The following is a 144,179-nucleotide window of genomic DNA, read 5'->3' on the forward strand; positions in this document are numbered from 1 at the left end:
GAGGAAGGCATTGATGCTATGGACTGGCCCGCCCGTTCCCCAGACCTGAATCCAATTGAGCACATCTGGGACATTTTTACATTTACATTTAAGTCATTTAGCAGACGCTCTTAGTCTCGCTCCATCCACCAACGCCACGTTGCACCACAGACTGTCCAGGAGTTGGCGGATGCTTTAGTCCAGGTCTGGGAGGAGATCCCTCAGGAGACCATCCGCCACCTCACCAGGAGCATGCCCAGGCGTTGTAGGGAGGTCATACAGGCACGTGGAGGCCACACACACTACTGAGCCTCATTTTGACTTGTTTTAAGGACATTACATCAAAGTTGGATCAGCCTGTAGTGTGGTTTCCCACTTTAATTTTGAGTGTGACTCCAAATCCAGACCTCAATGGGTTGATAAATTGGATTTCCATTGATTATTTTTGTGTGATTTTGTTGTCAGCACATTCATCTATGTAAAGAAAAAAGTATTTAATAAGATTATTTATTTCATTCAGATATAGGATGTGTTGTTTAAGTGTTCCCTTTATTTTTTTTAGCAGTATATATGGAGATCATCCTCGAAACAACATCACTGGGACAGAATATGCTGTTTTCAACATGCAGGGAATTTAATCTATTACGCTTTTTAACGAGAGAAAGACAGGTGACCTCTAATCCTGACAGGTGGCCTGAGGATTAGTTGGGTTTGGCACAGAGACAGAGAGATCTCAGTAAGACAAACATAATGGTGTTCCAAAAAAGGTCCAGCTGCCAGGAACACAAATATAAATTCCATCTAGACACTGTTGGCCTACAGCACATAAAAAACTATACATACCTCGGCCTAAACATCAGTGCCACAGGTAACTTCCCCAAAGCTGTCAACGATCTGAGAGACAAGGCAAGAAGGGCATTCTATGCCATCAAAAGGAACATAAAATGCAACATACCAATTAGGATCTGACTAAAAATACTTGAGTCAGTTATAGAACCCATTGCCCTTTATGGTTGTGAGGTCTGGGGTCCGCTCACCAACCAAGAATTCACAAAATGGGACAAACACCAAATTGAGACTCTGCATAAATATCCTAAGCGTACACCGTAAAACACCAATTTATTTATTTTTATTTCACCTTTATTTAAGGCAAGTTGAGAACAAGTTGAGAACAGAGTTACACATGGAGTAAAACAAACATACAGTCAATAATATTGTAGAAAAATAAGTCTATTGTAACGACCGTCGTCGCAATGAGACCAAGGTGCAGAGGAGGATGTGTTCATCATAAAAGATTTTAATAAACGAATGAACACTACAAACAAAACACGAAAAGAAACCACAGCCAAACAGTCCTGTCAGGATTAACACAAACCCAGACAGAAAATAATCACCCACCAACCCCAAAGGAAAAACAGGCTGCCTATGTATGACTCTCAATCAGCAACAACGATCTACAGCTGTTCCTGATTGAGAGCCACACACGACCAAACCAAAGAAACAAACCAACATAGAAAAATAAACATAGAACGCCCACCCATGTAACACCCTGGCCTAACCAAAATAGAGAACAAAAAAACCCTCTCTATGGCCAGGGCGTTACATCTATATACAAAGTGAGCAAATGAGGTGAGATAAGGGAAGTAAAGGCGAAAAAGGCCATGGTGGCGAAGTAAATACAATATAGCAAGTAAAACACTGGAATGGTAGATTTGCAGTGGAAGAAAGTGCAAAGTAGAAATAGAAATAATCGGATGCAAAGGAGCAAAATAAATAAATAAATAAATACAGTAGGGGAAGTGGTAGTTGTTTGGGCTAAATTATAGATGGGCTATGTACAGGTGCAGTAATCTGTGAGCTGCTCTGACAGCTGGTGCTTAAAGCTAGTGAGGGAGATAAGTGTTTCCAGTTTTAGAGATTTTTGTAGTTCGTTCCAGTCATTGGCAGCAGAGAACTGGAAGGAGAGGCGGCCGAAGGAGGAACTGGCTTTGGGGGTGACCAGAGAGATATACATGCTGGAGCGCGTGCTACAGATGGGTGCTGCTATGGTGACCAGTGAGCTAAGATAAGGGGGGACTTTACCTAGCAGGGTCTTGTAGATGACCTGGAGTCAGTGGGTTTGGCGACGAGTATGAAGCGAGGGCCAGCCAACGAGAGCGTACAGGTCGCAGTGGTGGGTAGTATATGGGGCTTTGGTGACAAAATGGATGGCACTGTGATAGACTGCATCCAATTTATTGAGAAGGGTAATTAATTAACCAATTAATGCACGCAGAGCAGAATTAGGCCGGTACCCACTAATGATCAAAATCCAGAAAAGAGCCATTAAATTCCACAACCACCTAAAAGGAAGCTATTCCCAAACCTTCCTTAACAAAGCCATCGCCTGCAGAGAGAGGAACCTGGAGAAAAGTCCCCTAAGCAAGCTGGTCCTGGGGCTCTGTTCACAAACACAAACACACCCCACAGATCCCCAGGACAGCAACACAATTAGACCCAACCAAATCATGAGAAAACAAAAAGATAATTACTTGACACATTGGAAAGAATGAACAAAAAAAAACAGAGCAAACTAGAATGCTATTTGGCCCTAAACAGAGAGTACACAGTGTCAGAATACCTGACCACTGTGACTGACCCAAACTTAAGGAAAACTTTGACTATGTACAGACTCAGTGAGCATAGCCTTGCTATTGAGAAAGGTCGCCGTAGGCAGACCTGGCTCTCAAGAGAAGACAGGCTGTGTGCAACACTGCCCACAAAATGAGGTGGAAACTGAGCTGCACTTCCTAACCACCTGGCAAATGTATGACCATATTAGAGACACATATTTCCCTCAGATTACACAGACCCACAAAGAATTAGAAAACAAATCCAATTTTGATAAACTCCCATATCTATTGGGTAAAATACCACAGTGGGCAATTACAGCAGCAAGATTTGTGACCTGTTGCCACAAGAAAAGGACAACCAGTGAAGAACAAACACCAAATACAACCCATGTATGTTTATTTATTTTCCCTTTTGTAATTTAACTATTTGCACATCGTTACAACACTGTATGTAGACATATGACATTTGTAATGTCTCAATGCTTTTGTAACTTTTGTGAGTGTAATGTTTACTGTTCATTTCATATGGTTTATTTCACTTCTGTTTATTATCTATTTTCACTTGCTTTGGCAATGTAAACATATGTTTCCCATGCCAATAAAGCCCCTAAATTGAAATTGAGAGAGAGAGAGAGAGAGAGAGAGAGAGAGAGAGAGAGAGAGCAGAGAAAGAGCATAGAGGTGGTGACTTCATTCCCCTCTTTCACAAAACCTCCCCCTTTTCCCCTCCTCCTCCTTCTCCTCTCTCTCTCTGTGTGTCCCTGGCTGTGTGTCAGGGTGTTTCAGCAGCATTATGCCTGCAGTGTTCCTACTACTCAGAACCCTCCTCTCCAGTAGACTGATAGGATCCCTGCTCCAGTTCCTCAGGAGGACTCTGTTCTCAACCTTCAGCCACGTGGGAGCCGCGCTGAGATACGTCTGGGACAGGATCAGCTCTCAGGAGTCTAAAGAAGCCATCCTGGGCTGTGTGCTGTGTCTCCTTAACATGCACAAGAAGGTGGATCAGCCAGCAGCTGACTCTCACTGAGTCACTCTCTTGGCTTTTCTTCCTCTTCAGAAAGAGAGAGAGGACAAGAGAGAGAGAGAGGAAGAGAGAGAGAGGAAGAGAGAGAGGAAGAGAAGAAAGAGAGAACAAGAAAATAACAAGTGTGAGAGAGAAAGAGAGAGAGAGAAAGAAAGAGAGAGAGAGAAAGAACAATAAAGAAAGGAAGAGAGAAGAGAGAGAACAAGAGAGAGAGGAAGAGAGAGAGAGAACAAAAGAGAGAGAGGAAGAGAAGAGAGAGAACAAGAACAAGAGCGAGAGAGAGTGAGAGAGAAAGAGAGAGAGAACAAGATAGATATAGGAAGAAAGGGGAGGAAGGGAGAACGAGAGAGAGAGAACAAGAGAGAGAGGAAGAGAGGGAGCTTTCTCTGGTGAGCTCTTTCTTCTCTTTTCTTTCACCCCTTGTTTAGTGGGAGAGAGTGAAAGACAACAAGAGAAGAAGGGAGGTTTCAAAACTTGAGTAGCTTTAATTTGGACTGTAGTATTTCTCTTAGCAGAGTGGAGCTGACTGATTCAGGTGAATGAGACTATATTTCTCTGTGTGGACCGTATAGTACCGCTGGGCTAACCATGTCAGAGAGCATCATTAGGAAGGTACAACCCTTCACCATCGGAACCAGGCTCTCCGTCTCTGGACCTGCCACCAGGTCTAAAGGTCCAAACTTCCCCCAGCAGCCGTCCTGGCAGAGTGACCGGGTCTCCCTCTACCTCAGCCAGGTGCAGGTGAGTGTGGCTACTCCTCATCAAGCTCCCCTCGCTAACCGGACCACTCCAACATCAGTACCTGTCAAACAGCAGCAGGAGGACATATCTACCCAGGACCACCGAAACCAGAATACCATGTCTGTGTCTCCCAACTCCCACCGGAGCTCTGTCTCTCCTACCGCCACATCCAGATCCATCAGGAAGATCACCATTTCTGGGAGCCCAGAGAAGGAGTACAGCTCCTGGAGGAGACAGGAGGAGTCAGACCACAGGGTGGTCAGTATCGGACCAGGACCAGGACGACCCCCTGTCACAGGGAACCCCGGATCACAAAACATCATCATCAACAACAACAACAACAACAACATCAGCAGCTCCAAGCAACAGCTGCCCAGAATAGTGGGAGTCAGCTGTGAGAACAAACCCAGCTCACATTTTAAGGTAGGAGACTTATCTTTTAATGGTACACAACATCAATGGTTGTTACTCTGTCTAATGTGGTTGTGTCATCAGATTGCAGAATAGCTTGTCTATTAAGTTTCATGAATAACCTAAAACTGATAGACTCTTTCTTGCCAATAGACACGTAATCAACAGTATAATTACACATGGATATGCAGGTTCATAGTTATCAATGGCAAAATAATTAGTTTTTCATTCAAAGATGGACTGGAATGAAAAAGTTTTCTGTGGAATATAGAGAGAAGATGGTGCCGACAGAGAGGGCTGCCTCGCTTCTAGTCCTTTAGTTTTTTATGTATTATATCACAAGAATTTCACAACATCCGCAAAAACATCTGCTAACCATGTGTATGTGACCAATACAATTAAATTATATTTTTATTGGGTGCTAGACACTAATTCTCATATGAATATCAGCTATGGAAAATGTGAACACCGGTGCGGTGTGGTCAATACATTTAATAATCACACACAGGGCAATTTTGTAGGGTTTGGTGTCAGAGCGTTTTGCAGGGTTTGGTGTCAGAGCGTTTTGCAGGGTTTGGTGTCAGAGCGTTTTGCAGGGTTTGGTAACAGGGCGTTTTGCAGGGTTTGGTAACAGAGTGTTTTGCAGGGTTTGGTAACAGGGCGTTTTGCAGGGTGTGGTGTCAGGGAATTTTGCAGGGTGGGGTAACGGGGCGTTTTGCAGGGTGTGGTGTCAAGGAATTTTGCAGGGTGTGGTAACAGGGCGTTTTGCAGGGTGTGGTGTCAAGGAATTTTGCAGGGTGTCGTAACAGGGCATTATGCAGGGTTTGGTGTCAGGGAATTTTGCAGGGTGTGGTAACAGGGCGTTTTGCAGGGTGTGGTGTCAAGGAATTTTGCAGGGTTTGGTGTCAGGGATTTTAAAGGTTTTGGTGTCAGGGAGTTTTGCAGGGTTCGGTGTCAGGTATTTTGCAGGGTTTAGTTTCAGGGTGTTTAGCAGGGTTCGGTGTCAAGGAGTTTAGCAGAGTTTGGTGTCAAGGACTTTTGCAGGGTTTGGTGTCAAGGCATTTAACAGGGTTTGGTTTCAGGACATTTTGCAGGGTTTGGTGTCAAGATGTTTAGCAGGATTTTGTGACAGGGTGGTTTGCAGGGTTTGGTGTCAAGATGTTTAGCAGTATTTTGTGTCAGGGAGATTTGCAGGGCTTGGTATCAGGGAGTTTAGCAGGGTTTAGTGTCAAGGATTGTAGCATGGTTTGGTTTCAGGGTGTTTAGCAGGGTTTGATGGGTTTGATGTCAGGGGATTCAGCAGGATTTGGTGTAAAGGCATTTTGCAGTGTTTGGTGTCAGGGGATTTTACAGGGTTTGGTGTCAGGATGTTTGGCAGGATTTGGTGTCAGGGTGTCTTGCAGTGTTCAGTGTCTGTTAGTTTTACTGGGTTTGGTGTCTGGAGGTTTTGCAGTGTTCAGTTTAACAGGGATTGGTGTAAAGGCATTTTGCAGGGTTTGGTGTCAGGGTCTTTTGCAGGGTTTGGTGTCAGGAAGTTTAGCAGGGTTCGGTGTCAGGTAATTTTGCGGAGTTTGGTGTCAGGTATTTTTAAAGGATGTGGTGTCAGGTGGTTTTGCAGGGCATGGTGTCAAGGAGTTTAGCAGGGCTTGGTGTCAGGGGGCTTTGCAGGGTTTGGTGTCAAGGATTGTAGCATGGTTTGGTTTCAGGGTGTTTAACAGGGTTTGATGTCAGGGGATTCAGCAGGGTTTGGTGTAAAGGCATTTTGCAGGGTTTGGTGTCAGGGACTTTTGCAGGGTTTGGTGTCAGGAAGTTTAGCAGGGTTTGGTGTCAGGGTGTCTTGCAGTGTTCAGTGTCTGTTAGTTTTCCAGGGTTTGGTGTCAGGTAATTTACAGTGTTTGGTGTCAGGGCATTTAAGCAGGATTTGTTGTCAAAGACTTTTGCAGGGTGTGGTGTCAGGAAGTTTTGCAGGGTTTGGATACAAGTAGTTTAGAAGGGCTTGGTGTAAATTAGTTTAGCAGGGTTTGGTGTCAGGATTTTTTACAGTGTGTGTTGTCAGGAGGTTTAGCAGGATGTGGTGTCAAGGAGTTTAGCAGGGTATGTTGTCGAGAAGTTTAGCAGCGTTTGGTGTCATGATATTTGTGAGCCCACATTTTTAACTGTAGTTAAGCCAGATGTTTTGGAGCAAGGTTTGGCGTCAAGGCATTTTGCAAGGTTTGGTGTCAGGGTTTTTGCTCGGTTTGGTGTCAGGGGAATTCATGATGTTGTGTCAGGTCTTTTAGCAAGATATGATGTCAGGGAGTTTAAGCAGGATGTGGTGTCAAGGGGTTTAGCAGGATTTGGTGTCAAGGAGTTTAGTAGGGTTTGGTATCAAGGAGTTTTGCAGAGTTTGGTGTCAAGTAGTTTAGCAGGTTTGAGGTCAAGTCATTTTGCAGGGTTTGTTGTCATGGAGTTTTAGCAGGGTTTGTTGTCATGGAGTTTTAGCAGGGTTTGTTGTTAAGGTGTTTTGCAGGGTTTGGTGTCAGGGTATTTAGCATGGTTTGGTGTCAGGTAGTGTAGCAGGATGTGGTGTCAAGGAGCGTAGCAGGGTTTGGTGTGAGGATTTTACCATGGTTTTTGTCAAGGAGTTTTGCAGTGTTCGGTGTCAGGGTGTTTTGAAGGGTTTGGTGTCAGGCGTTTTTGAAGGGTTTGGTGTCAGGGGGTTTTGCAACGTGTGGTGTCATGGAGCTTTGGAGAGTTTGGTGTCACAGAGTTTAGCAGGGTTTGGTGTCAGTGTGTTTTGCATGGTTTGGTGTCAGGAAGTTTTGCGGAGATTGGTGTCAAGGCGTTTTGCAGGGTTTGGTGTCAGGAAGTTTTGCATGGTTTGGTGTCAGGGCGTTTAGCAGGTTGTGGTATCAGGAAGTTTAGCAGGATGTGGTGTCAAGGTGTTTAGCAGGGTTTGGTGTCAAATAGTTTAGCAGGGTTTGTTGTCAGGGTGTTTTACATGGTGTGGTGTCAGGAGATTTAGCATGATTTGGTGTCAGGAGATTTAGCATGATTTGGTGTCAGGCAGTTTAGCAGGGTTTGGTGTCAAGGAGCTTAGCAGGGTTTGGTGTCAAGGAGTTTAGCAGGGTTTGGTGTCAAGGAGTTTAGCAGGGTTTGGTGTCAGGATATTTGTGAGCCCACATGTTTAACTGTTGTTAAGCTATATGTTTTGGAGAAGGGTTTGTTTTCAGGGTGTCTTGCAAGATTTGCTGTCAAGGCATTTTGCAGGGATTGGTGTCAGGTAGTTTAGCAGGATGTGGTATCAGGGTGTTTAGCAGGATGTGGTGTCAAGGAGTTTAGCATAGTTTGGTGTCAATGAATTTGGAATGGTGTCAAGGCATTTAGCATGGTTTGGTGTCAGGGAGTTTTGCATGGTTTGGTGTCAAATAGTTTTTCAGGGTATGTTGTCAAGGAGTTTAGCAGGGTTTGGTATCAGGGTATTCGTGACCCCCAGATGTTTAACTGTGGTTAAGCTACATGTTTTGGAGAATGAGATTAATACATTTTTTACTTACAAGGCTGCTTAAATCTACTTATAATATTATTCCATGATGGACACCAAGCGACCTCCTCTTCATGATGGATGAAGTAGATTTTGATTGGTAGTTAAAGCCTTTCTCTCAGTCTCAGCAACTTCAATTACGCAAATTCACAGTTGCAAATATCCTACGTCACGTGTCCTACATGTCTCTAATTGTTGAACATTTATTTTGGCTAACAGAAGCAGGCTTTCAGTATTATTCGGTTATATTGTTTTCTGTCAATATGCAAATAAGGTTAATCAATTTCACACTTTGTATAAAGAGGGTTTACATTTTTTCCCCCTATTTAATTGTGGTTTCCTGAAATTATTCTCTGGGGTTCAAACCAACAGAATCACATTCTATTGTTTATCATCAACAGTCAAATACTAATTATAGGATCTCATCTTTGAATGAAAGATTCAACTCTGTACTGTACTCAGTTCAGCGTTATTCATATAATGTAATATAATTAAGCAGTAAGGCCCGAGGGAGTGTGATATGGCTAATATACCACGTCTAAGGGCTGTTCTTAACCTCAACGCAATGTGAAGTACCTGGATACAGCCCCTTAGCCGTGGTATATTGGCCATGTATCACAAACCACCGAGGTGCTTTATTGCTATTATAAACTGGTTACCCAGGAAATGAGTACAGTAAAAAGTATGTTTTTTGTCAAACCCGTGGTATACGGTCTAATATACCACGGCTTTCAGACAATAAGCATTCAGGGCTCAAACCACCCGGTTTATAGTATGATTCATATCACTGTAACAAGGATGAGCTCATCAGACTCCATTATGCAACAAGACAAAGACACTGTTCAGCCTCTGCTCTCTCCACAGATATACTGTAGCCCACAGCGAGATGACTTCATGAGTACAGCTGTCTAGCCTGATACAGTCAGATCATTATGTATGAGTCATGTGCTGTAATTATGCTGTGATTATGACGTGATTAAGGACTTCTAAGACGCTGTTGAGACAGATAAAGGTTTTTCATTTACAGTTTAATCTAAGTTAGAATAAAGAATCCCATCTAATTTAAGACTTTCCAGAACTTTCTGGATGTTGTGGAGACAGATAAACTTAATTCTTTGACAGTTTGAGTCATAATATCATATCTAATTTAAGCTAATTTGAAGCGCCAGCAGGTAGCCTAGTGGTTAAGAGTATTGGCCGATTAAACAAAAGGTTGCGTGTTCAAATCCCCGAGCCGACTAAGTGAAAACATCTCTTGATATGCCCTTGAGCAAGATACTTAACCCTAATTGCTTCTGGATAAGAATGTGTGAAAAATGCAAATCCTGAGGTAATACCATCTACACTAAACTATTATGAAACTTTTTATGGTAATGTTTCAATGCTGTATGTAGCTAATACCATCTATATTAAACTATGGTGAATCTCTGTATTTACACCATCTATATTAAACTATGGTGAATCTCTGAACGGTAATGGTGCAATGCTGTATGCAGTGGTGTAAAGTATTTAGGTAATAATACTTGAAAGTACTACTTAAATTTATTTTTGGGGTATGTGTACTTTACTATTAATATTTTTGTAAACTTGTACTTTTACAAGACTACATTCATAAAGAAAATAAAGTACTTTTATTACATACATTTTCCCTGACACCCAAAAGTACATTTTGAATGGTCAGGCAGGACAGCAATATGGTTCAAGTCACACACCTATCAACATAATGCGCTGTCATCCCTACTGCCTCTATCAGTATAACGTGTTGTCATCCCTACTGCCTCTATCAATATAACGCGCTGTCATCCCTACTGCCTCTATCAATATAACGAGTTGTCATCCTACTGCCTCTATCAATATAACGTGTTGTCATCCCTACTGCCTCTATCAATATAACATGTTGTCATCCCTACTGCCTCTATTAATATAACGTGTTGTCATCCCTACTGCCTCTATCAATATAACGTGCTGTCATCCCTACTGCCTCTATCAATATAACGTGTTGTCATCCCTACTGCCTCTATCAGTATAACGTGTCGTCATCCCTACCGCCTCTATCAGTATAACGTGTTGTCATCTCTACTGCCTCTATCAATATAATGTGTTGTCATCCCTACTGCCTCTATTAATATAACGTGTTGTCATCCCTACCGCCTCTATCAATATAATGTGTTGTCATCCCTACTGCCTCTATCAATATAACGTGTTGTCATCCCTACTTCCTCTATCAATATAACGTGCTGTCATCCCTACTGCCTCTATCAATATAACGTGTTGTCATCCTACTGCCTCTATCAATATAACGTGTTGTCATCCCTACTGCCTCTATCAATATAACGTGTTGTCATCCCTACTGCCTCTATCAATATAATGTGTTGTCATCCCTACTGCCTCTATCAATATAATGTGTTGTCATCCTACTGCCTCTATCAATATAACGTGCTGTCATCCCTACCGGCTCTATCAATATAACGATCTGTCATCCCTACTGCCTCTATCAATATAACGTGTTGTCAACCCTACCGCCTCTATCAATATAACATGTTGTCATCCCTACTGCATCTATCAATATAACGTGTTGTCATCCCTACTGCCTCTATCAATATAACGTGCTGTCATCCCTACTGCCTCTATCAATATAACGTGCTGTCATCCCTACCGCTTCTGACCTGGTGGACTCACTTAAGACAAACACTGTAAATGATGTCTGACAGTGTTGCTCTGGCTGTTCGTAAATAATTATGAAAATACAATCGTGCTGTCTGGTTTAATATAAGGAATTTAATGTACAGCATTTACTTTTACTCAAGTATGATAACTGGGTACTTTTTCCACCACTGGAAAATGACCTCGTATTTTTTGAGGGACCAATCATCAGTGGAATTTGTCACACAACCTGATGTGATTGGTAAATGAGTTGCAAAAATCGGACCAATAGTAGGCAAGCTTGAAATGTAGAAAAGCCTCATTCATTGTTCCACCTATAAACCCAAAAATTATTATTGGGTTGTATTCATTATGTCTGGCAACGAAAACCGCTTAAGAACCAAATGGAAGCAAACAGAGCAAACGGAACAAAATGGGGAGGGACCTACTTGAATTTGTCCATTAGAAACTGTCATTTTGCTTTTTTTGCTTCCGCTTGCTCATAAATGGTCAACTGTTTCCGTAATGAATACACCCCACACCCCAGAGGAAGTGTAACGGTCGAAACGAGTTGGTTTTACATTAAACAATCTGGAAGCAGTAGCGGTGCGTGGGTAAAATCACTGAGGAAGACAAGCCAAGCCAGTAAAAAAGCCATATTACAACCTATGTTGTTATAATTGTGTTGTTTGCTCTACAACCCATTGGTTCATACACCACCGTGATATACAATAAGGCAGAGACAACAAAAAGACAACAGTCACACAGTGGCAGAAGAAATTCAATAAAACATACATTTGTTTCATCACAAAACCGGAGAGCAACATCTGTCCGGTGAAGTCCGCAAAGCAAATATTGCATGTAACAAACAGTTGTATCACCTGCAGCACGGTCAAGCAAGTTAATGTTTTCAACAGTTTACTAAACTACTGATTAAGAACCACAGAGTTAACGCAAGTCAGCACAAAGACAACAGGAACACTGCATCCACTATTCCAAACATTTAAACATCATCAAATCAACAATGCTAAAAACACATTTCAAATTATCAAAAACGATTTAGTCCAATCAATGTTGCTAAATGTTATGCGGCTGTCCATGCAACTGATTTCTGTCTGTCTGTGTGTATGTGTTGTGTGTAAAAACCCTACTTGTAGACTAGTTGAACGCCAATGCCATCCTCCTCTCTTTCATGTTGGCAAAATGGTCTATGGCTCTGTACACTTTTAGATTGTGTTCTCATAGGCTACCTAGCTAAAATAGTTGCTAGACTAACTTCCTGGCATCAACAACAGTGAAGCAGCTAAGTTAGCTAACGTGAACCTACTAGGCTACATTTAGGCTACATATTGAACTTCAATAGTCTCAGCCCAGTGGCACAATATATGAATTTATGGTTAGATCAGAATCGCAATCATAATTATCTGTACAGGCCAATGATTAAGTCAACACCACAAGTACAAATCCACATCTCTGTCCATGGCTTAGGAAAGGGGCCGATTTAGCAAGCTAGCTACTGCAGGACATCATCACAAGCAGAACAGAAACATATGTTTTTCTGACAATGATGCTTAGAGATGCTTTGCTTAGGATGTGATTTGATTGGTGTGAAGCCAAATCCAAACTGGCCTCCCTTGGGTGGAGTTTTGCTGCGCCAGGACAACCAACAGTTGAGCTCAGCTCAACCCTGATTGGCAAATGATTTTTCATCAAGGGAGGCCAAATGCTTGCTGGTATGAATCAATTAAATGATACGGTGGCAACAGGTTATACTCTTTTGGTCCAGACAGCATCAGATACATGGACTACACATACTGTTACCCTCCAGTGAGATTCAGCCATTTGCAAATTGACAGAAAACTATGAAAACACAAAGGCGAAAGACAAATTATTATTTGTCAAATTTTTGGGGAAGCCTAGCTTCCCTTGGCATGCACGAATACACGCCACTGTAAAGAAGCACTTCTATCATCTTCCAACTCTCACTTTATTAATATCCACTGTCCTCCAAGGGCTGCTGAATTTCCTCTTTAGTCTCACAGGTGAGGTGAAATTATTCAACGTTGCTCATGATACCGTAGGCTAACAACAGCCAGAGAACCAGACACGAAACATACATGTAATTATTAGCTCAGTTCATGCACCTTGCTTGGAGAATGAGGTAGCAGCAGTGTAATAAAAATGATAAATTAAGAGACAATACACAATGGAGTTGGTAGAGAACAGATCTGGGACCAGGCTAGTAAAACATGGTTGTTGGTAGAGAACAGATCTGGGACCAGGCTAGTAGAACATGGTTGTTGGTAAAGAAAAGATCTGGGACCAGGCTAGTAGAACATGGTTGTTGGTAGAGAACATATCTGGGACCATGCTAGTAGAACATGGTTGTTGGTAGAGAACATATCTGGGACCAGGCTAGTAGAACATGGTTTTGGTAGAGAACATATCTGGGACCAGGCTAGTAGAACATGGTTGTTGGTAAAGAACAGATCTGGGACCAGGCTAGTAAAACATGGTTGTTGGTAGAGAACAGATCTGGGACCAGGCTAGTAGAACATGGTTGTTGGTAGAGAACATATCTGGGACCAGGCTAGTAGAAGATGGTTGTTGGTAGAGAGTATATCTGGGACCAGGCTAGTAAAACATGGTTATTGATAGAGAACATATCTGGGACCAGGCTAGTAGAACATGGTTGTTGGTAGAGAACATATCTGGGACCAGGCTAGTAGAACATGGTTGTTGGTAGAGAGTATATCTGGGACCAGGCTAGTAAAACATGGTTATTGATAGAGAACATATCTGGGACCAGGCTAGTAGAACATGGTTGTTGGTAGAGAACATATCTGGGACCAGGCTAGTAAAACATGGTTGTTGGTAGACAACAGATCTGGGACCAGGCTAGTAGAACATGGTTGTCGGTAGAGAACATATCTGGGACCAGGCTAGTAAAACATGGTTGTTGGTAGAGAACATATCTGGGACCAGGCTAGTAGAACATGGTTGTTGGTAGAGAACAGATCTGGGACCAGGGTAGTAGAACATGGTTTTGGTGGAGAACATATCTGTGACCAGGCTAGTAGAACATAGTTTTGGTAGAGAACATATCTGTGACCAGGCTAGTAGAACATGGTTTTGGTAGAGAACAGATCTGGGAACAGGCTTGTAAAACATGGTTGTTGGTAGAGACCATATCTGTCACCAGGCTAGTAGAACATGGTTTTAGTAGACAACATATCTTGGAACAGGCTAGTAAAACATGGTTGTTGATGGTGAAGTTACATAATTAGTTGTTAGAGTATTTTTATCCAGTGTTCAGCTCCACAGGTGTTGCTGAGAAAAGAGTCCAGTGCAGAGCAGCAGTATCTCAACAACACTGCAGGTCCAGGACAGATCATATTACCATGCAACAGGTCTAACTCATACTGTAATACAGGGTTTGACCAGTAGACCTATGGATGTGTATTCTTTCTACATTAATACTCAAAATATAGAGCCTGGTGGAACCAGCCTGATCGCCGCGTTCACCATTCTGATATGTGACGGGAAACTGACTGGTTACAACAAGCTACAAAACAGAGGTTCTTATTGAAAATGGCCCAAAATAGTGTGTAGCGCTTTCTCTTGTCATGCTCCATTCCCATAGTGGCTCAGTGGTTCAGTCCAACCATACATGGTAATAGGCCGGGGGAAATGAAGGAAGGGAAGTCATGGGGTGAAGTCTTAAGGAGTTACACAGAGGCTACGTCCCAAATGGAACCCTATTCTCCTAGAGTCAAAAGTGCTGCGCTGTATAAAGAATAGTGTTGCATTTTGGACACAACAGGGAAACGGCTGGTGAAGTCTTTATTGAGCTGTGGGTTTAATGGGACACAACCAGGGAAACGGCTGGTGATGTCTTTATTGAGCTGTGGGCTTAATGGGACACAACAGGGAAACGGCTGGTGAAGTCTTTATTGAGCTGTGGGGTTAATGGGACACAACCAGGGAAACGGCTGGTGAAGTCTTTATTGAGCTGTGGGGTTAATGGGACACAACCAAGGAAACGGCTGGTGAAGTCTTTATTGAGCTGTGGGGTTAATGGGACACAACAGGGAAACGGCTGGTGAAGTCTTTATTGAGCCTGTGGGGTTAATGGGACACAACCAGGGAAACGGCTGCTGAATTCTTTATTGAGCTTGTGGGGTTAATGGGACACAACCAGGGAAACGGCTGGTGATGTCTTTATTGAGCTGTGGGGTTAATGGGACACAACCATGGAAACGGCTGGTGAAGTCTTTATTGAGCTGTGGGGTTAATGGGACACAACCAGGGAAACGGCTGGTGAAGTCTATATTGAGCTGTGGGGTTAATGGGACACAACCAGGGAAACGGCTGGTGAAGTCTTTATTGAGCTGTGGGGTTAATGGGACACAACCAGGGAAACGGCTGGTGATGTCTTTATTGAGCTGTGGGGTTAATGGGACACAACCAGGGAAACGTCTGGTGAAGTCTTTATTGAGTTGTGGGGTTAATGGGACAGTGCCGGTACTGTTCACTTTATCCTTCTCAGATTGCGGACAGTAGGGTTTGTTTACAGACATAAGGGACGTCTGTCTCCTGGTGGACAGTCTGGTCTGAGACATGTTTAAATGTGCAATTACAGTAACTATTTAAATGGACAGTTTAACATTCTCCTCAAGTGAGGTGATTATGGTTGAATGCTGGGGGCCTGATTGGCTCATGTCTTTTATGGCTTGAACCAGTGGTGAGGCTTCACTCAGAGAGGAGTAACCATGCACCAACACACTGCTAAGGCCCTGGAAGTGGGTTACTGTGCCTCCTCTTAACAATGACGTTTGATCCATTAAATGTTGTATTTTTTGCCTTAAAGGACCATGGCAGCGTGTTTGGGTTCCTACAGACGTTGGGGCCCAGAGCAAGGTCCCCAAGGAAAGACAGAGATGCTGAGACGGTAGTGGTACCCCAGAATGACAGCTACACCCAACGCACTTCCCTCTTTAACCAGGAAGTACTAAAGGTAAGAACCAATCACCTGCATCTTTAACCAGGAAGTACTACAGGTAGGAACCAATCAACCTTAAAGGGACAGTACCCTCAGCAACCACAGTCGAACTAATGTTTTTAGTTCATAACACATGGTCAATAGATTGATTTGATTAGTGTTTTCATGTTGGTTAATACATGCCTGATCAGCTTGCTTTCAATGAGCAAGCCCTGCAGTAATGGGTTGGCAGAAAAACAAGCATCATGTCAGGGAGAAGGAATGGAGACCTTGTCCCATGATCCTTAGAGCAGAACAGAATGTTGAGTGATTTAGATTCTGTCCCGAGTATGAGCTATGAAGCGCGGGAGGGAAGTAGAGGAGGAGGGGGTAGGACGGGGAGAAGAGTAGAGAGGGGGAGAAGGGGAGAGGCAATGGGAGGAAGAAGAGAGGTGAAGGGAGGGGCGGGAGTGAGGGAACAGCCAAAAGGGAAGAAATTATTTGTGGATGACATCATTGTCTGGCTCCATGTCTTCATGCCTCCTGAAGAGTAACCCTAACCCAGTACAGAACAACCAGCCAGCCAACCAGGCAGAACAACCCTAACCTTAACCTAGTACAGAACAACCAGCCAGCCAAACAGACAGAACAACACTAACCCAGTACAGAACAACCAGCCAGCCAACCAGGTAGAACAACCCTAACCCAGTACAGAACAACCAGCCAACCAACCAGGCAGAACAACTCTAACCCAGTACAGAACAACCAGCCAGCCAAACAGGCAGAACAACCCTAACCCTAACCGAGTACAGAACAACCAGCCAGCCAACCAGGCAGAACAACCCTAACCCAGTACAGAACAACCAGCCAGCCAACCAGGCAGAACAACCAACCAGCCAACCAGGCAGAACAACCCTAACCTTAACCTAGTACAGAACAACCAGCCAGCCAAACAGGCAGAACAACACTAGCCCAGTACAGAACAACCAGCCAGCCAACCAGGCAGAACAACCCTAACCCAGTACAGAACAACCAGCCAGCCAACCAGGCAGAACAACCCTAACCTTAATCTAGTACAGAACAACCAGCCAGCCAAACAGGCAGAACAACACTAACCCAGTACAGAACAACCAGCCAGCCAACCAGGCAGAACAACCCTAACCTTAACCTAGTACAGAACAACCAGCCAGCCAACCAGGCAGAACAACACTAACCCAGTACAGAACAACCAGCCAACCAACCAGGCAGAACAACCCCATCCCAGTACAGAGCAACCAACCAGGCAGAACAACCCTAACCCAGTACAGAACAACCAACCAACCAGCCAAACAGGCAGAACAACACTAACCCAGTACAGAACAACCAGCCAACCAACCAGGCAGAACAACCCCATCCCAGTACAGAGCAACCAACCAGGCAGAACAACCCTAACCCAGTACAGAACAACCAGCCAACCAACCAGGCAGAACAACACTAACCCAGTACAGAACAACCAGCCAGCCAACCAACCAGGCAGAACAACCCTAACCCAGTACAGAACAACCAGCCAACCAACCAGGCAGAACAACCCTAACCTTAACCTAGTACAGGTCTGTCTCACGGTCTGCAGCTGGTCTGTCTCCTTCACCACGTCTGTCTCTCGTGGCAGTCTGCCTGTGTGTCTCGTGGCAGTCTGTCTCTCTGCCTGCCTTTCTGGGTCTATTTAAAATAGCCTGTCTGTCTCTTGGCTGCTCTGTAAAACAGCCTGTCTGTCTCTTGGCTGCTCTGTAAAACATCTCAGCTTTCTGCAACTCACTTCCATGGTAGAGAGGAACTAGAGGAACAGGGCATTACAAGATTCAGTTCAACATAATTGGTTATTGGATACATTGTCATCGTTACTGTAGCCAATTAGAACTGTTTCCTGTCCACCTGACCTGTTTGGTTGCTAGGCTACCAGTGATACATTGGTCCTTAGCGACCTTGGCTTATAGAATTATGATGGGGTCAAATTATTAATAAATTACAGAAATCCATGTGGAAAAGTTGCATATATCAGCTTCCCATGCTTTGTGGGTGTAGAAAATAGCTACATTTGGATCGACAGTCCATTGTTTTTATTATCAGGTCAAAACAGGAAGCAACAGGAAGAAACAAAGAAACATAACTTCCTGTTCGAGGTCATTATGGTCTGTATGCTATGGAGGAGATGAGCAGAGGCCTGGTTAGGAAGGGAGGCCTGGTTAGGAGGAGAGCAGAGGCCTGGTTAGGAGGGGAGGCCTGGTTAGGAGGGGAGCAGAGGAGGCCTGGTTAGGAGGAGAGCAGAGGAGGCCTGGTTTGGAGGAGAGTAGAGGCCTTGTTAGGAGGGGAGCAGAGGAGGCCTGGTTAGGAGGAGAGCAGAGGAGGCCTGGTTAGGAGGAGAGAAGAGGAAGCCTGGTTAGGAGGAGAGCAGAGGAGGCCTGGTTAGGAGGAGAGAAGAGGAGGCCTGGTTTGGAGGGGAGGCCTGGTTAGGAGGAGAGCAGAGGAAGCCTGGTTAGGAGGAGAGCAGAGGAGGCCTGGTTTGGAGGGGAGGCCTGGTTAGGAGGAGAGCAGAGGAGGCCTGGTTAGGAGGAGAGCAGAGGAAGCCTGGTTAGGAGGAGAAGCAGAGGAGGCAGGTTAGGAGGGGAGCAGAGGAGGCCTGGTTAGGAGGGGAGCAGAGGAGGCCTGGTTAGGAGGAGAGCAGAGGAGACCTGGTTAGGAGGAGAGCAGAGGAAGCCTGGATAGAAGGGGAGCAGAGGAGGTCTGGTTAGGAGGGGAGCAGAGGAGGCCTGGTTTGGAGGGGAGACCTGGTTAGGAGGAGAGCAGAGGAGGCCTGGTTAGGAGGGGAGCAGAAGAGGCCTGGTTAGGAGGAGAGCAGAGGAGGCCTGGTTAGGAGGAGAGCAGAGGAAGCCTGGTTAGGAGGAGAAGCAGAGGAGGCAGGTTAGGAGGGGAGCAGAGGAGCCCTGGTTAGGAGGGGAGCAGAGGAGGCCTGGTTAGGAGGAGAGCAGAGGAGACCTGGTTAGGAGGAGAGCAGAGGAAGCCTGGATAGAAGGGGAGCAGAGGAGGTCTGGTTAGGAGGGGAGCAGAGGAGGCCTGGTTTGGAGGGGAGACCTGGTTAGGAGGAGAGCAGAGGAGGCCTGGTTAGGAGGGGAGCAGAAGAGGCCTGGTTAGGAGGAGAGCAGAGGAGGCCTGGTTAGGAGGAGAGCAGAGGAAGCCTGGTTAGGAGGAGAAGCAGAGGAGGCAGGTTAGGAGGGGAGCAGAGGAGCCCTGGTTAGGAGGGGAGCAGAGGAGGCCTGGTTAGGAGGAGAGCAGAGGAGACCTGGTTAGGAGGAGAGCAGAGGAAGCCTGGATAGAAGGGGAGCAGAGGAGGTCTGGTTAGGAGGGGAGCAGAGGAGGCCTGGTTTGGAGGGGAGACCTGGTTAGGAGGAGAGCAGAGGAGGCCTGGTTAGGAGGGGAGCAGAAGAGGCCTGGTTAGGAGGAGAGCAGAGGAGACCTGGTTAGGAGGAGAGCAGAGGAAGCCTGGATAGAAGAGGAGCAGAGGAGGCCTGGTTAGGAGGGGAGCAGAGGAGGCCTGGTTAGGAGGGGAGCAGAGGAGGCCTGGTTTGGAGGAGAGCGGAGGAGGCCTGGTTAGGAGGGGAGCAGAGGAGGCCTGGTTAGGAGGGGAAGCCTGGTTTGGAGGGGAGGCCTGGTTAGGAGGGGGAGAAGCAGAGGCCTGGTTAGAGGAGCCCAGCAATACCTCCATGTCACTACAAGTCCCCAGGGAGGTCTTACATTTAAAGACCTCTCTCTGAGGAGAGATGCCATCATATTTTAAAGTTATGCAAATACGCTTGTGTGGTTGCCAAGTGATTTGAGGTTTTGATGGTTAGTTGACATGAAAGAAGAGCTGTAGTCGAGCCCAAAGAGATACCGTATCATGTTTTGTTTCATTCTGTGGTCAAGCCCTTCGTTAGAGCACTTCACCAGAGCCTTTCACTCAAAGTACCTCTTAGAAGTCCACAAGAGACCTCTAGCTGTTTCACTGGAGTTGTGAAGGTGAAATGTAGGGTGCTTCCCAAATGGCACTACTTTTGACCCATAGGTCCCCTGTCAAATGTAGTGCACTTTAAAGGGAATAGGGTGTCATTTGGGTTTCATTGTCATCTGTTTAACCATCATCTCTTACCACCATCTCACCCCCTAGCCCTGGATAACTATAAAAACAGCACTGTGTAGATGGACTCTTTGTGCTACGATCAGAGTGAAACAGGCCATTAACCATAATGTCTTATTTGATCCATATGATTACTGTGTCGTTGGTGGGCTTCTGACAGCTACAGGCAGTTACAGATACATTTCATACCAAACTGTAGTGTTCTTCAGTTCCTAGAGTCTGGCCACCTGACTCAGGCCGCTGTTCTCTCCAGGAAGGGCAGCAGTTCAGAAAGAGAAAACCTGCGTCCCAAATGGCACCCTATTCCCTATGGGCCTTGGTCAAACCAGCATGTTACATGTGCAACAAGAGGAAAATAAACTCTACACCACCATTACTCCACACACAGAGATACGTACAAAACTCTCCCTCGCTCTCAACTTGGCAAATCTGACCATAATTATATACTCCTGATTCCAGCTTAAAAGCAAAAACTAAAGCAGGAAGTACCAGTGACTCGCTAAATACGGAAGTGGTCAGATGACGCAGATGCTAAGCTACAGGACTGTTTTGCTAGCACAGATTTGGATATATTCCAGGACTCATCCGATGGCATTGAAGAGTACACCACATCAGTCACCGGCTTCATCAATAAGTGCATTGATGACTTTGTCCCCACAGTGACCGTACATACATACCCCAACCAGAAGCCATGGATTACAGGCAACATCCGCACTGAGCTAAAGGGTAGAGCTGCTGCTTTCAAGTAGCGGGATGCTAACCCGAACGCTTATAAGAAATCTTGCTATGGCCTAAGACGAACCATCAAACAGGCAAAGCGTAAATACGGGACTAAGATTGAATCCTACTACACCGGCTCCGACACTCGTCGAATGTGGCAGGGCTTGCAAACTATTACGATACTACAAAGGGAAGCTTAGCTGCGAGCTGCCCAGTGACACAAGCCTAACAGATGAGCTAAACAACTTCTATGCTCGCTTCGAGGCAAGCAACACTGAAACATGCATGAGAGCACCAGCTGTTCCAGAAGGCTGTGTGATCACGCTCGCCGTAGTCGATGTGAGCATGACCTTTCAACAGGTCATCATTCAAAAGGCCGCAGGGCCAGATGAATTACCAGGACGTCTACTGTGAGCATGTGTTCTGAGGAGGCCTCCCTCTGCATCTGGATCCTGGACTTCCTGACGGGCCGCTCCCAGGACCTAAGGGTAGGCAACAACACATCTGCCACGTTGATCCTCAACACGGGGGCCCCTCAGGGGTGCATGCTCAGTCCCCTCCTGTACTCCCTGTTCACCCATGACTGCATGGCCAAGCATGACTCCAAAACCTTCATTAAGTTTGCCAACAACACAACAGTGAGACAGCCTATAGGGAGGAGGTCAGAGACCTAGAAGTGTGGTGCCAGGACAACAACCTCTCCCTCAACTGATCAAGACAAAGGAGATGATCGTGGATTACAGGAAAAGGAGGGCCGAGCACGCCCCCATTCTCATCGACATGGCTGTAGGGGAACAGGTTGAGATCCTACAAGTGTCTTGGTGTCCACATCACCAACAAACTATTATGGTCCAAACACACCAAGACAGTCGTGAAGAGGGCATGACATTGTCTATACCCTCTCAGAAGACTTGGAATGGATCCTCAGTTCCTCAGCTGCTCGGCCTTCGACCGCAAGGCGCTACAGAGGGTAGTGCATACGGCCCAGTACATTACGGGGGCCAAGCTTCTTGTCATCTAAGACCTCTATACTAGGCGGTGTCAGAAGAAGGCCCTAAAAAATTGTCTAAGACTCCAGCCACCTTAGTCATAGACTGTTTTCTCTGCTACGGCACGGTACCGGAGCGCAAAGTCTAGGTCCAAAAGACTTAACAACTGACCAGCTCATCAAATGGCTATCCGGGCTATTTGCATTGACCTTCCCCCCTTTTTTACACTGCTGCTACTTGCTGTTTATTATCTATGCATAATCACTTTACCCCTCCCTGTTGGGGTGGCAGGTAGCCTAGTGGTTAGAGCATTGGGCCAGTAACCAAAAGGTTGCTGGATCAAATCCCTGAGCTGACAAGGTAAAAATCTGTTGTTCTGCCCCTCAGTAAAACAGTTAACCCACAGTTCCCCTGGCACCAAAGATGTGGATGTCGACTACGGCAGCCCCCTGCATCTCAGAGGGGTTGGGTTAAATGCACAAGGCACATTTCAGTTGAATGCATTCAATAATTCAACTGACTAGGTATCCTCCTTTCCCTACATGTTCATATTACCTTGACTAACCTGTACCCCAGCACATTGACTCTGTACTGTATATAGCCTCCACATTGACTCTGTACTGTAACACCCTGTATATAGCCTCCACATTGACTCTGTACCGGTACCCCCTCTATATAGCCTTGTTAATTTATTATTGCTTTTCAATTTTTTACTTTAGTTTATTTAGTAAATATTTTCTTAACTCTTATTTTTCTTAAAACTGCATTGTTGGTTAAGGGCTTGTAAGTAAGTATTTCATGGTTAGGTCTAAACCTGTTGTATTCAGCATGTGACAAATACTATTTGATTTGATTTTGTCATTTTTGTTTTTTTCTTCTTGGTAGCAGATTAATTTCTTCAGTCTCCTGAAGTTGAAAAGGCGCTTTTGCGCCTTCTTCGCCACACTGTGGGTGTGGGTGGACCAATTCAGATTGTCCATGATGTGTACGCCGAGGCACTTGAAGCTTTCCACCTTCTCCACTGCAGTACCATCGATGTAGATAGAGGCGTGCTCCTTCTGCTGTTTCTTGTAGTCCACGATCAGCTCATTCGTTTTGTTGCCGTTGAGGGAGAGGTTATTTTCCAGGCACCACTCCGCCAGGGCCCTCACCTCCTCCCTGTAGGGTGTCTTGTCATTGTTGGTAGGCTTACTACTACATCAGGCTTACTACTGTTGTGTTGTCTGCAATCGTGATGATTGATTTGGAGGCATGCATGGCAATGCAGTCATGGGTGAACAGGGAGTACAGGAGGGGGCTGAGCATGCACCCTTGTGGGCCCTCAGTGTTGAGGATCAGCAAAGTGGAGATGTTGTTTCCTACCATCACTAAGTACATTTACATTTACATTTAAGTCATTTAGCAGACACTCTTATCCAGAGCGACTTACAAATTGGTGCATTCACCTTATGATATCCAGTGGAACAACCACTTTACAATAGTACATCTAAATCTTTTAGGGGGGGGTTAGAAGGATTACTTTATCCTATCCTAGGTATTCCTTAAAGAGGTGGGGTTTCAGGTGTCTCCGGAAGGTGGTGATTGACTCTGCTGTCCTGGCGTCGTGAGGGAGCTTGTTCCACCATAGGGGTGCCAGAGCAGCGAACAGTTTTGACTGGGCTGAGCGGGACCTGTGCTTCCTCAGAGGTAGGGGGGCCAGCAGGCCAGAGGTGGATGAGCGCAGTGCCCTCGTTTGGGTGTAGGGACTGATCAGAGCCTGAAGGTACGGAGGTGCCATTCCCCTCACGGCTCCGTAGGCAAGCACCATGGTCTTGTAGCAGATGTGAGCTTCAACTGGAAGCCAGTGAAGAGAGCGGAGGAGCGGGGTGACGTGAGAGAACTTGGGAAGGTTGAACACCAGATGGGCTGCGGCATTCTGGATGAGTTGTAGGGGTTTAATGGCACAGGCAGGGAGCCCAGCCAACAGCGAGTTGCAGTAATCCAGACGGGAGATGACAAGTGCCTGGATTAGGACCTGCACCGCTTCCTGTGTGAGGCAGGGTCGTACTCTGCGAATGTTGTAGAGCATGAACCTACAGGATCGGGTCACCGCCTTGATGTTAGTGGAGAATGACAGGGTGTTGTCCAGGGTCACGCCAAGGTTCTTAGCACTCTGGGAGGAGGACACAATGGAGTTGTCAACCGTGATGGCAAGATCATGGAACGGGCAGTCCTTCCCTGGGAGGAAAAGCAGCTCCGTCTTGCCGAGGTTCAGCTTGAGGTGGTGATCCGTCATCCACACTGATATGTCTGCCAGACATGCAGAGATGCGATTCGCCACCTGGTTATCAGAAGGGGGAAAGGAGAAGATTATTTGAATGTCGTCTGCATAGCAATGATAGGAGAGACCATGTGAGGATATGACAGAGCCAAGTGACTTGGTGTATAGCGAGAATAGGAGAGCGCCTAGAACAGAGCCCTTACTACTACACCAGTAGTAAGCATTCCCTGTGGCTCAGTTGGTAGAGCATGGTGTTTGCAACAACAGCATGGTGTGTGCAATGCCAGGGTTGTGGGTTCGATTCCCACGGGGGGCCAGTACAAAAAAATAAAAAATATAAAAACGTATGAAATGTATGCATTCACTACTGTAAGTCGCTCTGGATAAGAGCGTCTGCTAAATGACTAAAAGATAATGTAAATGTAAGTGGGGGTGGGCAGGTAGCCTTATGAGGGTTAACACGCTTACATGTCTTACTCATGTCGGCCACATAGAAAACGTGGAGACAGCCCACAGTTGTTGGGAGTGGGCCTTGTTGGAGGCACTGTGTTATCCTCAAAGCGGGTGAAGAAGGTGCTTAGCTTGTCTGGGCACAAGATGTCAGTGTCCTCGATGTGGCTGGTTTTCCTTTTGTAGTCTGTGATTGTCTGTAGACACTGCCACATATGTCTCCTGTCTGAGCCGTTGAATTGCGACTCCAATTTGTCTCTGTATTGACGTTTTCCCTGTTTAATTGCCTTGAGGAGGGAATAACTACACTGTATTCGACCATATTCCCAGTCACCTCGCCGTGGTTAGGATGTTGGCATGGGAATACCCCCCTGAAATGGACAAAAATGAATGGGAACATATTGCCATTGGAAGAAACATATACACAATCGCAAATACCCCTCAATTGGATGGCAGTTCATGCAAACCATATTGCAAATGGCATATGGCAAATGCCAAGTGTCATACAGCAAAGATCCCAAAGATGACGAGTGCGCTCCACTGTAGATTTTCATATTGCAAATGGACATAAAGTCAAGACCCAAGTGTCAAATGTAGAACATTTAAAAAATAAAATAATATATCACCCTCTAAAAAAGTGCTTTCTGGACCATTTTTCTAAATTCTTTCCAAAAAAATTGTCAATTATACATATATAAGAACTGTATGAACATACCATTGTCATATTTTATTGTCATACTTTTTTACTTGTCCATAAGGCATATGTTTTGTCCATTTGCAATATGATATCATAGGAAGTCAAAAGTCAAAGTCAAAAGTCTGTGAAGCATTGCCAAGCGCCATAAGAAATGTCCAAATGCAATATGAAAGCATTGAAAGTGCCAAATCAGGATGTTATGTCCATTTGCCATATATGATCATAGGAAGTCGGTTTCAAAACCCAAAAGTCAGTGAACCATGTCCAAATGACATTTATACTGCCCAAATGATATATATCACTGTGTTAAGCCCTGAATCAACCTGGCAGGTCTATTTGTCATGCAGGGACATGGTGAGAGAGAAGTGGGACTCTGTCATTTTTTAATGATTTTTTGAAAAAAGTCCAAAATGACCAGGGGCACCCCCTATTGGATGGGCACGGGTGGGGGGTGCTCCCTACCCAGATGTGGACCCCTTGCACCCTCCTAAAGGCATTCAAAACCATTTACAAAATGTGCTCCTGGTAACCCGTTCCAATCACCAGGCTCACAGCTGTCCATTTGCAATATGTTTCAATGGGCATTTACCGTCACAAATTTTCCATGCTCAAAATTACTGCAGAAATGCGAAATTGACTGGCCCAATGAACTCGGAATGGCCGGGCAGTAATAGTGGTTCCTCTCCATCGCTCGTTGTGTTGATTTCATCATGTCCACTTGGTGATGGTTTTTCACTGTTGAATCTTATTGCAAATGTATAAAAGTCAGCCAGCAAGTGAGCGTCCATCAGTCAATAAGATATCATTCTGACACCAAACTGATACAAACTAACACAAAAAACCCACTTTGTCCAACTCGGTTAGAAGCCAACTATTACATCTTTCAGAGCAGGCCCAAAATTCACAGCGCCTTCTGTTTAAACCATAATAAAAACATAAAACACGTAGTTACATTCTAGCTGTGGGTCCAGTTCTGACATTATGTGTAGGCCTAGCTGAGGCAACCCCGAATCCTGAGTTTCGTCTCGATAGGTCATTCGGAGCCCGAGCAGCAACCTTAATTGGTGCTGAAAATCCACTTTCTCCGGGCATTGCTACGGGGTCCTTGAATGAGCTATCGGACAGAAACGTTAGGGTCCATCTCTATGGGCTGAGGCGGTTTCAATGCACCTAGTCTTGTGACACGGGGACTTTTCTAAATGTCATCATTTTCGCGATGGTCAAAATTAATTGAAGTTATTGCAAATGTACAAGGCTGTTTCTCGGCCTGAGAACCATCTAGAACCACATAACTCACTGTGCACAACCGACTTAAGCCCTATAACAGGTTTCTAAAGTTTCAGAGCTCTTGGTTTGATGGTTCTTTGATGCTTCGAACGCAGGTAACTATTGCAGGCTCTGTGTGTCTGTAAGCCCCACACTGTGTCACTCCCCATTGACTGTGCATACAATAGAAAAATGGCTAGTTCTATTTTTCCTTACACTGTAGGTTCATGTACTTTGACGTGAAGCAGTCAAATTAGCTCTGTATTACTGTTTTCAACCTTTAATCCCAGAAAATGGGCATCAACTCAAAAAGCGTTGCGGCCTCGACGCCATCTTGTTTCTGGGCTAAAAATACATTTGGCCAAACCTGTGCTCACCGAGTTTCGTCTTTGAAGTATTTTCCGTTTACGAGAAATGTCCGTTTGGTGATGTTTTGTCCATTTGCAATAAGCAGCCAGTTGCCATCTGGTGGAATTTTCAGGAACAGCAGAAAAATTTCAATATTAAAAAAAATTATATTGTGGAAACCAAATGTCCGAGAGACTTTGATGACTTCCCGGAAGACCGGGCCCTGGGGGATGACTTGAGGCCAAGTTAACAACACCAGCGGACATCTAGTAAGGGACTGTATATTTGCAATATGGAGATCCTCATCAACCACATGGGAAATGCCACCCTTATGTAGGAAATTGAACAAGCACAGCACTTAAAGGACTGAGAGAAATTGATGATAAAAAGATTGCGGGGACTGTTTTGTTAGATTTAAGTGTGGCTTTTAACAATATCAATTGTAGTTTGAGCTGGAAAAAAGATGTGTTATATTTTACACCCCCTGCTATATTGTGGATCAAGAGTAACATGTCTAACAGAACACAGCGGGTGTTCTTTAATGGAAGCCTCAACTTAATCCAGGTAGAATCAGGAATTCCCTAGGGCAGCTGTCTAGGCCACCTACTTTTCTCAATCTTTAATGACATGCCAGCTACTATGGTGACTTAAATGAATGCAACCCTTAACTTCTTGAGGCTACCTGGGACGTTAGCGTGCCACCTGTGGCGCACCCTATCAACAGCAGGTGCATTTCAAGAGCGGCAAATTTGAAACCAAATAAATGTACAAATTCAAATTTCTCAAACATACAACTAACTTACAGCCTTTGAAAGATAAACATCTTCTTAATCTAACCACGTTTACCGATTTCAAAAAGGTTTTACGGGGAAAGCATAAAGTTAGGTTATGTTAGGAGAGTACATTGACAATAGCTGTGTGCAATGCATTGTCGATTCAAAGACATGCGTCACCAAAACCATACAATCAGCTAAAATTATGCACTAACCTTTTACAATCTCCATCAGATGACACTCCTAGGACATTTTGTTAGACAATGCATGCATTTTTAGTTCTATCAAGTTCATATTTATATCTAAAAACAGTGTTTTACTATGGCGTTGATGTTCAGGAAATCGTTTCCCTCCAATACCGGCAGTCAAGTCATGACGACAAAATAATTAATTAATATTAGAAAACATTGCTAAAATATTATATTGTCATTCAAAGAATTATAGATTTACATCTCTTGAACGCAATGGACTTGTCAGATTTTAAATTAACCTTACTGGGAAATCACACTTTGCAATAATCTGAGCACTGCGCCAGAAAAATACGCATCGCGATACAGACTAACCGCCATGTTGGAGGAATCTAAAATCGAAAATACTATATAAATAATCCATTACCTTTGATTCTCTTCATCAGATGTCACTTCCAAAGAGTCCCAGGTCCATAACGAATGTAGTTTTGTTCAAAAAAGCTCATCATTTATGTCGAAAAACCTCCGTGTTGTAGCGCATGATCTAAGCCAGCCGGACTTCACTTCACTTCAAGAACGGAAAAAATATATTTCCGTTCGTTCAAACATGTCAAACGTTGTATCGCATAAATCATTAGGGCCTTTTTTAACCAGAACATGAATAAAATTCAAGGCGGACCATTGGGTTTTCTTTTAAAACGTTTCGGAATGAGAGTACCCACCATCAAATCGCGCGCCAGGGTGAATGATGGACCATCACGTTCCATGGCTCTTATTCGGTCAGATCTCACTGTAGAACACTCAAAACACTTTGTAAAGGCTGGGGACATCTTGTGGAAGCAATAGGAAGTGCCAGAATATAATTCACCCCCTTTGTTTTTCAATGGCATAGGCTCAAAGTCAATTCAACACATCAGGTATCCACTTCCTGTCAGAATCTGTCTCAGGGTTTTGCCTGCCAAATGAGTTCTGTTATACTCACAGACACCATTCAAACAGTTTTTGAAACTTTAGGGTGTTTTCTATCCATATATAATAAGTATATGCATATTGTAGTTACTGGGTAGGTGTAGGAGGCATTTAAAAATGGGCACATCTTTTTTCAAAAAAGTCTCAATACTGCCCCCTATACCCTAACAGGTTAAACAAAGAGCTGCAGTTATTTTCAGAATGGGTGGCAAGGAATACATTAGCCCTAAATATTTCTAAAACTAAAAGCATTGTTTTGGGGAAAAATCATTCATAAACCTCAACTAAATCTTACAATAAATAATGTGGAAATGTAGCAACTTTAAGTGACTAAACTGCTTGGAGTAACCCTGGATTGCAAACTCATGGTCAAAACATATTGATACAACAGTAGCTAAGATGGGGAGAAGTCGGTCCATAATAAAGCGCTACTCTACCTTTTTAACAGCACTATAAACAAGGCAGGTCCTACAGGTGTTACGTGGAGCGGAACAGGTGAACCAAAGAGCAGACTCAGACGAGGAGACTGGGATGAAGTAGCCAAGGTATTTATTGAAACACAAGGGGAAGATGGAGTGCAGGCCAGGGGAAGCTCGGGTGGGTTGCAGGAAACCAGGTGTGGAGGCTGAGGCTGGAGCAAGAGGTGTTGGGACAGGGTAAGCAGGTCCGGAGGGGAATCCAAGGGAGCAGTAGAATGGGGGATCCAGGACAGAGTAGCAGGACTGACGAGGCGTGGGCCTGGAGACAGGGACCAGAGTCAGAGCGGGCAGAACTGCAGCAGGGAGGAAAACAGCATCAGGCAAGGAAAACAGGCACAACAGGATAGCGGGATCTGAATAGTAACAAGTGGCTAAAACCGTAGATTGACTGAGCAGAGATTCCAATCTGGCAGCGTGAAAGTGGCAGGGCTGAGTATTTGTAGAGGTCTTGATTATGGAACAGGTTGCAGCTGGTGGAGATCTGCTCTGACTCCAGCACACCTGTCTCCACCCACACAATCACAGAGAGAGAGAGAGAGAGAGAGAGAGAGAGAGAGAGAGAGAGAGAGAGAGAGAGAGAGAGAGAGAGAGAGAGAGAGAGAGAGAGAGAGAGGGGGAGAGAGAGAGCATTGGGTTGTGGCGGCAGGTCAAGAAGACACAGGACTAACAGTAGAGGGCTTGGCAGGTGCAGATGTAACAACAGGCCCTAGTTTTGTTGCACCTGGACTACTGTCGTGTGGTCAGGTGCCACAAAGAGGGACTTAGGAAAATTGCAATTGGCTCAGAACAGGGCAGCACGACTCACCCTAACCCTAAAATAAAACTTTTACATTACCGTGTAGTTTACCAGTAAAATGGTCTCACGGGACTTATTTTTATTTAATTAACCTTTATTTAACCAGGAAGGGCTCATTGAGATTCGAAATCTCTTTTTCAAGAGCGTCCTGGCCAAGATTGGCAGCACCAAGTCATTACACAATTACAGACAGACGACATGAAAAACTACAGGTAATCTAGTAAAAAAAACATAGAATTTACAAGAGTATAACAAAATCATAAAACAGCTAATTAGAAACATTGACAGGTCAGGGAATCAGCCTCAAAATCCTTCATCAGTGATTTAAAAACACCAATCGGGACAAGTTCTTCCAGTTTAAAAGTATTTTGTAAGGTGTTCCAAGCCGATGGCGCAGAGTACATTTACATTTACATTTACGTCATTTAGCAGACGCTCTTATCCAGAGCGACTTAATACATAAAAGCCCTTTTACCAAATTCAGTTCGGACATTTGGAACAGTTAGCAGGATAAAGTCCTGCGAACAAAGAGAGTACCCACCACATTTCTGACCAATAAAAATGGCCAAATAAAATGGTAGTAAACCCAAAATGGCTTTGTAAATAAAAGTATACCAATGACTGAGCCTATGATTAACTACAGAAGGCCAGCCAACCCTGGTATTTAAAGTGCAGTGGTGGGTTTTGCAGTTCAAAATAAATCTCAATGCTTCACGGTAAAGGGTGTCAATTGATCTCAAACACTGAGTGGAAGCATTCATATATAAAATATCCCCATAGTCTCGTAAAGGCATAAATGTAGCTGATACTAGCCTCCTGGTTTCAAAAGAAAAACGGCCTTATTCCTAAAATAAAATCACAACTTCAGCTTCAGGTTACAGTCTCAATCTCATTGCCCTGACAGGTAGTAATTGTCACGCCCTGATTCGTTTCACCTGTCCTTGTGCTTGTCTCCATATCCCCATGGGTACTTATACCTGTGTTCTCTGTTTGTCTGTTGCCAGTTTGTCTTGTTTGTCAAGTCAATTGACACAAGGTATGTTGAACAGTATAAAAAGCAGTTTGCAAGTTCTGGAAAGCTTTTGTGAGAGATGAGGCACAACAATAAATAACAGTATCATCAGCATAAAAGTGAAGTTGCGCATTTTGCAAATTTTTGTCTAAATTATTTATATTAATAGTGAATAAGAGGGGACCAAGTACAGAGCCCTGGGGCACACCATTACATACAGACAATTTAACAGACATGAGCCCATCAAATTGAGTGCACTGAGTTCTATCAGACAGATAGTTAGCAACCTACGCTCGACAATCTCTGCCCCAGTATAGCATGATCAACTGTATCAAAAGCCTTTGAGATCAATAAAAAGTGAGACACAGCGCTGTTTTTTGTCAACGGCTTCAGTGATGTCATTTAAAACCTTCATGGCTGCTGTAATTGTGCTATGCTTCTTCTTGAAGCCCGATTGGTACATTGATAAAATAGAGTTAGTATATAAAATCTATTTTAGCTGTTCACTAACAATGGTTTCAAATATTTTCGCCAGGGGTGACAGCTTTGAGATTGGACTATAATTATTTAAGAGTTGGATCTCTTTTAAAAGTGGTAGGACAAATGCTGATTTCCAGATCTTTGGAATTTCATTACATTCCAGGGTTAGATTGAACAGATGTGTAAGTGGTTCAGCTATGAAATATGGACATACTCGGTATACTTATCCTGAAAGACAGAAATGATCTCAATCCAATACATTTTAATAGAACGTTAGCAAACATAGATGAGATCTTGCTACCATGGAAAGGAAAATACCTGTTTATTTGTGGAAAGATCACCCTGACTAAATCTTTAGTCATATCCCAGTTTACCTATTTGCTTATGTCCCTGCCTACACCTAGTGACCTGCTTTTAAATTATATGAGCAAAAATATTCAATTGTATTTGGAATGGCAAGCCAGACATGGGCCTATTTATATAATGAATATGAATTCGGAGGGCAGAAATTATTAAATATTAAAGCATTAGACCTCTCACTAAAGGCGTCAGTCATGCAAAAGTTATATTTAAATCCAAACTGGTTCTTTAGCAAATCAGTAAGAATGTCTCACCCCATGTTCAAGAATGAACTTTATCTCTTTATTCAGATTACAACTTCTCACTTTTGGTTATTACAAAATATTGTGACTTTTAAACAAACCATAGAAAGTTGGTCACAATTTCAGTTTAATCCACCAGAAATGACAGAACAAATAATACAACAAATATTATTGTTAAACTCAAATATACTTACTGATAGAAAAACTTTATTTTTTGATAAAAATGTAAAAAAAGGTATATTCTTTGTAAATGATATCATAAATAGGACTGGTGGAGTTATGTCACACAGGCAGCTAACAAAAACCTATGGAAATGTCTGCTCTACCCAAAATTACAACCAACTAATTGCAGAATTACCGCAAAAATAGAAGAGGCAAGTGGAAGGGGGAAAAAGTAAGGAACTTATCTGTTGGCCCTGCATTTAAGACCAAAATTGGTTAATGAAGAGAGATTTTAGATGCACCGATGCTATGGCACATGTTTTATGATAAAAAAATAAAATAAAATTATTAACCTTTATTTATCTAAGCAAGTCAGTTTTTGGTCACGGGTCCAGGAATGGCTGAAGAATTGCAACATTTCCCTAGAGCTAACTCTGGAGGATTTGAACAGTCATAGTCAATCGATCAATAATTTGATAATACTTTTAGCAAAAATGTTTATCTTTAATTTACAATCTGTCGAAGCAATGAGAATAGAAAGGTTCAGAACTTTTGTGAAACATCACAGCACAGTTGAAAAATATATGGCAAATAGAAATCCAATATGGATGGTGTAGAGAGATAGATGGGAGGGGTTTTGTGGAGCTGAAGAGTGGGACTAATAACAACAAGATAACTCATGTAAAATATACTGTGTCTGTAAAATGTAGATAGGTTCAGAACTGTTGTGAAATAGCACAGATAAAAATGTATGGCAAATAGAATGGATGGACATCATAGAGGAAGGCCAGGACTAAAAACAAACAAAATATGACTACTATAAAATAGATTGTGTCCGTAAAATGTATATAGTATGTATAAGCTGGAAGTAGAAAACCTGGTGTTGTTGTTTATTAGTTTACTCCAATTAGGGGAGGAGTATTAGGGTTAGGGGAAAATAATAAAGGAAAATATATATAGTCACAGGCCGGCTCATAGCCTGTGGCAAAAATGAGGGGACATAAACAGGTATAGGCCAATCAAAAGGTTATTTATTATAAACCACAAAAAAACTAAAAACTATTAACTTTAAACAACAAAAAAAGGAATGAGGTGTGGAAATGTCATAATGTAGGGTGTATGTAACGTGCATGAATGCATGAATCTGTGTGTGAACATGACTGAGTGGAAACTACGTAAAACTACAAAGGAACAAACAAAACAGGAGGAGCAGGGAGAGAGAGAGAAGAGTGATTGGTGAAGCAGTTTTAAATAACCTGAGCCCAGGTGGCTCCAATCACGCCAGCTCCAATCACTAACGACCCTCCTCTGCCTGCAGGAGGAACCGCCCCTGCACTGCAGAGGGGCCGTGACACCCCCCTCCTTAAAATGAGGGCCCCACCCTCAACCCAAATTACAACCCAACATATTCAAAACAATCCAAAATTCCCACCCAAAATACAAAACGGATACCAGTCCCGGCTCCTAGCAGTAGCCCCGTGTCCCCTAGCTGACTGTCCGTCCTCAAACTCAGCAGCCCTGGTACCTGGGGAGCAATTTAAGAGGAAAGAGGTGCAAACAGCCCGCAGGGGTCAGCAGAGAGAAAATGCAAACTAGGTTAAAGGAGCACGGGACAGAGCATCAGCAATTATATTATCCTTACCCCTAATGTGTCTAATATCAAGGTTGAATGGTTGTAAGAACAAAGCCCAACGCATCAGGCGCTGGTTGGGATTTAGCAGGGACTTCAGAAAAATAAGTGGGTTGTGGTCAGTGAACACAGTTAAAGGGGTTAAACCAGAACCAACATAGACCTCGAAGTGCTGTAAAACCCAAATGAGACCTAAAGCCTGCTTTTCAATTACAGAATAGCTTTGCTGATACTTATTACATTTCCGGGAAAAGAAACTGACTGGACACTCAACATTGTCATCATTTTCCTGGAGAAGCACAGCCCCAGCACCGATTTGACTGGCGTCTACCTGCAATTTGAAAAGTTTCCCAAAATTTGGTGCTGCCAACACGGGTGCCAAACACAAAAGAGCCTTCACTGCATCAAAGGTCCCGGGTTCAAATCTGCGAGAGGTCCCGGGTTCAAATCCCGGATGAGCCCCCACTTGTCACAGGCCGGCTCATAGCCTGTGGCAAAAATGAGGGGACATAAACAACAGGTATAGGCCAGTCAAAGGGTTCTTTATTGTAAACCAAAACCGTGTTAACTTTAAAAAAGAAAAAGTAATGAGGTGTGGAAATGTCATAATGTAGGGTGTATGTAAGGTGCATGGTTGCATGAATCTGTGTGTGTGAACATGACTGAGTGGAAACTAAGTTAACCTACAAAGGAACAAACAAAACAGGATCATACCTGGAGGAGCAGGGAGAGAGAGCAGAGGGATTAGTGAAGCAGTTTAATACCCTGAGCCCAGGTGGCTCCAATCACTAACGACCCACCTCTGCCTGCAGGAGGAACCGCCCCTGCACTGCAGAGGGGGGGCCGTGACAATATATATCTGTGTATTTGTATGTGTGTGTATGTGTATTTAATCCTAGTAAAAATTCCCTGTCTTAGGTCAGTTAGGATCACCACTTTATTTTAAGAATGTGAAATGTCAGAATAATAGTAGAGAGAATGATTTATTTTAGCTTTTATTTCTTTCATCACATTCCCAGTAGGTCAGAAGTTTACATACACTCAATTAATATTTGGTAACATTGCCTTTAAATTGTTTATCTTGGGTCAAATATTTCAGGTAGCCTTCCACAAGCTTCCCACAATAAGTTGGGTGAATTTTGGCCCATTCCTCCTGACCTGGCTGGTGTAACTGAGTCAGGTTTGTAGGCCTCCTTGCTCACACACGCTTTTTCAGTTCTGCCCACAAATTTTCTATAGGATTGAGGTCAGGGCTTTGTGATGGCCACTCCAATACCTTGACTTTGCTGTCCTTAACCTGTTGGGGCTAGGGGGCAGTATTTTCACGGCCGGATAAAAAACGTACCCAATTTAAACTGGTTACTACTCTTGTCCAGAAATGAGAATATGCATATAATTACTCGATTTGGATAGAAAACACTCTAAAGTTTCTAAAACTGTTTGAATGGTGTCTGTGAGTATAACAGAACTCATATGGCAGGCCAAAACCTGAGAAGATTTCATACAGGAAGTGCCCTGTCTGACAATTTGTTGTCCTTCTGTTGCATCTCTATCAAAAATACAGCATCTGTGCGGTAACGTGACACTTTCTAAGGCTTCCATTGGCTGTGTAAAGCCGCCAGAAAGTGGAATGGGGTGTCTGCTGTCTCTGGGCAAAGTATAGGAGCAGAGTTTATAAGTGGTCAGCCTGGGGACAGTGAGACTGAGATGCGCGTTCACGAGACTTTTTTTCTTTCAGTCTTTGAATGAATACAACATTGCTCGGTTGGAATATTATCGCTATTTTACGAGAAAAATAGCATAAAAATTGATTTTAAACAGCGTTTGACATGCTTCTATGTACGGTAAGGGAATATTTAGAATTTTTTTTGTCACGAAATGCGCTCGCGCGTTACCCTTCGGATAGTGACCTGAACGCACGAACAAAATGGAGGTATTTGGATATAACTATGGATTATTTGGAACCAAAACAACATTTGTTGTTGAAGTAGAAGTCCTGGGAGTGCATTTTGACGAAGAACAGCAAAGGTAATCCAATTTTTCTAATAGTAATTCTGAGTTTAGTGAGCCCCAAACTTGGTGGGTGTCAAATTAGCTAGCCTGTGATGGCCGAGCTATGTACTCAGAATATTGCAAAATGTGCTTTCGCCGAAAAGCTATTTTAAGGGTTGGTCTGGGAACAGCCCTAGTCTAACCTACTGTCTGTGGCTAACCTGCAGCAGGGTGGAGGGTTAATCAGAGCCCAGCACCCCGGAAATTCTAAGATCCAGGACTTCTTAATTCGGCTGGAGGAGTTATGGGAGGAGCTAAGGAGACGACATCACAGGAACCAGGTCTACCTGCAGGCAGGAGAGGAGATGAGCTTTAGGGTAAGACACCTCTCTCTCTCTCTCTCTCTCTCTCTCTCTCTCTCTCTCTCTCTCTCTCTCTCTTATTCAGTACTATTAGCTCTCTGCCAAGTTATGTGTAGCAGAGCTTCTGAGGTGGATCCACCTAACATTCAACAAAGGCAGAGCAGGCTGACCTTCAGAGGAATTATACAGGGGAACACAGTATATACACTGGGGTGCATTCAATTACCACATGGAAAGAACAGAGCAGGACAGACAGGCAGACAGCCACAATGATAACAAACTAACTGGGACTGAACAGAACAATTGAAGCCCAAATTATAACCTATTGCCTATATAGTGCATTACTTTTGACCCGGGCCCACAGACCAATATATAGGGAATAGGGTGCCATTTGGGATACAGTCAGTCTTCAGTGGGCCAGTTTAGACCACAGTGTTCGGTGGGTCAGTTTAGACCACAGTGTTCAGTGGGTCAGTTTAGACTACGGTGTTCAGTGGGCCAGTTTAGACCACAGTGTTCAGTGGGCCAGTTTAGACCACCGTGTTCAGCGGGCCAGTTTAGACCACAGTGTTCCGTTGGCCAGTTTAGACCACAGTGTTCAGTGGGTCATTTTAGACCACAGTGTTCAGTGGGCCAGTTTAGACCACAGTGTTCAGCGGGCCAGTTTAGACCACAGGGTTCAGCTGGCCAGTTTAGACCACAGTGTTCAGCTGGCCAGTTTAGACCACAGTGTTCCGTTGGCCATTTTAGACCACAGTGTTCAGTGGGCCAGTTTAGACCACAGTGTTCAGCGGGCCAGTTTAGACCACAGTGTTCAGTGGGCCAGTTTAGACCACAGTGTTTAAAAAAAGGGGTGGATCAGCTTAATATTGCAGAAAGAATATTGCTTCCATCAATGTAATTGTCTGCATCATTTCCAATCCCCCTTATATTTTTGGGGTAAATATATATATATCCATACACGCATGCGTACATATACACATATATACATACACATACCTATATAGACATACATACTTTTTTAAAGAATATACCTTTATTATTATTCCCCGCAAACCCTACCACCGATCGCCCAATTGGAGTAAACTAATAAACACTTCGGCTTTTACCTTCAATTTATTCATCTTATACACATTTTACAGACACAGTCTATTTTACAATAGTTATTTTATGTTTGTTTTTAGTCCTTCCTCTATTTCTGATGTCCATCCAGTTTGATTTCTATTTGTAGCTGTGCTATTTCACAAAAGTTCTGAACCTATATACATTTTACAGACCCCGTATGTTTTACAATGTTTATCTTGTTATTAGTCCCACCCTTCAGCTCCATTCAACCCCTCCCATCTATCTCTCAACACCATCCATTTCGGATTTCTATTTGGCATGGTATTTTTCAACTGTGCTGTGATGCTTCACAAAACAATTGAACCTTTCTATTCTCATAGCTTCTACAGATTGTAAATTAAAAATGAACATTTTGCTAAAATAATTATTATATTATTGATTGATTGACTATGGCTTTTCAAATCACCCAGTATTGCTATCTGCAGTGTTAGTTCTAGGCAAATGTTGCAATTCTTCAGCCATTCCTGGACCTGTGACCAAAAACAAGCTACATATGGACAATACCAAAATAAATGATCTAATGACTCTGCCACCGCACAGCAGAATCTGCAGAGCTGGGAAGATTGTATCCCCCATATATATAACATTCTATTAATTGCAAGAATTTTGTATAGTAATTTAAATTGAAAAATTCTATGTTTTGAATCCGGCGTTGTTTTGCGTGTCAATTCATAAACCATGTGCCATGGAATGGGTATATCGAAAATCTCTTCCCAACTATTTTGCACAGCTGTCAGTTTTTTGGTCCTTAAATGAAATTGGTATATGTTTTTATTTATCACACTTTTCTTTAACCATTTATGTTCTTTAATACAGGGCCGACATACAAGTTCCTTACTTTTTTCCCCTTCTACTTGCCTCTTCCATTTTTGTGGTAATGCTGCAATTAATTGGTTGTAATTTTGGGTAGAGCAGACATTTCCATATGTCGGTGTTAGCTGCATGTGTGACATCACTCCACCAGTCCTATTTATAATATCATTCACTAAAATTATACCTTTTTTTAAAATTTCTTTGAAAAATACAGTTTTTTTTATCAATTACTATATTTGAATTTAACTACAATATTTGTGTATTATTTGTTCTGTTTTTTCAAGTGGATTAAACTGAAATTGCAACCAACTTTCTAAGGTTTGTTTAAAAAATAAAGATATTTTGGAGATTATTTCCTTTTCAAACAACCGAAAGTGGGCAGGTGTAATCTGAATAAAGGGAAAAAGGCCCTTCTTGAACATAGGATGAGACATTCATACCAATTTACTAGAAAACCAGTTTGGATTTAAGTATAACTTTGGTTTGACTGATGCCTTTAGTGAGAGGTCTAATGCTTTAATATTTAATCATTTCTGCCCTCCGAATTCATATTCGTTATATAAATAGGCCCTTTTAATTTTATCTGGCTTGCCGTTCCAAATAAAATTGAATATTTTTTGTTCATATAATTTAAAAAGCAGGTCACTAGGTGTAGGCAAAACCATAAGCAAATAGGTAAACTGTGATATGATTAAAGAGTTAATCATGGGGATTTTTCCACAAATAGACAGGTATTTTTCTTTCCATGGTAGCAAGATCTAATCTATTTTTGCTAACTTTCTATAAAAATTTATTGGAGTGAGATAATTTCTTTCTTTTGGGATTTGTATACCGAGTATGTCCACATCTCCGTCAGACCATTTTATTGGTAAACTACATGGTAATATAAAATTTGTATTGTTTAGTAATCCAATACATAATATCATGATTTGGTTTTAATCCAGAGAGGATAGCAAATGTATCTAGATCCTCTATGAGGCCGTGGAGAGACTCTAATTGTGGTTTTTAAAGAAAACATGAATCATCGGCGTACAATGACACCTTAGTTTTAATCCACGGATTTCTAATCCCTTAATATTATTGTTTGATCTAATCTTAACAGCTAACATTTCGATGGCAATAGTAAATAAATATGCCGATAGTGGACAACCTTGTTTTACTCCTCTAGATAGTTTAAACCCTTTAGAGATGTAGCCATTGTTTACTATTTTACACCTAGGGTTACTATACATAACTTTAACCCATTTTATTAGAGATTCCCCATAATTGAAATATTCTAGGCATTTATATATAAACTCCAGTCGTACTTTATCAAAAGCCTTTTCAAAATCAGCTATGAAAACCAGGCCTGGTGTCCCCGATATTTCATGGAATTCTATTGTTTCCAGTACTTGTCTTATATTATCTCCAATGTATCGTCCATGTAAAAAAACATGTCTGATTAGGATGAATAATATCTGACAATACTTTTTTTAATTCTATGCGCCAAGCATTTTGCTAGGATTTTTGCATCACAACACTGAAGTGTAAGAGGTCTCCAATTGTTTAAATGGACTGGATCTTTATATATACCATTTGGGTTCTGTTTCAGTAATAATGAAATCAGACCTTCTTGTTGCGTGTCTGATAATCTACCATTTATATAGGAGTGGTTAAAACATGCTAATAATGGTCCTCTGAGTATATAAAAAAAAGTTTTGTATACATCCACTGGTATGCCATCCAGCACTGGAGTTTGCCCATCCTTAAAGGCCCCAATTGCATAAAGCAGTTCCTCCTCTGTAATTTAGCCTTCACATGAGTCTTTCTGTACAGATGTTAATTTTACATTATTATTAGGGAAAAAATCCATACAATTAGTTTCAGTTAGTGGAGAAGGAGGAGCCTGAAACGAAAACATGTTCTTAAAGTACTTTACTTCCTCTTTCAAAATATAATTTGGTGAATCATGCGTGACTCCATCATTTGTAACAAGTTTTAATACATTTTATTTGGTAGCATTTGTATATTGAAGATTGAAAAATAATTTGGTCCATTTTCCCCCATATTCCATCCAGTTCGCTTTATTTTTATAATATATTACACTGGATCTTTCTTGAATAAGTTCCTCCATTTCTTTTTGTTTTTCCTCTAACTTATTCTGTGCCTCTATGGTACAGTTTTTATTGCTATCTAACTGTACTGTTAGTCCTTCAATTTCCTTTGTTAATATGGACTCTTTTGATCTAAATTGCTTTTGTTTTATAGATGAGTACTGAATTGCATGGCCTCTAAAGGCACACTTAAAAGTGTCCCATACAATAAGTGGATCTTCTGTACCTATGTTATGTCTGAAAAAGTCAGTTATAAATTCTTCTGTCCTAGTTCTAAACAATTTATCATCTAGTAGACTTTGATTAAATTTCCAATATCCTCGCCCACGTGGATATTCTGTAAGAGTAATATATATTCCAATTATGTGATGATCCGACCGCATTCTTTCCCCATCAACACTTTTTAAACTTTTGGTGCCAGAGAGAATGGCATAAGAAAGTAGTCAAGACGACTAGCTTGATTAAGCCTCCGCCATGTATATCTCACTAGGTCAGGGTATTTAAGTCTCCATATATCCACTAATTCCAATATATCCATGACATTCATGATTTCCTTAAGTGCCTGAGGGTGATAGTTTGTAGTGTGATTTCCTTTCCGGTCCAGAGAGGTATTTAAGACCGTATTAAAATCTCCCACCATTATAATAGAGTCTAGTGTTGCTTGTAGAGTTGATCAATTCTTATATATATTTTCAAAGAAGCTTGGATCATCATTATTCGGACTGTATAGGTTAATAAGCCATATCTGTTTATTGTCCAATAACATATTTAAAATAATCCATCTACCTTGATAATCTGTTTGGACAATTTGCACATTTGGATGAAAATTACTGTTAATTAAAACCATCACCCCTTTTGAATTTCTTTGCCCATGGGAGAAATATATTTCGCCCCCCAGTTCTTTTTCCACAAAACTTCATCTAAAATTGTTGAATGGGTTTCCTGTAAACAATAGATAATAAATTCCTTCTCTTTTAACCAGGTAAATACTGATCACCTTTTCTTATTATCTGCTAGGCCATTACAATTATAACTGGCTATACTTATTTCACCACTTACCATAATGACACACAACTTTACATTTTATTTATGAAAATATATGTTTGTAAACGTATCATTAAAAAGTAACAAGATGATTGAGTGTCTATATAGCTGTACCATGATATTTGCATTGCTACTAAGTAAACCTCCAAATGGTCCCTATTATTCCACCTGCTAAAAGCCTTCCTCATCCCTAGTTGGGTTGTCATCCCAATGCCTGGCAGACCACCCCAGATCCCCCGAATCCTATAGCCCTGAACAGACTGGGATCCATTTACCGAATTGAAGTAAATCAATTGCCAAATGCATTTCCATCGCCCTCACCTCGATTTGTATTAGACCACAGTGTTTTAGGGCCAGTCAGTGTGGATTCTGCCAGTGTATTATCTTATTGGCCTCTGTACATCAATATCCAAACTGATATCCAATGAGAATAATAATCTGACATTGTCACGCCCTGACCTGAGAGAGCCTTTTTATGTCTCTATTTAGGTTGGTCAGGGTGTGATTTGGGTGGGCATTCTATGTCCTTTTTTCTATGCTTTGTATTTCTTTGTTTTGGCCTGGTATGGCTCTCAATCAGGGACAGCTGTACATCATTGTCGCTGATTGGGAGTCATACTTAGGCAGCCTGTTTTCCTTTGGGGTTTGGGGGTAGTTATTTTCTGTTTTGTGAGTATACCTGACAGAACTGTTTGGCTGTTGTTTGTTCTCGCTGTTGTTTAAGTGTTCTCTTATAATAATAAAGAAGATACACGCTGCGCCTTGGTCTACTCCTTCAGACAGCCGTTACAGACATTGATTTATCAAGACGAGTCTCCATGCTTGTCTCAAAGCAGCTCGAAAGGGTGCTGAAATAGTTGACCACACGCGGGTAGGCAATTGTTCCAAATGCAGTAGTGGAACAAGTACCCAATTGTCATACTTGAGTAAAAGTATACAGTGGGGGAAAAAAGTATCCCCTGCTGATTTTGTACATTTGCCCACTTACAAAGAAATGATCAGTCTATAATATTAATGGTAGGTTTATTTGAACAGTGAGAGACAGAATAACAACAAAAAAATCAAGAAAAACGCATGTCAAAAATGTTATAAAATGATTTGCATTTTAATGAGGGAAATAAGTATTTGACCCCCTCTGCAAAACATGACTTAGTACTTGGTGGCAAAACCCTTGTTGGCAATCACAGAGGTCAGACGTTTCTTGTAGTTGGCCACCAGGTTTGCACACATCTCAGGAGGGATTTTGTCCCACTCCTCTGTGCAGATATTCTCCAAGTCATTAAGGTTTAGAGGCTGACGTTTGGCAACTCAAACCTTCAGCTCCCTCCCCAGATTTTCTATGGGATTAAGGTCTGGAGACTGGCTAGACCACTCCAGGACCTTAATGTGCTTCTTCTTGAGCCACTCCTTTGTTGCCTTGGCTGTGTGTTTTGGGTCATTGTCATGCTGGAATACCCATCCACGACCCATTTCTATGCCCTGGCTGAGAGAAGGATGTTCTTACCCAAGATTTGACGGTACATGGCCCCATCCATCGTCCCTTTGATGCGGTGAAGTTGTCCTGTCCCCTTAGCAGAAAAACACCGCCAAAGCATAATGTTTCCACCTCCATGTTTGACGGTGGAGATGGTGTTCTTGGGGTCATAGGCAGCATTCCTCCTCCTCCAAACACGGCGAGTTGAGTTGATGCCAAAGAGCTCCATTTTGGTCACATCTGACCACAACACTTTCACCAGTTGTCCTCTGAATCATTCAGATTGTTCATTGGCAAACTTCAGACGGCATGTATATGTATTCTTGAGCAGGGGGACCTTGCGGGCGCTGCAGGATTTCAGTCCTTCACGGTGTAGTGTGTTACCAATTGTTTTCTTGGGGACTATGGTCCCAGCTGCCTTGAGATCATTGACAAGATCCTCCCGTGTAGTTCTCGGCTGATTCCTCACCGTTCTCATGATCATTGCAACCCCATGAGATGAGATCTTGCATGGAGCTCCAGGCCGAGGGATATTGACAGTTCTTTTGTGTTTCTTCCATTTGCGAATAATCGCACCAACTGTTGTCACCTTCTCACCAAGCTGCTTGGCGATGGTCTTGTAGCCCATTCCAGCCTTGTGTAGGTCTACAATCTTGTCCCTGACATCCTTGGAGAGCTCTTTGGTCTTGGCCATGGTGGAGAGTTTGGAATCTGATTGATTGATTGCTTCTGTGGACAGGTGTCTTTTTTACAGGTAACAAGCTGCGGTTAGGAGCACTCCCTTTAAGAGTGTGCTCCTAATCTCAGCTCGTTACCTGTATAAAAGACACCTGGGAGCCAGAAAATCTTTCTGATTGAGTGGGGGTCAAATACTTATTTCCCTCATTAAAATGCAAATCAATTTATAACATTTTTGACATGCATTCTTCTGGATATTTTGTTGTTATTCTGTCTTTCACTGTTCAAATAAACCTACCATTAAAATTATAGACTGATCCTTTCTTTATCAGTGGGCAAACATACAAAATCAGCAGGGGATCAAATACTTTTTTCCCCCACTGTAGATACGTTAATAGAAAATGACTCGAGTAGAAGTCACCCAGTAAAATATTACTTGAGTAAATGTCTACAAATATTTGGTTTTAAATATACTTAAGTATCAAAGTAAATATAATTGCTAAAATATAACAAAAGTAAAAGTAAACAAATAAATAATTTCAAATTCCTTAAATAAAAAAAAAAACCAGACAGCACCATTTTATAGTTTTTTAAAAATTTACGGCTCCAACACTCAGACAAATTTGTGTTTCGTGCGTCCACGAGATCAGAGGCCGTAGGGATGACCAGGGATGGTCTATTAATAAGTGTGTGAATTGGACCATTTTCCTGTCCGGCTAAGCATTCAAAATGTAACAAGTACTTCTGGGTGTCAGGGAAAATGTTTGGAGTAAAAAGCATGTTATTTTCTTTAGGAATGTAGTGAAGCAAAAGTAAAAGTAATTAAAAAATCTCTTAATGACTTAAGTAGTACCTTAAAGTATTTTTACTTAAGAACTATTTTACACTTTTGTTCAAATGTATTATAACGATATGATGACCTTGGGAGTTTCAGTAAGCAACACTAGGATGACCTTCAGTTGCATTAGCCTACTTTATTCCAATATTTTGGTCATTCAGTGATATGTATTCCCACAGTTATTCTTTCTGGATCCATCCAGTTGTGGCTTAGAAAACAGTTAATGTGGTGGGCTCTGAGAAGGAGAAGGTAGTGCCTTCCAATGGGCTCTCAGAAGAGAAGGTAGTGCCTTCAAATGGGCTCTGAGAGGAGAAGGTAGTGCCTTCCAATGGGCTCTCAGAAGAGAAGGTAGTGCCTTCCAATGGGCTCTGAGAGGAGAAGGTAGTGCCTTCCAATGGGCTCTGAGAAGAGAAGGTAGTGCCTTCCAATGGGCTCTGAGAGGAGAAGGTAGTGCCTTCCAATGGGCTCTGAGAAGAGAAGGTAGTGCCTTCCAATGCCGCCTCAGCATTACGGCTACATTTCACACTAAGCCGTAGGCAAAACTTCACTGCAATCATGACTAGATCGGTTGGCAGAAATAAAAGTAGTCTTTGTCGCCGCCAATACCTTTCATATATAAAGAAAAGCCAGCAAAAAATTGGCGTGATGCTGAAGCTCTGGCCCTAACCCCAGTCATTACATTGGTGACCCTGCAGATAACCTCTCCTATCAGACAGTACAGCTCTGACCCTTCTTCTAGAGTCTAGACCGATGTTGACCCTGCAGTTAACCTCTCCTATCAGACAGTACAGCTCTGACCATTCTTCTAGAGTCTAGACCGATGTTGACCCTGCAGTTAACCTCTCCTATCAGACAGTACAGCTCTGACCCTTCTTCTAGAGTCTAGACTGATGTTGACCTTGCAGTTCTTCTCTCCTCCCTCCCCCCATCCCCTCTCCTCCCAGACAGTGCAGCTCCTCCAGGCCTTGGGTAGTATAGAAGCCTGGTTGGAGGCAGCAGAGCTGTCCATGTCGAACTCCCAGCTAGCAGGAGACCCAGAGGCCATGAGGCTGGCTGAGAAAGACAGCTGCTTACTCCAGACAGAGATGTCCTGCCGGGGAATGGAGCTAACAGCACTCAGACAGGAAATGGACAGGCTGGGTGGTCAGCGGGAGGGTCAGTGCCCAGGATACTCCAACACTGAGGGCCTCCAGGTGCCACAACACCACACACAGGTCCTCCCAGATCTTATGGACCAGGTGGAGAGAAAGTGAGTACCCAGGGTGGAGAGGGGGAGAGAGAGAGAAAGAGAGGGAGGGACAGAGAGAGAGAGAGAGAGAGAGAGAGAGAGAGAAAGAGAGGGAGAGACAGAGAGAGAGAGAGAGAGAGAGAGAGAGAAAGGGAGAGGGGGTAAGGGAGAGAGAGGGTGGGTGGGTGGGTGTGGGTTATTCCTTCATGATTAATGTACCCTAAGTGACGTCTCCTCTTGAATCCTGACTGGAGTTTCACCCGCAGGTTGTCTGTGTTCAGACCAAGGGTCCCCTCCTCTCACTAGGTTAGATTCCACCTTCACCAACACCCAGGAGGTTGTCTGTGTTCAGACCAAGGGTCCCCTCCTCTCACTAGGTTAGATTCCACCTTCACCAACACCCAGGAGGTGAACCTCATCAGAGTCTCCATTACTAAGACATTTGGTTTTGCACGGGTGGTGTTATTCTTCAATAATTGATACTTTATATATCTTGTTAATATATATCTCAGTACTCTGTCCAACCGCTGGTTCTATTGTTTATATATTCCTCTTGGTGTGTGTTCATCTTAGTGAGGTGGAAAGCAGTGAATGTTCCAGAATGTTCCAGAACCAAAGAGCATCTAAGAGATCCGCTGACATATACAATGATGTCATCATAACCAACTGTCCTACAGCTGGAGAGAGGGGGGGGCAGAGAGAGAAAGAGAGAGAGAGAGCAGAGAGAGAGAGAGGGGGGCGAGAGAGAAGGAGACAGAGAGAGGAGGTAGAGGAGAGAGAAATAGAGCAGAGAAAGAGGGAGAGAGAGGGGGGAGACAGAAAGGAGGGAGGGAAGAGAGAGAGAGCAGAGAGAGAGGAGGGAGAGAGAGGGGGAGAGAGAGAGAGCAGAGAGAGAGAGGGGTAGACACAGAGAGAGGAGGAAGGGGAAAGAGCAGAGAGATAGAAAGGAACATAAAATTCGACATCACAATTAGGATCTGGCTATAAATACTTGAATCAGTTATAGAACCCATTGCCCTCTATGGTTGTGAGGTCTGGGGTCTGCTCACCAACCCACAAAATGAGACAAACACCAGATTGAAACTCTGCATGCAGAATTCTGCAAAAAGATCCGTGTACAATGTAAAACACCAAATAATGCATACAGAGCAGAATCAGGCCGGTACCCGCTAATGATCAAAATCCAGAAAAGAGCCGTTAAATTCTACAACCACCTAAAAGGAAGCGATTGCCAAACCTTCCATAACAAAGACATCAGAGAGATGAACCTGGAGAAGAGTCCCATAAGCAAGCTGGTCCTGGGGCTCTGTTCACAAACACAAACAGACCCCACAGAGCCCCAGGACAGCAACACAATTAGACCCAACCAAATCATGAGAAAACAAAAAGATAATTACTTGACACATTGGAAAGAATGAACAAAAATACAAAGCAAACTAGAATGCTATTTGGCCCAAACAGAGAGTACACAGTGTCAGAATACCTGACCACTGTGACTGACCCAAACTTAAGGAAAGGTTTGACTATGTACAGACTCAGTGAGAATAGTCTTGCTATTGAGAAAGGAGACTTGCTACTGCTTCTCAAGAGAAGACAGACTGCAGTATGTGCCCACTGCCCACAAAATGAGGTGTGCGATTACAGCAGCAAGATTTGTGACCTGTTGTAACGTGGGTCGTATAAAGGGGACCAAGGCGCAGCGTGTAGTGCTCATATTAACTTTAATGAAGACACTTAAACGAAAACAACAAAACGACAGCCAACAGTTCCGTCAGGTGAACTCACAAAACGGAAAACAACTACCCACAAAAACCCAGGAAGAAAAAAACCCTACTTAAATATGATCTCCAATCAGAGGCAACGAGGATCAGCTGCCTCCAATTGGAGATCAACCCAAACAACCCCAACATAGAAATAGAAAAACTAGAACTTAAACATAGAAATAGAAAACATAGAAAAACCCAAAACACCCCCTGTCACGCTCTGACCTACTCTACTATAGAAAATGACAACTTACTATGGTCAGGACATGACACCTGTTCCCACAAGAAAAGGGCAACCAGTGAAGAACAAACATCATTGTAAATACAACCTATGTTTATGTATCTTTATTTTCACTTTTGTACTTTAACTATTTTCACATCGTTACAACACTGTATATATACATAATATGACATTTGAAATGTCTCTATTCTTTTTTGGAACTTCTGTTAGTGTAATGTTTACTGTTCATTTTTTATTGTTTATTTCACTTTTGTTTATTATCTATTACACTTTATTTTATTTAACTCGGCAAGTCAGTTATGAACAAATTCTTATTTACAATGACGGCCTACCAAAAGCCAAAAGGCCTCCTGCGGAGACTAGCTGCAGCGGATTGAAAAGAGGAGCGACCCAGGGATGTGTGTGTGTTTTGGGGACCTTTAACAGAATGTGACTGGCAGAATGGGTGTTGTATGTGGAGGATGAGGGCTAAAGTAGGTATCTCAGATAGGGGGGAGTGAGGCCTACACTTGCTTTGGAAATGTGAACATATGTTTCCCAAGCAAATAAATCCCTTTGAATTTAATTTAATTTAATTGATAGAGCAGAGAGAAATAGAGAGAGAGCAGAGAGAGAGAGGGGGAGAACTCTTCTACCTGTCGAAACCAATGGCCCTTCTGCCTCTGGCCCCCTCTCTTTTTTTGATGGTTGGTGGCTTGGTGTCTTTAACAGTCTGGCTCTATGTGTTAATAGACAGAGAGACTGAAGTCTAATAGACAAGCCAGAGGCTATAGCATCTCAGCCTCACCAGACCCACCACAGACTGACTGGCCTTTATTGTAGGTTAAGTGTTGAATGTTGATGTACTCTGTGTCACCAGGTACCAACGTGTCCAGATTGCGTTGACTCAGCAGAGTTCGTCGCTGCAGGACACCAGGATGCTGACAGAGTTTTTGGAGAGGGTGGAGCTAGAGGAGAGGGTGGAGCTAGAGGAGACCCAAGAGGCCAGGGGGAGGGGCTACAGCAGTAACCTTGGACAGGTGAGGCACAGAGTTTTACCTGCATGAAGTCACATCACACAGCATACTACATTAGGTACCCGAGGGTTAGTTTGTCTTTAATAACTTTGGGTAAACCACCTCCGGTGTTTATCTCCCAGCCTTTCCACAGTGAGATCAGCTCAGCTCTTACCCTGCTGGGTGATGGGGGTGGGGAGCCCCTGATGGAGCCGCTGGGAAACCCTGTAGAGGAGCTGCGGGAGGCAGTGGAGATGTTGAATGACACGGTCAGAGAGAGAGGACGATCACAGAATCACATCCATAATCAAGCCATCCAGACTATGATCCGACAGGTAGGATGGCCCCGGAGGGTTGACAGGTTCTGGTATTGTGAAGGTCCAGTGGAGTCTGTGTTGGTTTCATATCTAGTGTACAGTATCCATGGCAACATGGTTGTTGTAGAAGAACAGTGAAAACTGTTTCCTTTAGTTTGTTTACTTGACAGAATAAACCAATCCTGTGACTGACCCTAAGTCTCCCTATGCTCTCTCCCCTCTGCTGTCCCAGCTGGCTGTGCTGTCAGTGCGTGTGGAGGACAGTCTGTGCTGCAGTAGAGAGCTGAACCTGGACCTCCTGCAGAGAGAGAAAGACATGGCCATGCGCTGTGAACCAGAACGCAGTGGACTAGAGGGACTAAAGGAACAGCAAGACACCCTAGAGGTGAGTGGGGGGCTAGAGGAACAGCAAGACCACCTAGAGGTGAGTGGGGGGCTAGAGGAACAGCAAGACACCCTAGAGGTGGGGGGGGCTAGAGGAACAGCAAGACCACGTAGAGGTGAGGGGGGGGGCTAGAGGAACAGCAAGACACCCTAGAGGTGGGGGGGGGGCTAGAGGAACAGCAAGACCACCTAGAGGTGAGGGGGGCTAGAGGAACAGCAAGACACCCTATAGGTGGGGGGGGCTAGAGGAACAGCAAGACCACCTAGAGGTGAGGGGGGGGCTAGAGGAACAGCAAGACCACTTAGAGGTGAGGGGGGGGCTAGAGGAACAGCAAGACACCCTAGAGGTGAGGGGGGCTAGAGGAACAGCAAGACACCCTATAGGTGAGGGGGGCTAGAGGAACAGCAAGACCACCTAGAGGTGTGGGGGGGGGGGCTAGAGGAACAGCAAGACCACATAGAGGTGAGGGGGGGCTAGAGGAACAGCAAGACAACCTAGAGGTGAGGGGGGACTAGAGGGACTAGAAGAGCAGTAAGACCACCTAGAGGGACTAGACACTTCAATGCTCTAACGTCTTCCTGTCGTACTGTCATTGAAGGAACAAAGTAGAGGCTTTCAGAAATCTCCAGGTCTTGAAACATGCTGCGGATTAGACCCAGTTCCTTTACTGTAATATAACAATATATTCCATTGGTGTTGGGTAATGGTCGTTGTGTAATAGGTTGCAATGGCTGTTGTGGCACAAGGGAAGCCCTCCCTCCTCTCTCCTCCTCCCTTCACCTTGTTTCACAGCTGTCTGTTTCCTGTTGTGTCAGAGTTTCTCACTCCACTCTGACCCACAGAGACCATTGAGCCAATCAGCAAGCATGAACCAACCCTGATTTCTGTTCCATTAAGGATATAAATTACAACATGCCATCACACAGAGTTTATTGTCCACCAAGGATGTGTGTTTGTGTGTGTGTGTGTGTGTTTGTGTGTCTGTCACAAGAGTTGGAGGATTAGTGGGTGGTGTGTCTGTGTCCAGTCCAGACAGCTGTGTGTTTGACATGAGTCATACCGTACCCCCCCAAACTGAATACACACATTACTGTCTGGAATCTGGACCCAGTGAAAACAACAGGACCAAATGGGATCTAACATACTGAAATAACTGTGGCGTCATTGATCAGCCACTGACCGTGATTAACTGAAAAACATTATGAAGTGTCACTCCCATCGAGACTTCACAGATATTAACTACTGGTTCAGATTGAAAGCAACAGAACGGCTTGAATATGTCTAACATGGTTCTTCTCCCTATCTGAGAAGTCTAAAAAACACCTCTCACACGTGTGGCCATCCATCCATCCATCCATCCATCCATCCATCCTTCCTTCCTTCCTTCCTTCCTTCCTTCCTTCCTTCCATCCACCCATCCATCCATCCATCCATTCATCCATCCTTCCATCCATCCATCCATCCTTCCATCCATATCATAATTCAACCTGTTGTCATTGTTCCCTGTAGGTTAATTATGCTGTACTGAAGGAAGAGGTGGAGGAGCTCCAGAGACAGACCGGTTATCTGGAGGAGCTATGCCCAGAGAGAGTGACCTTCCTGGCGGTGGAGGTGCAGGGAGCCCTGGGGGTTTGGAAGGAATTAAGGAGGAACGTAGAGGAGAACAGAGACAGATTACGACAGTTTGTTGACCTGCAGGACTTCTTCAGGACCTACCTGGCCATGATGTAAGCAGATGATATAAACCATACTGGCCCCTTCTGGCTCAATCAGGGGCTCTTTCTCAATTCCTCTTTCTTGGACTTCTTGCATCCTCTCTCCTCGCCTCATTCTCAAACCCCATTGGAGAAAAGGGTCTGAGTGAAGAGACCTTGAACACACTCCTCCAATACTTTTGAGAAGGAGGTGAGGAGACAGGAATGGAGAAAAGTTGAATTTAGATAGAGTTTCTTTCATAATCCCACTGTACCCTGCTGAGAGTCGCTATGACTGGAGACTCTTAGCTGTTTCAGATCATAACAGGATGTCCTAGTCTGTCAGGCAGGCTTTGTCAGTAATTTAACACGTGTTGGGGAGGTCGGTATAGTTATTGTTATATCCATGGGTTCCATAGTTATGTTAGTTCTGTGGTTCCGGGTTCCGTAGAGTATTTGTAGCAAGGAACTATCATAAAGTGTTAAGACTGGTTACCATCATCATCATCATGTCCTATTCATGGCTTTACTCTCTGTCTGTCTGTCTGTCTGTCTGTCTGTCTGTCTGTCTGTCTGTCTGTCTGTCTGTCTGTCTGTCTGTCTGTCTGTCTGTCTGTCTGTCTGTCTGTCTGTCTGTCTGTCTGTCTGTCTGCCTGCCTGCCTGCCTGCCTGCCTGCCTGCCTGCCTGCCTGCCTGCCTGCCTGCCTGCCTGTCTGTCTGTCTGTCTGTCTGTCTTCCTTTTCCCCCTCCACCCTTTTGAATGGACAGATCGTGGATGGAGGACACTCGGGAGTGTATTTTCTCTGAGAGAGTGTTGCATTGTGGGAGGGACGACCAGGAGCCAATGGTTGCGGAGATGGAGATGGATGTCCAGATAGACAGGAAGTTGGAGGAGTTTGAGGAGCTGGATGCTGCAGGGAGGAACCTGCTGAATGCTGAGCACCACCTGGCCAACATGGTAGGGTCTACTTGATTGATTGTTTGATTGTTTGGTTGATATTTTTTTGTAGATTGGTTGGTTGATTTTTTGTTGTTGTAGATTGGTTGGTTCAGATGGTAGGGTTAACATTGAGTCGCACAACCCCTAGGAGAAATATAATACACTTAGGGTTCTGGGTTTTTGTAACTATGGCTGCATTTACACAGGCAGCCCAATTCTGATATTTTTACTGTAATTGATATTTTGACCAATCCGATCAGCTCTGAAAAAGATCTGATGTGATTGGTCAAAAGACCAGGGTTAACTGTGTAAAAGTAGCCCCAGCTGTCTAACACAGAGGTGTCAATTCCATGACTTGATTGATCAATTAAGGTCATTGATTAGTTAGGAACTCCCCTCACCTAGTTGTCTAGGACCTTTTCTTTAAGGTTGCAGCCCCTATGAACGCCTATCTCAGTCCTTTTTAACCTGTCTTTCCTCTCTGGGGAGGTTCCTATTGCTTGGAATGCAGCCACGGTGCAACCTTTATTTAAAGGGGGAGATCAAGCTGATCCTAACTGTTATAGGCCTATTTCTATTTTGCCCTGTTTATCAAAAGTGTTGGAAAAACTTGTCAATAATCAACTGACTGGCTTTCTTGATGTCTGTAGTATTCTCTCTGGTATGCAATCTGGTTTCCGCTCAGGTTATGGATGTGTCACTGCACCCTTAAAGGTCCTAAATTATGTCACCATTGCCCTTGATTCTAAGCAATGTTGAGCTGCTATTTTTATTGACTTGGCCAAAGCTTTTGATACAGTAGACAATTCCATTCTTGTGGGCCGGCTAAGGAGTATTGGTGTCTCTGAGGGGTCTTTGGCCTGGTTTGCTAACTACCTCTCTCAAAGAGTGCAGTGTATAAAGTCAGAACATCTGCTGTCTCAGCCACTGCCAGTCACCAAGGAAGTACCCCAAGGCTCGATCCTAGGCCCCACACTCTTCTCAATTTACATCAACAACATAGCTCAGGCAGTAGGAAGCTCTCTCATCCATTTATACTCAGATTATACAGTACTCAGCTGGCCCCTCCCCGGATTTTGTGTTAAACGCTCTACAACAAAGCTTCTTAGTGTCCAACATGATTTCTCTACCCTTCACCTTGTTCTGAACACCTCCAAAACAGAGGTCATGTGGTTTGGTAAGAAGAATGCCTCTCTCCCCACAGGTTTAGAGCTTGAGGTAGTCACCTCATACAAGTACTTAGGAGTATGGCTAGACGGTACACTGTCCTTCTCTCAGCACATATCAAAGCTGCAGGCTAAGGTTAACCCTAGACTTGGGTTCCTCTATCGTAATCGCTCCTCTTTCACCCCAGCTGCCAAACTATCTCTGATTCAGATGACCATCCTACCCATGCTCGATTACAGAGACGTAATTTATAGCTCGGCAGGTAAGGGTGCTCTCGAGCGGCTAGATGTTTTTTACCATTCGGTCATCAGATTTGCCACCAATGCTCCTTATAGGACACATCACTGCACTCTATACTCCTCTGTAAACTGGTCATCTCTGTATACCCGTCGCAACACCCACTGGTTGATGCTTATTTATAAAACCCTCTTAGGCCTCACTCCCCCCTATCTGAGATATCTACTGCAGCCCTCATCCTCCACATACAACACACGTTCTGCCAGTCACATTCTGATAAAGGTCCCCAAAGCAAACACATCCCTGGGTCGCTTGTCTTTTCAGCTCGCTGCAGCTAGAGACTGGAACGAGCGGCAACAAACTGGACAGTTTTATCTCCATCTCTTCATTCAAAGACTCAATCATGGACACTCTTACTGAAAGTTGTGGCTGCATCACGTGATGTATTGTTGCCTCTACCTTCTTTCCTTTGTGCTGTTGTCTGTGCCCAATCATGTTTGTACCATGTTTTGTGCTGCTACCATGTTGTGCTGCTGGCATGTTGTTGTCATGTGATGCTACAATGCTGTGTTGTTGTCTTAGGTCTCTGTTAGGAACTCCTCTCACCCGGTTGTCTAGGTCTTAATTGATGAGTTAGGAACTCCTCTCACCTGGTTGTCTAGGTCTTAATTGATGAGTTAGGAACTCCTCTCACCTGGTTGTCTAGGTCTTAATTGATGAGTTAGGAACTCCTCGCACCTGGTTGTCTAGGTCTTAATTGGTCACTAATTGATTTATTGGTTGACTGGTTGACTGATTGACTGATTGATTGGTTGATTGGTTGACTGGTTGACTGATTTATTGGTAGACTGGTTGACTGATTGATTGGTTGACTGGTTGACTGATTGATTGGTTGACTGGTTGACTGATTGATTGGTTGACTGGTTGATTGGTTGACTGGTTGACTGATTGATTGGTTGACTGGATGACTGATTGACTGATTGACTGACTGATTGACTGACTGATTGGTTGACTGACTAATTGGTTGACTGGTTGACTGATTGATTGGATGACTGGTTGGCTCATTGATTGGTTGACTGATTGATTGGTTGATTGACTGATTGGTTGACTGGTTGACTGATTGATTGGTTGACTGGTTGACTGACTGATTTGTTGACTGGTTGACTGATTGATTGGATGACTGGTTGGCTCATTGATTGGTTGACTGATTGATTGGTTGATTGACTGATTGGTTGACTGGTTGACTGATTGATTGGTTGACTGGTTGACTGACTGATTGGTTGACTGGTTGACTGATTGATTGGATGACTGGTTGGCTCATTGATTGGTTGACTGATTGATTGGTTGATTGACTGATTGGTTGACTGGTTGACTGATTGATTGGTTGACTGGTTGACTGACTGATTTGTTGACTGGATGACTGAATGATTGATTGACTGACTGATTGGTTGACTGGTTGATTGATTGATTGATTGGTTGACTGGTTGACTGATTGACTGACTGATTGGTTGACTGGTTGACTGAATGATTGTTTGAATGACTGGTTGACTGATTGATTGGTTGACTGGTTGACTGGTTGACTGATTGACTGACTGATTGGTTGACTGGTTGACTGAATGATTGGTTGAATGATTGGTTGACTGATTGATTGGTTGAATAGTTGACTGACTGATTGATTGACTGACTGACTGACTGATTGGTTGACTGGTTGACTGATTGACTGACTGATTGGTTGACTGATTGACTGACTGATTGGTTGACTGATTGACTGACTGATTGGTTGACTGGTTGACTGATTGGTTGACTGATTGATTGATTGAATGATTGATCATTCCTCTAGATCAATGAGCGTCTGGAAGAGTTGAGGTCCATGCTGGGATGGATGCTGGTCCACTGGAGAGACCAGAAACACCAGAGGAGTCAACGCAGGAATAACAAGACTGAACCTAATGAAGATATTATCTACTCTGAGCCCCCAACAGAGCAGACTACTGGAGATAATATCTACACCAACACAGAGCCCATCACTGAGAACTACTCTGAGACAGCAGAGCAGATCACAGAAGATAACATCTACACAAACACTGTACCAGAGTCCACTAGAGATAATATCTACTCAGAGACCACAGTAGAGCCCACTAGAGATAATATCTACTCAGAGACCACAGTAGAGCCCACTAGAGATAATATCTACTCAGAGACCACAGCAGAGTCCACTAGAGATAATATCTACTCAGAGACCACAGTAGAGCCCACTAGAGATAATATCTACTCAGAGACCACAGTAGAGCCCACTAGAGATAATATCTACTCAGAGACCACAGCAGCAGATATCTACACAGATGCTACAGCCTGCCCCACCCACAGTACCCCTGCTCAGCCAGAGACCCACTTTACCCCTGCACTGAGTGTCTTTGAGGACAGATTGAGGACAATAGACAGTCTGTACTGTCCCGCAACAGACCAGCAAAGTTGGGAGGACCAAGAGGGTGGCTACCAGGTGATGAAAAGCAACACACATGCTCCAGTGGGCAGTGGTCTCACCTCTCCTCCAGAGACCCACCAATCCCCCTGCCTGGTCTTAAAAGAGCCCAGCAGCCCAGCCCTCTGCCTGGGGGGCACCATAAGCCCAGGGGGCACCTCAGTCAACAGCAGCCCTAGGGTTAGCTTGGTGGGCCAGGAGGTTAGCCTGGGGGACCAGGGGGGAATGGTCTGCCTATGGGGCACCGTCAAGAACAGCCCTACCCTCAGCCTTGGAGGCAGTGTGGATCTGGGGGGTACTGTCAATCTCATCCTCAGCTTGGGGAACCAAGGAGACAGCCATGTGGAGGTGTTGGAGGCTAATCCTAGGGTGGGTGAGGAGGAGAAGAGCACAGAGCCTGTCCACAGGGTAAGAGCCACAGACCTCCTCTCATATATACCTACCTGACTGTCCTGACCACTCTGTACCTACCTGACTGTACTGACCACTCTGTACCTACCTGACTGTACTGACCACCCTGTACCTACCTGACTGTACTGACCACTCTGTACCTACCTGACTGTACTGACAACTCTGTACCTACCTGACTGTACTGACCACTCTGTACCTACCTGACTGTACTGACCCCTCTGTACCTACCTGACTGTCCTGACCACCCTGTACCTACCTGACTGTACTGACCACTCTGTACCTACCTGACTGTACTGACCCCTCTGTACCTACCTCACTGTACTGACCACTCTGTACCTACCTGACTGTCCTGACCACCCTGTACCTACCTGACTGTACTGACAACTCTGTACCTACCTGACTGTACTGACCACTCTGTACCTACCTGACTGTACTGACCACTCTGCACCTAACTGACTGTACTGCCTCCTCTGTATCTACCTGACTGTACTGACCACTCTGTACCTACCTGACTGTCCTGACCACCCTGTACCTACCTGACTGTACTGACCACCCTGTACCTACCTGACTGTACTGACCACTCTGTACCTACCTGACTGTACTGACCACTCTGTACCTACCTGACTGTACTGACCACTCTGTACCTACCTGACTGTCCTGACCACCCTGTACCTACCTGACTGTACTGACCACCCTGTACCTACCTGACTGTACTGACCCCTCTGTACCTACCTGACTGTACTGACCACTCTGTACCTACCTGACTGTACTGACCACTCTGTACCTACCTGACTGTACTGACCACTCTGTACCTACCTGACTGTACTGACCAATCTGTACCTACCTGACTGTCCTGACCACCCTGTACCTACCTGACTGTACTGACCCCTCTGTACCTACCTGACTGTACTGACCACTCTGTACCTACCTGACTGTACTGACCACTCTGTACCTACCTGACTGTCCTGACCACCCTGTACCTACCTGACTGAACTGACCACTCTGTACCTACCTGACTGTACTGACCACTCTGTACCTACCTGACTGTCCTGACCCCTCTGTACCTACCTGACTGTACTGACCACTCTGTACCTACCTGACTGTCCTGACCACTCTGTACCTACCTGACTGTACTGACCCCTCTGTACCTACCTGACTGTACTGACCACTCTGTACCTACCTGACTGTACTGACCCCTCTGTACCTACCTGACTGTACTGACCACTCTGTACCTACCTGACTGTACTGACCCCTCTGTACCTACCTGACTGTACTGACCACTCTGTACCTACCTGACTGTACTGACCACCCTGTACCTACCTGACTGTACTGACCACTCTGTACCTACCTGACTGTCCTGACCACCCTGTACCTACCTGACTGTACTGACCACTCTGTACCTACCTGACTGTACTGACCCCTCTGTACCTACCTGACTGTACTGACCCCTCTGTACCTACCTGACTGTACTGACCACTCTGTACCTACCTGACTGTCCTGACCACCCTGTACCTACCTGACTGTACTGACCCCTCTGTACCTACCTGACTGTACTGACCACTCTGTACCTACCTGACTGTACTGACCCCTCTGTACCTACCTGACTGTACTGACCACTCTGTACCTACCTGACTGTACTGACCACTCTGTACCTACCTGACTGATTGTACTGACCACTCTGTACCTACCTGACTGACTGTACTGAACACTATGTACCTACCTGACTGTACTGACCAATCTGTACCTACCTGACTGACTGTACTGACCACTCTGTACCTACCTGACTGACTGTACTGACCACTCTGTACCTACCTGACTGACTGTACTGACCACTCTGTACCTACCTGACTGACTGTACTGACCACTCTGTACCTACCTGACTGAAACACTATTTCAACCGTCTTATTTGTTTCTCCTATAGAATCATAGCACTGGGTGGCCACTTCCACACGGCCTTCTCAGCTGTTTCCAGCTGTCCTTTCTTGCCTTAATTTCCATATTTTCTCTTTTCTACCTCTCCCTCTGTCTACCTCTTTCTTTCTCTCCCCCCTCTCTCTCGCTCTCTCTCTCTCTATCTCTGTCTCTCTCTACCCCACTCTCTACCCCTCTCTCTCTCTACCCCCTCTGTCTCTCTCTCTACCTCTCCCTCTCCCTCTCTCTCTTTCTCCCCCGTCTATCTCTCTCTCTCTACTCCTCTTTCTCTACCCTCAATCTCTCTCTATCTCTCTCTATCTCTCTCTCTCAACCTTTCTCTCTCTCTCTACCCCTCTATCTCTATCTCTCTCTCAACCTCGCTCTCTCTCTACCCCTCTCTCTCTCCCTACCCCTCTCTCTACCCCTCTCTCTCTCCCTACCCCTCTCTCTCTCTACCTCTCTCTCTATCTTTCTCTCAACCTCGCTCTCTCTCTTCCTCTCTCTCTCTCTTCCCCTCTCGCTCTCTCTCTTCCCCTCTCTCTCTCTCTCCCTACCCCTCTCTCTACCCCTCTCTCTCTCCCTACCCCTCTCTCTCTCTACCTCTCTCTCTCGCTCTATCTTTCTCTCAACCTCGCTCTCTCTCTTCCCCTCTCTCTCTCTCTTCCTCTCTCGCTCTCTCTTCCCCTCTCTCTCTCTCTCTCCACTACTCTCGCTCTCTCTCTCTCTCTCTCTCTCTCTCTCTCTCTCTCTCTCTCTCTCTCTCCCCCTCTCTCTCTCTACCTCTCTCACTACCCCTCATTCTCTCTCTCTCTCTCTCTTTTTCTACCTATCTAACTATCTCTCTCTATCTCTCTCTCTCTCTCTCTCAACCTTTCTCTCTCTCTCTCTACCCCTCTATCTCTATCTCTCTCTCAACCTCGCTCTCTCTCTACCCCTCTCTCTCTCCCTACCCCTCTCTCTCTCTCGCTCTATCTCTATCTTTCTCTTTCTCTCAACCTCACTCTCTCTCTTCCCCTCTCTCTCTCTCTTCCTCTCTCTCTCTCTCTTCCCCTCTCGCTCTCTCTCCCCCTCACGCTCTCTCTACACCTTTCTCTCCCTACCCATCTATCTCTCTCCACTACTCTCGCTCTCTCTACCCCTCTCTCTCTACCCCTCTCTCTCTCTCTCTCTCTCTCTCTCTCTTTCTACCCATCTAACTAACTATCTCTCTCTCTCTCTCTCTCTCTGTCTCTGTCTCTGTCTCTGTCTCTCTCTCTCTATATATATATATATATATACCCTTCTCTGTCTCAGCCACCTAAAACCTTTTGGAGGTGCTGCCAGGGTCTGTGGGAAAATACTCTGGGTAGTTTAAAGAGAAAGATTTATCGCCAGAGTGCAGAACAGGTAAATGGGTTAGTGTGAGCCGAAGCAGCATGCCATGTCTCTACTACAGTGTGTCTCTACTACAGTGTGTCTCTACTACAGTGTGTCTCTACTACAGTGTGTCTCTACTACAGTATGTCTCTACTACAGTATGTCTCTACTACAGTGTGTCTCTACTACAGTGTGTCTCTACTACAGTGTGTCTCTACTACAGCATGTCTCTATTACAGTATGCCTCTACTACAGTGTGTGTGTGTCACAGCAAGGCACCTGATTGGTTCTGTGAAATGACCCAGTGTTTGGCTGTCCCAAACAGCATCCCATTTCCTATATCCTGTACACTGACTAAACAGAACATTAAAAACACCTGGTCTTTCCCTGACATAGACTGACCTGGTGAAATCTCCCTTATTGATGTCACCTGTTAAAGATGCAGAACGCTTTGCTCTGCTGTTTCCTGGTTGCTACAGTTCTAAAGAGTTTGACTAACTTCAGTTTATTTGACCAAACAAGCAGGTCTAGTGTAGAGAATCGTTATACCATCTAAACCACAGTGAAATGTATTTTCCATAACCAAACATATTGTATTTTCAGCTGTTTGAAGTGTAAAGAAAACGAAAGAGATGCAAAAACTAAATTTAAAAACTGGAAGCATAGAAATGTGCCGATAGAACAGATCTACAGCTTCTCTTAAAATAGATCGACAGCTTCCCGTAGAACAGATCTACAGCTTCTCTTAGAACAGATCTACAGATTCCCGTAGAACAGATCTACAGCTTCCAGTAGAACAGATCTACAGCTTCCCGTAGAACAGATCTACAGCTTCCCGTAGAACAGATCTACAGCTTCCCTTAGAACAGATCTACAGCTTCCCGTAGAACAGATCTACAGCTTCCCTTAGAACAGATCTACAGCATCCCTTAGAACAGATCTACAGCTTCCCATAGAACAGATCTACAGCTTCCAGTAGAACAGATGTACAGCTTCCAGTAGAACAGATCTACAGCTTCCCATAGAACAGATCTATAGCTTCCCTTAGAACCGATCTACAGCTTCCCTTAGAACAGATCTACAGCTTCCCGTAGAACAAATCTACAGCTTCCCGTAGAACAAATCTACAGCTTCCCTTAGAACAGATCTACAGCTTCCCTTAGAACAGATCTACAGCTTCCAGTAGAACAGATCTACAGCTTCTCTTAGAACAGATCTACAGCTTCCCGTAGAACAGATCTACAGCTTCCCGTAGAACAGATCTACAGCTTCCCGTAGAACAGATCTACAGCTTCCTGTAGAACAGATCTACAGCTTCCAGTAGAACAGATCTACAGCTTCCCGTAGAACAGATCTACAGCTTCCCTTAGAACAGATCTACTGCTTCCCATAGAAAGTAGAACAGATCTACAGCTTCCAGTAGAACAGATCTACAGCTTCCAGTAGAACAGATCTACAGCTTCCCATAGAATTTAGAACAGATCTACAGCTTCCAGTAGAACAGATCTACAGCTTCCCATAGAACAGATCTACAGCTTCCTTTAGAACAGATCTACAGCTTCCCTTAGAACAGATCTACAGCTTCCCTTAGAACAGATCTACAGCTTCCCATAGAAAGTAGAACAGATCTACAGCTTCCAGTAGAACAGATCTACAGCTTCCAGTAGAACAGATCTACAGCTTCCCATAGAATGTAGAACAGATATACAGCTTCCAGTAGAACAGATCTACAGCTTCCCGTAGAACAGATCTACAGCTTCCCTTAGAACAGATCTACAGCTTCCCGTAGAACAGATCTACAGCTTCCCTTAGAACAGATCTACAGCTTCCCATAGAAAGTAGAACAGATCTACAGCTTCCAGTAGAACAGATCTACAGCTTCCCATAGAATGTAGAACAGATATACAGCTTCCAGTAGAACAGATCTACAGCTTCCCGTAGAACAGATCTACAGCTTCCTTTAGAACAGATCTACAGCTTCCCTTAGAACAGATCTACAGCTTCCCATAGAAAGTAGAACAAATCTACAGCTTCCAGTAGAACAGATCTACAGCTTCCAGTAGAACAGATCTACAGCTTCCCATAGAATGTAGAACAGATCTACAGCTTCCAGTAGAACAGATCTACAGCTTCCCGTAGAACAGATCTACAGCTTCCAGTAGAACAGATCTACAGCTTCCCATAGAACAGATCTACAGCTTCCCTTAGAACAGATCTACAGCTTCCCATAGAAAGTAGAACAGATCTACAGCTTCCAGTAGAACAGATCTACAGCTTCCAGTAGAACAGATCTACAGCTTCCCGTACAACAGTACAGCTTCCCGTAGAACATATCTACAGCTTCCCATAGAACAGATCTACAGCTTCCCGTAGAACAGATCTACAGCTTCCCGTAGAACAGATCTACAGCTTCCCTTAGAACAGATCTACAGCTTCCCATAGAACAGATCTACAGCTTGCCGTTGAACAGATCTACAGCTTCCCGTAGAACAGATCTACAGCTTCCCATAGAACAGATCTTCAGCTTCCCATAGAACAGATCTACAGCTTCCAGTAGAACAGATCTACAGCTTCCCATATAACAGATCTACAGCTTCCCTTAGAACAGATATACAGCTTCTTAGACATGTTTCCAATGAGAATGACAGATTTATAACCAATCACTTGGTCGGGTCGCCCAAAAGGTTCATATTGCAGCTTTAAATCCACTTTGATCCGTGTAGGTGAAGGGAGGAGACAGGTTAAAGAAGGATTTATAGGCCTGGAGACAATTGAGACATGGATTGTGGATGTGTGCCATTCAGAGGGTGAATGGGCAAGACTAAAGGTTTAAGTGTCTCTGAACAGGGTTTGGTAGTAGATGCCAGGTATGCTGGTTTGTGTCAAGAACTGCAATGCTGCTGGGTTTTTCACCCTCAACAAATTCCCATATCTTTATCCAAGATGGCGTAGCAGTCAGACATCCTTTGTCCTCGTCCTGTCGTATCCCATGTAAATATATTTTTATATATTTTTCTTCGCATTCTTTTTATATTTTTTTCTAAAACTCAACTTCAAAACACTCTTCTGCAACCCGCCTCACCCAATGTGGTGCAGATCTGTTTTTTTCTAAAGTATTATTCACCTTGAATTCGGAATCCCCCAACAGAAGCTACCCAGTTCACTAGCTGCTAGCCAGCTAACCACTGCTAGCAGTCATCAGCTAACCGTTAGCTCGGAAAGCTCTCGCCAGTTTGTACAACGTGACTCAAACCAGAGCATACTGGACCTATTTTCTCTCCATATCCCTGTATTCCTACCGCAAGCTCTGGACATTTTCACCTGGATCTTCGCAGCTAGCTAGCTGCTATCCGAGTACTGGCCAACGTCGGTCCCGGAGCAAGCACCAATTAGCCTGGAGCTAGCACATGCTAGGCCCTTTCTCCCGGCTAGCTGAAGAGGCCCATCAGCCACTCCTGGGCTACAATACCTGGACCCCTTCTACAGCTGGTACAGGGCAGGGAACCCCGCCGATCCTTCACGACTGGACTACGACATAATGCCCATCCGATAGCCGAGGCCCGCTAACTGCTAGCTGTCTAGAGCTTATTGAACTGTTAGCTGTATAGATCCATCAACCAATTTCTTGGGCCACTGTACCTATTTTGCCAATTGGACGTGGAACCCTCTGCTATTCGGAACCCTACTAATTCCATCACAACTGGTCTATTGACGTCACCGCATGTGGAGGTCAAAACAGACTTTCCTCCGTCGAGACGTCCCTCTAAGGCCCTTCTGCTAGCTTGCTAGCTCCAACCTGCTAGCTGTCTGAATCGCCGTGTCTCCAGCCAGCCCAACCACTCACTGGACCCCTATTGATCACCCGGCTACGCATGACTCTCTCTAGTATCAATATGACTTGTCCATTTCTGTCCTGGTTAGTGATAATTGTCTTATTTCACTGTAGAGCCTCTAGCTCTGCTCAATATGCCTTAACCTACCATTTAGTTCCACCTCCCACATATGCGGTGACATCACCTTGTTTAAACATCTCTAGAGACAATATCTCTCTCATCATTACTCAATGCCTAGGTTTACCTCCAATGTACTCACATCCTACCATACCTCTGTCTGTACATTATGCCTTGAATCTATTCTATTCTTGAATCTACAACCCCAAATCCGTAAACACGGGCACCCTCATAGATATCATCCTAACCAACTTGCCCTTCAAATACACCTCTACTATTTTCAACCAAGATCTCAGCGATCACTGCCTCATTGCCTGCATCCGTAATGGGTCCGCGGTCAAACGACCACCCCTCATCACTGTCAAACACTCCCTAAAACACTTCAGCGAGCAGGCCTTACTAATCGACCTGGCCAGGGTATCCTGGAAGGATATTGACCTCATCCCATCAGTAGAGGATGCCTGGTTATTCTTTAAAAGTGCCTTCCTCACCATCTTAAATAAGCATGCCCCATTCAAAAAATAACCAGGAACAGATATAGCCCTTGGTTCTCTCCAGACCTGACTGCCCTTGACCAGCACAAAAACATCCAGTGTCGTTCTGCATTAGCATCGAACAGCCCCCGTGATATGCAACTTTTCAGGGAAGTTAGGAACAAATATACACCGGCAGTTAGGAAAGCAAAGGCTAGCTTTTTCAAGCAGAAATTTGCATCCTGTAGCACAAACTCAAAAAAGTTCTGGGGCACTGTAAAGTCCATAGAGAATAAGAGCACCTCCTCCCAGCTGCCCACTGCACTGAGGCTAGGAAACACCGATAAATCCACTATAATTGAGAATTTCAATAAGCATTTTTCTACGGCTGGCCAAGCTTTCCACCTGGCTATCCCTACCCAGGTCAACAGCCCTGCGCTCCCCACAGCAACTCGCCCAAACCTCCCCCACATCTCCTTCACCCAAATCCAGATAGCTGATGTTCTGAAAGAGCTGCAAAATCTGGACCCCTACAAATCAGCCAGGCTAGACAATCTGGACACTCTCTTTCTAAAATTATCTGCCGAAATTGTTGCAACCCCTATTACTAGCCTGTTCAACATCTTTTTCGTATCGTCTGAGATTCCCATTGATTGGAAAGCTGCCACGGACACGCCCCTCTTCAATGGGGGTGTGACGATCATCAAAAGGATCAAGGTGCAGCGTGATAAGTGCTCATATTTCTTTATTGTAACTCAGAACACTAAATCAAAATAATAAACAACGAAAAACGAACGTCACGTTCTGCAGGCTTACTGAGCTGTACAAAACAAGATCCCACACTGAAAAAGGGAAAAAGGGCTGCCTAAGTATGATTCCCAATCAGAGACAACGATAGACAGCTGCCTCTGATTAGGAACCATACTCGGCCAATCAAAGGAAAAAACAACATAGAAATATAACACATAGACTGCCCACCCCACACCCTGACATAACAAAATAGAGATATAAACCGTCTCCCTCAGGTCAGGGCGTGACAGGGGGAGACACTCTAGACCCAAACTGCTACAGACCTATATCTATTCTACCCTGCCTTTCTAAGGTCTTCGAAAGCCAAGTTAACAAACAGATTACCGACCATTTCGAATCACACCTTACCTTCTCCGCTATGCAATCTGGTTTCAGAGCTGGTCATGGGTGCACCTCAGCCACGCTAAAGGTCCTAAATGATATCATAACCGCCATCGATAAGAGACATTACTGTGCTGCCGTATTCATCGACCTGGCTAAGGTTTTCGACTGTCAATCACAACATTTTTATTGGCAGACTCAACAGCCTTGGTTTCTCAAATGACTGCCTCGCCTGGTTCGCCAACTACTTCTCTGATAGAGTTCAGTGTGTCAAATCGGAGGGCATGTTGTCCGGACCTCTGGCAGTCTCTATGGGGGTGCCACAGGGTTCAATTCTCGGGCCGACTCTCTTCTCTGTACATCAATGATGTCGCTCTTGCTGCTGGTGGTTCTTTGAACCACCTCTACGCAGACGGCACCATTCTGTACACCTCTGGCCCTTCTTTGGACACTGTGTTAACAAACCTCCAGATGAGCTTCAATGCCATACAACTCTCCTTCCGTGGCTTCCAACTATTCTTAAATGCAAGTAAAACTAAATGCATGCTCTTCAACCGATCGCTGCCCGCACCTGCCCGCCTGTCCAGCATCACTACTCTGGATGGTTCTGACTTAGAATATGTGGACAACTACAAATACCTAGGTGTCTGGTTAGACTGTAAACTCTCCTTCCAGACTCACATTAAGCATCTCCAATCCAAAATTAAATCTAGAATCGGCTTCCTACTTTGCATCAAAGCCTCCTTTACTCACGCTGCCAAACACGCCCTCGCTTCATACTCGTTGCCAAACAAACTGGCTCCAGGTCATCTATAAGTCTCTGCTAGGTAAAGCCGTGCCTTATCTTAGCTCACTGGTCACCATAGCAGCTCCAACCCGTAGCACGCGCTCCAGCAGGTATATCTCACTGGTCACCCCCAAAGCCAATTCTTCCTTTGCCTGCCTCTCCTTCCAGTTCTCTGCTGCCAATGACTGGAACGAACTGCAAAAATCACTGAAGCTGGAGACTCTTGCCTCCCTCATTAGCTTTAAGCACCAGCTGTAAGAGCAGCTCACAGATCACTGCACCTGTACATAGCTCATCTGTAAATAGCCCACCCAACTACCTCATCCCCATACTGTATTTATTTATTTATTTTGCTCCTTTGCACCCTTGTATCTCTTCTTGCACATTCATCTTCTGCACATCTACCATTCCAGTGTTTAATTGCTATGCCAGTGTTTAATTGCTATATTGTAATTACTTTGCCACCATGGCCTATTTATTGCCTTACCTCTCTTATCCTACCTCATTTGCACATGCTGTATATAGATTTTTCTACTGTATTATTGATTGTATGTTTGTTTAATCCATGTGTAACTCTGTGTTGTTGTATGTGTCGAACTGCTGTGCTTTATCTTGGCCAGGTCGCAGTTGTAAATGAGAACTTGTTTTCAACTGGCCTACCTGGTTAAATAAAGGTGATATAAATAAATAAATAATCTCAATATTTGGAAGGAGTTCCTAATGTTTGGCATACTGAGTGTATATTCCCTATATAGTGCACTACTTTACCCAGGGTAGGGAATAGGGTGCCATTGGGGACGCATGTTCTGTTTGCAGGGGAATGCTGCATGAGGCTCTCTGCCCTGATAACCATTATGCACTAACAATCTCACAATATGAAACATAACTGTCCAATACTGTCCCCTTTCTATATCTGTCTCCTCTCTTATCTCTGCCCCTCCTCTCCATTCCTCTCTAACCCTGTCTCTTCTCCTCTATCTGTCTAACCCTGTCTCTTCTCCTCTCCCTCTCTATTCCTGTCTCTTCTCCTCTCCCTTTCTATCCCTGTCTCTTCTCCTCTACCTCTCTATCCCTGTCTCTTCTCCTCCCCCTCTCTATCACTCTCTTCTCCTCTCCCTGTCTCTTCTCCTCTCCCTCTCTATCTCTATCCCTGTCTCTTCTCCTCTCCCTCTCTATCCCTGTCTCTTCTCCTCTCCCTCTCTATCCCTGTCTCTTCTCCTCTCCCTCTCTATCTCTATCCCTGTCTCTTCTCCTCTCCCTCTCTATCCCTGTCTCTTCTCCTCTCCCTCTCTATCCCTGTCTCCTTTCCCTCTCTATCCCTGTCTCTTCTCCTCTACCTGTCTAACCATGTCTCTTCTCCTCTCCCTCTCTATCCCTGTCTCCTCTCTATCCCTGTCTCCTCTCCTATCTCCTCCTCTCCTCTCCCTTCCCTCTCTAACCCTGTCTCCTCTCCTATCTCCTCCTCTCCTGTCTAACCCTGTCTCCTCTCCTATCTCCTCTCCTGTCTAAACCTGTGTTCTCTCCTCTCTAACCCTGTCTCCTCTCCTATCTCCTCCTCTCCTCTCCTCCTCTATTTAAAGGACAACAACATGACCTCAGCTCCTGAGAGTATTTTACTACACCGCCTCCACACCAAGATCTCCTCCTCTTCATCCCCCTCCTCCTCCGGGCCTCCTCATCCCTGCGTCTCTTTCTCCTCCTCCCTCCCCAAGAACACCTCCATCTTGTCTAGTCTGAAGAGAAGGAGCAAGAAGAGGAGAAGGAAGGGAGACGCTGGCCGTCACACCGTTCAGAGAATCATGGTTGTAGAGGGGGAGGAGCAGACAGAGTTGGCATGTCCTGCTGAAGCTGCACCCCAGCCAATCACGCTGTACGACACCCAGACCTGGCCAATGAAGGAGGGCCGGAGAAAGAAGAGCTTATTAAAGGCAGAGGGGGTGGGGCCAGGGCAGGGGGTGGAGCTCGTGGACTACATGGATAACCCATTGGCCAGGGATATTGAAGATGAATGTTCTGGGGTCTACACTGTCAGCCCCTATGCAGTGACAGAGGCAGTCTCTATAGCTCCACCCAGGGGCCAGGTGAGGAGCCACTGCAGGTTCCTGTCTCTGGGGTCTGTTTTGACATTTGACCTCTCCAAAGACATGAGGTTGATCCCCAGTATACAGGACGTAATCACTATAGGACTCCCAGAACACAGGGGGACCCCCAACCCAAACCTCAATCCCAACCCTCACACAGAGACACACGCAGCCCTCAGCTCTTTCAAACAGACCCGCTCCCCTCCCTCTCACCCTTTAGATGGACCCCCTTCCTCAAAAACACTGACCCGCTCCCCTCCCTCTCACCCTTTAGATGGACCCCCTTCCTCAAAAACACTGACCCGCTCCCCTCCCTCAGACACACACAGAGCTTCAGACAATGAGGCCGTCACTACTTACAGATATGAAACAATGACACAGGTACAGACACAACCACTACTGACACAGATACAGACACAGCCACTACTGACACAGACACAGCCACTACAGATACAGACACAGACACAACCACTACTGACACAGACACAGCCACTACTGACACAGATACAGACACGGTCACTACTGACACAGCTACAGACACAACCACTACTGACACAGATACAGACACAACCACTACTGACACTGACACAGACACAGCCACTACTGACACAGACACAGACACGGCCACTACTGACACAGACACAGACATGGCCACTACTGACACAGACACAGCCACTACTGACACAGACACAACCACTACTGACACAGATACAGACACAACCACTACTGACACAGACACAACCACTACTGACACTGACACAGACACAGACACAACCACTACTGACACAGACACAGACACAGCCACTACTGACACAGATACAGACACAACCAATACTGACACAGATACAGACACAACCACTACTGACACAGACACGGCCACAGACACTACAGACACAGACACAAATACTGAAACAGACAAAGCCACTAACACAGGCTATTCAGCTGGAGCCTCTGTCTAATCTAGATACAGATTTTCCTCCTCCTCCTCCTCCTGCCCTGGATGAGGACTGGGATCAGAACGTACCAAGCGATGACCTATCCCTATCACAGATCCAGACCGTACACCAGGAGCCTGGGCAGGAGTGGTCAGAGCTCGTCTCCAGCAAGCAACCACCAATCACAGCTTATTGTCCAAAGAGTTCCCTTCCAAAGAACCGAGACCATTACAATTACAGGGAAAGAGCCGTGGATAGTAGAAGTCCCATTGTAAAGAGCAAGGACCCCTGTCCCTCCTCAACCTATCAGAACCATGAGAGCAAAGACCCCTGTCCCTCCTCAGCCTATCAGAACCATGAGAGCAAAGACCCCTGCCCCTCCTCAGCCTATCAGAACCATGAGAGCAAAGACCCCTGTCCCTCCTCAGCCTATCAGAACCATGAGAGCAAAGACCCCTGTCCCTCCTCAGCCTATCAGAACCATGAGAGCAAAGACCCCTGTCCCTCCTCAGCCTATCAGAACCATGAGGATGGACACCAGTACCATCATAGGTTGAAGACCCAAAGAGAGAGTGTTGACCTCCAGGAGACCTGCCAGGCATCTCAGATGGTTGTGAATCTGAAGATCAGTGGGTTAGGGAGTATGATGGAAGACTCTATGGACTCTGGCATCTCTGGTGTCTCCAACTCTGGGAGCTTGAAGCTCAATGCTGCTGATGTTCCCCAAGAGCTCCAGCCCAGGAGGACTGTGTTGGGGAGGCTAGTGTGTCTGGAGGTGGAACGTATGGAGGCTGTGTCCAGACCCAGGGAAAACCCCGCAGCAACCCCAGCTCCTGCCCACCCAGAGACAAAAACAACACCCAGAAACAGACACCCCGACCACCAGACAGAGACAGAACTCGACTCTGACCCGGTCCACCCCGAACTCCTCATCCATCCAGACCACCAGACAGAGACAGAACTCGACTCGGACCCGGTCCACCCCGACCTCCTCATCCATCCAGACCACCAGACAGAGACAGAACTCGACTCGGACCCGGTCCACCCCGACCTCCTCATCCATCCAGACCACCAGCAGTTTGAGGAGTTTGAGGAGGAGCTGGAGGACATTTGGAACCATAGCAACGGCTACAGACAGAGTATCTCCTCTGACATCATGTACCAGCCACACCAAGAGGAGGAGGAGGGGGGAAGTAGCAACACCCCAGGACTGACCACAGACCCCCTGTCACCCCCCCAGAACCAGGCCCAGCCCCAGGTTCCTCCCTACAGAAAGCTGATAACAGCCTCTGCCCCTAACCTTCTGGTGGCTGAATTCACATTCCCCTCCTCCCTCCAAACCCTACTGGGGTACAACCAGGACCAGGGCTTTAGCCAAGACCCTAACTCCAGAGAAGAGCTCCCTATCCTGCCTTACAGAGACAGGAGGTCCTGGGCAGCTTTCCCTATTCAGGACCAACCCTGGAGGACCACAGCACTGGTCAATGAAACAGCAGCAGACCCAGTCAAGCTACCGGAAGTAGAGAACCAGAAGAGATATATCTACCAGTATAGAGAGGAGGAGGAAGAGGATGAGGAGGAGAAGATGGAGGACACAGGCTGTTCAAAGGTGAGGTCTACTTTGACAGGCTCACTGACTTTGACCTCTGAGATCAGTGAGCTTCTGTTGTCTCTACTCTACTGTCTCTACTCTGCAGTCTCTACTCTACTGTCTCTACTGTCTCTACTCTACTGTCTCTACTGTCTCTACTCTGCTGTCTCTACTCTGCTGTCTCTACTCTGCTGTCTCTACTCTACTGTCTCTACTCTGCTGTCTCTACTGTCTCTACTCTACTGTCTCTACTGTCTCTACTCTGCTGTCTCTACTCTGCTGTCTCTACTCTACTGTCTCTACTCTACTGTCTCTACTGTCTCTACTCGACTGTCTCTACTCGACTGTCTCTACTCTGCTGTCTCTACTCTACTGTCTCTACTGTCTCTACTCTACTGTCTCTACTCTGCTGTCTCTACTCTACTGTCTCTACTCTACTGTCTCTACTCTGCTGTCTCTACTCTACTGTCTCTACTGTCTCTACTCTACTGTCTCTACTCTGCTGTCTCTACTCTGCTGTCTCTACTCTACTGTCTCTACTGCATCTCAGTTGTATCTCTTATCACTGATTCACTCTTTTATTTACAACTGTTATCAATTTTCTCTTATTGTCAGTAACAGACAAATGCCTCGATTCAGCAAATACTTGTAAATACGTTCACTAAACTCAGTGAATGTCAGTCTTGACCCTGAGAGGACCTCTCCCCTCTCTCCAGGTCCCATCCATGTGCCTGCTGTCTGTCCACATGGGTCTGGACAGAGACAATCAGCGAGCTTCAAGTTGTGGCACTCTGGAGGGTGTCATGGAAAAGCAGGGAGAGAGTCTGGCCACATGGGGGAGATGTGGCACTATGGTGAGAGACCAGGAGCAGCAGGGACAAAGTCTGGCCACAGGGGGGAGATGTGGCACTATGGTGAGAGACCAGGAGCAGCAGGGACAGAGTCAGGTCACAGAGGTGTGATGTGGCACTATGGAGGGTGACCCGGAGGGAAAGACAACACACTCATACAGCTAGTTAGTCCTCTAGTTAGTCAACTAGTCAGTCATCTGGTTAGTCTAGTTAGTCCTCTAGTTAGTCAACTAGTCAGTCATCTGGTTAGTCTAGTTAGTCCTCTAGTTAGTCTAGTTAGTCCTCTAGTTAGTCAACTAGTTAGTAATCTGGTTAGTCTAGTTAGTCCTCTAGTTAGTCGACTAGTTAGTCATCTGGTTAGTCTAGTTAGTCCTCTAGTTAGTCATCTGGTTAGTCTAGTTAGTCCTCTAGTTAGTCAACTAGTTAGTCATTTGGTTAGTCTAGTTAGTCCTCTAGTTAGTCAACTAGTTAGCCATCTGGTTAGCCATCTACTTAGTAATCTAGTTAGTCCTCCAGTTAGTCAACTAGTTAGTCAGCTAGTTAGTCAGCTAGTTAGTCATCTAGTTAGCCACCTGATAAGTCTAGTTAGTCCTCCAGTTAGTCCTCCAGTTAGTCCTCCAGTTAGTCCTCCAGTTAGTCAACTAGTTAGTCAGCTAGTTAGACATCTGATTAGCCATCTGGTTAGTCAGCTAGTTAGTCAGCTAGTTAGGCATCTAGTTAGGCATCTAGTTAGTCAGCTAGTTAGTCATCTATTTAGTCAGCTAGTTACTAAGCTAGTTAGTCAGCTGGTTAGTCATCTGGTAATTATAGTTAGTCAGCTAGTTAGTCAGCTAGTTAGTCAGCTAGTTAGTCAGCTGGTTAGGCATCTTAGTGAATTTGTGCCTTTTCTATCAGATACTATTATCTGAGTGAATAAAAGTGTCATTTTTGTGTCTGGTTGGGATGTGTTGTTCTCTGGCTGATACTGGGATGTGTTGTTCTCTGGCTGATATTGGGATGTGTTGTTCTCTGGCTGATATTGGGATGTGTTGATCTCTGGCTGATATTGGGATGTGTTCTCTGGCTGATTTTGGGATGTGTTGATCTCTGGCTGATATTGGGATGTGTTGTCTGGCTGATATTGGGATGCGTTGATCTCTGGCTGATATTGGGATGCGTTGATCTCTGGCTGATATTGGGATGTGTTGTCTGGCTGATATTGGGATGCGTTGATCTCTGGCTGATATTGGGATGCGTTGATCTCTGGCTGATATTGGGATGTGTTCTCTGGCTGATATTGGGATGTGTTCTCTGGCTGATATTGGGATGTGTTGTTCTCTGGCTGATATTGGGATGTGTTGTCTGGCTGATATTGGGATGTGATGATCTCTAGCTGATATTGGGATGTGTTCTCTGGCTGATATTGGGATGTGTTGATCTCTGGCTGATATTGGGATGTGTTCTCTGGCTGATATTGAGATGTGTTGATCTCTGGCTGATATTGGGATGTGTTGATCTCTGGCTGATATTGGGATGTGTTGATCTCTTTGGTCATGCATTTCTTTCAAACCTGTCATCAGAATGGGAGTGGGTCTGAGCTGCAGACGATGGAGGGAACCCTGGAGAGGAAACACAAGCTGCAGGTGGGAGGAAAGAAGGTGAGAGGGGAGCAATACTACAGATATTGCATTTATACTACATTTACAAGCGATACTACTACATTTACACTCTATATTACATTTACACTCTATACTACATTTACACTCTGTACTACATTTACACTCTATACTACATTTACACTCTATATTACATTTACACTCTGTATTATATTTACACTCTGTCCAACGTTAACACACTATACTACATTTACACTCTATATTTCATTTAAACTCTGTCCAACATTTACACTCTATATTACATTTACACTCTATATTACATTTACATTCTATACTACATTTACACTCTATATTACATTTACACTCTATATTACATTTACACTCTATATTACATTTACACTCTATATTACATTTACACTCTATACTACATTTACACTCTATAGTACATTTACACTCTATATTACATTTACACTCTATATTACATTTACACTCTATACTACATTTACACTCTATTACATTTACACTCTATACTACATTTACACTCTATATTGCATTTACACTCTATATTACATTTACACTCTTTTTTACATTTACACTCTATATTACATTTACCCTCTATACTACATTTACACTCTATATTACATTTACACTCTATACTATAGTTACACTCTATACTATAGTTACACTCTATACTATAGTTACACTCTGTACCACATTCACACTCTATACTAAATATATCCTCTATACTACATTTACACTCAATGCTACATTTACAGTTTATACTCCAATAGTTACACTCTACACTCCAACATTTACACTCTATACTACACTTACAATCTATACTACAATATTTACACTATACACTACAACATTTACACTCTATAACACATGTACACTTTATAGTACAATGTTTACACTCTGTACTAGACACTGCAACATTTATAGTCTGTACTACTTTCACACACTATACTACAGATATTACAACAGTTACACTCTATACTACAGTTACACTCTATACTACATTTACACTCTATATTACATTTACACTCTATATTACATTTACACTCTATATTACATTTACACTCTGTCCAACATTTACACTCTATATTACATTTACACTCTATACTACATTTACACTCTATATTACATTTACACTATATATTGCATTTACACTCAATACTACATTTACACTCTATTACATTTACACTCTATATTACATTTACACTCTATATTACATTTACACTCTATATTACATTTACACTCTATACTACATTTACACTCTATATTACATTTACACTATATATTGCATTTACACTCGATACTACATTTACACTCTATATTACATTTACACTCTATATTACATTTACACTCTATTACATTTACACTCTATATTACATTTACACTCTATACTACATTTACACTCTATATTACATTTACACTCTATATTACATTTACACTCTGTCCAACATTTACTCTCTATATTACATTTACTCTCTATATTACATTTACACTCTATATTACATTTACACTCTATATTACATTTACACTCTGTCCAACATTTACACTCTATATTACATTTACACTCTATATTACATTTACACTCTGTCCAACATTTACTCTCTGTATTACATTTACACTCTATATTACATTTAAACTCTATATTAAATTTACACTCTATATTACATTTACACTCTATATTACATTTACACTCCATACTATAGTTACATTCTATGCTATAGTTACACTCTGTACCACATTCACACTCTTTACGAAATATATACTATATTTACACTCAATGCTACATTTACGGTCTATACTCCAATAGTTACACTCTACACTCCGACATTTAAATTCTATACTACATTTTCAATCTATACTACAATATTTACACTGTACACTACAGCATTTACACTCTATAACACATGTACACTTTATAGTACAGCGTTTACATTCTGTACTAGACACTACAACATTTATGTTCTGTACTACTTTCACACACTATACTACAGATATTACAATAGTTACACTCTATACTACAGTTACACTTTATACTACAGTTACACTCTATATCAGGGCTTCACAACCCTCTTCCTGGAGATCTACCGTCCTGTTGAAAACAGACTGAAAACCTACAGGACAGTAGGTCCCCAGGAAGAGGGTTGGAGTGAAAACCTACAGGGCAGTTGATTTCCAGGAAGAGGGTTGGAGTGAAATCCTACCGGAGAGTAGATCTCCAGGAAGAGGGTTGGGCTGAAAACCTACAGGACAGTAGATCTCCAGGAAGAGGGTTGGGCTGCCCTGCTCTATATTATATTTACACTTTATGCTACCTAATTTACACTCTATAACACAACATTTGCACTATATATTACATTTACACTCTGTATTACATTTACACTCTGTCCAACATTTACACTCTATACAACATTTACACTCTATATTACATTGCCACTCTGTCCAACATTTACACTCTATATTACATTTTCCCTCTATATTACATTTGCACTCTATATTACATTTACACTCTATACTACATTTACACTCTATATTACATTTACACTCTATACTACATTTGCACTCTATATTACATTTACACTCTATTACATTTACACTCTATGTTACATTTACACTCTGTCCAACATTTACACTCTATATTACATTTATACTCTATATTACATTCACACTCTACATTACATTTACACTCTGTACTAAATTTACACTATAGATTACATTTACATTCTATATTACATTTACACTCTGTCCAAAATATACACTCTGTCCAACATTTACATTCTATATTACATTTACTCTCTATATTACATTTACACTCTATACTACATTTACACTCTATATTACATTTACACTCTATATTACATTTACACTCTGTCCAACATTTACACTCTATATTACATTTACAATCTGTATTACATTTACACTATGTCCAGCATTTACACTCTATATTACATTTACACTCTATATTACATTTACACTCTATATTACATTTACATTCTACATTACAATTACACTCTATTCTACATTTACACTCTATACTACATTTACACTCTATATTACATTTACACTCTGTCCAACATTTACTCTCTATATTACATTTACACTCTATATTACATTTACACTCTATATTACATTTACACTCTATATTACATTTACACTCTGTCCAATATTTACACTCTATATTACATATACACTCTATATTACATTTACACTCTATATTACATTTACAGTCTATACTACATTTATACTCTATATTACATTTACACTCTGTCTAACATTTACACTCTATATTACATTTACACTCTATATTACATTTACACTCTGTACTACATTTACACTCTATATTACATTTACACTATATACTATATTTACACTCTATACTATAGTTACACTCTGTACCACATTCACACTCTATACTAAATATATCCTCTATACTACATTTACACTCAATGCTACATTTTCAGTCTACACTCCAATAGTTACAGTCTACACTCCAACATTTAGACTCTATACTACATTTACAATCTGTACTACAATATTTACACTATACACTACAACATTTACACTCTATAACACATGTACACTTTATAGTACAACGTTTACACTCTGTACTAGACACTACAACATTTATAGTCTGTACTACTTTCACACACTATACTACAGATATTACAACAGTTACACTCTATACTACAGTTACACTCTATACTACAGTTACACTCTATGAGAGTAGGTCCCCAGGAAGAGGGTTGGACTGAAAACCTACTGGACAGTTGATCTCCAGGAAGAAGGTTGGGCTGTAAACCTACAGGACAGTATGTACCCAGGAAGAGGGTTGAGCTGCCCTGCTCTATATTATATTTACACTCTATGCTACCATATTTACACTCTATAATACATGTACACACTATAGTACAACATTTAGCCTCTATGCTACCATATTTACACTATAACACAACATTTACCCTCTATAGTACATTTACACTCTATACTACAATATTTACACTCAATAATACAACATTTAAATGCTATACTACCGTATTTACACTCTACAATACAACATTTACACTCTATAGTACATTTACACTCTATACTACAATATTTACACTCCATACTACAACATTTACACTCTATACTACATTTACACTCTATAGTACAACATTTAGGCTATATACTACCGTATTTACACTCTATAGTACAACATTTAGGCTATATACTACCGTATTTACACTCTATAATACAACATTTACACTCTATAGTACATTTACACTCTATACTACAATATTTCATCTCAATATTACTTTTACAATCTATACTATATGTACACTCCATGCTACAGACACTACACCATGTACACTCTTTACTACAGACACTACACAAATTATACTCTATACTACAGACACTACACCATGTACACTCTATACTACAGACACTACACAAATTATACTCTATACTACAGACACTACACAAATTATACTCTATACTACAGACACTACACAAATTATACTCTATACTACAGACACTACAATGTTTACACTCTATGCTACAGACACTACAACGTTTACACTCTATGCTACAGACACTACAACGTTTACACTCTATGCTACAGACACTACAACGTTTACTCTCCATGCTACAGACACTACAACGTTTACACTCTATACTACAGACATTACAACGTTTACACTCTATACTACAGACACTACAACGTTTACACTCCATGCTACAGACACTACAACATTTACACTCTATACTACAGACACTACAACGTTTACACTCTATACTACAGACACTACAACGTTTACACTCCATGCTACAGACACTACAACGTTTACTCTCCATGCTACAGACACTACAACGTTTACTCTCCATGCTACAGACACTACAACGTTTACACTCCATGCTACAGACACTACAACGTTTACTCTCCATGCTACAGACACTACAACGTTTACTCTCTATGCTACAGACACTACAACGTTTGTCTGTCTGTCTGTCTGTCTGTCTGTCTGTCTGTCTGTCTGTCTGTCTGTCTGTCTGTTCTAGGTCAGGTCTCCAGATAGGTAATGTGTCTGTCTGTCTGTCTGTCTGTCTGTCTGTCTGTCTGTCTGTCTGTCTGTCTGTCTGTCTGTCTGTCTGTCTGTCTGTCTGTTCTAGGTCAGGTCTCCAGATAGGTAATGTGTCTCTCTGTCTGTCTGTTCTAGGTCAGGTCTCCAGATAGTTAATGTGTCTGTCTGTCTGTCTGTCTGTCTGTTCTAGGCCAGGTCTCGAGCATGGAGCTCCCATCATGCAGTGCTTTACAAACAGACACTCTGCTTCTACCAAGACAGCAAGGACACACTGAGGGTGAGAAGAGGCAGGACTCTAGTTCAGACATAAAAGGTCAAATAGGGGGTGCTGGTATTTGTCGTCTTTCATACATGTGTCAGTGTGTTATCTGTGGGTTATAACATACATGTGTCAGTGTGTTATCTGTGGATTATAACATACATGTGTCAGTGTGTTAACTGTGGGTTATAACATACATGTGTCAGTGTGTTATCTGTGGGTTATAACATACATGTGTCAGTGTGTTATCTGTGGGTTATAACATACATGTGTCAGTGTGTTATCTGTGGGTTATAACATACATGTGTCAGTGTGTTATCTGTGGGTTATACCATACATGTATCAACCCAGGTTATGAGTCGACCCACTCATCACTAACATAGTCGTGCTGTCTGATGGATAAGACATGGGTTTTAATGGTCTTGTTTTCTCTTCAATGTTATATCTTGAAACATCCATATAAACCATGTGTTTATTAATGATTCCAGTAATGTCCCTGTCCTTGTGTTGTGAGATGGGACGCCAGTTGACAGTGATCAGAAATGTGATTTCTTCTACAATGTTTCAGAAGACGATTGTATTCTCAGTAGTCCCAAATGGACACAATAGTCCAGTAATGTCCCTGTGTCCTCCAGAACTGTGTGTGTGTCCTGTCTCTAACCCTGACGGGAGCAGAGTGTGTCTCAGCCCCGGAGAACACTAAGAAACCGCAGTGTTTCAGTCTGCGCTTAAGAGACGGCTCTGAGTACCTCCTCAACACAGCAACCCGATTCATGATGAAGAAATGGATGCTGAAAATACAAGCCAACACTGGTAAACACAAAATATACAGCATCTCGTTTCTATGGGTAAACACAACTATTGAGTAAAAAGTCTGCAATATTATACTCATAATGAACAGAGAGTTAATATATGCACCTGTTATGTATTTAACAATGCATTGACTATAAATAATTGATGGTGAAGATGTTATATCTCTTGTCTGTGTATCTGTGTGTTTCCTGTAGTGCCCAGTGAGCATGTCTCCTCCATGACGTCACCCAGCGACCCCTTGGTTCAGGACCCCCCTGTCCACTTCACCACCTCTTTCCTCTCACCAAGTACCCACACAGGGACAGCCAGAGCCAAGGAGAGAGTGGTCCTGACCCGAGAGACTCACCGTCAGATCCCAGAGAAACAGCAGGACCCAACATCCGCATCACGTACAGGTCCTCGTGGTAAGAGTCTGGCTCTGGGATATACAGAACCAACCGAAAGTAGGATTTATCCAAATGATTATTTATTACTTATAGATGATTAAAGAACACAACAGGAACTCTAATACACTATCACTATTCTACTGGTACTCTAATACACTATCACTATTCTACTGGTACTCTAATACACTATCACTATACTACTGGTACGCTAATACATTATCACTATACTACTGGTACTCTAATACACGATCACTATACTACTGGTACTCTAATACACTATCACTATACTACTGGTACTATGGTACTCTAATACATTATCGCTATACTACTGGTACTCTGGTACTCTAATACACTATCACTATGCTACTGCTACTCTGGTACTCTAATACACTATCACGATACTACTGGTACTCTGGTACTCTAATACACTATCACTATACTACTGGTACTCTAATACACTATCACTATAGCACTGGTACTCTGGTACTCTAATATACTATCACTATACTACTGGTACTATAATACATTATCACTATACTACTGGTACTCTAATACACTATTACTATACTACGGGTACTCTAATACACTATCACTATACTACTGGTACTCGAATACACTATCACTATACTACTGGTACTCTGGTACTCTAATAAATTATCACTCTGCTACTGGTATTCAGGTACTGTAATACACTATCACTATACTACCGGTACTCTGATACATTATCACTATACTACTGGTCCTCTGGTACTCTAATACACTATCACTATACTACTGTCACTCTGGTACTCAAATACATTATTGCTACACTACTGGTACTCTGGCACTCTAATACACTATCACTATACTACTGGTACTTTGGTACTCTAATACACTATCACTATACTACCGGTATTCTGGTACTCTAATACACTATCACTATACTACTGGTACTCTAATACACTATCACTATAGCACTGGTACTCTGGTACTCTAATACACTATCACTATACTACTGGCACTATAATACATTATCACTATACTACTGGTACTCTAATACACTATTACTATACTACTGGTACTCTAATACATTATCACTATACTACTGGTCCTCTGGTACTCTAATACACTATCACTATACTACTGTCACTCTGGTACTCAAATACATTATTGCTATACTACTGGTACTCTGGCACTCTAATACACAATCACTATACTACTGGTACTTTGGTACTCTAATACACTATCACTATACTACCGGTATTCTGGTACTCTAATACACTGTCACTATACTACTGGTACTCTGATACACTATCACTATAGCACTGGTACTCTGGTACTCTAATACACTATCACTATACTACTGGTACTATAATACATTATCACTATACTACTGGTACTCTAATACACTATACCTATACTACTGGTACTCTAATACATTATCACTATACTACTGGCATTATGGTAATCTATCACACTATCACTATACTACTGGTACTCTAATACACTATCACTCTGCTACTGGTATTCAGGTACTGTAATACACTATCACTATACTACCGGTACTCTGATACATTATCACTATACTACTGGTCCTCTGGTACTCTAATACACTATCACTATACTACTGGTACTTTGGTACTCTAATACACTATCACTATACTACTGGTACTCTAATACACTATCACTATACTACTGGTACTCGAATACACTATCACTATACTACTGGTACTCTGGTACTCTAATACATTATCACTCTGCTACTGGTAATCAGGTACTGTAATACACTATCACTATACTACCGGTACTCTGATACATTATCACTATACTACTGGTCCTCTGGTACTCTAATACACTATCACTATACTACTGTCACTCTGGTAGTCAAATACATTATTGCTATACTACTGGTACTCTGGCACTCTAATACACTATCACTATACTACTGGTACTTTGGTACACTAATACACTATCACTATACTACCGGTATTCTGGTACTCTAATACACTATCACTATACTACTGGTACTCTAATACACTATCACTATAGCACTGGTACTCTGGTACTCTAATACACTATCACTATACTACTGGTACTATAATACATTATCACTATACTACTGGTACTCTAATACACTATTACTATACTACTGGTACTCTAATACATTATCACTATACTACTGGCATTATGGTAATCTATCACACTATCACTATACTACTGGTACTCTAATACACTATCACTCTGCTACTGGTATTCAGGTACTGTAATACACTATCACTATACTACCGGTACTCTGATACATTATCACTATACTACTGGTCCTCTGGTACTCTAATACACTATCACTATACTACTGTCACTCTGGTACTCAAATACATTATTGCTATACTACTGGTACTCTGGCACTCTAATACACTATCACTATACTACTGGTACTTTGGTACTCTAATACACTATCACTATACTACCGGTATTCTGGTACTCTAATACACCATCACTATACTACTGGTACTCTGGTACTCTAATACACTATCACTATATTACTGGTACTCTAATACAGTATCACTATACTACCGGTACTCTATAACATTGTCACTATACTACTGGCACTCTGGTACTCTAATACACTATCACTATACTACCGGTACTCCAGTACATTATCACTATACTACTGGTACTTAAAAACATTATCACTATACTACCGGTACTCTGGTACTCTAATACACTATCACTATACTACTGGTACTCTAATACATTATCACTATACTACTTGTACTCTGGTACTCTAATACATTATCACTATACCACTGGTATTCTGGAACTCCAATACACTATCACTATACTACTGGTACTCTGGTACTCTAATACACTATCACTATACTACTGGCACTCTGGTACTCTAATACAGTATCGCTATACTACTGGTACTCTGGTACTCTAATACACTATCACTATACTACTGGTACTCTGGTACTCTAATACACTATCACTATACTACCGGTATTCTGGTACTGTAATACACCATCACTATAGAACTGGTACTCTGGTACTCTAATACACTATCACTGTACTACCGGTGCTCTAATACATTATCACTATACTACTGGTACTCTAATACACTATCACTATACTACTGGTACTCTGGTACTCTAATACATTATCACTATACTACTGGTACTCGAATACACTATAACTATACCACCTGTACTCTGGTACTATAATACATTATCACTATACTACTGGTATTCTAGTACTCTAATACACTATCACTATACTACCGGTACTCTAATACACTATCACTATACTAATGGTATACTGGTACTCAAATACATTATCACTATACTACTGGTATTCTGGTACTATAATACACTATCACTATATTACTGGCAGTCTAATACATTATCACTATACTACTGGTATTCTGGTACTCTAACACATTATCACTATACTACTGTTACTATAATACATCATCACTATACTACTGGCACGCTAATACACTATTACTATACTACTGGTACTCTAATACATTATCACTATACTACTGGTATTCTGGTACTCTAATACATTATCACTATACTACTGGTACTCTTATACACTATCACTATACTACTGGTACTCTAATACGTTATCACTATACTACTGGTATTATGGTACTCTAATACACTATCACTATACTATTTGTACTCTAATACACTATAACCATACTACTGGTACTCTGATACATTATCACTATACTACTGTTATTCTGGTACTCTAATACACTATAACTATACTACGGGTCCTCTGGTACTCTAATACATTATCGATATACTACTGGTATTCTGGTACTCTAATACACTATAACTATACTACTGTACAGGTGTGCTGTTAAACTTTTCCTAATCTGCTTTTTTTTATGGAACACTGATTTATATAGGTGACCTGTGGAATGCACATGTAATGTTGTCTTGGCAGCACTAGTGCTGGTCAGATAATACATTAAATGGCTACACATGGTTCCATCTGTATGGTTGGTTCCAGTCCAGTGTGCTCAAGCTGTTGTTACATGTGTATCACTTGAGGGGCGCGCATCACCAGCAAAGTCTTCAGTATCACTTTACTTTGTCTGTGAAAACCATTAGCATAGACAAGATAGAATAAACCAGAGTCATTTATTCAGATGTGGCTCTGGGCTTAGCTATACCACAGCTTCTGCTATGGAAACTAACGGAGCATGGCTTTGTGTCCGTAGTCTCACCTTTACAATGCAGAACACAGGTCGTCTGTATCCCAACCCGGTAGTGTCCGTAGTCTCACCTTTACAATGCAGAACACAGGTCGTCTGTATCCCAACCCGGTAGTGTCCGTAGTTGTACCTTTACAATGCAGAACACAGGTCGTCTGTATCCCAACCCGTTAGTGTCCGTAGTCTCACCTTTACAATGCAGAACACAGGTCGTCTGTTTCCCAACCCGTTAGTGTCCGTAGTCTCACCTTTACAATGCAGAACACAGGTCGTCTGTATCCCAACCCGGTAGTGTCCGTAGTTGTACCTTTACAATGCAGAACACAGGTCGTCTGTATCCCAACCCGTTAGTGTCCGTAGTCTCACCTTTACAATGCAGAACACAGGTCGTCTGTATCCCAACCCGTTAGTGTCCGTAGTCTCACCTTTACAATGCAGAACACAGGTCGTCTGTTTCCCAACCCGTTAGTGTCCGTAGTCTCACCTTTACAATGCAGAACACAGGTCGTCTGTATCCCAACCCGGTAGTGTCCGTAGTTGTACCTTTACAATGCAGAACACAGGTCGTCTGTATCCCAACCCGTTAGTGTCCGTAGTCGTACCTTTACAATGCAGAACACAGGTCGTCTGTATCCCAACCCGTTAGTGTCCGTAGTCTCACCTTTACAATGCAGAACACAGGTCGTCTGTATCCCAACCCGTTAGTGTCTGTAGTCTCACCTTTACAATGCAGAACACAGATCGTCTGTTTCCCAACCCGTTAAAATCTAAAAACATATTTTACAGGAGCTACATTTTCTTCTTTCTGGCACAGATTCCTGGGACGCTCTTAAAGTGGTACACACAAATTAACCATTGTGAGTAACTATCAATACTATGACAATTTCAACATAAACGCTGTTTAATGTGCAAAAGAAAAAATCACAGAAAATTGATTGTTTGCAGTATGGATCAGATGAGATGGAGGTCATTACCAACAAATAAATAATTACATTTTAGGTGTGCCGCAGAATTTTGTATCACATCAACGTGTGCCAGGGTTAAAAAAAGTTTGGGAACCACTGCTTTGTAGAATAGTTGTTTGATGTCATGTCAAACGGCGAAAGTGCATGTATAGACGTTACCACTAGGTGGACCCAGAGAAGCACTCAGTGACAGCTACTTCCAAGTTCCTATGGTCTGAATGAACAGCAGGAGCTTATCAGAACTGTGTAGACAGCTGGCCACTGTCACCATATACTTTGCACACAAACTGCAACCCGCTTTGAGTAAGAAATCATGAATGTATTTACGTGAAATGCCTGGGTCCGCAGGGGGTCTCTCGGTGAACAGGGCAGACTTGGAAAGGGGGCTGGGCCTTTTTGCGGTACGCTTGTAAGGCTCTGATTGTCCGGAATGGGTCCAATAAGTCCTCTACTGTTGTCCTTCTTCGTAGTTGTCTGGTATCCGGTGACTTGTCGTGGAGTCCTGAGCAGAACTACAGAGTTGATTTTCCTTCCAATTCGCTCTTGAAGATGCTTCTTCAAAGATAGGCTAGCTAGCCGTATCAATGGTTCTGCAGTGTGGTGATGAGAGTCGCGTAACACGATGGTTTGAGCAGAGTAAAGGGATAGTCCTACTTAAATTTGCTTTTGAAGATACTTTATTTAGGACAGCTAATCAGCTGTACCAGAGATTGTCCAGGAGGTGAGTTTATCGTCTCCACCTTGTGTTGAGAGTCAAAGTTCAAACCACTTTAAACGCGCAGCTGCAGCGTCATTGTTTTTCTGGTCTAATGTGTTTTTTTCTTAACCCACCATGTATACCTTTTGCTTGAAAGGGGCAGTTCCGGCAAGCTGACACGCTCTCGGACCACACCACAGGGCGGTGACTGCTCACTGTGCAAAGTTGCGGAAAACAATGATCTCTTATAGATTCTCAAATCACATCCCTCTCTTAACAAAAACACTTATCATTTTTCATATTATATTTCATTATATTATATGCACAACGCATAGTATGGAAAAGTCATATATGTAGTGGGTATACTTTCGAAGTTACAGTATTTCCTTTATAACATTTTTAATGACATCACAAAATAACAAACAAAATGACATTAGTGTTCTATAGATGGCATCTGCCAATTTCCCACGTTAGAAATCTAGTTCCAGTAGTTGCTTTTGAACGTGTTAGACTTTCAGCAGGAAAAGGTCACTTGAGACAAAGCACATTCCTTTAGTGAATTTGGAGAGTTCAGGCCTGGATCTTCTCCCTTGATTTACAACAGCACGTGAGTTGTTAATCCCCACTAGTCATTTCCTTCCACCTCTACGGGTGAGAGGGGGTCTGATTAAAGTTATTCATTGCAAACCTGATCTGATCTATTTTGGATTCTAGTGGACAGTCATGACATCGGGTTTCTTGGCCCAACAATTCTCGTCTTATTATTGGTGTCCTTTAGTAGTGGTTTCTTTGCAGCAATTCGACCATGAAGGCCTGATTCACGCAGTCTCCTCTGAACAGTTGATTTTGAGATGTGTCTGTTACTTGAACTCTGTGAAGCATTTATTTGGGCTGCAATTTCTGAGGCAGGTAACTCTAATGAACGTATTCTCTGCAGCAGAGGCAACTCTGGGTCTTCCTTTCTGATGGCGGTCCTAATGAGAGGCAGTTTCATCATAGCGCTTGATGGTTTTTGTGACTGCACTTCAGTTCTTGAAATTTTCCAGATTGACTGATCTTCATGTCTTAAAGTATTGATGGACTGTCATTCTTGCCATAATATGGACTTGGTCTTTTACCAAATAGGGCTATCTTCTGCATACCAACCCTACCTTGTCACAAAACAACTGATTGTCTCAAACGCATTAAGAAGGAAAGAAATTCCACAAATTAACTTTTAACCAGGCACACCTGTTAATTGAAATGCATTCCAGGTGACTATCTCATGAAGCTGGTTGAGAGAATGCCAAGCGTGTGCAAAACTGTCATCAAGGCAAAATGTGGCTATTTGAAGAATCTCAGATATTAAATATTTTTGGGTTACAACATAATTCCATATGTGTTATTTCATAGTTTTGATGTCTTTTACAATTTAGAAAAGAGTCAAAAATAAAGAAAAACCCTGGAATGAGTAGGTGTGTCCAAACTTTTGACTGGTACTGTATACTGAAAAATATAAACGCAACATAGGGTTGGTCCCATGTTTAATGAGCTGAAATAAAAGATCCCAGAAATGTTCCATACGCACAAAAAGTTAATTTCTCTCTCATTTTGTGCACAAATTTGTTTACATCCCTGTTAGTGATCACTTCTCCTTTGCCAAGATAATCCATCCTCCTGACAAGTGTGGGATATTAAGAAGCTGATTAAACAGCATGATCATTACACAGGTGCACCTTATGCTGGGGACCATAAAAGGCCACTCTAAAATGTGCAGTTTTGTCACACAACACACTGACACAGATGTCTCAAGTTTTGAGGTAGCATGCAACTGGCATGCTGACTGCAGGAATGTCTACCAGGGAATGCCAGATAATTTAATGTTAATTTCTCTACCATAAGCCGCCTCCAATATAATTATTGAGAATGTGGCAGTACGTAGAACCAGCCTCACAAACGCAGACCACTTGTAACCACACAGAAACATCATAAAAAACAGCTCCGGGAAACTGAGGGCCCGGAATAGGCTCGTTGATACAACGTTGCAAGTTTGCTAGCAACAGCTTCTGGACAGATCCAGTCGATGATTTGATACAATGTTGCACTTCACTAGCAATAGCTCAAGTCTAGACAGATAGAAAGGGAGGCGGACAGACGGAGAAGAGAGATGAATGTGATTAAAAGAACCAGATTTTTCATCAGGACATTTTTTACTGTTTTTGTTTGTCGGCTTTAGGCATATGTCTTTTACTTAGTTAACGATAGAAGTTATAGGCCTACTGCTGCACTGGCCTATAGGCTATCTCTGAGTTATAGGTCTACTGCTGCATTGACCTATAGGCTATCTCTGAGTTATATAGTAGTTATAGACCTATTGCTGCACTGGCCTATAGGCTATCTCTGAGTTATAGACCTACTGCTACATTGACCTATAGGCTATCTCTGAGTTATAGACCTACTGCTACATTGACCTATAGGCTATCTCTGAGTTATATGGTAGTTATAGACCTACTGCTGCACTGGCCTATAGGCTATCTCTGAGTTATATGGTAGTTATAGACCTACTGCTGCACTGACCTATAGGCTATCTCTGAGTTTTCGGTCTACTGCTGCATTGGCCTACTGGCTATCTCTGAGTTATAGGTGTACTGCTGCATTGACCTACTGGCTATCTCTGAGTTATAGACCTACTGCTGCATTGACCTATAGGCTATCTCTGAGTTATAGACCTACTGCTGATTTGACCTATAGGCCATCTCTGTGTTATAGGTGTACTGCTGCATTGACCTACTGGCTATCTCTGAGTTATATGTCTACTGCTGCATTGGCCTATAGGCTATCTCTGAGTTATATGGTAGTTATAGACCTACTGCTGCATTGACCTATAGGGTATCTCTGAGTTATAGGTGTACTGCTGCATTGACCTATAGGCTATCTCTGAGTTATAGACCTACTGCTGCATTGACCTATAGGCTATCTCTGAGTTATATGGTAGTTATAGACCTACTGCTGTATTGATCTATAGGCTATCTCTGAGTTATATGGTAGTTATAGACCTACTGCTGCATTGGCCTATAGGCTATCTCTGAGTTATATGGTAGTTATAGACCTACTGCTGCATTGGACTATAGGCTATCTCTGAGTTATATGGTAGTTATAGGTCTACTGCTGCATTGACCTATAGGCTATCTCTGAGTTATAGGTGTACTGCTGCATTGACCTATAGGCTATCTCTGAGTTATATGCTGTCATGTCTGTAGCCTCCAATGGATCACAGTGTATCAATGTGTCCATATGAGGCTGGGGCTCTCGCCCTAGTTCAATTTTAACTTTTAGTTTTTTATAATTTTATCCCCTGTATTGCAGTGACCACATAGATGCTCCTCTTTGGGTAGCCATGTCTTTTTGTGTCTCCCTTTTTACCCAATTGGTGGTCGCTGAGCCTGGTTAGGATCTGTATGTTTCGTAGCTGACATTCAGGACTCTTTTCAGGGTTCAGCTCTTGGGTTTCCACTGCTTTGAACTGCAGGGATGTTTTGGGGCTTAATTACAAATGATGCCAACATTTTTATTTTCTCTCTCTCTCTCCCTCTCTCTCACCATCCATCGCTCCCCTCCCTCTCCTCCCTCTGTCCCTCTCCCACTTCTCTCCCCTCTTTGTCGCTCTCCTCTCTCTCTCACCCTGTCCCGCTCCCTGTCTCTCTCCCACTCCTCTCTCCCTCTCCTCCCTCTGTCTCTCTCCTCACTGTCTCGCTCGCTCCCCCAATCTCTCTCGCCTGTTCCAAACTCCCTCCCCCCCTCTCCGTCTCTCTCTGTCTCTCTCCTTCCCGTCCCGCTCCCTGTCTCTCTCCCCCTCCTCTCTCCCTCTCCTCCCTCTGTCTCTTTCCCATCTCACTCCTTTTCTCTCCACCATGTCTCTCTCTCTCTCCCCGTCTCTCTCTCCCCCCTGCCTCTCTCTCTCCCCCCTCTGCCTCTCTCTCCCCCTCTGCCTCTCTCTCCCCCCTCTGCCTCTCTCTCTCCCGCCTGTCTCTCTCTCCCCCATCTCTCTCCCCCCTCTGCCTCTCTCTCCCCCCATCTGTCTCTCTCTCTCCCCCCTCTGCCTCTCTCTCCCCCCTCTGTCTCTCTCTCTCTCCCATTTGTCTCTCTCCCCCCCGTCTCTCTCTCCCCCCTCCCTAGAAGATAGCTATGACTCTGTGAGACAGAAACTGTGTGGTAGTTCCAGAGAGAACAGTCCTTCCTCCTCTTCCATCCCTCCATTCTCCCTCCACTCCTCCATCTCCCCTCCTTTCTCCTCTGTCTATAGAGGTGGTCTGGACCGGCTCAGTCAAGTGAACAAGTGTCAGTCATTTACCTCAGGTAAGTAACACGTCACTGACACTAATGCAAGTTCCCATCACCTCACTAATACCTGCCCCCTAGTTTAACACACTGACCACCTCACTAATACCTGCCCCCTAGTTTAACACACTGACCACCTCACTATCACTACCCACCTAGTTTAACACACTGACCACCTCACTATCACTACCCACCTAGTTTAACACACTGACCACCCCACTATCACAACCCACCTAGTTTAACACACTGACCACCCCACTATCACTACCCACCTAGTTTAACACACTGACCACCCCACTATCACTACCCACCTAGTTTAACACACTGACCACCTCACTATCACTACCCACCTAGTTTAACACACTGACCACCCCACTATCACTACCCACCTAGTTTAACACACTGACCAATTCACTATCACTACCCACCTAGTTTAACACACTGACCACCCCACTAATACTACCCCACCTAGTTTAACACATTGACCACCCCACTATCACTACCCACCTAGTTTAACACACTGACCACCCCACTATCACTACCCACGTAGTTTAACACTGACCATCCCACTAATACTACCCCAACTAGTTTAACACACTGACCACCCCACTATCACTACCCACCTAGTTTAACACACTGACCACCCCACTATTACTACCCACCTAGTTTAACACACTGACCACCCCACTAATACTACCCACCTAGTTTTACACACTGACCACCCCACTTTCACTACCCACCTAGACCACTCACTGCTTCAACTCAGATACACACACAGACCACTCACTGCTTCAACTCAGATACACACACTGACCACTCACTGCTCAGCCCAATAGCGCTCTCAGACCGGAGCACCTTTAACTATGCTGGGCCTTGAATGGAAAAAGAATATGTCTGGTATTTATGTACATGTTCTTCTCTCTCAGCAAGGTACCAGAAGATTAAACCAGCGTTGCTGCCCCCAGGAGGCCGAGGCCAGGACTACGGATCAGTGGGCCGGGGTCTGGGCTGTGGGTCAAACTACTCAGTGACTCTGATTATAGGAAACAAGCAGTCTGCAGCTTCTCCCACTCTCAGTTGTGATGGTAGTGGCCCATCTATCACCGGTCACACTGACCCACAGCGCCCCCTGCTGGATGGATGGCAGCACCACTCATATCACCAGGACTCTAATTCAAGAAGGCAGCGTCACCAGCACCAAGCTATGTACCACCAGGACCAGGAACCATCTCTGAGGGCCTGCACCAGTCTGCCTCCGCCACGCAAGAAGTCTGTCTTCAACAAGTTCTTTGGGAAGAAAGACTGAAGCTGTTATCAATCAATCACATATTTCTCGTACTTTTCTTTTGGTATTTTCTTAAAACTGCATCATTGTCGGTTAAGGGCTTGTTAGTAAGCATTTCACTGTTGTATTTAGCGCATGTGACAAATAAAATTTGATTTGATATTTATGGAGTCCTTTTTACTTTACAGTCCTTTCTTGTCCTTCAGCTGAGTTATAATGGACTGAAGTTATCGTCATCGCAGCACGTCTGAACTCTGTTGTCTTGAGTTTGCTATGTGAGGGCTGCTGTACTCAGTATTTTTACTCAATAAGGATTGGAAATCAAGCAGGCTTTGTGTATTAATGTGTGGTGCTCTTAAATGATACCTGATACATACAGTAGCTAATCTATGTGTGTTTGAACCATCCATGTGTGCTGGTAGTTTAGGATGTGTGTTTGAACCATCCATGTGTGCTGGTAGTTTAAGATGTGTGTTTGAACCATCCATGTGTGCTGGTAGTTTAGGATGTGTGTTTGAACCATCCATGTGTGCTGGTAGTTTAGGATGTGTGTTTGAACCATCCATGTGTGCTGGTAGTTTAGGATGTGTGTTTGAACCATCCATGTGTTCTGGTAGTTTAGGATGTGTGTTTGAACCATCCATGTGTGCTGGTAGTTTAGGATGTGTGTTTGAACCATCCATGTGTGCTGGTAGTTTAGGATGTGTGTTTGAACCATCCATGTGTGCTGGTAGTTTAGGATGTGTGTTTGAACCATCCATGTGTTCTGGTAGTTTAGGATGTGTGTTTGAACCATCCATGTGTGCTGGTAGTTTAGGATGTGTGTTTGAACCATCCATGTGTGCTGGTAGTTTAGGATGTGTGTCTGAACCATCCATGTGTGCTGGTAGTTTAGGATGTGTGAGGTTTCTGTACTACATGGTGATAGATTTGATATCTTATTGAGACTAATCATCCTTCTGTTGGTTGACCTGTGTTTCGCATCATGTGGACTGCTGTGTTTTTACTGCCTTGTATATTATCTTGCTGATTTCCTGCAATTCGCCATTGCTTATATCATATTATTATTTATTTTTGGGTTGGGGCCCCCTGGAGGTTGAGGCCCCTGGAGGTTGAGGCCCCCTGGAGGTTGGTGGCCCCCTGGAGGTTGGTGGCCCCCTGGAGGTTGGTGGCCCCCTGGAGGTTGGTGGCCCCCTGGAGGTTGGGCCCCTTGGAGGTTGAGGCCCCCTGGAGGTTGAGGCCCCCTGGAGGTTGGTGGCCCCCTGGAGGTTGGTGGCCCCCTGGAGGTTGGTGGCCCCCTCGAGGTTGGTCGGCCCCCCTCGAGGTTGGTGGCCCCCCTGGAGGTTGGTGGCCCCCCTGGAGGTTGGTGCCCCCTGGAGGTTGGTGGCCCATGCTCTGCTGTGCCCGTTCGGTAATCCATCCCTGGAGTTTTTCACAGTACTGAGACAAGCATTTCGCTACACCCACAATAACACCTGCTAAACATGTGTATGTGACCAATAAAATTGGATTTGATAATACAGCAAACTTTTTTTATTTGTTAAAATGCAATTTCAGGCTTAAGGGTTGGGTATAGGGATTGGGGTTAAGGTTAGATTCAGGGTTAGGAGTTAGGTTTAGGTTAAGGTTAGATTCAGGGTTAGAAGTTAGGGTTAAGGTTTAGGGATTGGGGTTAAGGTTAGATTCAGGGTTAGTAGTTAGGGTTAAGGTTAGATTCAGGGTTAGGAGTTAGGGTTAAGGGTTAGGAGTTAGGTTTAGGTTAGGGTTAAGGTTAGATTCAGGGTTAGAAGTTAGGTTTAGGTTAAGGTTAGATTCAGGTTTAGGTGAGGGTTAAGGTTAGATTCAGGGTTAGGAGTTGGGTTAAGGTTAGATTCAGGGTTAGGTTTAGGTTAGGGTTAAGGTTAGATTCAGGGTTAGGTTTAGGTTAGGGTTTAGGGAAAAAGATTTTGAAAGGGAATAAATGTTTACTCCCCAAAAAGTCGTAAAAATACACGTAAAACAAGCTGTGTGTCCTGGATAATAGTGGGCCCCAAATTGATTGACACTCTTGATAAAGATGAGCAATAATGACTGCATAAAACAATTCAAATACTGAGCTAGATTGTATGCAAAAAAAAATAAAAAAATAGGGAAATTATTTTTTTTATACTAATACAACTGCTCAGATAAAGAGATTTAGTTTAAAAACCTTTTAAGGATCTCTGCAGAAGGGGCTTAAAGTAGTATTTCTTTCGTAAAAAGGTGAAAATGATTGATACCCCTGTTTTCAGTACATTTCAATTAAATTCAAATTACTTTATTGGCATGACTTAATGAAAATATTGCCAAAACATACATATTGCCTTTCAATACCTCACCTTGTGAGGATAACGGCAATGAGTCATTTTCTAAAATGCTTTATTGGTTGGTGTCAAGGTATGCGTTAAGAACTGTAGGAAAGTCAGGCGCAGGAGAGCAGATAGTTGGTAGCAACACGGAGCCTTTTATTTTGGCGAAACAAAAACACACGGCACAAACGAACATGAAATACAAAATACGGGTTGAACATAACCCAGCGCAAACCAGCCTGACGTGCGCATATATGAACACAGAATAAACAATACCACACAAAGACATAGGGGGAAAACAGAGGGTTAAATACACAACACATAATGAGGGAAATGAGAACCAGGTGTGTGTGAAAATGAGACAAAACAAATGGAAAATGGATCGGCGATGGCTAGAAGACCGGCGGTCGACCCGCCGAACACTGCCCGAACAAGGAGAGGCATCGACTTCGATAGAAGTCGTGACAGTTGGAGAGATCGTAGACCATTCATCCATACAGAATCCTTCCAGACCCTATATCCTTCTTCTGCGATTATGGAATGCCCTCCTCTATTCAAACCACCAGTTCAATGGGTTTTCAGTCCAGGGACTGAGATGGCCATTGCCAAATGTTGATTTTGATGTGTGCAGAGGCAACCAGTTTTTTGGCTAAAATGTCCTGGTACTGGATAAAGTTCATGATGCCATTGACCTTAACAAGGCCCCAGGACCAGTGATGCCATTGACCTTAACAAGGCCCCAGGACCAGTGATGGCGTTGACCTTAACAAGACCCCAGGACCAGTGGAGCAAAAGAAGCCCATAGCTACTGTAGAACATGGTGGTGGATCTTTAATGTTATGGGGCTATTCACCTTCCACTGGTCCGGGGCCCCAGTCAACGGCATCATGAACTTTATCCAGTACCAGGACATTTTAGCCAAAATACTTGATTCCATAGATGTTATATCATAGTTTTGATTTCTACAATGTAGAAAATAGTAAAAATAAAGAAGAACCCTGGAAAGAGTAGGTGTGTCCAAACTGTTGACTGGTCCTGTATAGTGGCCACTAATAAATAAATAAATAAATAAATATATATACATACACACATCAATAATGGTCTCGACCCCGCCCTGTGCAACTGGGTCCTGGACTTTGACGGGCCGCCCCCAGGTGGGGAGGGTAGGAAACATCATCTTCACCCCGCTAATCCTCAACACTGGGGCCCCACAAGGGTGTGTGCTCAGCCCCCTCCTGTACTCCCTGTTCACCCACAACTGCGTGGCCATGCACGCCTCCAACTCAATCATCAAGTTTGCAGATGACACAACAGTGGTAGGCTTGATTACCAACAATGAAGAGACGGCCTACAGGGAGGAGGTGAGGGCACTCGGAGTGTGGTGTCAGGAAAATAACCTCACACTCAACGTCAACAAAACAAAGGAGATGATCGTGGACTTGAGGAAACAGCAGAAGGAGCACGCCCCTATCCACATCGAAGGGACAGTAGTGGAGAAGGTGGAAAGTTTTAAGTTCCTCGGCGTACACATCACGAACAAACTGAAATGGTCCACCAACACAGACACCTCAGGAGGCTGAAGAAATTCGGCATGTCACCAAAAACACTCAGACTTTTACAGATGCATAATCGAGAGCATCCTGTCGGGCTGTATAAGTGCCTGGTAAGGCAACTGCACCGCCCTCAACCATAAGGCTATTCAAAGGGTAGTGAGGTCTGCACAACGCATAACCGGGGGCAAACTACCTGCCCTCCAGGACACCTACACCACCCGATGTCACAGGAAGGCCAAAAAGATCATCAAGGACAACAACCACCCGAGCCACCGCCTGTTCACCCTGCTGCCAACATACTGACTCAATCTCTAGCCACTTTAATAATTACCATTTGGATGTAATAAATGTATCACTAGTCACTTAAACAATGCCACTTCATATAATGTTTACATACCCTACATTACTCATCTCATATGTATATACTGTATTTCATACCATCTCCTGCATCTTGCCTATGCCGTTCAGCCATCGCTCATCCATATATTTTTATGTGCATATTCTTATTAATTCCTTTACACTTCTGTGTATAAGGTAGTTGTTGTGAAATTGTTAGATTACTTGTTATATATTACTGCATGGTCGGAACTAGAAGCACAAGCATTTCGCAACACTCGCATTAACACCTGCTAACCATGTGTACGTGACCAATAACATCTGCTAACCATGTGTATGTGACCAATAATATTTGATTCAAACTCGTGTAAAGCGCACTTTAATGACAATTAATTCCCTTTTTATGCACTGTTCTCGCTATAAGGATTCTGACCATGCTATTCACTCACTACTGACCATGCTATTCACTCACTACTGACCATGCTATTCACTCACTACTGACCATGCTATTCACTCACTATTCCCTCACTACTGACCATGCTATTCACTCACTACTGACCATGCTATTCATTCACTACTCACTCACTACTGACCATGCTATTCACTCACTACTGAACATGCTATTCACTCACTACTGACCATGCAATTCACTCACTACTGACCATGCCATTCACTCACTACTGACCATGCCATTCACTCACTACTGACCATGCCATTCACTCGCTACTCACTCATTACTGACCATGCTATTCACTCTCTACTGGCCATGCTATTCATTCACTATTCACTCACTACTGACCATGCTATTCACTCACTAATTACCATGCTATTCACTCACTATTCACTCACTACTGACCATGCTATTCATTCACTACTCACTCACTACTGACCATGCTATTCACACACTATTGAACATGCTATTCACTCACTATTCACTCACTACTGACCATGCTATTCACTCACTAATTACCATGCTATTCACTCACTATTCACTCACTACTGACCATGCTATTCATTCACTACTCACTCACTACTGACCATGCTATTCACACACTATTGAACATGCTATTCACTCACTATTCACTCACTACTGACCATGCTATTCACTCACTACTGACCATGCCATTCACTCACTACTGACCATGCCATTCACTCGCTACTCACTCACTACTGACCATGCTATTCACTCTCTACTGGCCATGCTATTCATTCACTATTCACTCACTACTGACCATGCTATTCACTCACTACTGACAATGCTATTCACTCACAACTGACCATGCTATTCAGTCACTATTCACTCACTGCTGACCATGCAATATACTCACTGCTGACCATGCTATTCACTCACTATTCACTCACTACTGACCATGCTATTCACTCACTACTGAACATGCTATTCACCCACCACTGACCACGCTTTCACTCACTATTCAATCACTACTGACCATGATATTCACTCACTACTGACCATGCTATTCATTCACTACTGACCATGCTATTCACTCACTATTCACTCACTACTGACCATGCTATTCACTCACTATTCACTCATTACTGACCATGCTATTCACTCACTATTGACCATGCTATTCACTCACTACTGACCATGCTATTCACTCACTACTGACCATGCTATTCATTCACTATTCACTCACTACTGAACATGCTATTCACTCACTGCTGACCATGCTATTCATTCACTATTCACTCAATGCTGACCATGCTATTCATTCACTATTCACTCACTACTGACCATGCTATTCACTCACTACTGACCATGCTATTCACTCACTACTGACCATGCTATGCACTCAGTACTGGCCATGCTATTCATTCACTATTCACTCACTACTGACCATGTTATTCACTCACTACTGACCATGCTATTCACTCACTACTGACCATGCTATTCACTCACTACTGACCATGCTATTCACTCACTACTGACCATGCTATTCACCATGCTATTCACTCACTACTGACCATGCTATTCACTCACTACTGACCATGCTATTCACTCACTGCTGACCATGCTATTCATTCACTATTCACTCACTACTGACCATGCTATTCACTCACTACTGACCATGCTATTCACTCACTACTGACCATGCTATTCACTCACTATTCACTCACTACTGACCATGCTATTAATTCAATATTCACTCACTACTGAACATGCTATTCACTCACTATTCACTCACTACTGACCATGCTATTCACTCACTATTCACTCAGTATTCACCATGCTATTCACTCACTACTGACCGTGCTATTCACTCACCATTCACTCACTGCTGACCGTGCTATTCACTCACTACTGACCATGCTATTTACTCACAATTCACTCACTACTGACCATGCTATTCACTCACTATTCACTCACTACTGACCATGCTATTCACTCACTACTGACCATGCTATTCGCTCACTACTGACCATGCTATTCACTCAGTACTGGCCATGCTATTCATTCACTATTCACTCACTACTGACCATGCTATTCACTCACTACTGACCATGCTATTCACTCACTTCTGACCATGCTATTCACTCACTACTGACCATGCTATTCACTCACTACTGACCATGCTATTCACTCACTACTGACCATGCTATTCACTCACTACTGAACATGCTATTCATTCACTATTCACTCACTGCTGACCATGCTATTCACTCACTGACCATGCTATTCGGTCACTACTGACCATGCTATTTGCTCACTACTGACCATGCTATTCACTCACTACTGACCATGCTATTCGCTCGCTATTCACTCACTACTGACCATGCTATTTACTCACTACTGACCATGCTATTCACTCAGTACTGGCCATGCTATTCATTCACTATTCACTCACTACTGACCATGCTATTCACTCACTACTGACCATGCTATTCACTCACTTCTGACCATGCTATTCACTCACTACTGACCATGCTATTCACTCACTACTGACCATGCTATTCACTCACTACTGACCACGCTATTCACTCACTACTGACCAATGCTATTCACTCACTATTGACCATGCTATTCACTCACTACTGACCATGCTATTCACTCACTACTGACCATGCTATTCACTCACTACTGACCATGCTATTCACTCACTATTGACCATGCTATTCACTCACTACTGACCATGCTATTCACTCACTATTGACCATGCTATTCACTCACTACTGACCATGCTATTCACTCACTATTGACCTTGCTATTCACTCACTACTGACCATGCTATTCACTCACTACTGACCATGCTATTCACTCACTATTGACTCACTACTGACCACGCTATTCACTCACTACTGACCGTGCTATTCACTCACTACTGACCGTGCTATTCACTCACTATTCACTCACTACTGACCATGCTATTTACTCACTATTCACTTGCTATTCACTCACTACTGACCATGCTATTCACTCACTACTGACCATGCTATTCACTCACTATTCACTCACTACTGACCATGCTATTCACTCACTATTCACTCACTACTGACCATGCTATTCACTCACTATTGACCATGCTATTCACTCACTATTCACTCACTATTGACAATGCTATTCACTCACTACTGACCATGCTATTAACTCACTATTGACCATGCTATTCACTCACTACTGACCATGCTATTCACTCACTATTGACCATGCTATTCACTCACTACTTACCATGCTATTCACTCACTATTCACTCACTATTGACCATGCTATTCACTCACTATTGACCATGCTATTCACTCACTATTGACCATGCTATTCACCCACTACTGACCATGCTATTCACTCACTATTGACTATGCTATTCACTCACTATTGACCATGCTATTCACTCACTATTGACCATGCTATTCACTCACTACTGACCATGCTATTCACTCACTACTGACCATGCTATTCACTCACTACTGACCGTGCTATTCACTCGCTATTCACTCACTGCTGACCGTGTCATTCACTCACTACTGACCGTGCTATTCACTCACTACTGACCATGCTATTTACTCACTATTCACTTCCTATTCACTCACTACTGACCATGCTATTCACTCACTACTGACCATGCTATTCACTCACTATTGACCATGCTATTCACTCACTATTCACTTCCTATTCACTCACTACTGACCATGCTATTCACTCACTACTGACCATGCTATTCACTCACTACTGACCATGCTATTTACTCACTATTCACTTCCTATTCACTCACTACTGACCATGCTATTCACTCACTATTGACCATGCTATTCACTCACTATTCACTTCCTATTCACTCACTACTGACCATGCTATTCACTCACTACTGACCATGCTATTCACTCACTACTGACCATGCTATTTACTCACTATTCACTTCCTATTCACTCACTACTGACCATGCTATTCACTCACTACTGACCATGCTATTCACTCACTACTGACCATGCTATTTACTCACTATTCACTTCCTATTCACTCACTACTGACCATGCTATTCACTCACTACTGACCATGCTATTTACTCACTATTCACTTCCTATTCACTCACTATTGACCATGCTATTCACTCACTATTGACCATGCTATTCACTCACTATTGACCCGCTATTCGTTGGTGGTGGTGATCAAAGAAATGGAGGTGTGGTGGTGGTGTGTCTGATAATCAATATGGACCATCAGTAGGTCTAATAATAAATATGGACCATCAGTAGGTCTAATAACAAACAGGTTTTTAGGCATTTTTGATAATTTATTAAAAATAAAAACATAAATATCACACTTACATAAGTATTCAGAGCCTTTACTCAGTACTTTGTTGAAGCACCTTTGGCAGTGATTACAACCACAAGTCTTCTTGGGTATGACACTACAAGCTTGGCACACCTGTATTTGGGAGTTTCTCCCATTCTTCTCTGCAGATCCTCTCAAGCTCTCTCAGGTAGGATGGGGAGTATTGCTGCACAGCTATTTTCAGGTCTCTCCAGAGATGTTTGATCGGCTGCCACCACAATGCTTCGCCATAGGGATGGTGCCAGGTTTCCCCCAGACGTGATGCTTGGCATTCAGGCCAGATAGTTAAATCTTGGTTCTCATGGTCTGAGTCTTTAGCCTTTTGGCAAACTCCAAGTGGGTTGTCATGTGCCTTTTACTGAGGGGTGGATTCCATCTGGCTTCTCTACCATAAATGCCTGATTGGCGGAGTGCTGCAGAGATGGTTGTCCTTCTGGAAGGTTCTCCCATCTCCACAGAGGAACTCTAGAGCTCTGTCAGAGTGACCATCAGGTTCTTGGTCACCTACCTGACCAAGACCCTTGTTCCCTGATTGCTCAGTTTGGCCGGGCGGCCAGGTCTAGGAAGAGCCTTGGTGGTTCCAAAATTATTCAATTTTAGAATGACGGAGGCCACCGTGTTCTTGGGGACCTTCAATGCTGCAGACATTTTCCCCAGATCTGTGCCTCGACACAATCCTGTCTCGGAGCTCTACGGATAATTTCTTCAACCTCATGGCTTGTTTTTTTCTCTGACATGCACTGTCAACTGTGGGACCTTATATAGACAGGTGTGTGCCTTTCCAAATCATGTCCAACCAATTGAATTTACCACAGATGGACTCCAAATCAAGGTGTAGAAACATCTCAAGGACGATCAATGGAAATAGGATGCACCCGAGCTCAATTTCGAGTCTCATAGCAAAGAATTGTTACGTAAATACGTTTTCACTGTCATTATGGGGTATTTTGTGTAGATTGCTGAGAATTTATTTTATTTAACCAATTTCAGAATAAGGCCATAACGTAACAACATGTGGAAAAAGTCAAGGGGTCTGAATACTTTCTGAAGGCACTGTATTATTTAATTCCATTCTTTTACTTTAGATTTGTGAGTATTGTTGTGAACTGTTAGATACTACTGCACTATTGGAGCTAGGAAAACAAGCATTTAGTTAGGTACTACTGTTGGAGCTGGGAACACCAGCATTTAGTTAGATACTACTGCACTGTTGGAGCTAGAAACAAGCATTTAGTTAGATACTACTACACTGTTGGAGCTAGGAACACAAGCATTTAGTTAGGTACTACTGTTGGAGCTGGGAACACCAGCATTTAGTTAGATACTACTGCACTGTTGGAGCTAGGAACACAAGCATTTAGTTAGGTACTACTGTTGGAGCTGGGAACACCAGCATTTAGTTAGATATTACTGCACTGTTGGAGCTAGAAACACAAGCATTTAGTTAGATATTACTGCACTGTTGGAGCTAGGAACACAAGCATTTAGTTAGATATTACTGCACTGTTGGAGCTAGGAACACAAGCATTTTGCTACACCCGCAATAACGTCTGCTAAATATGTGTATGTGACCAATAAAATTTGATTTTGATTTGATTTAAACAGTTAACGATCAAGATATATACACAGTACTACTAGGCTTTAAACAGTTAAAGGCATAAACAGAGAATAAACAAATACTATAGTGTGTAATCTGAAAGGTGTGTAATTTATCAAGTGGAAACAAAATCAACGTTTTATCAAATCAACTCTCACGTCACTACATACAGTTCCAAAACAGTTGATGTAGGTAGGCTTGTACAGTACTCAAATTAATTCAATAAGAAATATACATTGATTAGGAGGCAATCCAGAGAACTTTATTGTTTAAGTAGTTGTTTCTTCATGGTGAACATGAATAAGCCATCAGGTTTATTGTGATCCATGTTAAATAGTGATCCATGTCAAACTGCATGAAGCCAGTTCTCAGTTTGACAAGGTGAATACTTATAAAAGGGTTAGTGCACCAGCTATAACAGTCTAGTCCTGGAACATGGTACAGAGCGCTGGCCAACATCCACCAGGGTCAGTCTGGTCCGTCAGGGGCAGTCTGGCAGTCTGGTCCGTCAGGGACAGTCTGGCAGTCTGGTCCGTCAGGGACAGTCTGGCCCGTCAGGGACAGTCTGGCAGTCTGGTCCGTCAGGGACGGTCTAGTCCATCAGGGACGGTCTAGTCCATCAGGGTCGGTCTAGTCCATCAGGGTCGGTCTAGTCCATCAGGGTCGGTCTAGTCCATCAGGGTCGGTCTAGTCCAGAGTGCTGCTGTGTTTTCTGAATGCCTTCCATGATGTTCCACTGACCTTGGATAACTTCCACCTACTTAGGCACTTTGCTTGAGACAGTCCTTTAGAGCTGACACAATCTCTGTTAATATAACATCTCTGTTCTCCTTGGTGACCTGAGAGAGAGGAGGGAAGGCCGGGGGGAGGGGGAGAAACACAACCAAAGATGTTAAAAGAGATACCATAGCAGCAAGCGCACAGTGTTCTTGATAGATGGAACCAGATCTAACAGTTAGTGATATTAACATTGACCCTGATGGATGGAACCAGATCTAACAGTTAATATCACTAACATTGACCCTGATGGATGGATCTGGTTTAGTCACGCATGATTTCATCTTTAATCCCCACAATGCTTTGCGGTAAAAGGATAATGGTATCAGTAATGCTATACATTCTATATGGTAAAAGGATAATGGTATCCACTGTGCTATACTGTAAAGGATAATGGTATCCACCGTGCTATACTGTAAAGGATAATGGTATCCACCGTGCTATACTGTAAAGGATAATGGTATCCACCGTGCTATACTGTAAATGATAATGTATCAGTCATGCTATACATTCTATATAGTAAAAGGATAATGGTATCAGTCATGCTATACCGTAAAGGATAATGGTATCAGTCATGCTATACCGTAAAGGATAATGGTATCAGTCATGCTATACCGTAAAGGATAATGGTATCCGTCATGCTATACCGTAAAGGATAATGGTATCCACCGTGCTATACCGTAAAGGATAATGGTATCCACCGTGCTATACCATAAAGAATAATGGTATCCACCGTGCTATACCGTAAAGAATAATGGTATCCACCGTGCTATACCGTAAAGGATAATGGTAGCTTGAGCCCCTCCTGAATATAACAGACAGAGGGACTATTTGCTGTACACATGGTTGTGTTGGACATTACAGTGAGTAGACAGGGTAAACCAGTTTTGGTGATTTCTGGTATATCAAAGTTAATCAATCAGAATGTTGAGTCTCATTCAGACATTTCTACCTGATTAAGTACAAGACCACTGGAAATTAATGTTGAAAGTTCAATTTATATTTATTCCTAAAACCTAAATTGAAAATTATGCTGTTGCTATTTTGATAAATAGTAACAGTTGTAACATGTCCAAATCAATAACTAATATGCAGAAACAGTTCATGATATTGAAAACAAAACATACCATCTACACATACATAATACTAAACAACTTATAAAACTGCACACACACCAAAAACCCTGTTGTTTTGACAAGTGGCAATAAATCACTGATATTGATGAAATCAGGTTGTATGAGCTGTTGAAACTACCACAACTCAAAAACCACATGGAAACTGGAGATATATCTAGCTCACTGGTTAGAGAACAACCTGCAGAAGACAGTCAGCTACATTTTCGAACGTTGCATTTTAACACTGGGGGTCACCAACAGAAAGACAAACACAACACTGTTTTGTCAATAACTCATATCGATATCATGTGGAAATCAATAGCCCAAGGGGGGGGGGGAGAGGTTGCAGGTCCTGTTAAAAGTAACACAGCTCAAAAACTACACCAAATCTGGGAATAATCTGTAAAAGAAACCTAGCTACATTTTGAAGTGTTGCATTTTGGTCGCAAACACGGTAAGCGTAACACGCTTTTATCACTTCCATAGATATCATGTTGAAATTAACAAAGGGGGTCAGTATCTGGTGTGGCCACCAGCTGCATTAAGTACTGCAGTGCATCTCCTCCTCATGGACTGCACCAGATTTGCCAGTTCTTGCTGTGAGATGTTACCCCACTTTTCCACCAAAGCACCTGCAAGTTCCCGGACATTTCTGGGGGGAATGGCCCTAGCCCTCACCCTCCAATCCAACAGGTCCAAGACGTGCTCAGTAGGATTGAGATCTGGGCTCTTCGCTGGCCATGGCAGAACACTGACATTCCTGTCTTGCAGGAAATCACACACAGAACGAGCAGTATGGCTGGTGGCATTGTCATGCTGGAGGGTCATGTCAGGATGAGCCTGCAGGAAGGGTACCACATGAGGGAGGAGGATGTCTTCCCTGTAACGGACAGCGTTGAGATTTCCTGCAATAACAAAAAGCTCAGTCCAATGATGCTGTGACACAACGCCCCAGACCATGACGGACCCTCCACCTCCAAATCGATCCCGCTCCAAAGTACAGGCCTCAGTGTAACGCTCATTCCTTCGACGATAAACGCGAATTCGACCATCACCCCTGGTGAGACAAAACCACACTTTATGCCAGTCCTGTCTGGTCCATCGACGGTGGGTTTGTGTCCATAGTCGACGTTGTTGCCGGTGTTGTCTGGTATGGACCTGCCTTACAACAGGCCTACAAGTCCTCAGTTCAGCCTCTCTCAGCCTATTGCGGACAGTCTGAGCACTGATGGAGGGATTGTGCGTTTCTAGTGTAAATTGGGTAGTTGTTGCCATCCTGTACCTGTCCCGCAGGTGTGACGTTCGGATGTACCGATCCTGTGCAGGTGTTGTTACACATGGTCTGCCACTGCGAGAACGATCAGCTGTCCATCCTGTAGCTCTGTCTAAGGCGTTTCACAGTATGGACATTGCAATGTATTGCCCTGGCCATATCTGCAGTCCTCATGCCTCCTTGCAGCATGCCTAAGGCACGTTCACGCAGATGAGCAGGGACCCTGAGCATCTTTCTTTTGGTGTTTTTCAGAGTCAGTAGAAAGGCCTCTAGTGTCCTATGTTTTCACAACTGTGACATTAATTGCCTACCGTCTGTAAGCTGTTAGTGTCTTAACGACCATTCCACAGGTGCATGTTCATTCATTGTTTATGGTTCATTGAACAAGCATGGGAAACAGTCTTTAAACCCTTCACAATGAAGATCTGTGAAGTTATTTGGATTTTTACGAATTATCTTTGAGAGACGAGACGTTTCTTTTTTTGCTAAGTTTATATTACACACACACACACACACACACACACACACACACACACACACACACACACACACACACACACACACACACACACACACACTCTCTCTCTCTCTCTACAGGTCAAGAGTGTGCAAAGCTGTCATCAAGGCAAAGGGTGTCTATTTGAAAAATTTCAAATATAAAATATATTTTGATTTGTTTAACACTTCTTTGGTTACTACATGATTCCATATGTGTTATTTAATAGTTTTGATGTCTTCACTATTATTCTACAATGTAGAAAATAGTAAAAATAAAGCAAAATCCTTCAATGAGTAGGTAGGTCCAAACTTTTGACCGGTAGTGAGTGAGTATGTATGTTTGTTTATTTATTTCACCAGGTAGGCAAGTTGAGAACAAGTTCTCATTTACAATTGCGACCTGGCCAAGATAATGTATGTACAGTGGCTTGCGAAACAATTCACCCCCCCTTGGAATTTTTCCTATTTTGTTGCCTTACAACCTGGAATTAAAATAGATTTTTTGGGGGGTTTGTATCATTTCATTTACACGACATGCATACTACTTTGACGATGCAACATATTTTTTATTGTGAAACAAACAACACTCCCTGCCAATGAAAAACATCCCCACAGCATGATGCTGCCACCACGCGTCACTGTGGGGATGGTGTTCTTGGGGTGATGGGAGGTGTTGGGTTTGTGCCAGACATAGCGTTTTCCTTGATGGCCAAAAAGCTACATTTTAGTCTCATCTGACCAGAGTACCTTCTTCCATACATTTGGGGTGTCTCCCACATGCCGTTTGGCAAACAAGTGGTCCTATGGACAGATACTCCAATCTACGCTATGGAGCTTTGCAGCTCCTTCAGTGTCATCTTTGGTCGCTCTGTTGCCTCTGATTAATGCCCTCCTTGCCTGGTCCGTGAGTTTTGGTGGGTGACCTCTCTTGGCAGGTTTGTTGTGGTGCCATATTCTTTCAATTTTTTAAGAATGCATTTAATGGTGCTCCGTGGGATGTTACAAGTTTCTGATATTTTTTTATAACCCAACCCTGATCTGTACTTCTCCACAACTTTGTCCCTGACCTGTTTGGAGAGCTCCTTGGTGGTGCCCCTTGCTTAGATGTGTTGCAGACTCTGCGGCCTTTCAGAACAGGTGTATATACACTGAGATCATGTGACAGGTCATGTGACAATTAGATTGCACACAGGTGGACTTTAACTAATTATGTGACTTCTGAAGGTAATTGGTTGCACCAGATCTTATTTAGGGGCTTCATAGCAAAGGGGGTGCAATCACCACTTTTCTGTTTCTTTTTTTTTTTTTTTAAACAAGATATTTGTTTTATTTCAGTTCACCAATTTGGACTATTTTGTGTATGTCCATTACATGAAATCCAAATAAAATCAATTTAAATTACAGGTTGTAATGCAACAAAATAGGAAAAATGCCAAGGGGATGAATACTTTTGCAAGGCACTGTATTTATATATACACGTAAAGTGTTGGTAGAGCATGGTGCTTGAAACGCCAGGGTTGTGGGTTAGATTCCCACGGGGGACCACTATGAAAATGTACACAATAACTAATGTAAGTGGCTCTGGATAAGAGCGTCAGATAAATGGCTATAATGTCAAATTATATAAAGGTTGGATGGAAACCTGGTTACTGACATCTAATTATTCCTACTGCTGAAAATAACAATTTAACCAGACTCCATAGGAATCGAGACCAATTTAACCAGACTCCACAGGGTCTGAGACCAATTTAACCAGACTCCACAGGGTCTGAGACCAATTTAACCAGACTCCACAGGGACCGAGACCAATTTAACCAGACTCCACAGGGACCGAGACCAATTTAACCAGACTCCATAGGGTCCGAGACCAATTTAACCAGACTCCATAGGGTCCGAGACCAATTTAACCAGACTCCATAGGGTCTGAGACCAATTTAACCAGACTCCATAGGGTCTGAGAACAATTTAGCCAGACTCCACAGGGTCTGTGCAGTAGGCTGAACATTTGACGTCCCTACAATGATGGAGGTAAGATTAGATAGATACAGAGAGAGGGATTATGCGTGTGAATGTACTCACAGTGAAGACAGTGACGTCCGTCCTGGTCCGTATCTCCTCCATGAAACCCAGTGGTTTTCCTGAAGGGAGGGGTATAGTCCCCAGGACAGAGAAGATTGGAGAGTCCAGGGTCTGTCTGACTGACCTGATGAACGCCTGGCTGAACAGCTCCATTTTACCAACCTCATCTATGATAAACACCTGACGGTTGCTACTGCATGAAGAGTTAAGCTAAACACACAGAGAGAGAGATTAGAGACAACATCACTCACCACAAAACAGACAATATGGATGATATACCAGGGCTGCTGTGGGCCTACTCGACCCGACCCCCAGGGCTGCTGTGGGCCTACCCGACCCGACCCCCAGGGCTGCTGTGGGCCTACCCGACCCGACCCCCAGGGCTGCTGTGGGCCTGGCCTACCCGACCCCCAGGGCTGCTGTGGGCCTGGCCTACCCGACCCCCAGGGCTGCTGTGGGCCTGGCCTACCCGACCCCCAGGGCTGCTGTGGGCCTGGCCTACCCGACCCCCAGGGCTGCTGTGGGCCTGGCCTACCCGACCCCCAGGGCTGCTGGGGGCCTACCCGACCCCCAGGGCTGCTGGGGGCCTACCCGACCACCAGGGCTGCTGGGGGCCTACCCGACCACCAGGGCTGCTGGGGGCCTACCCGACCACCAGGGCTGCTGTGGGCCTACCCGACCACCAGGGCTGCTGTGGGCCTACCCGACCACCAGGGCTGCTGTGGGCCTACCCGACCACCAGGGCTGCTGTGGGCCTACTCGACCACCAGGGCTGCTGTGGGCCTACTCGACCACCAGGGCTGCTGTGGGCCTACTCGACCACCAGGGCTGCTGTGGGCCTACTCGACCAAAAGGGCTGCTGTGGGCCTACTCGACCACCAGGGCTGCTGTGGGTCTACTCGACCACCAGAGCTGCTGTGGGCCTACTCTACTACCAGAGCTGCTGTGGGCCTACTCTACTACCAGAGCTGCTGTGGGTCTACTCTACTACCAGAGAATGTCAAGAGTGTGCAAAGCTGTAATCAAGGCAAAGGGTGGCTACTTTGAAGAATCTAAAACATATTTGATTCGTTTAACAATTTTGGTTACTTCATGATTCCATATGTGTTATGTCATAGTTTTGAATTCTTCACTATTATTAATTTAGAAAAGAGTCAAAAATAAAGAAAAACCCTGGAATGAGTAGGTGTCTGCAAACTTTCTACTGGTACTGAATGAGGAAAAACACTGCACACAACCCTGACATAGGAGGAAACACACTGCTCAAAACACTGACATAGGAGGAAACACACTGCTCACAACCCTGACATAGGAGGAAAAACACTGCTCACAACCCTGACATAGGAGGAAACACACTGCTCACAACCCTGACATAGGAGGAGAAACACTGCTCACAACCCTGACATAGGAGGAAAAACACTGCTCACAACCCTGACATAGGAGGAAACACACTGCTCACAACCCTGACATAGGAGGAGAAACACACTGCTCACAACCCTGACATAGGAGGAGAAACACACTGCTCACAACCCTGACAAAGGAGGAGAAACACACTGCTCACAACCCTGACATAGGAGGAGAAACACACTGCTCACAACCCTGACATAGGAGGAAACACACTGCTCACAACCCTGACATAGGAGGAAACACACTGCTCACAACCCTGACATAGGAGGAAACACACTGCTCACAACCCTGACATAGGAGGAGAAACACTGCTCACAACCCTGACATAGGAGGAAACACACTGCTCACAACCCTGACATAGGAGGAAACACACTGCTCACAACCCTGACATAGGAGGAGAAACACACTGCTCACAACCCTGACAAAGGAGGAGAAACACACTGCTCACAACCCTGACATAGGAGGAGAAACACTGCTTAGTTAAAAAGTGCAATAATCACATACGTTTCTGAAGAGGGGTAGAACCAGGTTCTCAAACGAAGGTACATCCACTACATACTGTCCAACAGTGTACTCTCTCCCTCCACGTGAAGCTACAGACTTCTCTCTGAACAGAACAAAGACAGCAGAGAAAACACATTAACACATAGGGGACTGTTTCCCAGATGCAGATTAGGGCAGGTCCTGGACTGAAAATCGCCACCAGACAATTTACATTGACCCCCACTCTTGAACACTGCTGCTACTCGCTGTTTGTTTGTTACCTATGCATAGTCACTTCGCCCCCACCTACAATTACAGATTACCTCAACTAGCCTGTTCCCCCGCACACCGACTCAGTACCGGTACCCCCTGTATATAGCCTCCACATTGACTCTGTACCCGTACCCCCTGTATATAGCCTCCGCATTGACTCTGTACCCGTACCCCCTGTATATAGCCTCCACATTGACTCTGTACCCGTACCCCCTGTATATAGCCTCCGCATTGACTCTGTACCCGTACCCCCTGTATATAGCCTCCACAATGACTCTGTACCGTACCCCCTGTATATAGCCTCCACATTGACTCTGTACCGGTACCCCCTGTATATAGCCTCCACATTGACTCTGTACCGGTGCCCCCTGTATATAGCCTCCACATTGACTCTGTACCGGTGCCCCCTGTATAGAGCCTCCACACTGACTCTGTACCGGTACCCCCTGTATATAGCCTCCACATTGACTCTGTACCGGTGCCCCCTGTATATAGCCTCCACACTGACTCTGTACCGGTACCCCCTGTATATAGCCTCCACACTGACTCTGTACCGGTACCCCCTGTATATAGCCTCCACATTGACTCTGTACCGTAACACCCTGTATATAGCCTCCACATTGACTCTGTACCTGTACCCCCTGTATATAGCCTCCACATTGACTCTGTACCGGTGCCCCCTGTATATAGCCTCCACATTGACTCTGTACCGGTACCCCCTGTATATAGCCTCCACACTGACTCTGTACCGGTGCCCCCTGTTTATAGCCTTGTTATTGTTATTCTTATTGTGTTATTTTTTATTATTACTTTTTATTTTAGTCTACTTGGTAAATATTATTTTCTTCTTGAACTGCACTGTTGGTTAAGGGCTTGTCACTAAGCATTTCACCGTAGAGTCTACACTTGTATTCGGTGCACGTGGCAAATAAAGCTTGATTTGATTTGAAAAGTAACAATAGAGAATGTACATGGAAAATGGTTTGAAGTCCTGAACTTGGCTTAATCTGTGTCTGGGGAACCGGCCCTTACAGAAACGGGTAGACCATTGTGGTTGATTATGTAAAATATTGACACATGACTGAAGCCTACCTTACTCTGGACAAGTGTCCTCTCTGTCCGGTCACCGTGACAACGTCGAAACCAACCCTGCGCCTCCCCTCCCTGACCTCCTGGGTGTAGAAGCCCTCCACAGACACACCTGAAGACACCATTACGTCACAGGCCTTCTGGACCAGGGTGGTCTTACCAACACCTTCACAATAGAAGAGGGTCGTGTCAAATCCAAAATGAAGTAGTTTGTCTTGTAGGCGCCTTCAAACCATGACTATCAACAGAAATGCAATATTTTATCATAATGTAAAGTACTGACTCATGAATAGAGTTGTTTTATGTTAGTATTTGGCAAAGGTCACACCATTCACTTTACGGAGGAAATCAGAATACTCAGGATCTGCCTGGGATGCACGTTGTCTCTAGTTAACACAGCCACAAAGTTGTAATTATGGCTAAAACCCTCCCAATTCAAAAATTATATTCTTAAAATGTGATTCTAAACCTAACCACACTGCTAACCTCATGCCTAACCCTATCCTTAAATTAAGATGAGAATGCAAACTTTTTGTGGACAATTTTGACTTTGTGGCTTTGGAATCTGACTGTGTGTGTGTTATCTAGTGGAAACCGGGATACACCAGAGAGGATAGAAGAGAAGCGAGTGGGTTTACTTCCACCACAATATGTTCATGTAAAGCAGATCATTAATTATTAAGCAAGTGAGGGGGGTTTGTATGGGGGGCAATGAGAGTGTCAAATTTAGTCACATTTAAAATGAATAGCTATTTCAAATCTTGAGGCTCAATTGATCTAATAGAAGTTGCGTAATGCTGAGGTTCTTACGAGTGTAGGATATAACTTGATGCACATGACATCCCAGCAACTTGGAGAAAAAACACTTTATATCAGTTGTCCCTGTTGAAATTCCAGACATCTATGAATGTTCATTAGGCTAGCATCTCACTTGCCATTGAGTACAATTGTAATATCAACAAATATTCAAAAAAAGTACTCAAATAACAAGATGTATCCACCAATACAAAGAGGAATAGGCGTGAGCTTAACAGCCCAGTGTTCAGCTCTGTGGGGGGGAAAAAAGCCCATAGTTAGGCATCTTGTCATTTTATCCAACGATTGTCTGTTATATTGACAAGACTCGATTGACCACTAACAATGGAAATACATGTCCTCAAAGATGGAAGGCAGGGTTAAGGAGGCGAGATCAGGTAGGATGATTCTAGCCAATGAGAGGGCAGCTACACAGGCCATAGAGACAGATAGAGGACTCATCTTTATATCTGTGCCGTTGTAGCATCTGTGACAGCATGGGCAGCACCATTGAATCTCCATTTTAAAGTAGTCAATTTTCTTCTTCATTGGCTGATTGCTCCCAACTCCTAGGAATCCCCATCCAGTGTACTACTTTCAATTGGTGGAAGCCCTCAATGTCAATGTCCATGCGAAAACCGGTTATATCCATGACGAGTCCTCTATTTCTACAACAGGCACAACTCTGATATAAGTATATATTTTTTTTTAAGTTGCCAAAATGCCATGCGCGTCCAATTATAGCAGTGCATTCGTAACAAGTGAACCACTACAAAACGTATATTTGATCGAATAAGCCTCACGTATCAAATTAGCAATTCAACTTTTTGTTTGACACTCATTGACCTCCACACACAAACTCCTCACTCTGTGGGCTTATTTTGGGTGGAGCCCAACCTGTTGCTTCACCTCTTCCTCTCTTATATCAAGTATCTCCAATAGGGTCCAGCAGATACCTTCTCTAAGCTGGACACATTACATTTTTAACAATGCTTTTTTTCCCTGATAAAAACGAATTAATTGCATCCGCCATTGGAGCCCAGTTTCATAATATTACCATATGTTGGCAACGAGACCTGCCCACATTGCTGGTAGTTAAAATGTAAACAACAAATTACTAGAGCTAGTGTGTACCAGTTAGCGTATACTAGATCTAGTGTGTAATAGTTAACGTATACTAGATCTAGTGTGTACTAGCTAGCTAGCATGATACTAGCTAGCGTATACTAGATCTAGTGTGTACTAGTTAACATATACTAGAGCTTGCTTGGTACTTAAAATAATGCCCATGACCAGCGCTTTTGCGCCGACTGGTATGTGTGGAGCACACTACACCCTGCAACAAAGCTACTGACTACACCCCGCAACTAAGCTACTGACTACACCCCGCAACTAAGCTACTGACTACACCCCGCAACAAAGCTACTGACTACACCCCGCAACAAAGCTACTGACTACACCCCGCAACAAAGCTACTGACTACACCCCGCAACAAAGCTACTGACTACACCCCGCAACTAAGCTACTGACTACACCCCGCAACTAAGCTACTGACTACACCCCGCAACTAAGCTACTGACTACACCCCGCAACTAAGCTACTGACTACACCCCGGAACAAAGCTACTGACTACACCCCGGAACAAAGCTACTGACTACACCCCGGAACAAAGCTACTCACTACACCCCGGAACAAAGCTACTGACTGACTGCAGACCAACACACGTCTAAAGGTTGCGCGCGCACACACCATTTCAGATGATGCTGCTTACCATTTTGCCCAAACAACCCTGTCGGTGTGATCGAGGCATTAGCCTTGATCACACTGACAGTAATTATTTGTGCAAAATGGTACACAGCATCATCTGGATATGTGTGCAACCAAAGTAGAACATTCACCTTCTGCTCCCATCTCTGTCAAGCCGTCTCTGCATTCAGTTTGACGCATACATTCTGCACTACACAGCACCTGCCTCTCCAACACAATGCAGCAAGTCAAACGCAGCGATCCATTGGAAATTAATGTATTTCTGGTGTACCAACATGCAATGACCCTGTCAGTGTGATCGAGGCGTTAAATCAAGACACTCAAGCGTCAGTTCACAAATTGTTTTAGGTATTAGCTGAACTACTGCTGTTAGATTGTATTGTGTGGCATCATGTCTATAGCTAGTTAGCTAGCAGCAGTCACGACTTCACAGCGTTTCTGAACAACTACCCGTGCCATGCTGTCTGCGTTGTGTTTTAAAAGGTTTGTTTTATAGTTACCCGGAGGTCCTGTTAGGAAAACATGTTTGACCATTTCTGATTAAATGTTCTGTTTTCACTTTTCACTACTTTGCTTCTCCTCACATCCGTACACATGGGAGCCGCACATGTGCAGATTGAATTGGCAGGACTCAGTTAGAGGATTATATTAATGAACCCGGTTAGCGGGATTTCATTCCATTTGGAACCGGGCTGCCTCCCGGGTGAGAGCCGGGTACTACGTTCTGGTCGACGGTCAACTATGATCAGTATTCTGTGTTTTCACATGCAAAAGTAATTTCTTTTGACAAAAACGCTTCATCTGCCTTCCCAGTGAAAACTACTTTGAAAATTCGAACATAAATTTTATGGAAAAGAGATTTCTGAACGATGCCCCGGTAATCGTTGACAGATTACCGTTCGATTTGAGCAGGTCGTTTATGTGAAGGGCCATAACACGGTTCAACCCGGGGCAGTTTAATCGAATCCCCTTATTGACATTTATTGGGCAGGACCAGCACAAATAGTAGAATAATCAGAGAGAATAATCAATCAATACTAATTGGAAGGGGTCTGTGTAAATATGAATCCAATCCTCAGAATCCTGGAAAAAGTAAAGCAGTTTGAATACTTTCTGAAGGCACTGTATATCAATATTTGCGGATAAAGATGTTTCCACCTCTATTTCTTGCATTATTAATTTTATACACTCAAAAAGATCCCATTATCAAATCAAAGTGTATTTGTCACGTGCGCTGAATACAACAATACTTACAGTGAAATACTTACTTACAGGCTCTAACCAATAGTGCAAAAAAAGGTATTAGGTGAAGAAAAGGTAGGTAAAGAAATAAAACTGTTAAAAAACAGGTTATTTACAGTAGCAAGGCTATAAAAGTAGCGAGGCTACATACAGACACCGATTAGTCAGGCTGATTGAGGTAGTATGTACATGTAGATATGGTTAAAGTGACTATGCATATATGATGAACAGAGAGTAGCAGTAGCGTAAAAGAGGGGTTGGCGGGTGGTGGGTGGGACACAATGCAGATAGCCCGGTTAGCCATTTACATGACATTTACATTTACGTCATTTAGCAGACGCTCTTATCCAGAGAGACTTACAAATTGGTGCATTCACAATAAGATATCCAGTGGAACAACCACTTTACAATAGTGCATCTATATATTTTTTGGGGGGGGGGGTTAGAAGGATTACTTTATCCTATCCCAGGTATTCCTTAAAGAGGTGGGGTTTCAGGTGTCTCCGGAAGGTGGTGATTGACTCCGCTGTCCTGGCGTCGTGAGGGAGCTTGTTCCACCATTGGGGTGCCAGAGCAGCGAACAGTTTTGACTGGGCTGAGCGGGAACTGTGCTTCCGCAGAGGTAGGGGGGCCAGCAGGCCAGAGGTGGATGAACGCAGTGCCATTGTTTGGGTGTAGGGACTGATCAGAGCCTGAAGGCACGGAGGTGCCGTTCCCCTCACAGCTCCGTAGGCAAGCACCAAGGTCTTGTAGCAGATGCGAGCTTCAACTGGAAGCCAGTGGAGTGTGCGGAAGAGCGGGGTGACGTGAGAGAACTTGGGAAGGTTGAACACCAGACGGGCTGCGGCATTCTGGATGAGTTGTAGGGGTTTAATGGCACAGGCAGGGAGCCCATGTAACAGTGTAGGTTCCATCCCTCTCTTCGCCCCAACCCGGGCTCGAACCAGGGACCCTTGCACACATCAACAACTGACACCCCACGAAGCATCGTTACCCATCGCGCCACAAAAGCCGCGGCCCTTGCAACGCAAGGGGAAACCCTACTTCAAGTCTCAGAGCGAGTGACGTCACTGATTGAAATGCTATTAGCGCGCACCACCGCTAACTAACTAGCCATTTCACATCGGTTACACTCACCCCCCCCTTTGACCTCCTACTTTTCCGCAGCCACCGCTAACTAACTAGCCATTTCACATCGGTTACACTCACCCCCCCTTTGACCTCCTCCTTTTCCGCAGCAACCAATGATCCGGGTCATGGCACCAATGTAACAGTGTAGGTTCCGTCCCTCTCTTCGCCCCAACCCGGGCTCGAACCAGGGACCCTTGCACACATCAACAACTGACACCCCACGAAGCATCGTTACCCATCGTGCCACAAAAGCCGCGGCCCTTGCAACGCAAGGGGAAACCCTACTTCAAGTCTCAGAGCGAGTGACGTCACTGATTGAAATGCTATTAGCGTGCACCACCGCTAACTAACTAGCCATTTCACATCGGTTACACCCAGCCATCAGCAAGTTGCAATAATCCAGATGGGAGAGGACAAGTGCCTGGATTAGGACCTGCGCCGCTTCCTGTGTAAGGCAGGGTCGTACTCTGCAAATGTTGTAGAGCATGAAGAGCATGAGAGCAGAGGAGAGAGAGTTAGCTTTAGCAGTGCGGAGAGCCTCCGTGACACAGAGAAGAGCAGTCTCAGTTGAATGACCAGTCTTGAAACCTGACTGATTTGGATCAAGAAGGTAATTCTGAGAGAGATAGCAAGAGAGCTGGCCAAGGACGGCACGCTCAAGAGTTTTGGATAGAAAAGAAAGAAGGGATACTGGTCTGTAGTTGTTGACATCGGAGGGATCGAGTGTAGGTTTTTTGAGAAGGGGTGCAACTCTCGCTCTCTTGAAGACGGAAGGGACGTAGCCAGCGGTCAAGGATGAGTTGATGAGCGAGGTGAGTTAAGGGAGAAGGTCTCCGGAAATGGTCTGGAGAAGAGAGGAGGGGATAGGGTCAAGCGGGCAGGTTGTTGGGCGGCCGGCCGTCACAAGTCGCAAGATTTCATCTGGAGAGAGAGGGGAGAAAGAGGTCAAAGCATAGGGTAGGGCAATGTGAGCAGGACCAGCGGTGTCGTTTGACTTAACAAACGAGGATCGGATGTCATCAACCTTCTTTTCAAAATGGTTGACGAAGTCATCCGCAGAGAGGGGGGGGGATTCAGGAGGGAGGAGAAGGTGGCAAAGAGCTTCCTGGGGTTAGAGGCAGATGCTTGGAATTTAGAGTGGTAGAAAGTGGCTTTAGCAGCAGAAACAGAGGAAGAATATGTAGAGAGGAGGGAGTGAAAAGATGCCGGGTCCGCAGGGAGGCTAGTTTTCCTCCATTTCTGCTCGGCTGCCCGGAGCCCTGTTCTGTGAGCTCGCAATGAGTCGTCAAGCCACGGAGCAGGAGGGGAGGACTGAGCCGGCCGGGAGGATAGGGGACATAGAGAGTCAAAGGATGCAGAAAGGGAGGAGAGGAGGGTTGAGGAGGCAGAATCAGGAGATTGGTTGGAGAAGGATTGAGCAGAGGGAAGAGATGATAGCATGGAAGAGGAGAGAGTAGCGGGAGAGAGAGAGTGAAGGTTGCGACGGCGCAATACCATCTGAGTAGGGGCAGAGTGAGTAGTGTTGGAGGAGAGCGAGAGGGAAAAGGATACAAGGTAGTGGTCGGAGACTTGGAGGGGAGTTGTAGTGAGATTAGTAGAAGAACAGCATCTAGTAAAGATGAGGTCAAGCGTATTGCCTGCCTTGTGAGTAAGGGGGAGCAATGGTTGGTCGGGCCAATTGAGGTAGTATGTACATGAATGTATAGTTAAGGTGACTATGCATATATGATAACAGAGAGTAGCAGCAGCGTAAAAAGAGGGGTTGGGGGGGCACACAATGCAAATAGTCCGGGTAGCCATTTGATTACCTGTTCAGGAGTCTTATGGCTTGGAGGTAAAAACTGTTGATAAGCCTTTTTGTCCTAGACCTGGCACTCCGGTACCGCTTGCCATGCGGTAGTAGAGAGAACAGTCTATGACTGGGGTGGCTGGGGTAGAGTCTTTGACAATTGTTAGGGCCTTCCTTTGACACCGCCTGGTATAGAGGTCATGGATGGCAGGCAGCTTAGCCCCAGTGATGTACTGGGCCGAACGCACTACCCTCTGTAGTGTCTTGCCGTCAGAGGCCGAGCAATTGCCGTACCAGGCAGTGATGCAACCAGTCAGGATGCTCTCGATGTTGCAGCTGTAGAACCATTTGAGAATCTCAGGACCCATCTTTTTAGTTTCCTGAGGGGGAATAGGCTTTGTTGTGCCCTCTTCACGACTGTCTTGGTGTGTTTGGACCATTCTAGTTTGTTGTTGATGTGGACACCAAGGAACTTGAAGCTCTTAACCTGCTCCTCCAGTACAGCCCCGTCGATGAGAATGGGGGCGTGCTCGGTCTTCCTTTTCCTGTAGTTCACAATCATCTCCTTAGTCTTGGTTACGTTGCGGGATAGGTTGTTATTCTGGCACAACACGGCAAGGTCTCTGTCCTCCCTATAGGCTGTCTCGTTGACGTCGGTGATCAGGCCTACCACTGTTTTGTCGTCGGCAAACTGAATGATGGTGTTGGAGTCGTGCCTGGCCATGCAGTCATGAGTGAACAGGGAGTACAGGAGGGGACTTAGCACGCACCCCTGTGGAGCTCCAGTGTTGAGGATCAATGTGGCAGATGTGTTGTTACCTACCCTTACCACCTGGGGGAGGTGTTTAGTCCCAGGGTCATTAGCTTATTGATGAGCTTTGAGTGCACTATGTTGTTGAACGCTGAGCTGTAGTCAATGAACAGCATTCTCACATAGGTGTTCCTTTTGTCCAGGTGGGAAAGGGCAGTGTGGAGTGCAAAAGAGATTGCATCATCTGTGGATCTGTTGGGGTGGTATACAAATTGCAGTGGGTCTAGGGTTTCTGGGATAATGGTGTTGATGTGAGCCATGACCAGCCTTTCAAAGCACTTCATGACTACAAACGTGAGAGCTACGGGTCGGTAGTCATTTAGAAAAGATACCTTGGTGTTCTTGGGCACAGGGACTATGGTGGTCTGCTTGAAGCATGTTGGTATTACAGACTCTGTCAGGGAGAGGTTGAAAATGTCAGTGAAGACACTTGCCAGTTGGTCAGCGCATGCTCAAGTACTCGTCCTGGTAATCCATCTGGCCCTGCGGCCTTTTGAATGTTGACCTATTTAAAGGTCTTACTCACATCGGCTGTGGAGAGCGTGATCACACAGTCGTCCGTAACAGCTGATGCTCTCATGCATGCTTTAGTGTTGCTTGCCTCGAAGTGAGAATATATATTATTTTGCTTGCCTGGTGGGCTCGTGTCACTGGGCAGCTCGCAGCTGTGCTTTTCTTTGTAGTCCGTAATAGTTTGCAAACCCTGCCACATCCGACAAGCGTCGGAGCCGGTGTAGTATGATTCAATCTTAGTCCTGTATTGATGCTTTGCCTGTTTGATGGTTTGTCAGAGGGCATAGCGGGATTTCTTATAAGCGTCAGGGTTGGAGTCCCGCTCCTTGCAAGCAGAAGCTCTACCCTTTAGCTCAGTGCGGATTTTGCCTGTAATCCATGACTTCTGGTTGGGGTATGTACGTACGGTTACTGTGGGGACGACGTCATCGATGCACTTGTTGATGAAGCCGGTGACTGATGTGGTGTACTCCTTAATGCCATCGGAAGAATCCCGGAACAAATTCCAATCTGTGCTAGCAAAACAGTCCTGTAGCTTAGCATCTGCGTCATCTGACCACTTCCGTATTTAGCGAGTCACTGGTACTTCCTGCTTTAGTTTTTGCTTTTAAGCTGGAATCAGGAGGTTAGAGTTATGGTCAGATTGCCAAATGGAGGGTGAGGGAGAGCTTTGTACGTGTCTCCGTGTGTGGAGTAAAGGTGGTCTAGAGTTTTTTTGTCCTCTGGTTGCACATGTAACATGCTGGTAGAAAAGAGGTAAAACGTATTTAAGTTTCCCTGCATTAAAGTCCCTGGCCAATAGGAGCGCCGCCTCTCGATGAGCATTTTCTTGTTTGCTCATAGCCTTATACAGCTGGTTGAGTGTCGTATTAGTGCCAGCATCAGTTTGTAGACAGCTACGAAAAATACAGATAAAAACTCTCTTGGTAAATAGTGTGGTCTACAGCTTATCATGAAATACTCTACCTCAGGCGAGCAAAACCTTGAGACTTCCTTAATATTAGATTTTGTGCACCAGCTGTTATTTATAAAGAGACACAGACCCCCACCCCTTGTCTTACTGGAGGCAGCTGTTCTATCTTGCTGATGGAACTAAAACCCAGCCAGCTGTATGTTATCCATGTCGTCATTCAGCCACGACTCGGTGAAACATGAGATATTACAGTTTTGAATGTCTCATTGGTAGGATAGTCTTTATCGGAGCTCATCCATTGTGTTATCTAATGATTGCACGTTGGCTAATAGGACTGATAGTAGAGGGGGATAAGGTCTGTGTTTCATGTAGTCTTACCCTGGCGTCACGTTTGGATAACCGTGTAAATCTCTCTCAGACAGGATGACTTTTATCAATATATTCGGCTCTATTTACTCTCAGATTCTAGAACGCTAATTAGCATCAAAGTAGACATCATGAAAGACTACAAATCCCTGCAGGCTCCTGCATGTCATCTGACACCTTTGCTGTCAGCTAGCAAGCTACAAGCTACCTTCATCCAAAACAAAATATATATTGAACATTTTAATTTAGTGTTCCATATTTTAACTGTCTTATTTATATATTTGGTCTTGTCTTGTACATAATACTATTCTAGCAGCAGTCAGATAGTGTATTTATAACGTGTCATGAATACTAGGTTGTAAAGAAGCTATATAGCATACCCTTATTTAACCAGATCCTCTTCTCCTTCAGCAGGCAGAGGTCTTTATTTAATCCCTCATAATTTCTGCCAACTACATGAGAAAGGTAAAATCTATTTCAATTCATGGTGTCAGAATGCACTGCTGTATTAAAGCAATTCAAAACGAACTTGTTAACATGTTCTGTTGCAGATTCAAAGCCAGATTAACTCATTGCAGGATGTATCCATAATCATTTATTTGATGCAGCTAGTCACCCATGAATCACCTCAATCACTTGAACTCCAACAATTACATTGTTTTAAATAAATCAGAATAGTAAACAATGCCTTTTAAACATACCATAAAATATAAACATCTGAATTGAAGTAACATTCAATGATTTATTCATCAATGCCAGAAACTTGGGACATCGAAGAGCACCATATGAACTAGTATTACCATCAGAGAGCACAGATTCTTCTGCTTTTACATTTGAGGAATTAGACCAGCACAAATAACACAACATGTAAAACAGCACATTGGGATTTTGGTGTGAGTTACAAATGGAGAAACAACTGGATGCTTAAGGTAGGTTTGATATAACATACTAGGTCAAAACCAGCAGAATGAGAAACAACCGGATGTGTAAGGTCGGTTTGATATAACATACTAGGTCAACTCCAGCAGAATGAGAAACAACCGGATGTGTAAGGTAGGTTTGATATAACATACTAGGTCAACTCCAGCAGAATGAGAAACAACCGGATGTGTAAGGTAGGTTTGATGTAACATACTAGGTCAACTCCAGCAGAATGAGAAACAACCAGATGTGTAAGGTCGGTTTGATATAACATACTAGGTCAACTCCAGCAGAATGAGAAACAACCGGATGTGTAAGGTAGGTTTGATATAACATACTAGGTCAACTCCAGCAGAATGAGAAACAACCGGATGTGTAAGGTAGGTTTGATGTAACATACTAGGTCAACTCCAGCAGAATGAGAAACAACCAGATGTGTAAGGTCGGTTTGATATAACATACTAGGTCAACTCCAGCAGAATGAGAAACAACCGGATGTGTAAGGTAGGTTTGATGTAACATACTAGGTCAACTCCAGCAGAATGAGAAACAACCGGATGTGTAAGGTAGGTTTGATATAACATACTAGGTCAACTCCAGCAGAATGAGAAACAACCGGATGTGTAAGGTAGGTTTGATGTAACATACTAGGTCAACTCCAGCAGAATGAGAAACAACCAGATGTGTAAGGTAGATTTGATATAACATACTAGGTCAACTCCAGCAGAATGAGAAACATACTTAAGACTCAAAACAGGAAGCCATGCCAAAACACAGCTATATCAACACCATTCTTGTCAATTTAACACAAGGTCTATGTTGCTGCTGTCAGTTATGAGCAGCACATTTACCACAGCATTCAGTCTGAACCCCAGAATAAGCAAGAGGAGGACAGCATTACACAGGTGGAAAAAAGGTAGCAAAAACAGTACACAACAGTTTTAAATGTGTTACTGAGTCTAGATGTTATCCTGTCAGGAGAAGAACAGTTTCTGAGTCTAGATGGTATCCAGTCAGGAGAAGAACAGTAGAAGGAAGCAGCATAGGGGAAAGGGCTGAAGGTAGGGTGGGTTTATAGCGATAACATGGAGAGTTCCATAGTGTCTGAAGTTAAGGGACCATGAGGCATAAAAGGTATAGTGTGGAATACGGGGTAGCTGGAGACATGGTTGGCCATGGAATAAACATAACATGGGGTGCTGGTGTTCTTCTGCACCACTTTTAGGTTGTTGTCACAAATATCCGGGCCTATGTCCAGTCATACTGGGGTCTCAGCGTGTCCCTCGACGTCATTCTGTCTCCGTTGCAGCATTCAAATCGTGGTCATGGTGTGTCTGTGAATCACAGCATTAAAGACGATGAGTGATCACAGCATTAAAGACGATGAGTGATCACAACATTAAAGACAATGAGTGATCACAGCATTAAAGACGATGAGTGATCACAGCATTAAAGGTGATGAGTGATCACAACATTAAAGACAATGAGTGATCACAGCATTAAAGACGATGAGTGATCACAACATTAAAGACGATGAGTGATCACAACATTAAAGACGATGAGTGATCACAACATTAAAGACAATGAGTGATCACAGCATTAAAGGTGATGAGTGATCACAGAAAGGTGATGAGTGATCACAGAAAGGTGATGAGTGATCACAGCATTAAAGACAACGAGTGATCACAGCATTAAAGGCGATGAGTGATCACAGCATTAAAGACAATGAGTGATCACATAAATGTGATGAGTGATCACAACATTAAAGACAATGAGTGATCACATAAAGGTGATGAGTGATCACAGCATTAAAGACAACGAGTGATCACAGCATTAAAGGCAATGAGTGATCACATAAAGGTGATGAGTGATCACAACATTAAAGACAATGAGTGATCACATAAAGGTGATGAGTGATCACAACATTAAAGATGATGAGTGATCACAACATTAAAGACGATGAGTGATCACAACATTAAAGACGATGAGTGATCACAGCATTAAAGACGATGAGTGATCACAACATTAAAGACGATGAGTGATCACAGCATTAAAGACAACGAGTGATCACTACATTAAAGATGAGTGATCACAGCATTAAAGACAACGAGTGATCACAACATTAAAGATGAGTGATCACAGCATTTCCACAGATTGAGCCATATACAATACAACTTCAGCATTGAGGAAAGCATTTTGTTGACAACAAACCAGGTAGCACAAATATCTGTCTCACATCTGGCCTGATTCAGGCATGTCAGATTTAAAACTGCTGGCCCGGGTCTGGCAGCCGGATCCGGCCAGAGTCCGAAGTGAATGACGGTACAGACTAGACCCGAGTCATTCGGCCCAGATCTGGCAGCCTGAACTGAGCCAAAGTTGCCATTTTAGAGCCAGAATCGGCCCAGCAATGGCCCAAATCCACTCCCCTCCACACAAAAAAATGTAGGTAGTAATTATGTATTAAATGTAGGTAGTAATTGTGTATTAAATGTAGGTAGTAATATTGTATTAAATGTAGAGAGTAATATTGTATTAAATGTTGGTAGTAATATTGTATTAAATGTAGGTGGTAATATTGTATTAAATGTAGGTAGTAATATTGTATTAAATGTAGGTAGTAATATTGCAGCTATCAACCGAACTAAACATAAAAAAGATATGACATTCTCATTTTAAAACTTTTATTTAAATAGATGAAATTTACTTTGCGTGGGTGTCATACCTCAACATGCATTAGTAGCATGGACGTATCTAAATAAATGTCACTAGAAAACAGATCAAACAAATGAAAATACAGCTACTTTGATGTTATTCTATCTGCAGAGTTGATGCGACTATGTTATTCACAGTTGGCTAGCTAGCAAGCAATAAAACAAATATAACGAACAACCAGTCTGCTTCTCTAGCAACCAGTCTGCTTCTGTAGCAACCTAACAGAACTAACAACCAGTCTGCTTCTCTAGCAACCTAGGAAAACCTGATTTAGTCTGCTTTTTGACAGACACTGGGTGACAGATTCACCTTTCAGCAGGACAATAACCTGAAACACAAGGCCAAATATACACTGGAGTTGCTTATCAGGACGACATTGAATGTTCCTAAGTGGCCTAGTTAAATTTTCGACTTAAATCGGCTTGCAAATCTATGACAAGACTTGAAAAGGGCTGTCAAACAGGTCCCGTGTGGCTCAGTTGGTAGAGCATGGTGTTTGCAGCGCCAGGGTTGTGGGTTCGATAACAACCAGTCTGCTTCTCTAACAACCTAACTGATAGAACTAACAACCAGTCTGCTTCTTTAACAACCTAACTGATAGAACTAACAACCTAACTGATAGAACTAACAACCAGTCTGCTTCTCTAACAACTTAACTGATAGAACTAACAACCAGTCTGCTTTTCTAACAACCTAACTGATAGAACTAACAACCAGTCTGCTTCTCTAACAACCTAACTGATAGAACTAACAACCAGTCTGCTTCTCTAATAACCTAACTGATAGAACTAACAACCTAACTGATAGAACTAACAACTAGTCTGCTTCTCTAACAACCTAACTGATAGAACTAACAACCTAACTGATAGAACTAACAACTAGTCTGCTTCTCTAACAACCTAACTGATAGAACTAACAACCTAACTGATAGAACTAACAACCAGTCTGCTTCTCTAACAACCTAACTGATAGAACTAACAACCTAACTGATAGAACTAACAACTAGTCTGCTTCTCTAACAACCTAACTGATAGAACTAACAACCTAACTGATAGAACTAACAACTAGTCTGCTTCTCTAACAACCTAACTGATAGAACTAACAACCTAACTGATAGAACTAACAACCAGTCTGCTTCTCTAACAACCTAACTGATAGAACTAACAACCTAACTGATAGAACTAACAACTAGTCTGCTTCTCTAACAACCTAACTGATAGAACTAACAACCTAACTGATAGAACTAACAACTAGTCTGCTTCTCTAACAACCTAACTGATAGAACTAACAACCAGTCTGCTTCTCTAATAACCTAACTGATAGAACTAACAACCAGTCTGCTTTTCTAATAACTTAACTGATAGAACTAACAACCAGTCTGCTTCTCTAATAACTTAACTGATAGAACTAACAACCAGTCTGCTTCTCTAATAACCTAACTGATAGAACAAACAACCAGTCTGCTTCTTTAATAACCTAACTGATAGAACTAACAACCAGTCTGCTTCTCTAATAACCTAACTGATAGAACAAACAACCAGTCTGCTTCTCTAACAACCTAACTGATAGAAAAGCAGACTGGTTGTTAGTTCTATCAGTTAGGTTGTTAGAGAAGCAGACTGGTTGTTAGTTCTAACAACCTAACTGATAGAACTAACAACCAGTCTGATTATCTAACAACTTAACTGTTGTCTTACCTGTTGTTGTCTTAGCTAGCTCTCCCAATCAACACCTGTGATTGCTTTATACCTCGCTTTATGTCTCTCTCAAATGTCAATATGCCTTGTATACTGTTGTTTAGGATAGTTATCATTGTTTTAGTTTACAGTGGAGCCCCTAGTCCCACTCTACATGCCTCAGATTCCTCCTTTGTCCCACCTCCCACACATGCGGTGACCTCACCCAGTATAACCAGCACATCCAGAGATGCAACCTCTCATCATCATCACTCAACCTCTCTTATCATCAACCCCTGCTCTAAGCAAATTCAAACATGTCCTATAATACCATCCACATAGTATTCAGGAGATCCATGGCATCAAAATATCTCTCTACCTGCTCCATTTGGCATTGTGTAGTAGCCTTGTGGACTTGCATATTGAACGGCATTTCCATGCACAACTTAAGTAGTACGTAACTCATCAAAACACACTTCAATTATTTTCATAATTGAATGTATAGAAAAAACAACAGATACATTCTAATAATTTGGGAAAGACATTTTAAACTAAAACAGTACCATACAGTCTTACTTTTTGATAACATATTCATATTAGGGAATTCCCAAACCCGCTCACACAGATAACAGTCTAACATGGAAGTAAATTATTCAACTAGCCCTTTGAATTCATGAATGATTGATACAACATACAAGTGTAACATTACATTGAGTTTAGTCTAGTGCCGTACAGAATGAGATATTAAAATGGAGGTGTCCCGCCCGTCCAAATTCAGAATGACTAACCATATCCGTCTCCACACCATTGCTCTATCAGTAAACCAGATGTGGACTATGTCAGGGCCCATATGTATCAAGCATCATGGGCTGTGTTTACACAGGCAGCCCAATTCTGATATATTTTCCACTAATAGGTCTTTTGACCAATCACTTAGGATCTTTTCATATGAGATCATTTTCAGAACTGATCTGATTGGTGAAAATACCAATTAGTGAAAAGAATATCAGAATTGGGCTGCCTGTGTAAACACAGCATTAGATTAGGAGAACTGGTTTTGCCTTTAATATCACAATGATTAGGATTATATGGAAAGGGAAAATCTGACCCTAGATCAGCAGCACTACCTTGAGATGCTTGATACATTTGTCCCTAGGAAGCACCTTCTTCATGTGGGTCTTCTAGAAGGTGTATCCAGGGAGCTTGTTAACTACCAGCTCAGAGACATGTTGGTACTTATTACTGAACCCCAGAGAACCCAGTTCATCTATAGCCTCTTTAGCTAGCTCTCCTGTCTCCTCAGTTAGCTCCTCTCCTGCCTCCTCAGTTAGCTCCTCTCCTCTCTCCTCAGTTAGCTCCTCTTCTATATCTTCAGCCTTGTGGGACTCAGGTGAGGAGTTGTAGTCAGTAGAGATGCAGGTGTCTACAGAGTACCCCATGTCTGACCTACTGTTCTTAGTGTGGATGGAGTCAGTGTGGGTGTCTACAGAGTACCCCCTGTCTGACCTACTGTTCTTAGTGTGGATGGAGTCAGTGTGGGTGTCTACAGAGTACCCCCTGTCTGACCTACTGTTCTTAGTGTGGATGGAGTCAGTGTGGGTGTCTACAGAGTACCCCCTGTCTGACCTACTGTTCTTAGTGTGGATGGAGTCAGCGTGGGTGTCTACAGAGTACCCCCTGTCTGATCTACTGTTCGTAGTGTGGATGGAGTCAGTGTGGGTGTCTACAGAGTACCCCCTGTCTGGCCTACTGTTCTTAGTGTGGATGGAGTCAGTGCGGGTGTCTACAGAGTACCCCCTGTCTGACCTACTGTTCTTAGTGTGGATGGAGTCAGTGCGGGTGTCTACAGAGTACCCCCAGTCTGACCTACTGTTCTTAGTGTGGATGGAGTCAGTGCGGGTGTCTACAGAGTACCCCCAGTCTGACCTACTGTTCTTAGTGTGGATGGAGTCAGTGTGGGTGTCACTGAGTTGGCTTGATGCTCTGAGACTCTCAGAGAAAGACCCCTTGGGTCCCTGAGACCATGTACCAGCAGGCCTGTTGGTTGAGGTTCCTCTAGCCCCAGAACCAGACCTCATGGCTCCTCCACTACAAGGTCTTGCTGCCAGCTGAGTTCTAGAGCAGACTGAGTGTAGGGATGCAGGCGTGTCTCCAACACTGTCGGAGGAGACGCTGAGGGCTGAGGCCTGGGTACGAGGTCTGATGACGTGTGTGTTCATCAGGGAGCGCTGGGGAGACGTCTCAGCTTTAACAGGAACAGGAAGAGCCACTCTTCTTCTCTGGCTTCTCTCTGAGACACTGGAGCCGTCAGAGTTATGGTCACCTGACACTCGGCTCCTCCTCTTGTCCCTAGTCCCGCCCCCAACAGGCTCAGGGCTCCTCCCCCTAGTCTTCCCACCCCCAACATGCTTAGGGCTCCCCCCCCTAGTCCTCCCACCCCCAACAGGCTTAGGGCTCCCCCCCCTAGTCTTCCCACCCCCAACACGCTTGGGGCTCCTCCCACAAGTCTTCCCAACCCCAACAGGCTCAGGGCTCCTCCCACTAGTCCTTCTGCCTGAAACAGGCTCAGGGCTCCTCCCACTAGTCCTCCCACCCCCAACAGGCTCAGGGCTCCTCCCCCTAGTCTTCCCACCTCCAACAGGCTCGGGGCTCCCCCCCCCTAGTCTTCCCACCCCCAACAGGCTTGGGGCTCCCCCCCCTAGTCTTTCCACCCCCAACAGGCTCGGGGCTCCTCCCCCTAGTCTTCCCACCCCCAACAGGCTCGGGGCTCCCCCCCTAGTCTTCCCACCCCCAACAGGCTCGGGGCTCCCCCCCCTAGTCTTCCCACCCCCAACAGGCTCGGGGCTCCTCCCCCTAGTCCTCCCACCCCCAACAGGCTCAGGGCTCCTCCCCCTAGTCTTCCCACCCCCAACAGGCTCAGGGCTCCCCCCCCTAGTCTTCCCACCCCCAACAGGCTCAGGGCTCCTCCCCCTAGTCCTCCCACCCCCAACAGGTTCAGGGCTCCTCCCCCTAGTCCCACCCCCAACAGGCTCGGGGCTCCTCCCACTAGTCCTCCTGCCTGAAACAGGTTCAGGGCTACTGAGAAGGTCTGTTGAAGGTGAGTAGCCATCACCATCAGTAGGGTCTAGACTGCTGAAATCATCCAGGTATTCTACTGCCCCCACACCGTCCAAACTATCACTGCTGGAGGCTGAGTGGGGATGTTTGTGTCTGGAGCTTCTTCTGGTGTCTGACATGTGGGGCTTGTGGCCAGAGTCTGAAAGGTGTGGTCTGGGTTTGGGGCCTCTTGGAGTCTCATCCCCGTCTCCTCTGCTGTCAGAGTCAGTATGGTCGTACTCTCCACTCCGTAAAACTTCCTCTGTGTGATCAACACTGGGAATATGCACCCACAGTTTACTGTGACTGTCCTGCTTGGAATGGGATGATGGTTTCTGTTTTGGTAATCTTTGGTAGGAGTCATCTCTCTTACAGTAAAAATCCTCTGCGTTGACACTAGTTGTGAATGTGTTTGTTAGTTCCTGCTGGGTTCTAGTTGAGATGTTTCCCTGCCGTCCATAGTCTCTGTCCAGGCTACTTATCGAAGTCGCAATGTTTTCATTTAGAATATCATTCCTATTGAGTAGCTTCCTCCCATCTATAGGTTTATCTGTTTGACTGTTAGTGTTGTTGGACTTCCTTCCAGGACCCTTGGTCTTGAGTGTCTGTTTGTCTGTCTGTTGCTTTCTGCACTCGTGGATGTGGCATTTTATGCCACAAGGTTTAACCTGCTTCATTCTTAGGCGGAACGTTTTTGTTATTCCAAAACCTAACTTCTTCTTGGGAGAGGACTTGGAGACTGTATTGCCACTTATTGTATTCTCCCAGTTTGTTTTTCTGATAGAACTTGGTTGGGTAGTGCTGCATTGTTCCTGAAGCGGCCTGTTCTTCACTCTGGGGCTAGGTCCGACCCACAGTTTGGGAACCACTGGGCAAGGAGACTGCCTGTCTCTCTGTGGTGATGTTGTGGTGTCTCGTAGGCCCTGGGACTGAGGCAAGTCCGCCTGTCAGAATCACAATCACCTTTATTCACCAAACACAATCACATACACCCAGAATTTGACTTGGCTAAATGCCAGCAATAGACACAAATATACAGACAGAAGAAATTACACAATGTACATACAGTATCATACCTGTCCATTAGAAGGCTCTGTCAGCGGCCTGTAGATCCATGCTAGGTTGGGGTGGACTGAAAAGAGCTGCTGTAGCTGGGTCTGACTCTGTCCACTCAGCTGGGCGAGCTCAACGAGCAAGGTGTTCAATAGAGGGAGTGATCTCAGAGCCTCCCCTAGGATAGATGCTGTCTGCTGGGGTTGGTGCCGTCCCCTCTCTTCCCTGCCTCTAGACTCCATAACCACATCCTGTCTCGGTCTACGCCTGTGGTCTGTAGCAGGAACCGGTGTCTCCTCATTCCCCAAGTCCAGATCCTCTACCCTGAGAGACTCCATGTCTAACACCCTGTACTGGTCTGGTTCATTGTGTTGTTGTTCTACAGGACTGCTGTAGTAAAGAGATGGGGGCTGAACACAGAGGCTTCCCTCATCATGCTCCTTATCAATAGCAGCCACTCTGAGTGTTCGGTGATGCTGCTTGCTTCCAGAATGTTCTGTTTGAGTGGCAGTTGAAACTGGAACAGTCTGCCGTGCTTCTGGCACCACTTTCTCACTGGGCTTGCCATTTATATGAATATTCTGATAAAGGACCTTGGAAGGCGTGTTGTCAATGTCCAAGTCAAGTGGTTGCATCGTTCCTTCCCCACGATCGACCTGTAAATGTTGTATTGGTTTCATAGATTCAACTGGTAAATGTTCTATTGGTTTCATAGATTCCGTCCCGTGTGTAATACCAACTGGCAATACCCTGTTATCAGGTATATGTGGTAATGAACTACTTCCCAGACTTAACAGATTATATCCCAATGAAATAACACCTATTTTCTCCCCCATGAGATTAAATAAGTCAATAAGTCCTTTCTCTCCTTGGGAAGAGGGAGAGGAGATACCATGAACCTCCACATCACACCTGATACAGTCTATCAACCTGACCAGAGACACCAGCGAGCTGCCTATCAACTTGGGAACCTCTCCCCTCATATCCAGGACCACAGCATGCAGAGGAGTGTTGGATAGGTGGGTGTGGAGGGAGTCCAGGTGGGTTTTGAACAAACACGACTTGCCTTTGTTGAAAGGGTATTTAAATGTTTCATGGGCTTGATAGAGCTGGTTTTCCTTCTCAATGTCCTTGTCATCATCATAGTGCCGTTGTTCTAGCAGTGGAGTAGACGTTTCTGGTTGATAGATGAGCAGAGTTGGGTAGTCTAGTAATCTCACACCGAGGGCTAATTCATCGGAATAACTTAGACATTTTCTGGTTTTGTCTAATCTGATATATTCCACAAATAGTTCGAAAGAAAAGAGAGTTTCGTTGTTATTTAATCGCTCTGTCATTGTGTCATTGCGATAGGTGTCCGAGCAACAAGAACTTGACGGATTTCCTCTCAGCCCAGAATTGCCAGTGATAACATTCTGAATGGAGATCCCTGGTTGAATGAATTGGTTAAACATCAATCAGACCACTTAGAATGAAAACAACGTGTGTTTTTTCTATAATTTACGAGAGAATCACAGCTGAAATGGAGGAGAAAATCCGTAAATTAGCCTGTCAGCACCGATAACCCACAAGCTTCTTCAGCTCCATGGAAACAAACTGGTCTCCGTCGCGAATCTTTTACGTCATCTGATGCCAGAGGATTCTGGGAATAGTAGTTTTCAGTTCTGGCCATGTTAAAAAATTGTGAATAATGTTACATTAGCCGATTTATTAGGAGGCATATTGAGCTACAAATGCACACTAATAACAAATATGTTTTTATAACTAACTATCTGTACTAATATCCTAGGAAATGTATCCTTAAAGCAAAGAATATAATACAATATAATAGAATAGAATATAACTCAATATCCTTTATGGACAAATAGCATAGAGAAAAATTATAGCATATTAGAGACTTAATTTGACTGGATAGTATTGCTTTTATTTCCATGATATAACAAGTTCGAGCCATTTTCCTGCAGCTCGCCAGTTGGTGCCACTGTGGGGCTTTGTTCAGAGATAGGCTATGAAATGCCGATTGCTTTAAATATATATATAAAAATGTAATGTCTATTATCCAGAATATAGGGCTATTCCATTTGGGCCTGCTATTTTGTGCCCTATTCTCACAACCAGAGATAAATCTTCGTCACTGTCACACCTCGCCGTTATGCTCTCTTTTCACAGTATAGACTTGAGTGACTGAATTACAATCATTAACAAATAAATCTCCTCTGTTCTCTTCTCCGCTTGTGTGTTTGGCTGGATCTCTCTATTCCCACAAATAATTACATTAAGGCGGAGGGAGGAGCTATCCGTCAGCGGTGGCACCCTGCTCTGCTCTGCTGTCATCGCGGACTAAAGCGGTCTCCGGATGGATATCACACCGAACAGCAGCCGGAGAGAGGAGAGAGAGGGTCTATGGAACTTCACACGTTGGAGCGTTTCTATGGATTAACACGGTTTAATCTGTCGACAAGGATAATAACCGTCTCGTCTATCTTCCCGAATATTAGCCTATTCTTCTGCTGCTCAAGTGAAAGGTAATGGCACAGATGTTCTTTCTACTGTTCTCCCCAATAACGGAATAGAGTTTCGGGTTTGTTCTGACGTCCAGGTACATCGCCGCTATTATAACCGTCATAATTTTATTGTCCGTCTGTAGAAACAAATATATGACTGTGTTAGTGGGGTAGTGAGACATAACCTGTCCGAGATATATTGTTGTTTGGTGTAATTATGTGTAGGCTATGATAATCCCAGTCGAAAAAAGCCATTGACAGAAACACAGAGTATAATAGTGGTAACTTTTCACACACCACAGTGAAAGTTTCCACCGCACAAACTGGTGTGATCTACTGCTGCCACTATGAGCAGGCAGGCTTGTTATTACCACTATTTGACAGATCATATGATGAGTCTCTACTACACACAGGGTTTATATGCGTTGCTTCTCAGTAGTATAATGAGTTTCCAGACGTACAGTACAGAGAGCCATTGTCCTAGTGATCCTTTGTAGAGGTTGATGATAAAATCATATTTCATGTTCATAATGGCTATAGCCTATTATCACATAATAATATTTTGGACGGATTTTCTCGCTTGGAAATATAATATTCTAAAGTATTGTGAATAGCCTACTATGCCTGGTGTAATGTTTGTCTGTCAGCTGGTGGTATCTTTTATTCTCTGGTGGTGATACTTCCCTGAGACGACAGGGGGTGATGAAGACCTCAATCCATGTCTGACATCATAGCCTACCTACCTGCAGACCTTTTTTTCTTGAGTCCCCCACACTACTACTCTACTCACAGTCTGAGTCCCTTATACTACTACTCTACTCACAGTGAGTCCCTCACACTACTACTCTACTCACAGTCTGAGTCCCTCACACTACTACTCTACTCACAGTCTGAGTCCCTCACACTACTACTCTACTCAAAGTCTGAGTCCCTCACACTACTACTCTACTCACAGTCTGAGTCCTCACACTACTACTCTACTCACAGTCTGAGTCCCTCACACTACTACTCTACTCACAGTCTGAGTCCCTCACACTACTACTCTACTCACAGTCTGAGTCCCTCACACTACTACTCTACTCACAGTCTGAGTCCCTCACACTACTACTCTACTCACAGTCTGAGTCCCCCACACTACTACTCTACTCACAGTCTGAGTCCCTCACACTACTACTCTACTCACAGTCTGAGTCCCTCACACTACTACTCTACTCACAGTCTGAGTCCCAAATGGCAACATATTCCCTTTTTAGTGCGCTAACCTGGACCCACATAAAACTCTGGTCAAAATAGTGCACTATATAGGGAGTAGGGTACCATTGGGATGCATCCATAGTCTCATAACAAAGACGAGGTGCTTATCAATAAACTGGAATGTAACAACCTAGTTCCTTACTGTTGGTGCTTATCAGTAGATAGTAATGTAACAACCTAGTTCCTTACTATTGGTGCTGATCAGTAGATAGTAATGTAACAACCTAGTTCCTTACTGTTGGTGCTTATCAGTAGATAGTAATGTAACAACCTAGTTCCTTACTGTTGGTGCTTATCAGTAGATAGTAATGTAACAACCTAGTTCCTTACTGTTGGTGCTGATCAGTAGATAGTAATGTAACAACCTAGTTCCTTACTGTTGGTGCTGATCAGTAGATAGTAATGTAACAACCTAGTTCCTTACTGTTGGTGCTGATCAGTAGATAGTAATGTAACAACCTAGTTCCTTACTGTTGGTGCTGATCAGTAGATAGTAATGTAACAACCTAGTTCCTTACTGTTGGTGCTTATCAGTAGATAGTAATGTAACAACCTAGTTCCTTACTGTTGGTGCTGATCAGTAGATAGTAATGTAACAACCTAGTTCCTTACTGTTGGTGCTGATCAGTAGATAGTAATGTAACAACCTAGTTCCTTACTGTTGGTGCTGATCAGTAGATAGTAATGTAACAACCTAGTTCCTTACTGTTGGTGCTTATCAGTAGATAGTAATGTAACAACCTAGTACCTTACTGTTGGTGCTGATCAGTAGATAGTAATGTAACAACCTAGTTCCTTACTGTTGGTGCTGATCAGTAAATAGTAATGTAACAACCTAGTTCCTTACTGTTGGTGCTGATCAGTAGATAGTAATGTAACAACCTAGTTCCTTACTGTTGGTGCTGATCAGTAGATAGTAATGTAACAACCTAGTTCCTTACTGTTGGTGCTGATCAGTAGATAGTAATGTAACAACCTAGTTCCTTACTGTTGGTGCTGATCAGTAGATAGTAATGTAACAACCTAGTTCCTTACTGTTGGTGCTGATCAGTAGATAGTAATGTAACAACCTAGTTCCTTACTGTTGGTGCTTATCAGTAGATAGTAATGTAACAACCTAGTTCCTTACTGTTGGTGCTTATCAGTAGATAGTAATGTAACAACCTAGTTCCTTACTGTTGGTGCTGATCAGTAGATAGTAATGTAACAACCTAGTACCTTACTGTTGGTGCTGATCAGTAGATAGTAATGTAACAACCTAGTTCCTTACTGTTGGTGCTGATCAGTAGATAGTAATGTAACAACCTAGTTCCTTACTGTTGGTGCTTATCAATAGACATGAATTATTTCACCTCTATGGCCTATTTATTGCCTCACCTCCCCAATCTTACTACTTTTGCACACACTATACATAGATTTTTCTATTGTGTTTTTGACTGTTTGTTTGTTTATAAAATTTTGAAACCTGTTTTTGCTTTGTCATGATGGGGTATTGTGTATAGATTGACGAGGGAAAAAAACTAACAATTTCATCAATTTTAAAATAAGGCTGTAACGTAACAAAATGTGGAAAAAGTAAAGAGGTCTGAATACTTTAGGAATACACTGTAGACAGTTTGAGGGCAGTCTGGTTGTTCCTAAAGGAGTCTTTTTCTGTGCTCCAAATTGGCACCCTATTCCTTTTAAAGTGCACTACTTTTAACCAGATCCCTATGGGCCCTGATCACAAGTAGGGCACTATATAATGAATAGGTTGCCATTGGGGACGCAGCCCTGTCCCTTGGCTGAGAAGGTAAAGAAATGTAATGGTGTTATAATATTGTTTATCCTTCAGTTCCGTATCCCTCTCTTTTCTTCCTGTAGGAAGTTTATTCTACATAACCATTACATTCCTAATAAAGGAAATAAATAGGCCTCTCTTCTCAATGGGCCTGCAGGAGTAAGGGGTGTAGACAAAACAACAAGTAGTGGAATCTACAGAAATCCTTAAGAAGCAAGTGTTATGCTATATAAAGACCTTGTTCTGAAATCTTTCAGAAGCCTGTCAGCTGACTCCAGCTCTATGTGCCATTAAATTAATGGATGGATGAATGAGTGGATGGATGTAGGAAGGATGTTGGAAGGATGATTAGATGGATGGATGGATGGCTGGATGTAAGAAGGATGGATGGATGGACGAATGAGTGGATGGCTGTAGGAAGGATGTAGGAAGGATGGATGAATGGGTGTAGGATGGATAGATAGATGGATGGAGTGGATTGATGCCTACTGTAGCTGAGTGGATGGATGGATGGATGGATGGATGGATGGAAGGAAGGAAGGAAGGATGGAGGATGGATGGATGTAGGAAGGACAGATGGATGTAGGAAGGATGGATGGATGAATTAATAGATGGTTGTAGGATGGATGGATGTAGGGAGGATGGATGGATGGATGTAGGAAGGATGGATGTAGGGAGGATGGGTGGATGAATTTATAGATGGTTGATAGATGGATGGATGGATGTAGGAAGGAAGGATGGATGTAGGAGGATGGATGGATGGATGTAGGAAGGATGGATGGATTAATTAATAGATGGTTGTAGGATGGATGGATGGATGGATGGATGGATGTAGGGAGGATGGATGGATGATGGATGAATGTAGGAAGGATGGATGGATGGATGTAGGAAGGATGGATGGATGGATGTAGGAATGATGGATGGATGGATGGATAAATGTAGGAAGGATGGATGTAGGAAGGATGGATGGATGAATGGATGTAGGATGGATGGATGGAAGGAAGGAAGGAAGAATGGATGGAGGATGGATGGATGTAGGAAGGACAGATGGATGTAGGAAGGATGGATGGATGAATTAATAGATGGTTGTAGGATGGATGGATGTAGGGAGGATGGATGGATGGATGGATGTAGGAAGGATGGATGTAGGGAGGATGGATGGATGAATTTATAGATGGTTGATAGATGGATGGATGGATGTAGGAAGGAAGGATGGATGTAGGAGGATGGATGGATGGATGTAGGAAGGATGGATGGATTAATTAATAGATGGTTGTAGGATGGATGGATGGATGGATGGATGTAGGGAGGATGGATGGATGGATGATGGATGAATGTAGGAAGGATGGATGGATGGATGTAGGAAGGATGGATGGATGTAGGAATGATGGATGGATGGATGTAGGAAGGATGGATGGATGGATGAATGTAGGAAGGATGGATGTAGGAAGGATGGATGAATGGATGTAGGATGGATGGATGTAGGATGGATGGATGGATGTAAGAAGGATGGATGGATGGATGGATGTAGGAAGGATGGATGGATGTAGGAAGGATGGATGGATGTAGGAAGAATGGACGGATGGATGGATGAATGTATGAAGGATGGATGTAGGAAGGATGGATGGATGAATGGATGTAGGATGGATGGATATAGGAAGTATGGATGGATGGAATGATAGATGGATGGATGTAGGAAGGATGGATGGAAGGATGGATGGATGGATGTAAGAAGGATGGATGGATGGATGAATGTAGGAAGGATGGATGTAGGAAGGATGGATGGATGAATGGATGTAGGATGGATGGATGTAGGAAGGATGGATGGATGTAGGAAGGATGGATGGATGGATGTAGGAAGGATGGATGGATGAATGGATGTAGGATGGATGGATGTAGGGAGGATGGATGGAGGATGGATGATGGATGTAGGGAGGATGGATGGAGGATTGATGGATGGATGGAGGATGGATGGATGGATGCAGGGAGGATGGATGGAGGATGGATGTAGGGAGGATGGATGGATGGAGGATGAATGGATGGATGTAGGAAGGATGGATGGATGGAGGATGGATGGATGGATGTAGGGAGGACGGATGGATGTATGTAGGGAGGATGGATGGATGGATTGATAAATGGGTTATGGTTAGGGGGTGTAGAGAATAGACAGCCCATTAACAGCAACATCATATGTTTGTAAAGGATTAATAAAATCAAGCTTTATTTATACAGCACATTTCAGACATGGAATGCAACACAATGTGCTTCACAGGGAAAAACAAAAAACAATGAAAATAAAAGCTGAAATATTTACTACACAACAAGCATAAGAGGATAAAAACAAAAGAATAACAATAAAAACAGAACCACTAAAAAGCACCCTGAGGAAAAGCAAAGCTAAAAATATATATTTTAAACATGTCCACAGTTTCGTCCCCCTCAGGTTCTCTGGCAGGCTATTCCAGAGGCTGGGGGCATAATAACTAAAGACTGCCTCTCCATGCCTCTTGGTCCTAGGCTTTGGGATAGTTAAAAGGCCAGAGGACCTGAAGGACCTACTGGGAACATAACTTAAAAGCATGTCTGACATGTATTGAGGTGCACAATCATGGATTGATTTAAAAACCAATAGAAGAATCTTCAAATATATTCTAAAACTCACAGGCAGCCAGAGACCTTAAACCTGGTGTAATGTGTGCTTTCCGTCTGGTCTTGGTTAGTACCCATGCTGCAACATTCTGTATGTTTTGCAGTTGACCAGTGGCTTTCTTGGGTTGACCAGACAGGAGAGCATTACAGTAGTCAAGCCTGCTTGTAATAAAAGCATGGATGAGTCTCTCTGTATCAGACTGAGAGAGAAACGATCACACCTTGGCAATGTTCCTCAGGTGGTAAAAATCTAATTTGGTCACATTCCTAATGTGCTTTGGTGGCCTATACAGGGTTACGGCCAGCACTGGTGGCTGACATTAATACAGTATAACATGATGCTCTGGTCTGGTGGCTGACATTAAAACAGAATAACATGATGCTCTGGTCTGGTGGCTGACATTTAAACAGTATACCATGATGCTCTGGTCTGGTGGCTGACATTTAAACAGGATAACATGATGGTCTGGTGGCTGACATTAATATAGTATAACATGATGCTCTGGTCTGGTGGCTGACATTAATACAGTATAACATGATGGTCTGGTGGCTGACATTAAAACAGTATAACATGATGCTCTGGTCTGGTGGCTGACATTAATACAGTATAACATGATGGTCTGGTCTGGTGGCTGACATTAATACATTATAACATGATGCTCTGGTGGCTGACATTTAAACAGTATAACATGATGCTCTGGTCTGGTGGCTGACATTAATACAGTATAACATGATGCTCTGGTCTGGTGGCTGACATTTAAACAGTATTACATGATGCTTAAATGTTGCGAAACGAGAGCACTAGTAACTTTAGACAGCCCATTAACAACAGCAGCATCTGTGTGTAGAGAATAGACAGCCCATTAACAGCAACAGCATCATATGTGTTTAGAGAATAGACAGCCCATTAACAACAGCATCATATGTGTGTAGAGAATAGACAGCCCATTAACAACAGCATCATATGTGTGTAGAGCAGCATCACCAGGGGATTAGAGAGAGAGAGTCCTGCTAATGCCTTAATGAAAGGCCTGTTAAATAGAGATCTGCTATGACTTGTTGCCTGTCAAGTCGGCTGTCGCTGTATTTACTGACTACTGTTTACTGACTATTTACTCACTGTATTTAATTACTATTTACTGCCTATATTTACTGACTGCATTTAATTACTATTTACTGACTGTATTAGCTGACTATTTACTGACTGTATTTACTATTTACTGACACTATTTACTGACTGCATTTAATGACTATTTACTGACTGTATTAGCTGACTATTTACTGACTGTATTTACTATTTACTGACACTATTTACTGACACTATTTACTGACTGCATTTAATGACTATTTACTGACTGTATTAGCTGACTATTTACTGACACTATTTACTGACGCTATTTACTGACTGTATTTACTGACTATTTTATCTTGCTGACTGGATGTCAGTCTTTTTTGGCTTGCTGACTTCTCTAATGTTGTTAATGTTGTTATCCCCTTCTCTAATGTTGTTAATGTTGTTATCCCCTTCTCTAATGTTGTTGTGCTAGTACTGTAATGTAATGTAATGTTGTGCTAGTACTGTAACATAATGTAATGTTGTGCTAGTGCTGTAACATAATGTAATGTTGTGCTAGTGCTGTAACATAATGTAATGTTGTGCTAGTGCTGTAACATAATGTAATGTTGTGCTAGTGCTGTAACATAATGTTGTGCAAGTGCTGTAACATAATGTAATGTTGTGCTAGTGCTGTAACATAATGTAATGTTGTGGTAGTACTGTAATGTAATGTAATGTTGTGCTAGTACTGTAACATAATGTAATGTTATCCTAGTACTGTAACATAATGTAATGTTGTGCTAGTGCTGTAATGTAATGTTGTGCTAGTACTGTAACATAATGTAATGTTGTGCTAGTGCTGTAACATAATATAATGTAATGTTGTGCTGGTACTGTAACATAATGTTGTTGTGCTAGTACTGTAACATCATGTAATGTTGTGCTAGTACTGTAACATAATGTAATGTTGTTGTGCTAGTACTGTAACATAATGTAATGTTGTGCTAGTACTGTAACATAATGTAATGTTGTGCTAGTACGCTAATGTAATGTAATGTTGTGCTAGTGCTGTAACATAATGGTGTTGTGCCAGTACTGTAACACAATGTAATGTTGTGCTAGTACTGTAATGTAATGTAATGTTGTGCCAGTACTGTAACACAATGTAATGTTGTGCTAGTGCTGTAACATAATGTAATGTTGTGCTAGTGCTGTAACACAATGTAATGTTATTGTGCTAGTGCTGTAACATAATGTAATGTTGTGCTAGTGCTGTAACATAATGTAATGTTGTGCTAGTACTGTAACATAATGTAATGTTGTTGTGCTAGTACTGTAAAATAATGTAATGTTGTGCTAGTGCTGTTAAATAATGTAATGTTGTGCTAGTACTGTAACATAATGTAATGTTGTGCTAGTACTGTAGCATAATGTTGTTGTGCTAGTACTGTAACATAATGTAATGTTGTGCTAGCACTGTAACATAATGTAATGTTGTGCTAGTGTTGTAACATAATGTAATGTTGTGCTAGTACTGTAATGTAATGTAATGTTGTGCTAGTGCTGTAACATAATGTAATGTTGTGCTAGTACTGTAACATAATGTAATGTTGTGCTAGTACTGTAATGAAATGTTATTGTGTTAGTACTGTAACATAATGTTGTTGTGCTAGTACTGTAACATAATGTAATGTTGTGCTAGTGCTGTAATGTAATGTAATGTTGTGCTAGTACTGTAACATAATGTTGTTGTGCTAGTGCTGTACTGTAATGTTGCTGTGCAAGTACTGTAACATAATGTTGTTGTGCTAGTGCTGTACTGTAATGTTGCTGTGCTAGTACTGTAACATAATGTTGTTGTGGTAGTGCTGTAACGTAATGTTGTTGTGCTAGTACTGTAATGTAATGTAATGTTGTGCTAGTGCTGTAACAATATGTTGTTGTGCTAGTGCTGTAACGTAATGTAATGTTGTGCTAGTGCTGTAACATAATGTAATGTTGTGCTAGTGCTGTAACATAATGTAATGTTGTGCTGGTACTGCAATGTAATGTTGTTGTGCTAGTACTGTAACATAATGTAATGTTGTGCTAGTACTGTAATGTAATGTTGTTGTGCTAGTACTGTAACATAATGTTACAGACCAGGCAGCGGGAGTCACAATGGGCCTCCCAACCAAATCCTGTTTCTCTTTAGGCCTAACTAACCAACAATGCCAGAAGACTGAAATCACAGTCTACTGTAGAGCCCGGGAGAAAAATGATCTCTCTACTCTTTCTCTAGTGTTCTTTTTCTCTCTCCCCATATTAAAACATACTGTAGTGTATACTATGGTAGGAATACGATAGTGTGTACTATGGTAGGAATACTGTAGTGTGTACTATGGTATGAATACTATAGTGTGTACTATGGTAGGAATACGATAGTGTATACTATGGTAGGAATATGATAGTGTATACTATGGTAGGATGTAACGATCATCTGGAAGAGGGGACCAAGATGCAGCGTGGTAAGTGGTCATAATGATTTTTAATGATACACTTCAAAAAACAAACAGGGAAACCGAAAGCCAACAGTTCTATCGGTGCAAACCACACAACAGAAACAACTACCCACAAAACCCCAAAGGAAAACAGGCTGCCTAAGTATGATTCCTAATCAGAGACAACGATAGACAGCTGCCTCTGATTAGGAACCCTACTCAGCCCAAAACAAAGAAATACAAAAACATAGAAAAAGGAACATAGAACTCCCACCCAATGTAACACCCTGGCCTAACCAAAATAAAGAACAAAAAACCCCTCTCTATGGCCAGGGCGTTACATAGGAATACTACAATTTATACTCTGGTAGGAATACTATTATTCACTGTGGTGTTGTTACGGACTGTTGTATAGTATACTGTAGTATTTACTGTAGTGTTTTTGTTTTATTATCTTTGATGTTAAGTGGAGGATTTCTACTGGAGAAATACTAAAAGAGTACATTTTCCACAAACTTGTCACGACTTCCGCCGAAGTCGGTCCCTCTCCTTGTTCGGGCGGTGTTCGGCGGTCGATGTCATCGACCTTCTAGCCATCACTGATCCAATTTTCATTTTCCATTGGTTTTGTTTTGTCTTCCTTCACACCTGGTTCCAATCCCATCAATTACATGTTGTGTATTTAACCCTCTGTTTCCCCTCATGTCGTTGTCGGAGATTGTTTGATTGTATGTTTGTGCTAGTATGTGTTGGTGCGCAACGGGTTTTGTACCCATTTTATTATAGTTGTATTTTTTGGTTTTGGAGTTTTGTTGTGAGTTCTTATTAAACGACTCCATTTATACCAAGTTCGTTCTCCTGCACCTGACTTCCCTGCCACCAACACGCACCCGTTAGAAAACTGTAGGAAGTTAAGACTGGGATCTGAACGGATATTTCAGCACTTCTTTTCCATAACCTGTATGGGACACAACATATGGACTATACTTGGCATGTAGGTTTCTGACTTATGGGTGGCACAAATTGGGATTTGGGGGAGGGGAATGAGCAGGGTATGTGCAAAAATGTGTTTTTGTTGACATTTCTGCAGTATTTATTAGTGTTTTTTTGTGAATAATACTGTAGTATTTACTATAGTATTCTGCAGTCAACTACACAGTGCTATACTAAGTACTACACATGATTGAGGTACACTAAAGTGTGTAGTATAGTATTCTACAGATTACTACATTTTATGACAGAATTCTATATTAATTACTGTAGTATTCTATAGTAAACTCTAGTAATTTTTTTGTGGGTCCCCTGTCTCCCCTCTCTCCTCTGTCCCCATGGTGTCTGAGGCTATGAATATACAGTTGAAGTCGGAAGTTTACATACACTTAGTCATTAAAGTCATTAAAACTCGTTTTTCAACCACTCTACAAATTTCTTGTTAACAAACTATAGTTTTGGCAACTCGGTTAGGACATCTACTTTGTGCATGACACAAGTGATTTTTCAAACAATTGTTTACAGACAGATTATTTCACTTATAATTCACTGTATCACAATTCCAGTGGGTCAGAAGTTTACTGTACTTGATTATTACTTGATTGTTTCACCCCATGTTCAAGAATTGCCTTTTTCTCGCTCACTCTAGGTTAAATGAAAACGAAATTTCCAAAATATTGTTATTTTTTAAACAAAGCGATTATTCTTATTCTTCTTATTATTAATTCATTTAGAATTATTTAAAAGCCCTCAGATAATCTCTCAGATCCTAATGGAAAATGCCCCTTAGATATTAAATTAGAATCCTCCAATCTTCTTAAGCTGTAGCCTACTCCCGACCGTCACGTTGTACAGCGCCATATTTTCCATTCCATCTTAACGGAAACCCTGAGGGTTTCATTTTCCGTTTTTCTCAGAATAGAAACACTATAATATTAATCAAATTAATTAAGACAAATTTCTTAAAATCAATCCCATGTACTATGTTATTACAAAAAAAGTTTTCAATTATCTTGTAATGCCAATATGGGAGACTATCAAATGCTTCTCAAAGTTGCCCTCTGGTGGTGAAACTAGCACTAACTTGCATTAACGTAAAAATGTCTGACAATGAAATAACGTACCACAGAATGCTGCAGCAGCCCGTTTAAAGGAGGAACCACTGTACCTTGATGCCTGTTGGCAGAACCCTGGTGCTGTCCTGACCTACTATCAGCTACCTTGATGCCTGTTGGCAGAACCCTGGAGCTGTCCTGACCTGCTATCAGCTACCTTGATACATGTTGTCAGAACCCTGGATCTCTCCTGTCCTGCTATCAGCTACCTTGATGCCTGTTGGCAGAACCCTGGAGCTGTCCTGACCTGCTATCAGCTACCTTGATGCCTGTTGGCAGAACCCTGGACCTCTCCTGACCTGCTATCAGCTACCTTGATGCCTGTTGGCAGAACCCTGGAGCTGTCCTGACCTGCTATCAGCTACCTTGATGCCTGTTGGCAGAACCCTGGACCTCTCCTGACCTGCTATCAGCTACCTTGATGCCTGTTGGCAGAACCCTGGACCTCTCCTGACCTGCTATCAGCTACCTTGATGCCTGTTGGCAGAACCCTGGACCTCTCCTCTCCTGACCTGCTATCAGCTACCTTGATGCCTGTTGGCAGAACCCTGGACCTGTCCTGTCCTGCTCCTCATACAGCTTTCTTATGGCTCCATACAGTGAGCTTAACCCGCTCATCCCAAATTAAACAAATATTATAGTATACTATGGTGTAAATACTGTAGTATATCTATATTGATATAGTATTCACTGTTGTGTTTTTTCAGACTTTAGTGTTGTATGCTTTGCGTTATGTATTGTTGTCTCTACCTTCTTGCCCTTTGTGCTGTTGTCTGTGCCCAACAATGTTTGGACCCTGTTTTGTGCTGCTACCATGTTGTGCTGCTGCCATGTTGTGTTGCTATCATGTTGTCATGTGTTGCTACAATGCTGTGTTGTCATGTGTTGCTGCCATGCTATGTTGTTGTCTTAGGTCTCTCTTTATGTAGTGTTGTGTTGTCTCTCTTGTTGTGATGTGTGCTTTGTCCTATATTTATATGTTATTTATTTTTCTATTTTAAATTTTTAGTCCCAGCCCCCATCCCCGTCCCCGCAGGAGGTCTTTTGCCTTTTGGTAGGCCGTCATTGTAAATAAGAATTTGTTCTTAACTGACTTGCCTAGTTGAATAAAGGTAAAATAAATGTAAAAAAAAA

The 144,179-nt window shown here is 43.4% G+C and overlaps 3 protein-coding genes across 3 annotated transcripts; 1 reads left to right on the forward strand and 2 right to left on the reverse strand.

Moving 5' to 3' along the window:
* Positions 1-3,941: 3,941 nt before the first annotated feature.
* mymx (myomixer) lies at positions 3,942-91,140 on the forward strand. Its single transcript, XM_029701881.1, has 17 exons — positions 3,942-4,779; positions 15,804-15,950; positions 36,105-36,254; positions 45,249-45,553; positions 48,396-48,555; positions 48,675-48,866; positions 49,081-49,233; positions 50,743-50,960; positions 51,696-51,885; positions 55,112-56,161; positions 71,099-71,296; positions 72,793-72,870; positions 78,097-78,183; positions 78,801-78,978; positions 79,173-79,382; positions 89,386-89,565; positions 90,474-91,140. Exons 1-17 carry the CDS (start codon positions 4,204-4,206, stop codon positions 90,851-90,853), a joined length of 4,452 nt encoding a protein of 1,483 aa, XP_029557741.1. The 5' UTR covers positions 3,942-4,203; the 3' UTR covers positions 90,854-91,140.
* A 10,384-nt stretch (positions 91,141-101,524) lies between these two features.
* Positions 101,525-113,614, reverse strand: ntpcr (nucleoside-triphosphatase, cancer-related). Its single transcript, XM_029701883.1, has 5 exons — positions 113,491-113,614; positions 110,432-110,594; positions 109,088-109,190; positions 107,177-107,386; positions 101,525-102,273 (listed from the first exon to the last, which is right to left on the reverse strand). Exons 1-5 carry the CDS (start codon positions 113,522-113,524, stop codon positions 102,196-102,198), a joined length of 588 nt encoding a protein of 195 aa, XP_029557743.1. The 5' UTR covers positions 113,525-113,614; the 3' UTR covers positions 101,525-102,195.
* A 12,474-nt stretch (positions 113,615-126,088) lies between these two features.
* Positions 126,089-130,857, reverse strand: map10 (microtubule associated protein 10). Its single transcript, XM_029714684.1, has 3 exons — positions 129,240-130,857; positions 126,574-129,107; positions 126,089-126,513 (listed from the first exon to the last, which is right to left on the reverse strand). The coding sequence occupies exons 1-3, from the start codon at positions 130,668-130,670 to the stop codon at positions 126,249-126,251; spliced, it is 4,230 nt and encodes a 1,409-aa protein (XP_029570544.1). The 5' UTR covers positions 130,671-130,857; the 3' UTR covers positions 126,089-126,248.
* Positions 130,858-144,179: the final 13,322 nt, after the last annotated feature.

The sequence above is a fragment of the Salmo trutta genome, chromosome 2 (genome assembly GCF_901001165.1).
Source record: "Salmo trutta chromosome 2, fSalTru1.1, whole genome shotgun sequence".
Classification (NCBI taxonomy): Eukaryota; Metazoa; Chordata; class Actinopteri; order Salmoniformes; family Salmonidae; genus Salmo; species Salmo trutta.

Excerpts from the sequence above, each read along its gene's own strand:
- mymx (XM_029701881.1), top strand. The coding sequence starts at position 4,204 with ATGTCAGAGAGCATCATTAGGAAGGTACAACCCTTCACCATCGGAACC. Across the intron at positions 48,867-49,080 it reads TCCAGACTATGATCCGACAG|CTGGCTGTGCTGTCAGTGCG; the intron begins GTAGGATGGCCC and ends CTGCTGTCCCAG. Across the intron at positions 71,297-72,792 it reads GGGGGAGATGTGGCACTATG|AATGGGAGTGGGTCTGAGCT; the intron begins GTGAGAGACCAG and ends ACCTGTCATCAG.
- ntpcr (XM_029701883.1), bottom strand. The coding sequence starts at position 113,524 with ATGGTCAAACATGTTTTCCTAACAGGACCTCCGG. Across the intron at positions 109,191-110,431 it reads GGACACTTGTCCAGAGTAAG|AGAGAAGTCTGTAGCTTCAC; the intron begins GTAGGCTTCAGT and ends TGTTCTGTTCAG. Across the intron at positions 107,387-109,087 it reads TTCTACCCCTCTTCAGAAAC|CTTAACTCTTCATGCAGTAG; the intron begins GTATGTGATTAT and ends CTGTGTGTTTAG.
- map10 (XM_029714684.1), bottom strand. The coding sequence starts at position 130,670 with ATGTTTAACCAATTCATTCAACCAGGGATCTCCATTCAGAATGTTATC. Across the intron at positions 129,108-129,239 it reads CAGAGCCTTCTAATGGACAG|GCGGACTTGCCTCAGTCCCA; the intron begins GTATGATACTGT and ends TGATTCTGACAG. Across the intron at positions 126,514-126,573 it reads ATCCACACTAAGAACAGTAG|GTCAGACATGGGGTACTCTG; the intron begins GTCAGACAGGGG and ends TAAGAACAGTAG.